Raw genomic sequence first — 144,179 nt, forward strand, 5'->3', positions numbered from 1 at the left:
CTTGCTAGTGTTCACAGACACTTTCTCAGGATGGGTCGAAGCTTTTCCTACAAAGAGGGAGACTGCTCAAGTTGTGGCCAAAATAATATTAGAAGAGATTTTTCCAAGATTTGGGCTACCCAAAGTAATCAGATCTGACAATGGTCCCACTTTTGTTGCCCAGGTTAGTCAGGGTTTGGCCAAAATCCTGGGGCTTGAATGGAAATTACATTGTGCTTATCGGCCCCAAAGCTCAGGGCAGGTAGAGAGGATGAATAGAACCCTTAAAGAGGCCATGACCAAATTATCCTTAGAGACTGGCATTACTGACTAGACAGTCCTCCTTCCCTTTGCCCTGTTCCGTGTGCGCAACACCCCTAGTACTCTCAAGCTGACCCCCTTTGAAATCCTATATGGAGCTCACCCCCCGCTCGTTGCCATGCAGCACCTCCCTTCCCCAGAATCTTACTCCTCTCAATCTCTATACACCAGATTAAAAGCCTTTGAAACTGTGCAAAAGGAAGTGTGGAGCCGGCTGATCGAAGCCTACAAGCCCGGAGATCTGCAAATACCTCACCAGTTCCAGGTTGGAGATTTGGTGTACATTGGCGCCACCGGACAGCCAACCTTGAACCATGGTGGAAAGGACCATACCTAGTACTGCTCACAACCCCGACAGCAGTAAAAGTTGATGGCATCGCAGCTTGGATCCACGCGTCTCATGTCAAACCAGCACCACCGCCAGACTCCGGGTGGAAAGTGGAAAAGACGGACAACCCCCTCAAGCTCCGCATGCGCCGCAGTAGCCCTGCTCCTGCTGATACAACTCCCGGTGATAAGTAGCTCCGGTCCCAATCCCCATGCCCCCCAGAGGTTAACCTGGCAGGTTCTCTCTCAGACTGGTGATGTAGTATGGAGTACTACAAAAGAGGACCCTCCTTGGACCTGGTGGCCTTCCCTCACCCCAGATATTTGCACCTTAATAGCAGGGCTAGATAATTGGGATATCCCCGATGAGATCTTTGAGGAGGTTCCATTGAGCCTTGATCATCATTTGGCAAAGCTCTCGCTTACCCAAGGCTCCACATCCCAAGGCCAGTACATTGCAGATGCCCCTGGCTGTGGCAACTTGCCCGCCCAGCGCCGGATGCGACAAACGGAGTTCTATATCTGTCCCCGGGATGGGAGAATGAGAAGCCAGGCCAACAGATGCGGGGGGATAGAAAATTTCTATTGTAAGCAATGGGGATGTGAAAGGACTGGGCAGGCCTCCTGGCACCCCATCTCCTCTTGGGACTTAATAACCGTAAAGAGAAGCAGTACCCGGGCAGGGTCAAACCCCCTAAATATTTCCTTCACGGAGAGAGGGAAACAAGCCCGAGATTGGATAACAGGAAGAACATGGGGATTCCGTTTCTATATGTCAGGGTGGGATAAAGGATTTACCTTCTTTATCAAATTAAAAATAGAGACTCCTGTCGCTGTCCAGATAGGACCCAACATCATACTCTCAGGACAGCAGCCGCCAGCCAGGCTGCCTATTTCCCCTCGTATGCCCCAGACCCCAGGGAGCACCCAATTAACTGAGGCCAGCACAGCCCCATCGCCTGTGGAACTATCTCCCCAGGTAACATCCCCGGAGACTCCAAGCACCAGGCAGAGACTCCTTAACTTAATACAGGGGGCTTTAATGTCCTCAATACTTCCAACCCTAATCTTACTGAATCTTGCTGGTTGTGCCTAGCCTCAGGCCCGCCCTATTATGAAGGGATCGCCTTCTCAGGTATCTTCCAAAATACCACCTCCCATAATTCCTGTGACTGGGGGTCCAAGATCACCCTTACAGCAGTCTCTGGACGAGGCACTTGCCTAGGCACGATCCCCGAAAATCGCCAGCATCTGTGTAATCAGACCATAAAAATCCCATCAACCACTACCAATTATTATCTAGTGCCCCCTAAAGGAGGATGGTGGGCTTGCAGCACCGGGCTAACCCCGTGCATTTCCTCATCAGTGTTTAACTCCACTGCAGACTACTGTATCCTCGTACAGTTAATACCTAGAGTTATCTACCATGAGGCGAGTTCCTTCGAGGCAGAATTCGATCTCAGACCCTGTAGACAGAAGAGGGAACCAGTCTCTATTACCCTAGCTATCCTGATGGGTATAGGGGTGGCGGCCGGAGTAGGAACAGGAACGGCTGCGCTTGTCCAGACCCCACAGTATCTCGAAGAACTGTGAGCAGCCGTAGATGAGGACCTAAAAGCCATAGAACAATCAATCACAAAACTAGAGGAGTCACTGTCCTCCTTATCTGAAGTAGTATTGCAGAATAGACGGGGACTCGATCTCCTGTTCCTAAAAGATGGAGGGTTATGCGCTGCACTGAGAGAAGAATGCTGTTTCTTTCTTTTTTTTTTTTTTTTTGTAGAGACAGAGTCTCACTGTACCGCCCTCGGGTAGAGTGCTGTGGCATCACACGGCTCACAGCAACCTCTAACTCTCCGGCTTGCGCGATTCTCTTGCCTCAGCCTCCCAAGCAGCTGGGACTACAAGTGCCCGCCACAACGCCCAGCTATTTTTTGTTGCAGTTTGGCCGGGGCTGGGTTTGAACCCGCCACCCTCGGCATATGGGGCCGGCGCCCTACTCACTGAGCCACAGGCGCCGCCCAGGAATGCTGTTTCTATATAGATCATTCTGGCATGGTAAAAGACTCCATGTCTAAACTCAGGGAGAGGCTGGAAAAAAGGCAACGAGACCGGGAGGCCCACCAAGGGTTGTTTGAAAGTTGGTACAACCAGTCCCCTTGGTTCACCACTCTCGTTTCCAGTTTAATAGGTCCCCTTATTATACTGCTTCTAATTCTTACCTTTGGGCCCTGCATTTTCAACCGTATAGTCACCTTCGTCTGGGATAGAGTGAGTGCTGTACAAGTGTTAATGCTCAGACAGCATTACCAGTCTCTCCGCTGGGACGATAGCCATGAGAATGAATACATAGAGCCAGAAGTTCCATGATTAGAACTTCCCAAAAAACAAATGGGGGAATGAAGGAAAGTACTACCAAATCCAAAAAGGTCAGGGGGGGCCAGCCATGTAGCAGCACCTCTCACCCCCTACCATAAGAATGTGACCTTTTGCAACTGTTCTAGGAAATAGCCCCGAGCTGAAGCAGATAACCAGTAACCGGTTCTGAGAAAAGAGCTAAGCAAATGTTTAACTGCTGATCTTGTCTTAAGACAGATGAGTAATGAGTTCTTCTTATCTGGAAGAAGAACCAGAGTTCTTCTTATCTGGAAAAGCCCCTGCTATGTCTGCTACCCCTCCCTACTTTGTGGTTTTTACCTTTATAAGCTTGTAAAACCTGCTGTTCAGGGCTAGACTCCTCTGCTCCTAAAAGAGTTGCGAGTTAAGCCCCAGCATGCTGGAATAAAATCCTCTTGCTGATTGCATCAAGTGCCGTCTCTTGCGGTTGATTGGGGTCATCGTCGTTCAGGACAGAGTGGGGGGTCCTGCCCCAAGTCTTTCACTGTCAAGGCTCTCTACTTAACTATCCAGGGCAAACTTTTTATTGAATTTGGTTTATAAGACTTCATTTTATCTAGTGCTTTTGACTAGTCCTATTAAAAAAAAAAAAAAAAAAAAAAGCCTGAATTTTGTTTGTCTTAGTCTGAGTCAGTGAAAACTCAAACCAATGAGAAGGGAAAAAAAATCAAAATATCTTTTTAAATTTTCTTAGTTAACAGCAGTGACATAGAAGACTTCTGCAACTCCAAAATATGTGAGAATTTCTTCCTACCAACAAGCAAGAAATCATTTCAGCAGTAGACACTGCTTGGGTATCCTCCTAATTTAATTCTGACACTGGAGATAACATCGGATCGCACAGAGTGAGGGCTCAGTCTTACAAGACTGCTCCCCACTTATGACCAGCACAGCTCCCATTATTTCACCTGTGCTCCCTACCAACAAGCTATAAGGTTTGATTACTTTGCTAGAATGGCTCCCAGAACTGAAGACAATACATACATTTATTGTTTTATTACAAAGGATATCAAAAAGAATACAGGTGAGGAAATGCATAGGGTGAGGTATTTGAAGGGGCACTGAGTTTCCCATGCCCTCCCTGGGTGCAACTCACCCTTCAAAAACACACACGCATTCATCTATCCAAACCCAGTTCTTCTGGGTTTTTATGAAGGCTTCATTACATGGGCATTATTGTTTTTTGTCTTACTTCCTTTTTGTAACCCTGTAGTAAGCTGAGGAGTATCTGTATTCATGAATGGTTTCTAGTATTAACACTTGATGGTTAGAGATAAGGTAAGATCTAAATTCCATTTGTTCTTCTGCCTAATACATAACAATTATTTTTTAACAATTTGATAGACTAAATATACAAACAGACATGGTCATATCATATGTAAAAACAGAACCCTGACGCACAATGTTTGTGGTAACCAGAACAGAAAGTCAAATCATATCCTCAGTAGCAATCGCCTAGATAGGCAGGATTTCATCAATATCTGACATCTTCTATAATTTTTACACCTTGTTTTTACTCCTAATGAGGAAGTTGTATACAAAGCCAAAAAGGCTCCAATACCCAGTGACAAATACTGTTCCACTTCTAGTTATACCGACTCTCTTGCTTCCCCAAGACAATCACCTCCAATCAAGGCACATCTACTTGAGTGATGTAGTCTCCTTTTACACCATAAGGTTTTCCAACCCTTTTTCCTGCCTTTGAGTCTCTACCTTATTTATGAGATGGTATTTGACTCTCTTACTGTAACAAGTTCTAAATAAATAGATTTTCCTTATTTTCATTTGAGTGGTCTTCATTTATTTCCAGAAATTCCATAGATATTTGACAAAGGCGAGGATTCCATGTAAACACATGTAAACAAGCACACACACACCAGTGAAATACACACATAGTATTAATGTATATGTAATATATGTGGGTAGAAATATAATGCAAGCAGGCATTCTAGAGGACAGGCTCAGGAAGGGCCCAGAGCCTCAGGCAAGGATTCCATGTAAACAAGCACACACACACCCCAGTGATATACACACATAGTGTTAATGTATACATATATGTGTGGATAGAAATATAATGCAAGCAGACCTTCAAGAGGATGGGCTCAGGAAGGGCCTGGAGCCTCAGGTCCTGCTGTGTAGCACACCTTCAGTGGAAAAGGGGGATCCAAACGTTCACTTGCATCAACAGAAAACTAGTTTGGGGACATCTGAGTGCAATTCAGCAGCTTAACAGAGTCAGGATATCATCAGAGTTAGAAAGGAATTAAAAATTACCCTTGAGCTGAGAAAATCTAGCCTGAAGGCTGTAACCATAACCTCTCCTACCCCTTAAGGCAACTTTGCTTGTTACCTACATAGTTTTTCCCTTGCAAATTGTTCTATGATTTAGCCTCCACCCTGATGACATTTTTCCATAATGAAAAGACTACAGGAATGATTGAGTCAGGAGACTATTAACTCTTCTTCATTCTGTAAACATACACCCTAAAGTCTTTCATAAAATCCTTCTGAGATTTTGAATCTGGGTAGCACCTATCTGCCTAGCTACAGGTTGAGGTGGTGTCTGTATCTCTGGTCTCAGCAGATTTTTTCCACAAAAACTCTACATGTTGATTTCTTGGAATGGTTTCCCATCAGGAAAATACTCCCTTGGGGAATTCTCAGTCCGTGGTGTCGAGGATCCTTCCTGTACCACAACATATACTTGCAAAGATTTGAATATGTGTGAAAAGGAGAGGCCAATGTATTATCTGTCTGTTCCATAGAATACAGGTAAGATTGCTCCACATCTTAACGTGGGAGCATTAGGCCTAAGGAAGCATTGTTCACTACACTTCTGGAATTTCAGGAGATTGATTCTCCTAGGGGATACTTAGTCTAAGTCTAATGTACATTATTTGAAAGTACTCACATAAAAGCATTAGTGATACACAGAGGTTTTACTAAAGTTTATAGAGTTTGTAGGGAAAAGCAAGGAGGGATGGGTACCAGATACTGTGGAGTAAAACAATGTAAATCTTCATTATCGAGGTTTTCCAGTTTAAATTCCCTTTTCAGATACTCTACCACTTAGCATTTCTTCTTCCTTTTTTCCTCTGCACTTCCACTCCTTCCTGGCTCTGTGTCTGACTCCTCTTAAATCTGAATGCAGGCAAAACCCCTAACAAAATACTTTTCAGGATAAAGATCACTGAGTTAATGTCATCCCCCCCTAAGGATCTGGTTTTGAGAGAGGGAGAGAGCACAAATTAAAATGTGCTACAAAAAGTGAAATATTGTGTAACTCATATTTCCTATTTCATCTCTCAAATTTTAAGAGCCAGGCTTAGATTTACCCCTGGAATGAAATTCCATTGAATTTTTTGTATAGTTTTTTGTTATGTTTTGTTTTCCCTGTTTACTGTGTCATTCCATATGCAAAGGCTCAGGACTGCTTTATCTTCATTAATTGCAACTTTCTTGTAAGAATAAAAGCTATACTTATGTTATACTTAAAATTTGGTTTTGATTCAACTTCGTGTTGCTACTTTTGCATTGTTCTTATTTGCTTTATAAAGTGTGCTTGGGGAGCCACCGTATACACCAACATTATAAAGTGTATTACGTTTTTTACGAATATGCTCCCTTTGGATTTTTTCTTAACTTTTGATGTTCTAATATAAACTATAGTAGTTAAGAATTTTTATATCCTGGGCGGCGCCTGTGGCTCAGTGAGTAGGGCGCTGGCCCCATATGCCGAGGGTGGCGGGTTCAAATCCAGCCCCAGCCAAACTGCAACAACAACAAAAAAATAGCCGGATGTTGTGGCGGGCGCCTGTAGTCCCAGCTGCTCGGGAGGCTGAGGCAGGAGAATCGCCTAAGCCCAGGAGTTGGAGGTTGCTGTGAGCCGTGTGATGCCACGGCACTCTACCGAGGGCAATAAAGTGAAACTCTGTCTCTACAAAAAAAAAAAAAAAAAAAAAAGAATTTTTATATCCTATTTGAGAACCAACACACAGTAGTATCTAAGGGCAGCAACCCTAGAGACAGTCTGAGATTATATCTCAGTTGTGCCATTTAGTGAACCTATGCCTACGTGACTTAAATTCTCATTCTTTCTACATGAGCTAAATGAATCACCTCCATTTATTCTCCATTAATTTTTTTTATTCAATCATTTATATTAGTATTCATTTATGGATATTTATCTCACTTTAGTAGTTATAGCCCCATTTTTTGTTAATTATTTAATTCCCAAATTGTACCAGCTTTGGCCTTTGGAACACCTGCAGGTCTTCTTCTGTGTTTTTTGACTTACTGCTTTCCATTTTCCAGTATTTTTAAAATTTCTGACCCAGGATGTACTTTTTGATTCATCTTGTGTTTTTTCTTCCTCAATTCTCCAAGGAACGCTGTTCTCTATTATTGAAGGAATAGTATTGAGAAACCAAAACCTGGATGAGAGGTACGCTGATTGTGTTTAGTGTGATTAGGTTTTTTTACACCTTCTTGTGTACAAAGGTAAAATATGAAAAGTGTACATATAATGTGCGTATACTATATATACACACTCATACATGGACACATAAATGCATAGTTCCATGAACAGAGATAGAAAAAATATATACACATATATGTATTGCATATGTGCATGTATACATTAAATCACACATGAACACATTTATATGTATGTATGTATTAAAAATCACAAGTTCAAATCCGTATCTCTGATTTCAATATGGAACCACAGGACTTGATTTGCTAAACATAAATTAGTTTCAGAATTGTTGAATTATACTTCCTGGAGAAACATAATTACTACCTACTATACAGAATTTGTTGCAACTTACTTTGTGTTTAGCCTTATACCACTGAGTCAAATCATATCTTCCTGGGGTCAATTTTTATAGCCTATATTTCCCTGATCAATTATTCTTTATTAACATTTCTAGTTTTGTTGCATTTTGATCAGACATTTCTTTGTAATACTTCTACATTATTGAAATTTGTGATGTTTTGTTTTGTTATGTAAAATATGATCAATATTTGTGGTTGTGCCATAGGCACTTGAGAAGAACAAACAATAATTTTCAGCAGGTAGTGTTAGCTGTATATCCATAAAATCAATCTTATTGATTTTTTTTAGCTCTTCTGTTGCTTTTTTGTTGTTGTTGTTGTTTACCTGATCTCTACTTATGGAGTACAACATGATTTTATGATTCATATATATTTTTCAGGATGACTAAATCATGAATCATCCCACATACTTATTTCTTTGTAGTGAGAACATTTAAAATCTACAGATTCTTTTAGCAATTTTGAAATGTTCAATATATTGTTGTCAGCTATAGTCACTGTACAGACATATTCTGACATATGTACAGCTGCACCATGTACAGTCCCGCTGACCACTGGAATGCATTCTTCCTGTCTAACTGAACTTGGTATCCTTTGACTAACTGAACTTTGTACCTTTTGCCTCCAGCTTTGTTCTTTTTGCTTAAGATTTTAGCAGGTCTTTTGTGTTTCCCTGTGAATGTTAGAATTGTTCTTTTCTATTAGGTTGTTAAGTATGAAATGTCTGATTTCCTTAAGTATTAAGTTTGACAGCTGATATCTTTGACATTTCACTGTGACACTTGCTTTTAATTGTAAAGGTACATCCTTATTCTTTAAAATACATATTTTGGCTTGTAGTTAATGTAATTTTTGTGTAACCATGAATAAGTCAAAAATTTGTGTTATTTTTGAATATGAATTCCATTGTGGAACCAATGCAGAGCAGAAAGCCCAAAATGTCAACAAAGTTTTTGGAAAGGATGTGGCTAACGGATGCACAGTATTTCCATGGTTTGAGAAGTTCCATTGTGGTGATTTATAATCTTGAAAATGAGCCCTGAGCAACTTGAGATCACGGGGGATAATGATGAGCTGAAATCTACAGTGGAAGTAAATCCATTTCAACCTAAGCATAAATTAGCAGCAACTTTTGATATTACTATTCCAACAATATTGGATGATTTGAAACAAATCTGCAAGGGAAAGAGACTGGATCAATTTGTTTTATATTAAATAAATGAGCGTCAGAAGAGAAATCATCTTTGAAGCTTGCCTTTCTTTGCTGTCACATGAAGGTGAAACATTTCTACATCATATTGTTATGTGTTACTGGATCTGATATTTTTGACAATCACAAGTGGATGCCACAATGGTTGGATAAAGATAAAGTGCTGAAATATAGTCCAAAACCAAATAGTCATCCAAAAAAGCTAATGATATCTGTTTAGTGGTCCGGCAGTGGTATTATCCACTACAGCTTCATAAAACCTACTACAGCAAAATGGATGACCTGGTGTGGATGCTCATGATCGAGCAGGCCAAGCCTTTTGTAAGACAACCCAGTCATGTAAACACGCTGCTTATATTCTTCTTAGCAAAGTATCTCAAGAATGGAAGAAAAAGTACCCAGTATACTCAGTACTATTATGAAACCAATTTCTAATCACTCACACTTTCATATGAAAGATAAAACATGACTATAGTCCAGGATAAAGGAGAGAAGAGGGGCGTGGGAGGAGAGGGGGGATGTTGGATGGAGGGAGGGTAAATGGTGGGACCACACCTGTGGTGCTTATTGAAAGGGTACATGTCAAATCTAATAAGTGTAGAGTATAAATGTCTTAACACAATAGTTAAGTAAATGAGGTGAAGGCTATCTTAACCAGGTTGATGTAAGCATTCTAGGTTGTATATAAAACTGTCACATTGTACCCCATAAATGCATTAATGTATAAGAAAAAGATGTAAACAAGTACCATATGTTACATTGGTTGAAATAACCTCCTAAAAACAAACAAATGCTGCTCAAACTACCGCAAGCTGGACTTGAAAACTGCCATTCGCTGTGTTCACCAGAAATTTCACCAACTGACTACCATTTTTTCCAGGCTTTGGACCACTTGTTGCAAGAAAAATACTTAGTTCTCAACAAGCTGTGGAAAATGCCTATAGCAATTTTATCACCACTCACTCTCCAGGCTACTTTGCTGCTGGCATAAAGAACCCACCATTACAGTGGCAAAACTGTATTAGTAGTTTAGGCACATACTTGATTAATGTACTGCTTTTTATTTGAGATGAAACAAACTAACCTTTTGATTCAAAATCAGACATCTCAGATTTAATGATCTAATATTTCTGTGAAGTATAACATTGGAAGTTTGATAAGAATTGCATTGAATCCATAGATTGTTTTGTTATCCATAAAAGTTTACATTTTTGTTTCTTTGAGTTATAATTTTAAATAAACTCTGATCCATGCTTTCTTACTAACCTTTTATTATCTGGTTTATCAGTTTTTGTCACTCTTTTAACTCTTCCTATTTCTAATACAATGAACTTACTCTATTTTCCTCTTATCACTCCCTTATCATTCCATTTTTTGTTATATCCTTCCTACTTTGTTACAACATGTAACATTTCTACATTAGTCTTCCCTTGGTGAATTAGAATTCTTCGCTTTCCCACCTTTGTTTAGTCTTAGATATATATTTTGTATTTTAAAAATCTTACCCTCTGTGCACTTGATGAAAATGTTCAAATTGTTTTCTAGTTGTTTGGTAGATTAAGCTCATCCTCTAGTAGTAATGGGTTCCTCAAAAAAGCCTCATGCATGTGAAATCTCTTTCTGTCTCTCCCCCTACATCTTCTCTTTCTCTTTTTACTTATAATTTGGTTTAAGAGGAAACAGGATTCTTTGTCTTAAAAACACGCTCACAGTTGGGTTTCAATGATTTCACATCCATGGTGCTGGATTTTAACATGTCCTCTTTCCTTTGTTTCTTGTAAATTGGGAGTTAAATTGACCAAAATTCTTGATTAGATTCAGGTCCATTTTTAAAAATTAATCCCTCTTTGGTCAGGCGGTGGCTCTTATCTGTAATCCTGCACCCGGAGGCCAAGGAGGGTGGATTGCTTGAGCTCAGGAGTTTGAGACCACCCTGAGCAAGAGTGAGATCCCATCTCTACTAAAAATAGAAAAAAAAAAAAAAAAAAGCTGGGCATCATGGTGGGCACCTATAGTCCCAGCTCCTCAGGAGGCTGAGACAAAAGGATTGCTCAAGCCCAAGGTTGCTGTGATTTACGATGATGCCATGGCACTCTTCCTAGAACAACAGAGTAACATTCTGTCTCAAAAAAAAAAAAACAACTGCCAATCACAGATGCAGCTATGCTTGAATATGAACCTTCCAAAGCAGTTTTATGCTAATTTTTTGAGAATACCTAACTCTTAATTGAGTAATGGATGAATCAATATTATATTTCTGATAATATGACTATTTATTGAATATCTGTTATACTCTCGGTCCTATTCTTTTGTCTCAATTTAGAATGAGCTCAAGGACAGAGAGGTTAAGTAACTGGCCCTATGTAATGATATCAAGTGGAAAGAATCCAGAATTTAAACCCTGTCAGCTTTATACTAAAGTTCACACACTTAATCACCACACATTAATAGTCAGGTCACAGTTAGGTTTCTTTTTTCTATCTACTCACTACTCAATTTTCAGGACAGAAAATGTAGAAGTAAAAAACATTTGCATCAAATGAGAAATAAAAAAGCAAAATCTCAAGCCATCTACTTGTTGTCTGCAGGAAACACCTCACATCAAAAGACAAATTAAAACTCAGAGTTAAAGGTTGGAAGTCAATTTTTCAGGCAAACGGAATTCAGAAGAAAAGAGGGGTTACGATCTTATTTTCAGATACATGTGGATTTAAAGCAACTAAAGTCAAAAAAGACAATGATGGTCACTTCATATTGGTCAAGGGAAAAATACAACAAGAAGACATTTCAATTCTAAATATTTATGCACCCAATTTAAACGCTTCCAGATCCTTGAAACAGACCTTGCTTAGTTTGAGCAATATGATATCCTATAACACCATACTAACAGGGGACTTCAACACACCTGTCTCAGAGCTGGACAGATCCTCTAAACAGAAATTAAACAAAGATGTTAGAGATTTAAATGAGACCCAAGAATAACTGTGCTTGATAGATGCATATAGAATACTCCATTCCAAAGATAAAGAATATACATTCTTCTCATCGCCCCATGGAACATTCTCCAAAATTGACCACAAAACAAACCTCAACAGAATCAAAAGAATTGAAATTCTATCTTGCATCTTCTCAAACCACAAGGCACTAAAAGTGGAACTCAACTTCAACAAAAATGCTCAACCTCACTCAAAGGCATGGAAGTTAAATTGCATATGATTCTCATGAAATAAAACTATGAGAATTTATTATATACATTTTTATATCACAACCACAGAAATGAAAACAATGATTCTTCCTGAATTCAACCAATTTCAGAAAACTGATCTGGGTTCTACTTCAGAGAAGTCATTAAGAAAAGTGGGGGAAACAGATCAGGGGCATCTTTGAGTTCTAGAGAAACTGAGCTATCATCATGGAAAAGGTGAAAGGAGGCTATTTTTTTTTTTTTTTAATACTTTTAGGTATTTTCCTTTTGCAACTTTAATGTGTGTTTACAGTGTTAATATAAAAGAAAACTGTTCCATTGCTTCTGATAATAGTTGATGCAAATTGGTGGGCCTTCTGAAATTTATTGCACTGAAAGTTTACCAAGTTATGCTAGAAAATATAGATAATAAAAATAAAATATTTTCTGAGACCTTATTTGCTTATTAATTTTTCCACTTTTATTGAAGACGCCAATATATTATTTCTAGTTTTGACTTTTTGGAACAAATTATTATACCTCCATTGCACATAATTGTAATTTAAATGGGGATTCTCAAGAGATTTCATAAAATTCTTGTTTATGTGGTTTAGGAGATTGGTTTCAAGCTCAAGGTACAGAGCTCTAAAAAATTATAATCTTGACATTTGATGACATTATGTATTCCTTTTAGAGCACATGATAAAAGAATAATAGCGTACTTAAATAATGGTGTACTTAAAACAGGGTTAAAGAACTGATGTAAAAAAGAATCATAGTATCTAAACATATAGTTTATTAAAATTATTTTGCTGCTATGACTGACCATTACTTGATATAGCCAAAACAATAAAAAAATTTAAAGCAATAAAACTGGAAATAAACATCAAAATATCATATTAGAAGAAAACAGAGTTTTCTTCACAAAATAAAGCAGGCTGTAGTTTTTTGATATTAAACATATTCCCCTTCTTTTACTTTGTTCTAATTTTTTTCTCCTATTATTATTCAATCATTCAACTTTGTGAAATGGATCTTATATATTACTTACCCAAGCATGGTTCTGAAGGTCCTCAACTCCAAATGTCAGTTAAATTACACTTAATCATGATCACATATTGGCTGCTCAGAAAGTGTAGATACACATGTGACACCCAAATTAATTCCAACTACATATATTTCTTGCCTGTTGACAGTCTGTACCTATCTCTAATGGAGTTCATAAAATTAAATCCATCCTTAAACCTTCTTAATTGCTTCTGTGTGTTCACACTAGTTCTCTTTTAAGGCTGCAATAATCCTATTGCTCATATAAAAATTCTTCAACCATGGGTATTGATCAGTCTTTCTGGGATGCTTTTAGGTTTCACTCATGCTTTTTTGGTTAGATGTTCTTGAGGTTTCAGTAGATTTTTCTTAGTCCCAGTTGTGTATGTATGAATCACGATAGGCCTCAGGCCTAAGAACAAAGTGGGCTATCACATTAGCTAATATTTATTTTCCTTTCTTCCTTTTTTTTTTTTTTTTTTTAATAAGTTAAAGTCTACAATGGATAAGAAGCCTTGCAACCAATTTTGTGTGCTGTGGCGGAGTTTTATCTTTGTTTGTGTCGTATTAGGTCATCTGGCTCTCAAATGTCTAATTTTGTATCATTGTTATACCGTAATGTGAACCCACCATAGGATGGTAAATATAATGTAATCTACTCTTTTTCTTTCATTTTTTAAAAATAATAGTGAAACTACCTCTTAACATTCATATCACATATTCCAAATTATCATATCTCCTATGTACCGTATTATTTTATTTCAGCGTCAAAGAATACTGTGAAGCAAGAAGGGTGTTATTGTCAGCCATTATCTCTCTCATTTTATTGGTAAGAATACTGAAACTCAGAGATGTGAATTGATAAAGTCAGCCAACCAAGAAGCAGCAGAGATAGGACTTCATTCAGCTTGAGAGTTTTTGCCTCTGGCCTGGTGCTCTTTTTACTATATCTGTCCTCCTGGATTAGCAGCCCTATAATCCTTCGAGAAACACTACAGTCGCCTTTTATCCTTATTGCTCTGGCTTAGACATTTTCAATTGAGAAATAGAAAGAATTGAAAAATATGATGATTGATCCAGCCTCGGTTCATGGGCTAGGATTTTGGCATTTGAATAAATCAAAGCTCTTTGCAAGAGATTAGGGAAACTTGAAGCAAACCCCCGAGGGAAAAAGAACAAATAGATTAAACAAACACTCACGTAATGCAAAATCTCTTTTGATAACAGTCCACATGTTATTTATGAACATTTATTCAAATACTACATTCTCTGTCAAGTCAATTGAGAGAGGCATGACTCAAAGAAACATTTGAGGTCAAATAAATGAATTAAAACTATACATTGTGAGGCAATTTCTAAATGCTATTTGATGGTAACCATGTGTTTGAAAATTAACTAGTTAATTAATTTATAGCCATAATACAAATTATCACAGATAAACTAGAAAATGTGTGTGTGTGTGTGTGTGTGTGTGTGTAGAGAGAGAGAGAAAGAGGAAGATGGGGGTGGAGAGAAAGAGGTGTCTTAAGAAATCAAGGGAGTTACACTTGCAGCTGGCATCACTTCAGAGGTGAAATCGTCTTTTAAGATTGCCCATTCTCACTTTCTTGTTATGCTTATAATGCACACAAGGACCACAGAGATAAAGGTCCACAGAGAACTGAAGACGTGTCACTGGCAGAGACTGAACTAGAATTCCCGTGCTTTGAATTACATTCCTTGCTTTTTCTGTATCATCATGTTCCCCGTATACAAATACGACACCTTTAGAGAACCCTTCAAAGACAACAGAAGAAACATTACTACCAACCTATATGACCCAATAGATACATTGAGTTAATTAGTTAAAATTCAAATAATTGCTCATTGAAGTGCTGTTGAATTAGATAGAAAAACCACTGAAATGAGAAGGAAAAGCTGTTTGTTCAGAGTTTGCGATTCCAAGGGAGTCAACCACCATCATGTGGGTTTTGCCAAAAGACTCAAAGACAGGCAAAGTCATGAGAAAGTTTTACAGTAACAAAGCAAAAAGGCTCCTAGTGTGACTGGTGGCTTCTGACCTGGAGACGCTGCAGACAAGCAAACTAGAAGTAGGACATCTGTGTGACTGGTGAGGGCACATGTGTCCCTGTCTCCAGTTGGTCCTAAATTTGAAGTGAGGTAAATATTAGAAACACTCTCAGTTATTAGTCAAATTTTAGCCATTTGGAGATGTTTGAGATAAGACTTATTGCTCTGCTTCACAGACTGGTTGTGATAGACAGGGGTCTAACTTTCCTGATATGGTTACTGTAAATAGTAGTTTGCTTCTCATGGTGATTGCTGCAGATGTAGGTCAGATTTTTATTTTTTTATCTATTCGGAGCATTGGCCATTTGTATATTCAGTCTCTTTGTCCACCTTTTTAATCAGTCTCTCACTTGTTTGTAGTTGACCAATTCTGAGAAGGCTTCAGTGAATCTCTGAGGCATGACTGTTCAGGTATATTGTCTTCCCCAAGTAAAAGCAGCGTGGGAGTGCCATGAATAGTGTGGGTTATGAGACACTTACATAGATGTTCTTCAACTGTAGGTTTGATTCCCTCTTTTTCTTCCAGCTTCAAGGAACATTAAAAATGTTTGGGTTATAGTTAGTAAGGAGATATTTAAACTTAGATAGATTTTGATTCAAATATCTTGCCTATGTTAGTGTCATTTTTAGCCCATAAAGTATCATATACAGTGTTAAGACCCTTATCTGGGGTTTGCATCAAATATAATGGAGAGGCCAAAGGTATATCCCAAGCAGACACAACTTGTTTAGAAATAGAGGAGTCCCCCGGGACCTCAAAGTATAATAGTCCTTAAAGTGTGCATTTAATATTATAATTCTGGTTTCAAAGGAAGTCTCTTCCTATTAAATTTGATGAAATGGTATTGCAGAGTAGGAAAGAATGTGTTTCAGTGAAGGGCCTAATGGTTTGTTCAAGGGTAGGAAGTAAGAAAAATCTTTGGGTTATTTTAAATACCAGTAACTTGTGTGATAGGTTTACTGTAAGCAGTGTTGTCTCTGATGCTACCAGCTTTGTTTTGAATTAATAAGTTGTTCCATGACTCACTTTACTCATTGTCAATAGCAGTTTCATAGGATACTTGAAGTAGGAAAATTCTATTAGTACATTGTGAAAAATTAAACAAATGTTTGGTTGTAATTATAGTTATCAATTTTTGTTAAATAAATGAATAGACAATCCAAATGAAAGAATGTTAAACTCTTTTCCTGGATTGCACCTTACTCTTGCCAAATTATTATCTGCCTAGAAAAACCCCTCACAAAATTAATTAAGTCTCAAATCAATTATGTTGTGCTACTCCAAGGCACTGTTTTATTCCTATGCTGTACAATACAGTAGCCACTGAACACGTGGCCATTTAAATTTACAGTAATTAAAACATAATTCAATTAAAAATTCAGTTCCTTAGTTAGCCATGGTATTTCATGGTTCCATGTGACCAGTGCATCATATATTGATACTACCAATTAGAGAACATTCAATCCTTACAAAAGTTCTATTAGATAGCACTGTACCTAGATTGGAAAATCATTTCAGTGATTTCTCATAGACCTTAATGATATTTGTAATTTTGTGTTGCATTTACATATCTACACATGTGCACATATGTTTATATGTATACATAACTGTGGGTTTAAAGGATATATAAATACACATATACCTAACCTTAACACAACCCGGAGTGTAGATAAAAAGCTTTAAACTTTGTCAGTACCGCGGGCGGCGCCTGTGGCTCAGTGTGTAGGGCGCCGACCCCATATGCTGAGGGTGGCGGGTTCAAACCCAGCGCCGGCCAAACTGCAACAAAAAAATAGCCGGGCGTTGTGGCGCGCGCCTGTAGTCCCAGCTGCTCGGGAGGCTGAGGCAAGAGAATCGCGTAAGCCCTAGAGTTAGAGGTTGCTGTGAGCCGTGTGACGCCACAGCACTCTACCCGAGGGCCGTACAGTGAGACTCTGTCTCTACAAAAAAAAAAAAAAAAAAACTTACAAAGAAAAGCTTTAAACTAATGACTTATCTCAAGGCTATAAAAGGCACTATATTGTAACTTTCTGCTTTACACACGTCCAAGTGAAACTCATCTCACAGACCATTCCCTTTCTGTGTGGTTCATTCCTCCCCACTATTATTTCCTTTAAAGCCCTCAACTACATATTTCAGGTTCTTATAGAGTCTAAGTAGCCTTAATGCTTGGATAGTGGCATCTTGATGCTTGACCCACGCTGACAATATCTAATCAGCCACTGAAATGCTGGCTCACAAAGTGAGCCACAAAAGGTTACTTTATGCATCTAGACTTAGTATGGCAGATTACAATCACGGGGGAAGTGTTAATGAACAGTTGGGTTCTGCATTAACACGTCTAACATAGCTCCCTGCACAGAAGCAAAAGTGCTCTGCTTAAGCCAGTCATTTGATCACCTCTCGCAGCCTAACTCCCCAAAGGCCCAATCTATTTCCAGGACAATATTTTCTTCCCCATTTAAAAATGTCTTGACTTCAAAGAAACAAAAGCAGAAATCCATTCAGCCATTTATAAGCATATATCTAACTTGCGACCATTATTTAAGGAATGTTCTTGGAAAAAATAAAGAAGGCTGGAAAATATATCTTTGAACCTCTCCTAGAATAGAAACAGATGGAAAGGAATGCTTCTGCTAAGCACATCTCCTCAATATACTGCCACATATGTTCAGATGGCATGTTATACTCTAGTTTCCAAATTCTAAATTTCTAAAACAGAATATATTTTTATGCTTTACATTATATTTAGGTTTTTTAAAAAAAGACAAACTATAATTTGGAATTATGAGTATATAGCACAATATCCTAATTAATACCTCCCAAAATATTTGTATGTTATGCATTGAGGTTTATATAACCTGTACTCTGCTTTAAACAAAGTAATACTAATATTAATTAATCATTTCCAAACTTTCTTTAATCTTTACCTCTTCTATATTGAAAATTTAACTAACCATCCAAGTGCTCCACCATGATGATGTTGTGCTAGGACATTCAAGATCACACCTTCCAATTGCTATCCTTTCAAAGAAAATTGAAGCTATGTAATTCTTTGGAATAATCTAGATATTATATAATTAATTTTATTTTGGAGAGTAAAGGAATTAGTGCATCATTTATCCGACTCAGTGGGCAGAATAAAATGAATATTTTGTGTTTACAAAAGAAATAGGTACATTTGCTTTAGGCTTTTTTTTTCCTTTGTGGAATAAATTATAAATTTAATATAAATATAAATAATAATATATATTTATAATAATATAAATTTAAATTTACATCAATTAGTAAATCCATATGGCAGATGATTTATATTTAACTCTCTCCTTTAACCACACACTAAACTTATGTGAAATTTGCCTACAAATACCTCCTTCTCCATAGACCAACAATATGTAGGCAACTCAATCCTCAGGTGCCAAGTGGACTGTCCTTGGCTTCTCCCAGGCAGTCCTTTTTCTGGTAGGGCCCCATTCCCTCACCCATTTCTTTTGTGAAGTAAGTGTCAATTCAGTAAACTATTATGTTGAGGCCTGCTCTTTGATTTCGATTTGTATTGATTTGATCTGATTCATTTGAATGCATTCATTTGACATGGTTGATTTGTATGACAGTATAATTAATGAATTAATGCTATAAAGTAAAAAGAAGGCAATGATCTATATGAATTTTTAGAGATTCCAAATGTTAAGAATAAACAAATCTTTGATGACGAGAATTAGAGGTTCTTTCAGGTTAGGGTAGTAAGAAAAGCAGAAATACTTTAAGACTGCAAAGAAAAATAAAAGCTTGTGAAAGAGTGTAGTATTTGAATGTTATAAATGTTGATTATCATACTCCACCTACAATCTGTAGAAGTTATGTTTCACCTGAAGTCACTTCTAATTAATGGAATGTTAACCTAGAAATCTTATTTCTGTTTACTTTCTGGTTACCTTAGTGATGCCTTTTCTCTCTTGCCATTGCCATGGAGATGAGGCAGGCAGCCACGGTTCCCACAACGCTCCACATGCAGTTCATACATTTGTATTCCGGGGCACAGAAAGCTAGGTGAAGCTCTTCTCCTTCATTTCTTATCCCAGTTTCAAACTTGGCAAAACCCACACCTGATTCTCTAAAGACATGGGGAGACAAATAGATCTGTGTTGATCCCTTTCCAAACCATTTGGGAAGGTCTACTGAGACAGAAGCTAAACGTCTGACGTCCGGATCTGTCAGCTCCCATTCTTTAGCACCACAGGCATTACTAATTGTGAAGAGCAAAAACATCCTGCACCAAATGTATAATCAGGGAAAAAAGAAAAATCAATAAATAAAACTTCTTTCCTCCCTATTCCTCCACTCTCACATTTACAAAGAATCTATTACTATTTTCAAACCTCTAATTGGTATATTTGCATATTGACAGAGTTTAATTCAGTGTTACAGTCTCCTTGTAACAGAAGGCACTAGTCTTATTTTCATTGATCTAATTACCAAATTTACATATTGGCAGACCTAAGAAGACTCTACCTGGACCATTTCCTTTGCATTTATTCAAATATTATTCGAAGCCTTCAGGCTCTGCCGTTTTGGGTGTGAGCTAGTTTCCCAATACAGTTATGCACCACTTAATATCGATTTTACAGTTAAAAATGGACCACCTATACCAGAGTGGTCCACAATAATACCTTATTTTATCATGCCTTTTCTATGTTTAGATACACTAATCCTTAGCACTGAGTTACAGTTGCCTATAATATTCAGTACAGTAACATGCTATACAGGTTTGCAGCTTAGGAGCAGGAGGCTGCAGCCTAGATGTGTGGTGGGTTGTGTCTCTAGGTTGGGGTAAGTACCCTCTATGACATTTGCATAAGGACAAAATCCCCTAAGGGATTTTTCAGAATGTATCTCTGTAGTTAAGCAATGCGCAACTGCATTTAGCAGGCCCTGACACCCTCTAAAGGGATCCCAAGCCCTGCTTTCAGGAATTAGGCATTTGATTTTTCTCCCTTTATGCATCATATATCTCATAACAGGGATATGTGCTTTGTCTCGTAAGCTGGTGCACAATTGATGCTTCCTTCATGAGCCACTTAAAGAAAATCATACTCTCTGTGAAAAACACCCATATAAAACAATATGTCTTTAGTTTACATTTTATTCATAATTGCAGGAAGCATAAAAGAATGCTAAGCAGAAGTGATTAAGATTCTGTCCTTGAAAGTTTCACCTAAGTTCTATTCTATGAATGCCAGCTAAATAAAATGTTCAAAGCAACTCACATTTATATTAACACTTTTTTGCACAAGCCTAAGTGCATTCAGGAGAGAAGTTCACAAGATATTTCCTTTCAAATAAAAGAACAGATAAGATATACTGGTGCTAGAGCTCCTAAACTAACAAAGTTTGATAATCTTGAAAACTCAGAATCTTCCTTGTCTATGAACTGTTATATAAAAAAGAATACATTTCCAAATCCATAAATAAGAGTTCAAATAGAGCTAGATAAATAGCCAACAGAAAGGAAAAACATTAAACAAAAATTCAATCACAAGAAATTCTCACTTAGATCATGACCATGATTCTATGAACTCAGAAACCCTTCTCTGAAATGGGATGAAGTTAGGAGAGAGCTCATTGTTTTTTCCTTCTATCAAATTGTTTGGTCAAGTTTAATAGACCTCCATAACAGAGGATGAACCTTTTTTTCCTATAAAGCAAAGGGATTAAATTTTGGAGCCCACTAAGAAGACGGTATGTTTAGATTTTCTTTCCTTCATATGGTCTGTCCAAATGGTGAGCACTGGCTTCACCTTGGAGAAAGGGCTACTTTATCATGGTCTCATGATCTCTCCTCTCTCTCTTTCTCCTTTCGGTTATTTTCTTTGTTTGCTTATTCGTTTTTTGCCATTTCTTTCTTACCTTAACTAAAGACACCTGGGAGGAGCCGCTAATTATTAGTTGTTTTTTTCTCCCTCTTTAACCTGTTGATGTATTTGAAAATCTAATGGTACGAGAATGAGGCATAGAAAAAGGACAGGCGTAAGATCCTATCTACTGCTTACCCTAATACATTTTTTACACAGGTTATTTAATCTAGCGTTCAAAGCCTTAACTAGTTTAGAATTTCAGTTAAAGCTTGGCTAGTGATTGAACTTTTATTGATGGAATATACATATAACTTTGTTAAGGATCTCACAGAGGTACTAGTGGAAACCAGAAAGTGGACTGAATTGTTATTAGATCCTGCTGACCCAAATCCCTTCTTTTGATACCTTTGCAAGTCCACAAATCAGAATGTTCCACTGAGCTTTCAGTCCCTCTTATTAAATTTAGAGACAGAATTTACATTTACATAAAAGTTAATAATTTCAACTTAATCCTTAACTCTTCCATAATGGAAAAGTTTACAAAATCATTTTCATAAAGCGTAACTCAATTCCTTGACAGTTTCATTTGCCCTTCCCTTTCTGTCTTTGGTTCTAATATATGGTTCTGATGGTTCAGAGATTAGACATACAAAAAGTATTCCATGTTTGAAAACATTATAATTTTTTCAAAAGAAACAATACTTCAGCATGTAATTGGTGATATCAGCCCAACTGCAATATGATGTAATATTTATTTAAAGAGACATAACTTAGATGACAAAAATTATAAAATTATACAATTTTGACTACTTCATTTCTTTTTACATGAAGCTTTTTCAAAGATATTTTGAAACTATTTTTTAAACCATGCTGTGATTGATGCATTTCTTATTGAATACATCTCATTTTGGAAGTGTTATTTTTTCTCATCTTAAGCATTCTGCTATCATTTAGGTGTAGCCACTCATGAAGTTTTATTTATAAACGAACCATCAAGAGAAAAAGCAAATTCCCTACTTGATACTCAGAGGTTTAAATATTCAAAGGAATAAAATATTTAACAAAAATAATATTTTTGTTGTGGACTTGCAATCAATTCTAAGAAACAGTGTTCTTTGCATTAACCTACCATGCTTCTGATTTTTAAAACTGATAAATAAATATTAGGATATTTATGCCTTTAAATGTATATACAAATATATAGGTGTGCTTGTAACATGATGCTATTTTAATACTTTTACATATAACAAAGGTTAAACTCTCTAGGTAATTTAATTTACACAAAATAAGATATTTGAAAAATAATGGTGCAACCCAGGCAGATCTGTAGGCTTATTTCCCTAATGAATTTCAGGGAAAAAAAATTTACCAGTACTCGAATTCTCCCTTATAAATCATTGAGCACGTATGCAAAGCAGTTAAACTAGTCAGGTTGCTGAGAAAATAAAGACTAATTCTAGCTCAATTCTGGAAATTCCTCCTCTTATCTTCACCATATTTGATAAAGATATTAAGAAGAATTTATTGACCCATAATATATGCAAACTTATTCTCACTCATAAGCAACATGTAATGTCATCAAAGTATGGACCAAAAAGATATTTTTCTGAATGAATATGTGAGTTGAAAACATAAAGAAAAAGAAATTGATTTCTAAAACATAAATTCAACTTTGTATGAAGTAAATAATATGGTAGACAAAAGCTGATAAAGATACAAAAGTATACTCCATTGGTATTGAAGAAAACCAAAATGTTTCTCCCCCAATTATTGAGGTTTGTTAAGTTAAAAACAACAAAAATGTAGAGGAACACTCAGATTCTATAATATCTGCGTGATGGCAGGACACATATCCTTCACTTGCTTATCAGCCCAGAGAAAGGACCAGCAGGCACCCAGAGGGATCTGGAAAAAGATTCCCCTACCTGCCCACCTTTTCCAAGATGTGAACTGCTCTTTCTTCTGTCTTTTCACTATATCATGATTCATTGTTCTTCATTAAAATACTATTTGGACAAGGCTCTACACCACTGCCCTGAAAGAAAGATACCTTTGAACTGAGGCCTCTCCCATGTGATGGGTACGGCATCTGCCAATAAATATCTACTGTTTTTGCTTTTGTTAATCTGACTTTGTTCTAATATGCCTCAATGCAGAACTTATGAGCATGAAAAAAGAACACTTTTTTTTCCCTCACCAGTATTTAATTAGTTTAGTTTGTGAGTATAGATAACAGGTCCTCTTTTCTCCAAGCAAAAGTCCTCTGCCATGTACAAACACAAAGCTTACTGTCTACTTTCTGGCAACTTAGTTGCCACCTATTAAAAGCTAGAGAAGTATATCACATTGAATATGTGACTACCCTCTGCCCACTCTAGCCACAAGACAAAACGAAACAAACACTCTTAACATACCACCAATGACAAAAAGCAAAACAAAACAAACAAAAAAACCTGCAAATATGCCAGAAGGCCCTTTGACTATACGCTCATATGATGACTTAGAATATAACAGTGACTAATGTACATCACACAGTATGAACTCAATCAGGTGAGGATACATAAAACATAGGACATTTCTCTTCATGACAAATACCTTTCTAGGACTTTTCTACACATGGGGAACTAGGAAACTAGGTAGAGAAAAATTTAAAATAATTTAATTTTAATAGACAAGATTATGATTATTTCACTTTAGAGAAAATAAATGTTACTCAGTAGAGCATTTAAAATGTTAGGGTTTACAACACATGCGGTTGAGTAAAGAAAGACAAGATCCATGTGCCTTAGAATTGAAGGCAACATATCTTCCTATCTTCATCACCAATGTTTTTCAGCTGGGGTGCTGGGGTGCTGTGAGAGGGTCTTAGGTGTGTCACAACAATTTGTAAAGATCATTAATTAAATTATTTTTGAAGAAAGTTCAAAGCACAGTAATTATATTTTTTCTTTTTTTTTTTTTTTTTTTTACTCATTTTTTGATCAACATAATTGAAGTGTGCCATGGAATTTTAACTATAGGCTCAAGAGTGCCATGAGATATAAAATGTTGAAAAACACTCTTGGAAGATGAACAATTCTAGAACCAAGCATATTTTCCCGTGCTTGTGTTAAATAACATGGGGAAAAAGCAAAATAACTTAGCTACTTGCTCCAGGGAGTGCATTCTAATTAAAAATAAGAATAGGAATCAAACAAATAGGCTAATTATTAATATAAAAATAATAGTTTTCTTATCAAAACTCTGTCAAGACCCTCACCCTTTATGCCCACAAAGTTATTATTCTCAAAGTTGTTATGTCATTAGATTTGCCTAGTCCCAATCAGTTCCCCAGCATGTAAGACCTGTCTAGACTCAGCCAGTACTGGAGCTAAAAATATTGTAAGTAGCTTTCTTTTCTTTCCACTTCTGAGTTCTACTTAGATTCTCTAAAAGTCTAGTAAACTTAGACTTCCTTGATAAAAGGCTTTTCTAGTGATACTTTGGTAAGTTGAGGCTTGACAGTCCAGATCCTCAAGTTTGTACTGGTACCCTACTAAGACAGTCTTGCTGCTGCAGCTCGATACTCTTAACTCAGAAGAGCTCATGCCTCTGCTCAGGGAGAATCTGTCCACCCGTAAGAGTGAGGTAGTCTCTGCACCGGGTCCAATTTCACTCTGAGCTCCCAAATGACAGGAATTGTTTATTTGGCTTAGATAAGGACTCTCCAAAAAAAAAAAAAAAAAAAAAAAAAATGAGATCTGAATTTATTTTAGAAGTTTGCTTCTTATTCCAATAAAAATGTGGATTATTGGAAATTTTGAAACTGTACCGCCTTTCATTCTAATGAGGTCCTTAAATGAACAATTCTGTGAATATCAAATTTTCCCTGGTAGCTAGCATAATTCTAAATTATCCTTTCTGTAATTATGGCTATAAAGAAAGATAAGCACATTCATTGCAATTTTAGTACAAAAGCATTTAAGTCACAGGGGCTTTGGCCCAATTTGAGCCCACAGCTAGCTCCATATGAAATGAAGAGAGTACGGGCAAGGGCCTCTTGAATGAGCTGTTTATTGCATGGACCTCTAAGTTAATGGTTAGCCATCTCTAATTGAAGTCTCAGAAACCTACAGTTCATGTGAGAGGGAAAGTTTGGAGAGATCTGTCTGAAGAAATCTCCTATGGAAAAAATGAGACAAGACGGAGGAAAGTTCTTGAGTTTTTGACAGATGACTCAGGACAAAATTGTCAAATAAGGATTCCAGTCTGACAAGAACTTCTGACCTTGCCAGCAGTCGGGACCAGCTCTCTCACAGACTCATCAGACCTATGTCCATTCTCTTTGTTATGAAATTTATCTTACGTATTTCACTTACAACAAAAATATTCATAAAAAAAAAACAGAAACAGCAGTCCTGTTGATAGTAATAGAAAACAAAATGCACTCTCTTAGTTCTTAATGCTTTCTGGTAATCCTGGTATTTCCTTAGCTTGGGGGAGCACTGCATCCAAATTCTGCTTCGTCTTTATGCAGCCTTTTCTCTATGTTTCTGTGTCCAAATCTCCTTTAATTTCTCTAATAAAGACACCAGGCCCACACTAATTCTTGGATTAATCCATCTTGAAACTTATATTTGTAAGATACTATTTCTGAAAGGTCACATTCTAAGTTTCAGGTAAACATGGACTCTTGGTGGATATTATTTAGTTTGCTATAAGCTGAAAGGGTAGTTATAAACATACTCAGTCACTACAGAACTGAAGGGAAGAAAAAAATGTGATGTTCAATAGAAGTGTTTTCAGATATAACATGGCATTCTATTTTTATTGTTCCCTGAAACTTACAAGAAGAAAATGTCTCTAAATATTATAATATATCTTGCAATTCTTTGTTACATGCTTAATTAAATAAACCTACAAACTCCTTCATTGTTGCATAACCTCTGCCACAGAATCAAAAGACAACTTGGTGATGGTCATTTCTAACACTATTTATATCTCCAGGCTTCAGTACACACTTGTCACCCTCAAACCTCTAACTAAGAAGCATTCTTTCTTGACTTATGACACTTGTTAGATGTCCTTTTCCTGAAAATTTCCTAAAATCTCTATTATTCCTAACAGGTAATAATTACCGTGAAGAGTGATTTAACCACATTCTTTCTTTTTAAATCAAACTCATATATGAAGTTCAACAAGACAGACTCATGTCTGATCACATCAGACTCATGTCAGATCAAAAATTTTATTGACATGTGCAAAGTTATTGAGCCTGAAACTCTCAAGTATCAGACTGACCAGATAAAAAAACTTACCCAGCCTTGAACAATGCCATCTAAAACTGGAAGCTGAGGGCGGTGCCTGTGGCTCAAGGAGTAGGACAGGGGCCTCATATACCAGGGGGTGGTGGGTTCAAGCCTGGCTCCGGCCAAGACTGCAAAAATAATATTTATATAATATTTATATAAATAAATAAAAATAAAAACTGGAAGCTGAAACCAAATAGAGACAGGATTCATCTGGTCACGTGGTACTAGTCCTTGTAATGGTCATGGTTTCACTCAAGAAATCTAGTGGGAGAGAATATAGATGATTTATGACTTTAGGGTCATAATATAAAATAGCCCTGTTTCTTCCTAAAGAAATCAACCCTGCATAGTACTTCAGTAAAACATGGGACTACACGGTATATAGTTTGTGTTTTGCCTTATTTGCATTCTTTTAGATAAAGATAGCTACTACCGTTTTATATTCCCATTCAAATAACAACTATATATCTGGATAATTATTCCCCTGGGGCATACTAAGCACCCATCTATTTTTTATAAGTACTTAGCTATTACTGTAGTAACTTAAATTTTCCTGTGATTTTATTCTTGCTTGATATGTGGATTAATATTTCTCTGTTCTAAAAATGAGTTCTAATACTTTCAATTAAATTTAACTATTTTCTAATTCAGAAAAGGTATAAAGTTTCTAAAGAAATATTATAATTTTATTAAGAGAAGTTTTATAAGTTAGGACCTGATTTATGTTAAGACTATAAATCCCTCAGTTTTTAAAATTATAGATTATTCCAAACCTGTCTTTTTTTTTTATACTATCTATTTAATTATTTCACATTTCTTTTCAGCTGCATAAAAACTATAGAGATCAGGAGTTTATCACAACTTTTTCTCTTGATCTGATTTCAAAACCCACATTTTCTTATGTCACTTACTGCCAGAACTAAACCTTTGGAGACCTTAGCCACTTGATTTTAAGGTATCTTTTAAATTTAATGGTTCTCATACTGTATTAACCTATTAATTACTGAAAATACACATTTCTCAGTAAGCAAGCACTTGTTCTATAAATTCTGCTACGTATATATTTAGATTGGTTGGTATATTATTTTAAATCCTGCTACTCTCTTTCTGTTAACAGAGATAAAGCCTCTAAGATACGAGTCACATGGTAAATGTACAAATGTACAAATCTTTGGTGAGGTCAAAAGAAATTACTGTAGAATGCCAGCCTATGGCTTCATAGTCAGAAGCAGATGAAGCAGGGCTAAAAATTTCATGAGAATAATCTTTGGTGTGTTCATAATAGCTGCATTTTAGTACCCAAGGACTTCATGTGGGACCTGGCAAGGGCTTTACATGAAATCATCCCCAATTTGACTGTACCAAATCAAGAATGATTTGGTGTGTAAAACAGCACACTAAAATTCCTTAGAGTTGCCTGATGTTTGTCACACCATTACCAGTTTTATCCCATCAGCCCCATAAGTGACATGGACTAAAAGGCACACCTCGGAGTTCATTTTAAATATATTTATATATATTTCAAATAATTACTTCCTGCAAAGGAAACTGAACACACTCTATTTGTTGTTTGCTTGTTCTCAGGATGACAGAAAGCATTTCCTTTCCAGAAACCTATGGCTCTGAAACTAGCAAAGTTAAGTTTAATTCTTTATTCACAAAAAGATCCTTACCAACCTATCTGTTCGATGACAGGGCAGACTTTGTAAAGTCCTACCACTAACTCAGTAACTTCATTTCTCATATATGAATGAATATCTAGAAAAGAGAAAAAGAGAAAAAATAATTCTGAAACTAAATTTAGCAAAGCTCTCGGGACACTCAAACTTTTAGAGTAGAAGTTTTACTATAAGTTTTATTGACAAAAGAATCAATTTTTCCTGGGATTCACAAACTCTGTCTTCTTATGATTTAGTAACTGCCTGGCCAATACTTCTGGAATTTCACCGCTGATGTTAGTCTTTGCTTTATTGCAAGTATACACATCCCAATAATTCTAAGGATATATGTGATATATGTAGTCTTAATATTAACATCAACTTTGACTCAATAGCCTCTTAAACAACTTTTACTTGCTAGCATAATCTAAAATCCAGAGTTTTCTAAAAGGCATCAGGTTTTGTTGTGGCTATGAACTTCATAGAAAAAGCATAATAAGACCTTATTAAAAACTATTACAGACACTTGGTGCAGTGGCTCACACCTGTAATCCTAGCATTCTGGTCAGCTGAGGCAGATGGATCGCCTGAGCATAGGAGTTTGAGACCCCTTCCATACTAAAGGAAGAGTGAGACCCCTTCCATACTAAAAATATGAAGAAAAAAAAATAATCTTGACATTACGGTTGGCACTGGTCATCCTAGTTACTCAGGAGGTTGAGGCAAGAAGATCACTTGGGCCCAAGAGTTCGAGGTTGCTGTGTGAGCTATGATGCCATGGCACTTTACCCAGTTACCCAAGGTGACAAAGTGAGAGATTGTTTCAAAAAAAGAAAGAAAGAAAGAAAGGAAAAAGAGAGAGAGAAAAGAAAAAGAAGGAGGGGAGGCGGAGCAAGATGGCAGCCGAGTAACAGCTTCCTTGCATCTGGGCACCGTGAGTCTGGGGAGATAGGACTCCAGGCATCTCTGGCTGCTGGGAACTGCCTATCATCACTCCTATGAAGATACAGGGAGTGAGCGAGAGACTTCTGGACCCCAAGAGGAGGACTAAAACAGTGGAAAACCGGCAAGTGGTCGCGTGTGTTCAATCCGTCTAAACCCGCCCACAACTTCCACAGGCACAAGAACTTAAAGAGCAAGAGGAAGTGAAAGGAAAATTAGGTCAAGGAAACAGATAAAAGAAATCACTCATGAGGAAGAATCAGCAGAAAACTCCAGGCAACATGAAGATCCAGTCCAGAACAACCCCGCCAAGGCACCATGAGGTAGCTACTGCAGAGGATTCCACCTATACAGAAATGTTAGGAATGACAGAAAGGGAATTTAGAATACACATGATGAAAACAATGAAAGAAATGATGGAAACAATGAAGGAAACTGCTAATAAAGTGGAAAATAACCAAAAGGAAATCCAAAAACAGAATCAAATCAGAGATGAACGATATGAAGAATATAAAAAGGATATAGCAGAGCTGAAGGAAATGAAACAGTCAATTAGGGAACTTAAAGATGCAATGGAAAGTATCAGCAACAGGTTAGACCATGCAGAAGAAAGAATTTCAGAGGTAGAAGACAAAGTTCTTGAGATAACTCAGACAGTAAAAGAGGCAGAAAAGAAGAGAGAGAAAGCAGAACGTTCACTGTCAGAATTATGGGACTTTATGAAGCGTTCCAACATACGAGTTATAGGAATTCCAAAAGGGGAAGAAGAATGCCCCAGAGGAATGGAAGCCATACTAGAGAATATTATAAAAGAAAATTTCCCAAACATCACCAAAGATTCTGACACACTGCTTTCAGAGGGCTATTGGACCCCAGGTCGCCTCAACTCTAACCGAGCTTCTCCAAGACACATTGTGATGAAACTGTCCAAAGTCAAGACAAAAGAAAAGATTCTGCAAGCTGCTAGGAGTAAGCGCCAGTTGACCTACAGGGGCAAATCCATCAGAGTGACCACAGACTTCTCTAATGAAACTTTCCAAGCAAGAAGACAATGGTTATCTACCTTTAATCTACTTAAACAGAACAATTTTCAGCCCAGAATTCTGTACCCTGCTAAGCTAAGCTTCAAAATTGACAGAGAAATCAAATCATTTACAGATATATAAACATTGAGGAAATTCGCCACAACAAGACCAGCTCGACAGGAAATACTTCAACCTGTTCTGCACACTGATCACCACAATGGATCAGCAGCAAAGTAAGAACTCAGAAATCAAAGGACAGAACCTAACCTCCACACTGATGCAAAAGATAAAACTAAGCAATGGACTCTCACAAAATAAGACGAATAGAATACTACCACACTTATCAATTATCTCCATAAATGTTAATGGCTTGAATTCCCCACTGAAGAGACATAGATTGGCTGACTGGATTAAAAAACACAAGCCATCCATTTGCTGTCTGCAAGAAACACACTTGGCTTCAAAAGACAAATTAAAGCTCCGAATCAAGGGTTGGAAGACAATTTTTCAGGCAAATGGAATTCACAAGAAAAGAGGAGTTGCAATCTTATTTTCAGATACATGTGGATTTAAAGCAACTAAAGTCAAAAAAGACAAAGATGGTCACTTTATATTGGTCAAGGGAAAACTACAACAAGAAGACATTTCAATTCTAAATATTTATGCACCCAATTTAAATGCTACCAGATTCTTGAAGCAGACCTTACTCAGTCTGAGCAATATGATATCTGATAATACCATCATAACAGGGTACTTTAACACACCTCTTACAGAGCTGGACAGATCCTCTAAACAGAAATTAAACAAAGATATAAGAGATTTAAATGAGACCCTAGAACAACTATGCTTGATAGACGCATATAGAACACTCCACCCCAAAGATAAAGAATATACATTCTTCTCATCACCCCATGGAACATTCTCCAAAATTGATCATATCCTGGGACACAAAACAAATATCAACAGAATCAAAAGAATTGAAATTTTACCTTGTATCTTCTCAGACCATAAGGCACTGAAGGTGGAACTCAACTCTAACAAAAATGCTCTACTCCACCCAAAGGCATGGAAATTAAACAATCTTCTGTAGAATAACAGATGGGTGCAGGAAGAAATAAAACAGGAAATCATTAACTTCCTTGAGCATAACAACAATGAAGACACAAGCTACCAAAACCTGTGGGATACTGCAAAAGCAGTTTTGAGAGGAAAATTCATCGCTTTAGATGCCTACATTCGAAAAACAGAAAGAGAGCACATCAACAATCTCACAAGAGATCTTATGGAATTGGAAAAAGAACAATCTAAGCCTAAATTCAGTAGAAGAAAAGAAATATCCAAAATCAAATCAGAGATCAATGAAATTGAAAACAAAAGAATCATTCAGAAAATTAATGAAACAAGGAATTGGTTTTTTGAAAAAATAAATAAAATAGATAAACCATTGGCCAGACTAACGAGGAATAGAAAAGTAAAATCTCTAGTAACCTCAATCAGAAATGATAAAGGGGAAATAACAACTGATCCCACAGAGATACAAGAGATCATCTCTGAATACTACCAGAAACTCTATGCCCAGAAATTTGACAATGTGAAGGAAATGGATCAATATTTGGAATCACACCCTCTCCCTAGACTCAGCCAGGAAGAAATAGAGCTCCTGAACAGACAAATTTCAAGCACTGAGATCAAAGAAACAATAAAAAATCTTCCAACCAAAAAATGCCCTGGTCCAGATGGCTTCACTCCAGAATTCTATCAAACCTTCAAGGAAGAGCTTATTCCTGTACTGCAGAAATTATTCCAAAAAATTGAGGAAGAAGACATCTTCCCGAACACATTCTATGAAGCAAACATCACCCTGATTCCAAAACCAGGAAAAGACCCAAACAAAAAGGAGAATTTCAGACCAATCTCACTCATGAATATAGATGCAAAAATTCTCAACAAAATCCTAGCCAATAGATTACAGCTTATCATCAAAAAAGTCATTCATCATGATCAAGTAGGCTTCATCCCAGGGATGCAAGGCTGGTTTAACATACGCAAGTCCATAAACGTTATCCACCATATTAACAGAGGCAAAAATAAAGATCACATGATCCTCTCAATAGATGCAGAAAAAGCATTTGATAAAATACAGCATCCTTTTCTAATTAGAACACTGAAGAGTATAGGCATAGGTGGCACATTTCTAAAACTGATTGAAGCTATCTAGGACAAACCCACAGCCAATATTTTACTGAATGGAATAAAACTGAAAGCTTTTCCTCTTAGAACTGGAACCAGACGAGGTTGTCCTCTGTCACCTTTACTATTCAACATAGTGCTGGAAGTTCTAGCCAATACAATTAGGCAAGACAAGGAAATAAAGGGAATCCAAATGGGAGCAGAGGAGGTCAAACTCTCCCTCTTTGCTGACGACATGATCTTATACTTACAGAACCCCAAAGACTCAACCACAAGACTCCTAGAAGTCATCAAAAAATACAGTAATGTCTCAGGATATAAAATCAATGTCCACAAGTCAGTAGCCTTTGTATACACCAATAACAGTCAAGATGAGAAGCTAATTAAGGACCCAACTCCCTTCACCATAGTCTCAAAGAAAATGAAATACCTAGGAATATACCTAACGAAGGAGGTGAAGGACCTCTATAAAGAAAACTATGAAATCCTCAGAAAGGAAATAGCAGAGGATATTAACAAATGGAAGAACATACCATGCTCATGGATGGGAAGAATCAACATTGTTAAAATGTCTATACTTCCCAAAGCAATCTACCTATTCAATGCCATTCCTATCAAAGTACCTACATCGTACTTTCAAGATTTGGAAAAAATGATTCTGCGTTTTGTATGGAACCGGAAAAAACCCCGTATAGCTAAGGCAGTTCTTAGTAACAAAAATAAAGCTGGGGGCATCAGCATACCAGATTTTAGTCTGCACTACAAAGCCATAGTGGTCAAGACAGCATGGTACTGGCACAAAAACAGAGACATAGACACTTGGAATCGAATTGAACACCAAGAAATGAAACTAACATCTTACAACCACCTAAACTTCGATAAACCAAACAAGAACTTACCTTGGGGGAAAGACTCCCTATTCAATAAATGGTGTTGGGAGAATTGGATGTCTACATGTAAAAGACTGAAACTGGACCCACACCTTTCCCCACTCACAAAAATTGATTCAAGATGGATAAAGGACTTAAATTTAAGGCATGAAACAATAAAAATCCTCAAAGAAAGCATAGGAAAAACACTGGAAGATATTGGCCTGGGGGAAGACTTCATGAAGGAGACTGCCATGGCAATTGCAACAACAACAAAAATAAACAAATGGGACTTCATTAAACTGAAAAGCTTCTGTACAGCTAAGGAGACAATAACCAAAGCAAAGAGACAACCTACACAATGGGAAAGGATATTTGCATATTTTCAATCAGACAAAAGCTTGATAACCAGGATCTATAGAGAACTCAAATTAATCCACATGAAAAAAGCCAACAATCCCTTATATCAATGGGCAAGAGACATGAATAGAACTTTCTCTAAAGACGACAGACGAATGGCTAACAAACGCATGAAAAAATGTTCATCATCTCTATAAATTAGAGAAATGCAAATCAAAACATCCCTGAGATATCATCTAACCCCAGTGAGAATGGCCCACATCACAAAATCTCAAAACTGCAGATGCTGGCGTGGATGTGGAGAGAAGGGAACACTTTTACACTGCTGGTGGGACTGCAAACTAGTACAACCTTTCTGGAAGGAAGTATGGAGAAACCTCAAAGCACTCAACCTAGACCTCCCATTCGATCCTGAAATCCCATTACTGGTCATCTACCCAGAAGGAAAAAAATCCTTTTATCATAAGGACACTTGTACTAGACTGTTTATTGCAGCTCAATTTACAATCGCCAAAATGTGGAAACAGCCTAAATGCCCACCAACCCAGGAATGGATTAACAAGCTGTGGTATATGTATACCATGGAATACTATTCAGCTATTAAAAAAAATGGAGACTTTACATCCTTCGTATTAACCTGGATGGACGTGGAAGACATTATTCTTAGTAAAGCATCACAAGAATGGAGAAGCATGAATCCTATGTACTCAATCTTGATATGAGGACAATTAATGACAATTAAGCTTATGGGGGGGGAAGCAGAAAGAGGGATGGAGGGAGGGGGGTGGGGCCTTAGTGTGTGTCACGCTTTATGGGGCAAGACATGATTTCAAGAGGGACTTTACCTAACAATTGCAATCAGTATAACTGGCTTATTGTACCCTCAATGAATCCCCAACAATAAAAAAAGTAAATAAAATAAAATAAAAAAGAATAAAAAAAATCACATTTATCCTTTAAATATATGTAACCACTATGTATTCACAATAATTAAATAAAATTAAAATTCTCAATGTACAAAAAAAGAAAAAGGAGGAGGAAGAAGAGGAGGAGGAGGGGGAGAAAGGAAGGGAAGGGAGAAAATGGAAAGGGAAAGAAAAAAAAGAAGAAAAGGCAAGGCAAGGCAAGGAAAAGAACATATAATGAAAACAGGAAGTTTAGAGCTGAGAATTCTGAGCACAACTCCAGAATAACAAGATAGCTTTTACCAAAGACCTCCAGATTAAGGAAATGACAGCATGAAGTAAACAAATTTCTTCCAATACGCTTGGAACAAGATCCAGCTTCCAGCTCACACATTATCATGGTTTAACTCTGCATGCTTTTGTTCTATATCTTGCTAGAATGCTTTAGGTTCCAAATTATTACTGGATACTTTATTAACAATACAGTCAGTACTGTCCCTATCCTAATATTGCTCTTTCTGTTTTTCTGATTTATTATCAATCCAATATTTAGCTGCAACTTGATTGTTACTTGGCTAAAACTTCAAGTGTTCCAGTTTGTATTCACTTTCTGTCATGTTCCATTCATCCAGGCTGTTTTGATAGTAATTTCCATATTGATTAAGTTGATTTGAGGAAATAATTCATTTACCAAGTGATGTTTTAGATAGCAACCCAGGCAGCTAGAAGACTACCACATCTTCTATCAAAACTTACCTAAAAAGAGTGCTTTCTTCTCACCGAAGGAATAGCATTTGCAAATCTGTCATGGAAGTCATCTATTGTACTTAAACATTCACAAAAATAAACTTGGGAAAGTGCCAGACTAGATGGTGGCATTAAGAGACCATCACATTTTTTAGACCTTACAAGAAAGATACATGGTTCAGGCACCAAGAAGCTCTTTGGCTTAACCCTCCCTAATGACATCTATAGTATGTGTTTTATTTCCTGGTGCCAGACCAGTCTTGGAAGGAGTGCCAAAATATCCCCATACTATTCAGCAAATCAGTATGGATACTTTGGTCAAAAACACAGGTTTGTGGTCCGCAAGCATATCGGCTACTTCACATAAATTGGATAAGAACTTGTTAACTTGATAAACTGATGGATGCATTCAGCAGAAATTTTGATATTGTCAGGGGCAGGGGCTAATATTAGGCTCATTAGTTTCTCTTCTCAGAAAAAAAGAAATTAAAAAGTTTAATTTTTAAGTATCATTCTTATAAGATCTCAAAAATTTGATGGCCTCTTAATACACACCATCTGGTTTGGCTCTTTTCCAAGTTTATCTTTGTGAATGTTTAAATACAATAGATAACTTTCATGACAGATTTCTAAATGCTATTCTTTTGGTAACCAAAAAAAGCATGCTTTTTAGGTAGGTTTTGGTGGTAGCTGAAGGGGAGATTGTAATGCTTTTTTCTGTTCCTATGCATTTTTATTGACTTAGAAATTAATGTGAAAAGAGAATATCATGAAACTGGATAGTTTAATTAAAGCCATAACACTCCTTGCATGAAGCTTTAGGAAATTGTGCTAATGATGATTTCAAATATACCCAATTTAGATATAATAGGATCTTGTTGAAGTAGAATATGGTAGATTTCTATAGATCTCTCTTGGATCTTTCCCATTATTAAAATATTTTTTAAAGATTCAATAATTAGTCTAACACCACTGTATCCTAATTCTGGGAGTTCTTTGGATTAAAGACAGGCTATTGCATTAGTTATTATTGTCTTTTTTTTTTTTTAACCAACTATCATATTCTTAGTGACATAAAACAGTATATCTTTATTAGCTTCTAACATGGGAAATTGCTTCATCAAAGCCAGCAAGGAAGTAGGAATATACAATCTTTTGTAATCTAATTACAGAGTGACATCCCTTCAGGGTTAATAACTAGAAGCAAATTTCTCAAGGGAAGGTTACTCCAAGCTGTGAATAGCAGAGGCAGGTTTGGGGGAAGTCATTTTCAGAGCTAGTGACTTAGGCCTTTCTCTTTCTTGTTTTAAATGTGGACAGTCACTCTTAGCTTGTGGCTTAGAAGACATCTATAAATTCTTTTTTGTTGTTGTTGTTGTTGTTGGGGATTCATTAAGGGTACAAGATGTGTCACACACTGAGACCCCACCTCCCTCCCTCCTTCCCTCTCTCTGCTCTTCCTTTCCCCCACCCTCCTTCTTCGTTTTCTGTCTCTCTGCTCTCCCCTTTCCCCATCCCCACTGTATCATTAGTTGTCATTAATTGTCCTCATATCAAAATTAAACACATAGGACTCATGCTCTCCATTCTTGTGATGCTTTATAAGAATAATGTGTTCCACTTCTATCCAGGTTAATACAAATGCTATAAAGTCTCCATTTTATTTAATGGCTGAATAATATTCTATGGTATACATGTCCCATATCTATAAACTCTGATCATTATTTTATTCACAGTATTTGACTATACTGCTCAAATGTGTCATTTCCAGTCCTTAGTCTATATAGCACAGCTAATTTCCCCCCAAATGCTCAACTGACCAATCAAATAAGAAAATATGATACTTTCAGATAGTGGAAGATCAATCTTTAGAAACTCTACTTACAACCATGAGAAATAAAATAATGGTAAAATCTGTATTGATTATAACCACAGACGATAGTGACCTATCAGTTTAGGGTAGACCAAAAATGGGAGAGATGGCTGAAGAACTAAAACTAACACGATTTCCTCCTCTTGAGATAAACAAGTTTCGGGAGAGGACTGGACGGCAGTGCGTAATTTTGGATGAAGAAAGAAGAGACTGACACACCTCATACTTAAAACCAATAAGATGCTGGTCCCTGTGTTAACAATTCTGTGACCAGGCACATTTTCCTGTTTCTATGTTAAACAATACTGAGAACAAGCAAAAATAATGCAGCTATTTTATATAGAGAATTTTTATGTAAAACATTAAAGCTGTAAATCAACTATTTAATATAACACCTTACTTTTCCACATTAACAGAGTGTTCATCAAATCTGACTTCAATATCCTCGCTTTACTGTGTTCACTAATCCAGACATATCATAGTATAAATTGTGTCTGCTCCTTATTAGATCTCTATTCTCACAAGCTAACTTAACATCTGTAAGCTCAGGTCCTAAAACCCTATTACTAGGCTGGCTACATACTGCATGTGACCTCTATAGCCCCATGCCTAGTTTAATGGTCTGCTGTCAACATTTAAAATTATCAATGATTTTTAAAAAGACTTTTTTAAAAAATGTGCCCTGGGCTCTGTAAACTATGGTCAGTTCTGCCGATAAATATCATTCTCTTCTTTTTTCCATTTTTTGAAACACTACTAGGACTCCGACGAGTTGGTATTCTCTCTTCCTGCACAAAGTCTAATACACTCAACTTGTCTTGGTTAATAGGCTTTTTTTAATGGTGCATTTTTGAGAAATTTTGGTTGATATATCTGTTAGCATATGCTGCCTTATTTAAAAAAAATTATTTTACTAAACTTCGTTTCACCTAACAAGATAAAAAGAGTTAAATTCTTTCAGTAAGGAAGAATTCATGTTAACTGTAATTACATGACTTTTTGGAGTTGAAAAGCCAATAAGGGAATTTTACCAGACGAAAAATAGAATCCTACTTATGCATAAAGACCTGGTTCAAATGTTATTTAAAGGAATTTAGTCTTGTTCTATTATTTTATGACATCAGTGCAGATTCTAGGATGGCACTGGGACATTCGCCTTACCTTCTAAATTTCTACCTTTGAGAAATTATTGAAATTATCCTGCTTTCCCAGTTGGTCTTCCATATAGCTGTGTAACTGGAGTTCTGAAGCCAGTGTTCTGGATGAAGGGTTAAATGGAGGCTGACATCAACTTCATACTCTAATGATCAATCCTGTCCTCGAGTAGAGCTCCCTTCCAGAGGGAGGGCTGCATTTTTCTTAATTACATAAAGACATTGTCTAGTTTACAAGGGCATTCTCACCAGGGCAGATGTTCAAATGGCAAAAGTTTTTTTTTTTTTTTTTTGAAGTTTTTGGCCGGGGCTGGGTTTGAACCCACCACCTCAGGCAAAAGTTTTTCTTTGCGGGATAAGTATACGACCTGAAGAACAATAGAAACTAGGGACTCGTACCTTCCTCTTTTCTTTTATGTTTAAGAATAAAAAGGCTCTGGATATAAGTGTTTAAATGGGTATCCAGTTGGTATGGATGAGGAAAAAAATTAGAAATTATGCTTTCCCTTACCTTTATGCTGCTAGCCTACTCAGGTGTCAGGCAGAATAGAACTAATGGTTGCTTCACCCTATACCAGTGGTTTTCAACCTTTTTTTTTTTTTTTTAATCTCATGTACACTTGAATCTATAGTAAACTTCCATGGCACACTTAAATTATGTTAATCTAAAAGATAAAAAGAGTAAAAAAACACTGTGCTTCAAACTTATTTAGAAACTAATATAATGAATGATTTTTTAATTTTTGCAGGTTACCCAAGATCCTCTCACAGCACCCTGGTTTAAAATCACTGCCCTAGACAGTGGTTTGCTACTGCCATCCCTTCCTGGAAATAATTAAATTTGCTCAAATTTTCCTTAGCTTGCAAGACAAACAAAATAATTAAAGCTCTCAGTTATAAATTCCAAATTTGTTATTATTCTATCTCATTTTTCCTTTCTCATGATCAGAGTGATGGAAAGGCCATTCTCTCCTCCTCCTTAGCTGTGACTGTATTCTGGGTCCAGTGCAGTGAAGCCTCTATTTGTACTTATTCCATCATCTAGCAGGCAGGTCGGTAACACATGCCTTTTTTCTGTATGGTGATGTCATGGAGGGATTAGAAGGCGTGAGAGGCTCAGGATTACGTTTAGTCAGTGGGGACTGGACAGGGAAGATTGTGCTGGGAACAAACAGCAATTGAACTGTAGCACATTTAAGTTATACTTGAATTATGTGGACATCTAAGAGAAAATAAAGATATTTACAGTAAGCAGAAGAATATCCCTCCCATTCATCACAAATGAATATAGACAGGAATTTTTCCAAAAGTGTCTATATGACTATTTTACTTTACCCACATAATCCACAGACAAGGTTTACTCCATTTTTGCCTCAGGCAAATATTTTAGAAATATCTGGAGCTTTAGGTCAAAACCTGGCATGGTATCATTGCTCCCATTGCTTGGAAAGTCACTACTGATAAAAGTTGAATCTGATATTTATTTGAAGAAATTGGCAGTCATTTTTACCCACATTTTGCTTATCATTTCAAGGTTTACAATTAATGAATCTGTTACCGTGTTAAATGAGAACCAAGCACAGATGGATGACAGGGGAGGCACCTTCATGAATACACAGAACGGAGATAAGATTCCGAGGGAGGTGCTTACAATGTGACACAAACTTTACAGAATCTGGGGAGGTTGGGGGGGTGGTGGTGAACAGTACTGTCCATGCCAGGGAAGGTTAACAATGAGTGTGTATTTTTCACTGTCTCCAGGGAAAAAGAAATGGTGCTCCATCAATGCCTGGGAGAAGAAAAAATACTCTTCTAACCCGAGTTCCTTCCCTTGCTGCCCTCCTCTCATGGCTACATTCCCCATCTGCAAAGGTCTGCACGCGGGACCTCTCGCCAGGTTTTCAGGTGTGTGTGGAAAACAGCCTCAGTACAGCATCTCCCATGATGGTGATAAACGCCGACCACAAGGGAGAGTAAAAGGCAAGGTGGCCCGAGTACATAAACAAGGACAGGGAGCAGATACCACTGACTAGAGGCCATGGATGGCTCAGCTCACACCTGACCTGACACAGCTTCAGAAGAGACTGAGACTGAATTGGTAACAATTCAGCTGTAACAAACCTGGTCGTGACTAGTCCTGAGACTATTACTGTCTCTCGCATGCACATGTTTCCTTTGCAGTTTGTTGTTCTCAGAAGCAGGTTTGCATGGGTAAGAAATTCCCTAAAGAAACTGAGAATCTAATTGAGAAAACAAAGAATTCAAATTTGGTGACTAAGTATTTGACAAATTGCTAATTGTTTAATTAAAAGATAAATTCCACGTTAATAACGAGCCATCAAACTTTACCTCAACTCTTAGTAAAAGATAAATACTTCAGTAAAGAAATGTTACAGGTTTACCCAGAAATGTGTCTAAAGTTAGCCGTCATCTTGAAAGGCTTCATGAAAGATTGAGGAGCTCTGATAGGATGAGTAGGATTTAGGAACATTGAGGATAGAAACAGGACATTCTGGACACTTCAGGCAGCAAAATCTTCAAAATAGTATTTGCCACGAAAATGTCACCATGTAAATTGATGGGGCAATTAGTTTCTCTTTCTTTGCAAGGAAGCATTTGCAGCACTCATTTCTTCAATATCTGTCAGGTGGAATAGGAAAAGTTAAGATTACAGGCAAGATATGTTCTTGGCAGGGTCAATTATGTCCCTTTAGACAGAGAGAGAAAAAACAAAACATAAAACTAAATTGATTTTTCTACGTTTGGATCTCTGACGCCTTTAGTTAATCAGTAGATTGACTGATTAATTATGATCTTTTTTATTTTCTCTTTAAAAGTTTTAGAACGATCTTCATTTGACGGAAGCAAAAAATCTTCTAAAAAGCTACACCTTGGACAGCAGAAAGATAATCTATTTAACATGTTGGAAATTTTAAAATATTAAACAATATGTACTTGTGTATATGTATTAACTGTACAGTTTAATATAACAGTCATCCATACCAATAGAATGTGGGAGCATTTCTCAATATTTCTTAAGTATCTACTACCAAGAGACAGTATCACCATGGCTTAGACTCTACAGCCATGCTACTTATAGTTATTACATTTAGGTCCCATTACTTAAAGATTTTGTGCCTTAATTTATTAATTGTTAAAACTGCAAAATGATTGTATTTATTTCCTTGGAATGTTTTGATGACTAAATAGGCTAATAGGTTAAAAACATTAAGAGTAATGTTTTTTTGTTTTGTTTTGTTTTTGTGGGAAACCAACTCACGTTTAATTGTGAAATTTTAAAATTGTACAAGTATTTTGACATTTCCCCCATATTTAGTCTCTCGTGACAGGAACATACCAACCAATCACAGGATTTCATGTGTTTAATAAGTTTAACCCTTCAGTTCCTACTTGCAGCACCCAATATTCCTCTGCAATACCAGACAGACCCGGCAGTGGCCAACAATAAATTTCTGTTCCCCCAGAGTTTAAGTCTCTGAGTACTGTGTTACAGTGGCACTTGCCAAAATTGGTACCTCCCCAAATTGACAGGCTGTAATGTAGCAGTGAAATAAGCTTTTTCCCCTTCCAGGGGGGAAAAAAAAATCACTCTAAAACCTAGAGGATATGGCTGTGAGGTCTTTCCTCTTGTCCCATCTCTTCAGGCTTTTTTTTTTCTTTTTTTTCTTTTTTTTTTTTTTTTTTGCAGTAGAGCAAGAGGGACCAAATCCTAACCTGAGTTACAAGAAACAAGACAGTGATGGCTATAAAAGGAGTGACCAGGAACAACTGAGATTCTCCTTTACCTCCCACATCCAAGACTTTAATAAACATTTTCTCTTAATTACTATTGTCAGTTATCTACTCTGTGGAAGATATCATCTTAGGCATTTTCAGTGACATAAGAATGATAGCCCCTGACCTCAAAGAGTTGAAACCTCATGTTGAAGAAAAAAATCTATTGTCTTTAGACATTTTTTAAGAAGTTAAATTATAGTTAAAAAAGGAAGGTACTGAAACTTAAAGTATCATCACCATCAATGTCACACACCATCATCCTCACCCACACCATTATCATCATCATCATTAATTGTCATCACTGTAATTATTATCATGGTAAATTATTTTATGGTAACAAAGACATCAACTAAATCTTTACAGTATAGCAGGTGTTCTAATGATTTAACATATATTAACTCATTTAATTTTTCCACAAGTCAATATTAATATTCCTATTTTGTAAACTGAGAACACTGGAGTATAATAATTAAGGACATTCAATTAGTAAATGAAGATGCCATGTATAGAACTTGGGAATTTTGCCTCTAGATCCCATGCCCTTAAATTAAATTGTATATGCCTTTATTGCAACAAAATGAAGGCATTCACTTGTAATCAATTGATCATTGACAAAGTAGACAATAAGATACTTGGAAAAGGAAACCATATTCAGTAAATGGTGCTGGGAAAACTGGAGAGTCACACGTAGAAAAATGAACCAATATCCTTATCTCTTGCGATATACAAAATTAATTCAAGAGAAATAAAAGACTGAAATATAAGCCATAAAACCATATAAATTCTAGAAGAAAACATAGGAAAAGCTCTCCTAGACATTTGCCTAGGCAATGAATTTATGATTAAGGCCCCAATGTCAATTAAAGCACAACAAAAATAAACAAATCTTGATTAAATTAAAAAAGCTTTTCCACAGCAAAGGAAATAATCAACAGAGCAAATTAGACAACCTACAGAATGGCAGAAAATATTTACATGCTATACTTTGATAAAAAAGTGAACAAAAAACAGAAGTCTTTCAAAGAAGATAGATATATGGCCAACAAAAATATGAAAAAATGCTCACCCAGTAATTCTCAAAGAAATGCAAGTCAAAATCACAATGAGGTTTTACATGACTCCAGTGAGAATAGCTTTTATCAAAAATCCCAAAACAACAGCTGCTGGGATGGGTGTAGAAGGAAGGACGGACTTAGACACTGTTGGAAGGATTGCAAACTAGTACAACCTTTACAGAAGCAGGGGTCCTCAAACTGCGGCCCGTGGGCCACATGAGATGGTGTGATTGTATTTGTTCCTGTTTTGTTTTTTTACTTCAAAATAAGATATGTGCAGTGTGCATAGGAATTTGTCCATAGTTTGTTTTTTTTTTAAACTATATAGTCCAGCCCTCCAACAGTCTGAGAGACAGTGAACTGGCCCCCTGTTTAAAAAGTTTGAGGATGCCTGCAATACCTCAAAAAACTAAGAGTAGACTTACCATTCAACAATGCATTCAAGTGGGCAAAATAGGAATATTAATATTGACTTGTGGAAAAATTAAATGCATTTATTTTCCTTTCCCAAAGGAAAAGAGGCACTTTCACTAGAAATGTTTATTGTAGCACAAATCCCAATTACAATGATATGGAGTAAACCCAAATTCCCATCAACTCATGAGTGGATTAACAAAATATGGTATATGTATACCATGGAATACTACTTAGTCATGAAAGAGGATGACCTAATGCCTTTTGCAACAATTCTAATGGAATTGGAGGCCACTATCCTATGTGAAGTAACTAAAGAATGGGAAAAAGTACCAGATGGACTCACTATTAAATTAATGAGCACACACATGCATAGAAGGAAGTACAACTCAACTGAAATCAAGTGAGGGAGAGAAAGGAGGGAAAGGGCAAAAACCTACTTAATGGGTACAATAAACACTATTTGCATGATGGGTGTACTTGTAACCATGACTCAAACATTAATAAACTGATCTGTGTAACTGAAAATATGTTTACCCCCATAATAAAGAAAAAAGATACCTGCACTTGATACCTGCAACACAATTCACAATTGCAAAGATATAGAATGAACTTAAGTACATCAATTTATAAGTGGATGAAGATAATGTAGAATATGTATACACCTTGGAGTACTACTCAGCCATAAAAAGAAATGCAATAATGTCTTTTGTAGCAACTAGGATGGAATTGGAGACCATTATACTAGTGAAGTAGCACAAGAATGGAAAAACAAATCTTACATGTATTCTCCAGTACTTGGAAGCAAAGCAATAGGCACAAACAGTCACAAAGAGATATAAAAGACATGGAAAACCAAGAAGCAGAGAGGGTAAAAGTGAGGTGAGGGTTAACATTTACCTATTAGGTACAATGAACACTATTTTGTTAATGGGCACACTTAAAGCCTTGACTTAAACATTATACAAAATATCTATGTAATAAAAACATTTTTACTCCTTTACTATTTTGAAATTAAAAAATAAATAAATAAAAAACAGGGTGGTGCATATGGCTCAAAGGATTAGGGCACCGGCCCCATATACTGGAGGTGGCGGGTTCAAACCCAGCTCTGGCCAAAAACTGCAAAAAAAAAATAAATAAATAAACCAGAATGTCACATTGGTAAAATAATGCCTAATATATGGGAAAATTATAACACATGAATATAATATATAAGGTGATTTTAGAAATTGATAACACTTATAGCTCAAAATATAATGGGTAAAAGACCTAAAGATACAGTTACCAGAGAAGAAATACAAGTCATTAATATTAAAGTTGAATATCACTCAAAAGATAGAAGTCTTTGCCTGAGTGATAGGACCACATAAAACATTTAATTTTTTTTTCTCATTTTCTTAGTTTGCGTAACTAAGAAAAATCAAGACATTCTATTTTTAGTGAAGTATATGCATATTCTCAGATGTAAGCTGTGAGCTGGGAACTATGAGTTTTGTTAAGAGTAGTGATTAGATACTGATTGTATAAGATTTGCATTGCATCATACTGAATATGGAGTTTTGTTAAAACATAAAGGTTGATCAATATTTTAAGGATTTTAATTTCCAAGTCATATGCTAGAGCAAGGTGGTCTGACTTCAGGACAGTAGAGACTTTACTGCAATGTTCATGGTACCATGGATGCAGGGCAGGTTTCTAAGAAAGGATGGATGAAACTCAGTGATGGGCTGTAGTGTCAGGAAAATAACTCAAATATCATTTTGGCATCCAGTGAAATTCTCAAAAGAGTTAAACAGGGTTCTTTGTGAAGTACCTCTCATAGATCACCATGGTCAGCCTCTGTCATTGGAACATTAAGTCCAATTTGACAGTATACATGGAAAGAGAAGCACATTAGCCAACCGACATTACTATTGTATAACAATAGTGCGAATTAGTTAATTCAAAATTATAAATAGAATTTGAGAGAGGATGCACTTAATCTCTCTTGATACCACAGTGTCATCGCTAGGAAATCAATGTAGGAGAATAATAGTGTAATTAACACTTGCTATATGAACATGGATTCTGAGGGAGCAGGGAGTTAATTATATGATCTGAGTGTTTAATGCACGAGGCAAGATCCAATGACAAATCTACCTTTTAAGTTATGCTTGCACTTATACCAGTGGATTTTTGTGCCAGGAAAACCCTTTTATGGGAAAAATACTTTTAAAAGAGGCAATTCTACAGAGTGTTCCAAAGGTCACCCAGAAAGTTGGCATACATAGGTTAAAAAGGGAAATTGTAGCTAAATGTACCTTTATTTGCAAAATATTCATTACAAAATTTTACAAAGAGGTGTCAACAAGTACAGAATATTTTTCAAATATTTTGTAAAATTCCTTAATGAACATTTTGTAAATAAAGACACATTGAGCTATAATTTCCCATTTCCCCTATGTAGAGTGACTTAATGAGTGACCTTTGAGACACCCTGTAATTAGTCTCTGATAATTATTTTGATTCTCTGCCTCCGTGGCTGGGTTGCTGATTGATAAAACTTTGTATTTCCTAAGATACTAAAAAGTGTTACAGTCAAGACAATTTGGCCTATGAGTTCATTGGATATTTAATATAATGTTCTATTTCTTAGCTGTGATCCACTTTGAGTAGATTTAGTTTCCTTTTGGGGGACAGCAATATAGGCTGCCCTATTGACTTACTGTGAGGATCAAAGGAGAGGATATATGTAAAATGCTTAAAAGATTGCCTGGTGAGTGGTAAACACAGTATATGAAGTTGCTCTTTTGATATTATTATTTTATCCTATTTGTCCCAAATCTTCAGGGATGTTTCACTACAGAACATTACTACCGACATTGAACCTAAACAAAGTATCTTAATCTTTCTTAACTGAATTTCATATGCCTAAAAATGTGCTCTGACCGCCTCTGTATATTGTTTTGTGGATTGGACACATATTTAATAGTTATTTTCAATTTCTGGACATATAATGCTATTTAATGCAATGCTTTCAAAATAATTAACAGTGCTTACACGTATGAACCACCTATTATCAACTGTGCATATTTACCAAGGTCCTAGTGAAGTATTCAAGATAAGTAGAGAATGATACTCATAATAAGTATTTTAAATCTTTATTTTTCAAAGATGACTCAATATACTATTCACATTACTAATTTCCCCTTATCCAAAATCCCATATATAGATGATTTTCCTACCTTCTCACCAAAAACAAGGTACAGATGACATAACTCAGCCAGCCCCAACAGATTATCTCTTTTGGATCCTTGGAACTGGAATCTAGAGAGACATAAAAATTAATCGGTTCTGGGCCTTAAGTTTTATCCTTGATTTAGAAGTTATTGATGCCATTGAAGTTGATGCCACTGATGCCATTGATACCCAGAAGTAATTGGGCCTTTTGAAATCAAAAGAATGAAAGGCATGGGGTGGGGGGAAGGAAGGATGTGGGCAGAGAGAAAAAAAAGAGTGAGAAATAAGCTCTGATGAAATTGAGTTATGCTTTTTCCTCTTAGGTTGTGAGATACTGTAACATCCTAGAAATAAATCATCCTTATCTGATAGCACCTTGACTGACCTTTTGATTTGTTTGCTTTGTTTATTTGGAAATTATTTCTGACTACTGACTATGATAGAGTTTATTCCACATCATGTTACAGCAGTTGCACATATTTGAAAAGTCAAAGGGTATTATAGACAAAGGAAAAGGCTTGAGATAAAGCACTGAGGCATGAAACATTTGTTCTGCTCAGTGTTAGTAGGGCATAAAGTGCAAAGCAAGAAGCCCAGGAGCTAAAGGGAGGAAGGGCCCAGCTCGCGGATTGTGTTATTGCTGTGCTTTGAGTTCTTTTCCTCTATATCTGACGGGTAGTAAGAGTGATATGGCTAAATGTGCATTTTCAATAGATTAGTCTGGTAGCACAATGGAGAACAGTCTATAAGATTTAAATATAAATAAGGAGCGGGACAGGTTAGGTCAAAGCATATAAACCAAAGTAAAAAAAATTATCTATGTCAGTAAATAAGAATTATATCTTAATTACTAGTTGTTGACCTCTGTGAGATCATTACAATCAATTTTTTCTTTATAACAGACAATAAAAACCTCTGACAAAGTGACAGTGAAAATTTGAAATCTGTGACCAATACTGATTTTTAATCCAGAAATCTCCGATTTCAAGATTTGCATTCTAGAGCTATAGTAATTTTTAATGTGAATAACGTGTGTTCTTCATTTCCAAAGAGGTGAACAGGGGCCCATTCAGCTGATGGGAAGGACACTGCCTGAGTAGAGACTGTACTGAGGCAGTGTGGAGGCTCTGTGAAGCCTCTTCTTTTTATCTGTTTTTTTCTCCTTTTTTTTAATACTGGATTTTTACTTAAAGGTTCTCTTGGGAAGAAATCAATCAAGGTTAGGATGGATTTTGCTGCTATTAAAGGAACAAATATGTAAATATACCAAAAATTAACAGGAGTTTTACACACACACACACATATCTTTGAAATCTATTCACTAAACTTCGTGATTTTCAAGTCACTATTTAAACGCAATGCTTTAAGACAGTCCTTGTCAAGAAGTGATCCTTAGTACAGCAGGTAGCATGGAAGGGTAATATAAGAAGTGCATTTCCATGGGGGTGGGGGGAACATACAAAGAAGTCACCAGGGCCCAATTATTAATATTACCACTTTTCTTCATTTGAATTTGGACAGTAATTAATGTCCATCCTTAAAACACACAGATTCTTGACTAACGGTAAGACTATGTAATAACGATGTGTCTATTTTTGATTGGTTTACATAAATTATGTGGCTATTTTAGTCAGCCACTGGGTATGATGACATGGTTTTTATTGAAAAAAATGATTTGCTCTGGAAAGCCAAGGATTATTTCAGTTCGAAAAGAAAAAATAAAAAAAAAAAAAAACAGCAAAAAGGAGGGAAGGAAGAAATAGGCAGACCCCATTTGCAATTAAATTGCATCCTTTCCAAGGAAGCACTATCGAGTAGAAATATTATGTGAGTCACATAACTAATTTTAAATTTTATAGTGCCACATTAAAAAAGGCAAAAAGGAACAGATGAAATTATTACAAATAATATTTAATTTGATATGCCAAATCCCAAATACTATCATTGTAGCACACAATGCCACAATTTTAATGAGATAATTCACTCAGGACACATCTTAATCCAGATACTAATTTTCATTGAAAATCCTTAATTGAGGGGAGGCGGAGCATGATGGCAGCTGAGTAACAGCTTCCTTGCATCTGGGCACCGTGAGTCTGGGGATATAGGACTCCAGGCATCTCTGGCTGGTGGGATCTGCCTATCATCACTCCTATGAGGATACAGGGAGTCAGCGAGAGACTTCTGGACCCCAAGAGGAGGACTAAAACAGTGGAAAACCGGCAAGTGGTCGCGTGTGTTCAATCCGTCTAAACCCGCCCACAACTGTAAGTTCAGTAGCAGCGAGACTGCAAACTAGAAAGGCCTTACCTGTGAACTGTTTTGATGTCCTTGGACTTGGCACTGAGTTGAACTGCCTTGGGGAAGGCCTGAGTGGGAGTGCGGAGAACTTTGGCCGTTGTCTAGGGCCCCAGTCTGAGCCGCTGAGCCAGACGGAGCTAATAGTGTTTGGCGGTGGGTCACACGGATCCATTGTCAGTGATCTGCCCTGGCAAGCTCCGCCCTCAGGGTCCCAGAGCTAGAAACGGGTGGGAGCTGGTAACCCAGCAACCAAGTAGCCTAAGGGTGGGGTCTGAGCCGCCTTGCAGCCCTAACCCTCAGGGGCAGAGTGAGACGGGTTTTGGCACACTGGGTAAGTGGATAGCCACTTCAACAGCGATTCCAGCGAGAAAGCTGGGAAAGCTTCTGCTCAGCAAGTTTACAAGTTCAAAGTGCCTTTTAAGTAGGCTGAAGAAAGATTTAGGGTGTCTACCTGCTGGTGTTTGAGAAATCAGCAGCCTCCAGTCGTATCAGAACTGTGACTAACATCTCATACCCCAGAAGACCACGTGTTGCCCAGACAATATTCAATAACATATACAAACTGCTTTATTTTTGGTTGTGTATTTTTTTCTTTTTTTTTTTTTGTTTGGTTGTTTTTTTTGTTTGTTTATTTTGATGTTGCTGATGTTCTTTTGTTTCTTTAATTTCAATCTTTTCCACACAGATCCCTTTTTCTTTCTCAATTTTCCTAGTTTAATTATAATTTCCCATTGCTGCCTTTTTTAATAACTTCAACTTCATTTTTGCTAGTGTTTCTACCGATATCATTTGGTTTTTCACCCAATTTTATCCCCGTAAAGTTTACTGTTTGCTTGTTTTGGTTTGATATATAGCATTTTTGTCTTTCCTCTCTACTTGGTGGAGGTGGGGTACTGTGTCTGATCGGGTTAGCAAAGAGCTGCTGACCTCAAGGGAACCACGCAACTGAGCACCCCCAGAAGGTGGGGTTTTTTAAGGTTGTGTCAAAGTACCCTACTGTACAACTATATTGCCCTGTCTCCCTCTTCCTGTGCCTCTCTTCTTTTTGTCAATATTCCTTATACCCACACCCCCTCTCCTTTCTCTATCTTTCTTTTTTTCTTATCACTCGGTCCTCCTTACTTTCATCCCCTTTTTTTGCTCTTCAACCTTCTCACCCTTCTGGTCCTGTAACCCTTAGTCCACAGGCACAAGAACTTAAAGAGCAAGAGGAAGTGAAAGGAAAATTAGGGCAAGGAAACAGATAAAAGAAATCACTCATGAGGAAGAATCAGCAGAAAACTCCAGGCAACATGAAGAACCAGTCTAGAACAACCCCACCAAGGGACCATGAGGTAGCTACTGCAGATGATTCCACCAGTATAGAAATGTTAGGAATGACAGAAAGGGAATTTAGAATACACATGTTGAAAACAATGAAAGAAATGATGGAAACAATGAAGGAAATTGCTAATAAAGTGGAAAATAACCAAAAGGAAATCCAAAAACAGAATCAAATAAGAGATGAACGATATGAAGAATATAAAAAGGATATAGCACACCTGAAGGAACTGAAACAGTCAATTAGGGAACTTAAAGATGCAATGGAAAGTATCAGCAACAGGTTAGACCATGCAGAAGAAAGAATTTCAGAGGTAGAAGACAAAGTTCTTGAGATAACTCAGACAGTAAAAGAGGCAGAAAAGAAGAGAGAGAAAGCAGAACGTTCACTGTCAGAATTATGGGACTTTATGAAGCGTTCCAACATATGAGTTATAGGAATTCCAGAAGGGGAAGAAGAATGCCCCAGAGGAATGGAAGCCATACTAGAGAATATTATAAAAGAAAATTTCCCAAACATCACCAAAGATTCTGACACACTGCTTTCAGAGGGATATCGGACCCCGGATCGCCTCAACTCTAACCGAGCTTCTCCAAGACACATTGTGATGAACCTGTCCAAAGTCAAGACAAAAGAAAAGATTCTGCAAGCTGCCAGGAGTAAGTGCCAGTTGACCTACAGGGGCAAATCCATCAGAGTGACCGCAGACTTCTCTAATGAAACTTTCCAAGCAAGAAGACAATGGTCATCTACCTTTAATCTACTTAAACAGAACAATTTCCAGCCCAGAATTCTGTACCCTGCTAAGCTAAGCTTCAAAATTGACGGAGAAATCAAATCATTTATGGATATACAAACATTGAGGAAATTCGCCACAACAAGACCAGCTCTACAGGAAATACTTCAACCTGTTCTGCACACTGACCACCACAATGGATCAGCAGCAAAGTAAGAACTCAGAAATCAAAGGACAGAACCTAACCTCCACACTGATGCAAAAGATAAAACTAAGCAATGGACTCTCACCAAATAAGACGAATAGAATACTACCACACTTATCAATTATCTCAATAAATGTTAATGGCTTGAATTCCCCACTGAAGAGACATAGATTGGCTGACTGGATTAAAAAACACAAGCCATCCATTTGCTGTCTGCAAGAAACACACCTGGCCTCAAAAGACAAATTAAAGCTCCGAGTCAAGGGATGGAAGACAATTTTTCAGGCAAATGGAATTCAGAAGAAAAGAGGAGTTGCAATCTTATTTTCAGATACATGTGGATTTAAAGCAACTAAAGTCAAAAAAGACAAAGATGGTCACTTTATATTGGTCAAGGGAAAACTACAACAAGAAGACATTTCAATTCTAAATATTTATGCACCCAATTTAAATGCTACCAGATTCTTGAAGCAGACCTTACTCAGTCTGAGCAATATGATATCTGATAATACCATCATAACAGGGGACTTTAACACACCTCTTACAGAGCTGGACAGATTCTCTAAACAGAAATTAAACAAAGATATAAGAGATATAAATGAGACCCTAGAACAACTATGCTTGATAGACGCATATAGAACACTCCACCCCAAAGATAAAGAATATACATTCTTCTCATCACCCCATGGAACATTCTCCAAAATTGATCATATCCTGGGACACAAAACAAATATCAACAGAATCAAAAGAATTGAAATTTTACCTTGTATCTTCTCAGACCATAAGGCACTGAAGGTGGAACTCAACTCTAACAAAAATGCTCTACTCCACCCAAAGGCATGGAAATTAAACAATCTTCTGTTGAATAACAGATGGGTGCAGGAAGAAATAAAACAGGAAATCATTAACTTCCTTGAGCATAACAACAATGAAGACACAAGCTACCAAAACCTGTGGGATACTGCAAAAGCAGTTTTGAGAGGAAAATTCATCGCTTTAGATGCCTACATTCGAAAAACAGAAAGAGAGCACATCAACAATCTCACAAGAGATCTTATGGAATTGGAAAAAGAAGAACAATCTAAGCCTAAATTCAGTAGAAGAAAAGAAATATTCAAAATCAAATCAGAGATCAATGAAATTGAAAACAAAAGAATCATTCAGAAAATTAATGAAACAAGGAGTTGGTTTTTTGAAAAAATAAATAAAATAGATAAACCATTGGCCAGACTAACTAGAAATAGAAAAGTAAAATCTCTAATAACCTCAATCAGAAATGATAAAGGGGAAATAACAACTGATCCCACAGAGATACAAGAGATCATCTCTGAATACTACCAGAAACTCTATGCCCAGAAATTTGACAATGTGAAGGAAATGGATCAATATTTGGAATCACACCCTCTCCCTAGACTTAGCCGGGAAGAAATAGACGTCCTGAACAGACCAATTTCAAGCACTGAGATCAAAGAAACAATAAAAAAGCTTCCAACTGAAAAATGCCCTGGTCCAGATGGCTTCACTCCAGAATTCTATCAAACCTTCAAGGAAGAGCTTATTCCTGTACTGCAGAAATTATTCCAAAAAACTGAGGAAGAAGGAATCTTCCCCAACACATTCTATGAAGCAAACATCACCCTGATACCAAAACCAGGAAAAGACCCAAACAAAAAGGAGAATTTCAGACCAATCTCACTCATGAATATAGATGCAAAAATTCTCACCAAAATCCTAGCCAATAGATTACAGCTTATCATCAAAAAAGTCATTCATCATGATCAAGTAGGCTTCATCCCAGGGATGCAAGGCTGGTTTAACATACGCAAGTCCATAAACGTTATCCACCATATTAACAGAGGCAAAAATAAAGATCACATGATCCTCTCAATAGATGCAGAAAAAGCATTTGATAAAATCCAGCATCCTTTTCTAATTAGAACACTGAAGAGTATAGGCATAGGTGGCACATTTCTAAAACTGATTGAAGCTATCTAGGACAAACCCACAGCCAATATTTTACTGAATGGAGTAAAACTGAAAGCTTTTCCTCTTAGAACTGGAACCAGACAAGGTTGTCCTCTGTCACCTTTACTATTCAACATAGTACTGGAAGTTCTAGCCAATACAATTAGGCAAGACAAGGAAATAAAGGGAATCCAAATTGGAGCAGAGGAGGTCAATCTCTCCCTCTTTGCTGACGACATGATCTTATGCTTAGAGAACCCCAAAGACTCAACCACAAGACTCCTAGAAGTCATCAAAAAATACAGTAATGTTTCAGGATATAAAATCAATGTCCACAAGTCAGTAGCCTTTGTGTACACCAATAACAGTCAAGATGAGAAGCTAATTAAGGACACAACTCCCTTTACCATAGTTTCAAAGAAAATGAAATACCTAGGAATATACCTAACGAAGGAGGTGAAGGACCTCTATAAAGAAAACTATGAACTCCTCAGAAAGGAAATAGCAGAGGATATTAACAAATGGAAGAACATACCATGCTCATGGATGGGAAGAATCAACATTGTTAAAATGTCTATACTTCCCAAAGCAATCTACCTATTCAATGCCATTCCTATCAAAGTACCTACATCGTACTTTCAAGATTTGGAAAAAATGATTCTGCGTTTTGTATGGAACCGGAAAAAACCCCGTATAGCTAAGGCAGTTCTTTGTAACAAAAATAAAGCTGGGGGCATCAGCATACCAGATTTTAGTCTGTACTACAAAGCCATAGTGCTCAAGACAGCATGGTACTGGCACAAAAACAGAGACATAGACACTTGGAATCGAATTGAACACCAAGAAATGAAACTAACATCTTACAACCACCTAATCTTTGATAAACCAAACAAGAACTTACCTTGGGGGAAAGACTCCCTATTCAATAAATGGTGTTGGGAGAACTGGATGTCTACATGTAAAAGACTGAAACTGGACCCACACCTTTCCCCACTCACAAAAATTGATTCAAGATGGATAAAGGACTTAAATTTAAGGCATGAAACAATAAAAATCCTCCAAGAAAGCATAGGAAAAACACTGGAAGATATTGGCCTGGGGGAAGACTTCATGAAGGAGACTGCCATGGCAATTGCAACAACAACAAAAATAAACAAATGGGACTTCATTAAACTGAAAAGCTTCTGTACAGCTAAGGACACAATAACCAAAGCAAAGAGACAACCTACACAATGGGAAAGGATATTTGCATATTTTCAATCAGACAAAAGCTTGATAACCAGGATGTATACAGAACTCAAATTAATCCACATGAAAAAAGCCAACAATCCCTTATATCAATGGGCAAGAGACATGAATAGAACTTTCTCTAAAGACGACAGATGAATGGCTAACAAACACATGAAAAAATGTTCATCATCTCTATATATTAGAGAAATGCAAATCAAAACAACACTGAGATATCATCTAACCCCAGTGAGAATGGCCCACATCACAAAATCTCAAAACTGCAGATGCTGGCGTGGATGTGGAGAGAAGGGAACACTTTTACACTGCTGGTGGGACTGCAAACTAGTACAACCTTTCTGGAAGGAAGTATGGAGAAACCTCAAAGCACTCAACCTAGATCTCCCATTCGATCCTGCAATCCCATTACTGGGCATCTACCCAGAAGGAAAGAAATCCTTTTATCATAAGGACACTTGTACTAGACTGTTTATTGCAGCTCAATTTACCATTGCCAAAATGTGGAAACAGCCTAAGTGCCCACCAACCCAGGAATGGATTAACAAGCTGTGGTATATGTATACCATGGAATACTATTCAGCCATTAAAAAAAATGGAGACTTTACATCCTTCGTATTAACCTGGATGGAAGTGGAAGACATTATTCTTAGTAAAGCATCACAAGAATGGAGAAGCATGAATCCTATGTACTCAATCTTGATATGAGGACAATTAATGACAATTAAGGTTATGGGTGGGGAAGCAGAAAGAGGGATGGAGGGAGGAGGGTGGGGCCTTAGTGTGTGTCACACTTCATGGGAGCAAGACATGATTGCAAGAGGGACTTTACCTAACAATTGCAATCAGTGTAACTGGCATATTGTACCCTCAATGAATCCCCAACAATAAAAAAAAAAAAAAAAAAAGAAAAGAAAATCCTTAATTGAATATCTGGACTTAGCAGTTTATAACAGAAAGGGTACATTTATATACCCAAGTCATTCCAAAGATGTTTGAAACTTTTCCAATAATTAAAATCTAGTATATTTTATTAATAAATATTAATAATAAAAATTTAGTTCTTCAGTCACACTAGCCACATTTCAACTTACTATTTCTTGGTGGCCTGTGACTGAACTGGACATAACAGATTTCTAGGCTAGGATGTCTATATACATTTCTTGAGTGAGAATGATGAAAGAATGAGGGATTCTGGATAATTTGATTATCTTAATAATGAAGGATATGAAGGAAGATGTATAGTTTCTTCGTTAATACCAGAATGTTTTCCATTTTCTGAGTGCATTTTTGTCTTGATTTATCTGGAGTTTCAACGTCATAATTTTTTTTCCTTTTTTTCTTTTTTCTTTTTTTTTTTTTAGAGACAGAGTCTCACTTTATCACCCTTAGTAGAGTGCTATGGCATCACAGCTCACAGCAACCTTCAGCTCCTGGGCTTAGGCAATTCTCTTGCCTCAGCTTCCCAAGTATCTGGGACTACAGGCGCCTGCCACAACATCAGCTATATTTTGTTGCAGTTTGCTGGGGCCAGGTTCAAACCTGCCACCCTTGGTATATGGGGCCGGTGCCCTACTCACTGAGCCACTCCAATACCATAATTTTAATCACATTTTATTGGTTAAGATAGTAGCCGGAGATATAAGATATGTGAAAGATTGGAAAGAATGAAACTTGAAATCACAAAATTTTACATATATTTTTATGCATTTATTTACTCTTGTTTGGAACTTAACTAGTGTGTTTATCTTTTGCTTGTTTCTCCAAGACACAAATAAGGCTCAGTCTTTCTGTCAAATGAAGTTATGTGATATTTGGGGGGTTCTATGTTAAGAAATTTTCTCCATAACAAAATAATACTTTACTCTGACTCTATACAGCTTTCCAAATTTTAATGCATTGCTAGTTAACACATTTCTTCATTTTTCCATATGGGTGTTATTTGATGGGATATCATTGCAAAAGTTAAACATGGCTCTTAAATTGGTAGATGGGAGTTACACCATTCTATTTATTTCTGTATATATTTGAAATTCTCTAGAGGTTACTTCTCTGGGTAATGGTCACTAAGAGAGCTAATATAAGAATCCATTCTGTCTGATTTCTGCTTCTGTACTAACTTCTTCTTACTGTTTATTGCTACAAAAATTAAGGCACAAATGCATAGGTTATAAACTCTTTCCCTGAATTCTTGATTTTCAGGGTTGCTTACACAGGTACTTAAAGAGCATTTTTGTGTGTGTGTGTGCAATGGCAGTGAAAACCTTATTTAAAGGAAAATAATATAGACAAAATCAATATTCAATAAGAATAAGTAACATTTTGACTTCCCATATCATATGCCAAGCACTGTTTAAATGTTTATCTGGAATAACTTATATAATCTTTACAAACACTTATTGCATCATTACATTCAGGAGAAGGAATAGAAGAATTAGTACCTTGTTCAGCTTCACATAGCCAGCTAACAATTTATGGTTCCAGGATGAACTGGGAGAATCTCATGGCAGGGCTTACACTCATCTAAAGCATTGTGGAGCCCTGACTTGATTCATGAGTTGTGTAAAAGATAAAGTCGCTCTCTAAATGAGCTGAAAATCTAACTCAGGAGAAACCTCCAACCTATTTGAAATGAACATTTCAAAGACAAACACAATTAAATTGGATTGTGTGGAAACAATAACAAATAAAGGTTGATGATGGTAAGAAGAAAATGATTATAAGGGAAAGCTTTGTGTAAAGTTCAGACTGCAGCCGAGACTTGAAGAAGGAATGAGATTTGACTGTAGGAGGGGGCAGAGATGAGATTTCAAGAAAAGGTAGAAGATTAATAAAAGCATAAAAATATATGCCTTTTGTGGGGTAGAGTGGGAGAACAGCTGATTATAGCAGAGGTATCATTTGAGAAAATAGTTATTTTAGAACAATAATTATAGTCTAGGTTCCCACAGAACATTTTTGCCTGTGGGTATAGAAGCAGCATTCATCATGGTTTCACTAGATTTTATTTCTACCTAAGAAACTAGAGCTCAGCTCCTAGCAAACAGTTATCACTTGCTTCTGGGGATTAATAAAGTTCTTATGCTTCCTCTGTCACATCTCACAAGGTGTTTGCCATCTTCTTTCTTCCTCTTTCTTAAATTTTCTCTGTTGAATGCAAGAATACTTTACTGTGGTCATTCCACTTTCAAGTAATAGACACAAAACGGCAATAAAATCCAGTGTAGACCAAAAGAAACTAATGGCTCCTGGTGAGCATAAGCAAACTTGAAATCTGCTAATAACAAACGCAGTTAAGATAAAGCCTGAACCACATCTTGATTTTGTTTGTATAAAGATTTCTCTTAGCCAATGCCTCTCTGACAGGCCTGCTTGTATAGGGCAGATCACATATTCAGTTGTAACTAATGGAACTCTGTCATTAAAAAAAAGGTAGAAAAACAAGGATCACAGAATGCCCTGAGTATTCAGAGCAGGATGATTTGACATGAATGATGACAAAGAGTTAAGTTTATAAATCAAAGTTGCAAACAAATTTGGAGATAATTGACTGTGTGGTTAGTTGGTGGTTGGTTATTTAGGTATTCCCAGAAATTTTAAACATAATCGATGCTGTGTTTTGGCAATTTTCAGTTGATGTCAGTGTAAATATTAATATAACACTAATAATAATAAAATAGAGTGAGTCAAAGACACATTAGATAATCAGGATAAGTTAACCTGATAATAGTAAGGATATACCACACCCTGGTTTGAACAGAGTTGCCCATAATGCAATGCAGGTCTGATGGTTGAGCACAGTGAGAACATTCCATGCAAGTGCCCAACGTCCACTGTTCAGAATTGATGCCTATCCTATTTTCTGGGATACTTGTTCTTCCACTCTGGATTATCTCATCTTTTACTTTTTGTTTATGGAGACATAGCCCAAGAATGGTTACTTAAACATCATGAAACAGGTATTTGGCACTAAGTTTGTGAAACAAACACTGATGATTTCAAGTGATTGTATAATGTTCCAAAATACAATAAAACCAGAAACTATTATTTATTCAGGACATTGAACTGATGTCTCTTAAATTTGGAGAGGACATATTTCCTATAGCATAATTTAATTTTCTCATATAAATCTGATAAACAAAATGGTATGTGTTTTCTAAGCTGTCTCACATACACAAAATGATCTAAAGACTTGGGGTCAATAATTCTGATACAATTTTTCTTTTTCTTTTTTTTTTTTTTTTGAGACAGTCTCACTTTGTCACCTTTGGTAAGGGCCTAGAATGCTGTGGCATCATAGCTCACAGCAACCTCAAACTCTTGGGTTCAAGAAAACAATAATTACAGCCTAGGTTCCCACAGAACATTTTTTCCTATGGGTATAGAATCAGCATTCATCACGATATCACTAGATTTTATTTCTACCTAGGAAACTAGATCCTCTTGCCTTAGCATCTCAAGTAGTTGGGACTACAAGTGCCCACCACAACACCCAGCTATTTTTAGAGTCTCACTCTTGCTCAGGCTGGTCTCCAATTCCGAGCTCAAGCAATCCCCCTGCCTGTACCTCCCAAAGTGCTAGAATTATAGGCGTGAGCCATCACGCCCACCCTGATACAATTTTTCTTGATGAGTACTATTAATATGATTCATTGTGTGGCATTGGCTGATGCATTGAAAGCATATCTTTAAAGTAAATACAAATAATAAAATTTACTGAATGCTTTTAATATACAACAAAATAAATTTACTGAATGCTTTTAATATACAACAAAATAAATTTACTGAATGCTTTTAATATACAACATACCGCCCTTGGAATAGGGAGAGTTATATAAATGCACCTATTATGAACCCATATTATGAGATTTTCTTATTTTAGGGAGTATATAATCTGACTGTAGTACTGAGTCAAGCCAATGACAGAGTGACTACAGATACAGAGCAATCCACACAGTTCATTACAGGACAAAAAAAGATGCTGTACAAATGAAAAGTGAAGAAGGAAACTACGTGGGGTGACACAAAGAGAAAATACATTCCAGAACGAGAGAGGAATCGATTTTTCTCCATGAGTGGAGGAAGACCCCACAGTCTGAACACACATTGCCTTTTCTACGCTCACTACTTTGCCCCACCTTTCTCCAGTTGGTTGATCAAGAGGTAGGGGCTATATAACAGTTTACATAATGGGTTGCACACTAGGTTTGTTATATAACATTTTCTCTTTCTTTACATGTCTTTCCCAGAATTCTTCATGAAATCTCCAAACATGTTATGCTAATTAGATGGTAATTAGCTCAAGGTCATTAATGTTCCCTAGGAACTCCTCATTGTTTATGTACGTTCCCACCAAGGAATAGTCCTAGGCACAATTTGGTTTCTAGCTACAATTCAGTTCTTACTCTCTGTCCCTAGCCATTCCTTGCCACCTGTTTACTCTTCTTCAGACCTAACAATCAACTGATTCCAATGATAATTTGTTCTGGAAAGACCATCATAGAAATACCTAGAAATAATTATTTACTAGCTATCTAGGTATCCCCTAATATAGCCACATTGACATGTACAATTAATCATCTGTTTTGGGAACTGAGCACCAAAATCACAGGAAGCCCAAAAGACCAAAGAATTATTCAGACAAGTCCAGCTTGATGAGTTAAATAAGTCTATTAGAGCTTCCTATATGGGAACTTTCTCCTATGTGGCACAGGAATTTCTTCACAGGAGCTTTCTTGCCTGCAAAATCTGCATCTGCCCACCTGTGATACTACTTTAAATCTCTTCCTAGTAAGTAATGCAAAGTCTTTACATTGTATCTTTGTGTGATCATAATGAAGCAAATCAGGTGCTTACAGTACCATCTTCACACACTGTCATACAATCCATGTTATGTCAATGATATTATAGTTTTCCAGTAGGCAGAGAATTATGATTAGCTAAAGGACACCACAGGACAAACAAAGAAGTTGTAAGGCAGTCAGGGCTGTTTTGAATCAACTATTTCAAGGCAAGAAAGGGTTGAGGCACCTAAAAAAGTGCCTAGTAGATACCTTAGTATCTGCCTAGACTACTTTATAACTATATGCTGACCAATCCAGCCTAGCACAGTTGTTACTGTAATGTGGTAGAGAACCTGAGTTTTTTCCTTACCATCATACTAGTTACTTTCATGGCCTTTCAAGGCTTGGTGGCTCACACCTGTAGGCGCAGCTACATGGGTGTCTGTGGCAGGGGGAATCACATGAGCCCAGGTGTGCAACGCTACAGTGAGCAGTGAGCTATGATCATGCCACTGTGTTCCAGTCCAGCCTGGATGATAGAGCAGAAAGTCTCTCTCTAAAAAAAAAAAAAAAAAAAAAAATTCAAGAAGAAGGAAAGAGAATAGATGATTGGACATTACAATTATAAAATTTGAATTCACCTTTACATTTTAGAAGAAACTTTTTAGGGATTTTAAGCATTGAGTTAAGTCGATTCTTTTGAATAAGTCTATTAAGGACAGAAATCATGAACTTTGAAGGTGACTGAATATTGAGAAAACTCAGAACAAGAAAACAGGATATATAATTTTTTTTTTTAAAAAAAGATATTTTACTTCACAAATAGATAACAAATTTTGATAACAAGCCATGTCTGTTTGACACAGAAATAATCCTAACTCAGAGTTTTCTCAATAGAAACACAAGATCACATGAGTAATAAATATTTGGGTAACAAAGTTAGATAGTGCTTATTTATATGTAAAACTGACTGAAGTACCATCAGATTACGGGTCTCAGCCAAGTGTACTACATACATTCATACCTTATTTTTACTGTGTTTTCGAGGGACTATGTATTAAAACTTGACTTAGACACCAGAGGTAAAAATCAGTGAAAATGAATCATGAGCAAGAATTGCTAAATAAAAACCAGCCTCAGGAAAAGTGCAGATAGCTAGGGAAAGGCTTTGGGTTTCCCACTAGATATGGAAAGGAGATTAAAGTTTCATGTAAATCTTAAAAGTGGTCTTGAACTGTCACAGACTCTGTGAGTCTATACCAATATTTGAATAGAGGAAAAAATTGGATGCACATACTTATATCTATTTATCTCATATATATATTGAGTTAAGCAAGAGGAAGCTAGTTCCAAATACTGTATAAAAGAACGATGACTTCTTTTTTTTGTAGAATATTCAGGAATATACAATTAATATTTGTATTTGTTATTAGAATTAGCTTTTGTTACATGAACCTTCCACAATACAGTCCAATTTAATGTTCATTCTTACTCTGTGAGTGAAATTTTATCATCTCCACTTTTCTGAACTTTATTTCATGAGTAATAAAAATGGCAAATTTGGAAGTCAGACCACACTCCTCTAATAGTAAATTGTGTTTTCCGCCCATATCACTGGCTTCATTTTGCTTCATTCCATATAGAAAAAGATCTGATCAATCCTAGAGAAAAAAACACAGCAATCACCCTTCCTTCCACAATGAAGGAAGCCTGTGTTATATCTTGGCTGCAGTCCAACTGTCATCTGACCATCTAGGTCTTCCAGAATGATTTTTTAACCCAAGTCTAGCTTTCTCTAAAATTTCCAGTGTCCTTGATCTTCTCAAGGGGAACCGGACTCTCAAAGCAAAACCTTCTTTCTCACTAACAGGTCACTTTTTCAATTAAGTATTGGCCCCCAATAAATCACTTTAAGCATTAACAACAGGGATTAGAATTTAATCAAAGGGTTCTGAAATCTCTCCATGACTGTTCTTTCCCAGATAATTCTATGTATTTAACATTGGTCTTCAGATACCTCTCAGTGAGTAGGGCGCCGGCCCCATATGCCGAGGGTGGCGGGTTCAAACCCAGCCCCGGCCAAACTGCAACAAAAAAATAGCCGGGCGTTGTGGCAGGCGCCTGTAGTCCCAGCTGCTTGGGAGGCTGAGGCAAGAGAAGTAAGCCCAAGAGTTAGAGGTTGCTGTGAGCCATGTACGCCACGGCACTCTACCCGAGGGCAGTATAGTGAGACTCTGTCTCTACAAAAAAAAAAAAAAAAAAAGAAATGAACTATGGGTTAAAAACACATACAAGGTAGGTTTCAGTCTTCAAGTCTTAGAAACTACACAGATAAAGCATCTAGCAAATGACAATCTCCCTTCACTGCGAGAACCTGTGGACGGCTTAGAGGTACATCATTTTGGGGGGCTTAGAACAAGTGAATCCAAAATAATCAAACAAACAATGCACTCAAACTGCACTGACAAGTTCATTAACTATGACACAATTTGGGATGATTTTTTTCCCGTTAAAATAAAAATTAAGTAAATTTTTTAAACTATTTGTGAAAATTTACAGATATTATGGACATCACAGGGAATGAAGTAAATATGAGGCAGATTTTCATGAAACTCTGATAATACAACATTCTTGGAAATTAGCATTTTATATATCTGACATTCTAATTTTTGAAATATAGTAAAATATAACCTAATTAGAAAAATAATTGTGTGCAACAAGCCATGTCTGTTTGATACAGAAATAATCCTAACTCAGAGTTTTCTCAATAGAAATCCAAATTAGTAGAAGAAATTCCAGAACATTTTATATATGTGACCTTTAGTAAACACGTTCCGTAAAATGTGATTTCCACAAGTTAATTTGAAAGGGCTTAGTTTGGAACATGTTGTTGAAGAGAGGAAAAGGGCTCTCCAGGCTACAGAAAAAGACTAGAGGGCAATGAATAAATCAATCATCATGATAAAATGTCAAAGGCAGAACCAGTGCTGCCACGGTTTCTATGAATTTGAGTGTTATTTAACATCTTCATAAAAGCCTTGGAAAAGAAAATTGATATTGGAAATTGTATCCAGTCATTCTGCACAAAATTACGTAGAAAACACAAAGTTTGTGCTGAATTATAACGTACCTTTTTGTTTCCAAAGTCATATTGGCTCAGCTATTTCGTAAGACATAATTAGGGGCTAAGGAACTGTATTTAAAAGCAAGTTATCAAAATTTTCATTTAATAGCAACATTTCTGTTTGTTCGAATTTCCCAAAGATGGTAACAGTGACTCTATGTGAGAAGTTTCTATATTTCAAAACAAACATATCTCATCTGATGATGAAAGAGGGGATGGCGGCATGCCCGTTGGTTTCATTTACATTTCAACATGCGTTCCCCTTCTCTCACTTTTGCTGGATGTATACCTGTCCTGATTCAAATTCCAGAATAGCAAAATGCTGAATGTGTACAAAATAATTGAAAGAACACACACATTTATTCAAAAACAACAGAACCCACAGAAACAAAAGATGAATTCAGACACACAATTTCATTTGCTATATGTGGGGTTAATGTCTCCTAAATCCTTGGCTCCATATCAGGCATTGAGAATACAAAGAAATAAGGCAATTTTTGACTTAGATGAAAATGACTTCAGACCATTAGAAAAAGAAAAATGCCAAAAGACCTAATTAGAGGGACCACAATTGTTCCCTGCATATTTTTATTCACTAGTTCTTTCTCCAGTTAATCACTTCTTTGGTCTCATAGGATCATTCTGGAACAATGGACTGTCTCCCTGGACACAGCCTTGCCTTGGTTGAATAGGCATTCTCCTGAGGTGCAGCTTAAAAATCTATTTCCTATTCTTAGGAATTTATACTACAGCTGGGGAGAGAGTTACCTTTCAAATGTGAATGAACCAAATCATCTATCTGGGATATGAACAAATTCTTCAATTTTAATTAATGTATAAAGAAAAATGTATATAGACTTTAATCAATTCAAAAAGCAGCCTAGGCAAATATGTCACTAGGGCCATATGAAAAGTATATCAATTACAGTAGTTCTTTAAGGGAAGATAGGTGGATGAAAGTGACTTGTTCTTTATTTTGAGGACATTCTTCCCCTCCTCCCCTGGCCCCCTGCCCCCTGCCAACACACACAAATACACACAAAGAGAAACATAAATCTGGCCATCAGATTTTTGAGAGATGGTTTCCACACCTGCATAATTGTTTGTACATCTGATTGATGAACACTTTAGGCATAAGCAAGTTACACACAGAGTTATTAGAAAATAAGTATTGTCCTTGAAATATTACTTATGCTGATTATATAAGCAATATGAAACTTAATCATTATAGAAGTTCAAGACAATGCTAATTAAGGGAGAAAATAAATAGTTCACTGGGAATTGTACCATTCTTGAGTGAGTATGGATATTATTTTTTTTGATAACTTGTCTTTAATGCCTGAGTGTAGAACAGATACATAGTTAAATATATAACTTTACAACAATGGGATTATATTATACATGATGTTTCTATTACAAGGACCATTCTGTAAATTAATTTGTTAGTGCCCGCATTCCTCCTCTCCCCTCTGGTCTTGTGACCTCCCTCATCCCCTACATTCCACATATCCACAGTTAAAGCATCATTCTCCATGGTAGTCTTACTATAAATTATTTTAGTGCTATCTGATAATATAATGCACACTTCTTTATAGCTTAAGTCTGATTCTAGAAATCCATTTGGTTTAACTAAAAAGGCTCTGACTCATTATTTTTAAAAATTATATAACAAACTATGGTTGGCTTTAAAACAGTTTGTTAATTGATTCCCCTGTTAATAATTGACATTGAGGTTTGGTACTATTCCTCTCCTTTAAAACAATGTTACAATCTACACTCTTACATTCTTGTTATATTTCTATGCAATAAATTCCCAAAAGAGTAAACTATTCTGTGGTAGTCCAAAGAACGAGTAGAATGTGTATAACATTACACACTTTTCTTGCAGTAAGTAAAAATGCCATGTTTAGTCCTCTTAATCCCTAGAAATAATGGATTTATTACTCCTTGTATTTGTTAATTTATTTTCTGCACAGTCAGACGATGGGAATTGGTAACTTTTTTAAAATTCATATTAATTTTTTTGACTTCTAGAAGAAGTTGCAGACCTTTCACTGGATATTTTTTTTCTTTTCTTTAATTGACTATTCATATGTTTATCCCCAGTTTTCTAGTGTGAACATTTTTGTCCTTTTTTCTAATTTGAGTTGTTGAGTTGTTAAAGTTATAGTCATTCACTCATTATTTGCCACATCTAATGAAAATATTTTTACCATCTATTATCTGCATTTTTATTTTCAGCATGGGTAGGTTTTGTTACATCAAAAGATTACATGTTAGTAATCACATATGATTATCTCTTTGAAGCAATATTGTTCTTTTAGAGAAGTACCACCTGTAATTGACCCCTCTCTACCAATAATGAAATAAGGGAGCATGATTCTGATACTGAGAAAGCATTATCAGAGTGGCATGTATATAAGGTAGAACAAAAGCAATTGCCAATTTTAAATAGAACTACAAAAAAATTCATACAGAAAAGTAGAAGAGGGATAAACAAAAGTTTCTCAGTGTACCTTGTAATTGTCTTATGAACAGTGGGTAAGATAATACTGAGCTAATTCTGGAGGGTTCCAAGGGTCAGAAGATCCATGAATTTGGATCGTAAAATTTCAAACTTTGTTTTCTAATCAGACCTATTCTATTCCTAAGGTTACACCCTAAACAGGAGAAGGTGAGTCTAGCAGCTTCACTTGTCATTATACCCTAAAAGTTTCAAAAATATTTTTTAAATTACTGACTTTTTGATGTAATAAATTAGTAATCCTTTTATATCATTCATTCCTAAACATGACTCCTTTTAAGTAAAGGTAATTGTTAAAAATTGATTTCATTTCTTTTTATTTAAAACAGTAAGAAAAGAATGCACTTTAGAAATATAGCAATAATTTGAAATGTTGTTTGTGAAACGATTATTCCAAATTAAATATATATATATTATTCAATAGAATAATAATGAGTGGTGATTTAAAAGTTGTTATTCTGCGATAAGCAAAGTGAGATTTTAATGTAGTTAAAGTTACAAATTACCCTTCTAAATGTAGGCAAGGGATTTGTGCATTTAAGGAATTATGAATTATTGAAAAGTGCTCAGGGATAAATTGGCTAAGAGTGCATGCTAAGTGAGCAATCAGGGGCTCTGTGACACAGAATAGCTCACAGCCAAAAGTGAATTATTTTCAAAAGTGATATTGAAGAGTTAGTTAACTGAGAACCATTGCACATCATCTGTCTGCCGGGATAATCTTTTCATGCCTAAGAAGCTCAAGTTGGAAATGAATGGGTTGCTTTAAGACAATCTTTGAAATGGTGTTGACATTGGGATTGTCCCAGGGAGATGACATGCTATTTCCAATAATAGTTTTTGGAAAATGGTGAGTTTGGTGATTTTGCTAAACTTGGCTGCAAACATGTATCTCTGAACCTGAATCTCCATTATTAAATTCTTAAATAAAAACATGAACTCTGATATTGCCAATAATAGTTTTTTCCTTCTGAAACTAAAAATGTATAATAAAATAATCTATCTTCTAATTTTAAACATAATTACAGAAAGTTTTAGTATTTTAGGACGTGAAAGACCATGACAATGAACCATATTTCAAATTCACTGTAGTCCCTGCAATTTGGAATCTTCAGCCTATGAATAGTTAGTGGGGAGAAAAGAAAGGACCAACCAGAATAGCAATGCAGTGATTTAATTTTTCAAATACTTTATTTAATGTGTTTAAATGTGATACACATGTTTGTTGGACTACGTTGTCAGAAAATACCAAGCAGGGATTATAACAAGAAGACATACTTAGAAATACGTAGCAAAAGTTGAAATGAAGCATTCATCAGAGTAATTTTGCTCCCAAACAGCTTGAGGACCAGCCCAAGCCTTTTCAGTATTATCTGTAAAATCACTAAAAGGAATGTTGTATATGTATATATGTGCATGCACACGTACATGTAAAATATAATACAAAAATGGGGTCATTTAGCTAATACCAGTCCAATTTATTATCATATCACCAAAGTAATATTGGAGAAAATGCATTATTTCCAATAAAAAGGTTGGAAGCCAAGAAAGCTGAATAGTCAGTGGTTCAAATCAGAGGAACCAGAGAAAAAGATTTATAAAACAAGCGAAAGATGGTAAGAATGATAGTATTGAAAGCTGGAAACATATAGCAGTTCTTCCAATAACATCCTTCATTTGGATCACTTCTGTCTAAGAGAGTCACAGTTTCTTAAAGCGACTTCATGACCCTGGGGAAGTTTGCCCTGTGCAATTACACAAGGTTAGGTATGTCGTAGGTGTACACAGGGTGACTTTGCTAAACTTGGCTGCAAACGTGTATCTCTGAACCTGAATCTCCATTATTAAATGTTTAAATAAAAACATGAACTCTGATATTGCCGTTAAATTTGATATGAATTATAATTTTACCCCCTGAACCTATAAATACATAATTTTGTGCCATTACAATTTTTTAATTTATAATTGATAAAACTCAACCCAATCTTGAAATAAAGGTTGCCATTTACTATGACTCATTTATGTTTTAGAAATTTTATGTGGCTTTGTTCTTTCTCATAGAAAAACACATTAAAATGTGAGATAAGTAAAGTTCAGGTAGATGGAATCTCTTGTCTAAAGTCACACAACTCAAAAAGTGCTGTTGCAGGATTTGTTCTTAAAATCTGCCTGGAAGCCTAGGCTCTTGACTTTGTTGATTTACTTTGTCCCGTTACATACCATGTTTAGCAGAGGTCCAGATTAAAAACACAAGCAGATTTAGAAAGTTTGCTATAAATTCTCAGAGAAAAATTTAAAGCAAGCTAGTAGGGCTACAAGAAACCATTACCAAACTTTTGAAATTGATTGTTTTGCTATTGAGTCATTTTTGCACCCCACAAAATCAATTTCTAGCCCAGCATGTAAATGCTTGCATTATTGTTTTCTTTTTTCTTTTAATTCTCCTTCTTGAGTGGCCTTCAAAACTAATAGGTTAACCTTATGTTCAGATAAATAATTCTAAGCATAAAATTCATGATGCAAATGCACTCTGTAATGTAAATCAAGGTGACCAAATTTTTCTAGTTTGCTAGGTCATTGTTGGGTTGCCTACATTTTTTTAAAAATCTGTTTTAATGTTTAGAGTCCTATGTTTCCAGAACATCCTAAGAAGACACAATGATTGCTCACTCTATCTAAGCTCCAATGTTAGGTGGGAGAATGGGGATATGTGAGCTTCTAAATGGAAGACACCTCAAAAAAAAAAAAAAAAAAGGCTTATTGGTGCCTTGAAGTTCACATTGTTCCAACTACTAGCAGTTTATGATAAAAGATGTAATAACCACATCTCAGTTTATTTTACAATGAAGGAAATGAATATCTGGATTAGTAGACAACTACACTTCTTGTCTATATTAGGAAGCAAATTACTTTGGACCTAAAATTACATTTGGAAGATAAGAGTTTTATCTCCTAAGAAATTTCAAGACTTTTGCCCCTACTCCACCCCATAGAATTCTCTATTGTAAATTCTTTGAATATAAATATTTCTAAAACATCTAATATTTTGTGAAGGTATTGGGTTGCTTTGTCCATGGCAGGAAACAAACCAAAACTATAAGAATAGTTTTAGAATGCTAGCAGTCTATACAGGAGAGAGGAAACAAAAAGGAAACATGATAAAGACACCTAGAGCAAATCTATGATAAAATTTGAAGGAATGTTCCAGAAGAAAATTATTCCTTTTTATTAGACAAGAACATACTCCTAAAACTTGATGCTTATCCGGTATTTGAATATCTAAAGACAAAAGAATAACTCTTTGGGGTGAATTTAAAATCATGGGTAAAGTGTTAAGAGCCAATTGTCTGAGGCATTTCTGTTTTTACATATTCTCTGCTGCATTTTGAAGACCAGAAAAATGTTAAATAGTTTACGTGAAATAGTCTCTAAAAATCCTAATCATATAAGCAAGGAACAGTTTCATTGTAGCGGGTAAAGTTCTGTGTGATAACTAAAGACAATGTTTTCATAGAATATGATACTTTGTAAATAACCCATGTAGAGTTTGTATATACTTTTACTAGGTCAAAGACTTGTAATATTTTGTGCATTTTTAAAATTTCTCTCCAACTATTCACCCTCTGAAAGCAATAATCCTTGTGTGACTTTCTTTAACTCTGTATATTCCATTGTCATTGTTTAAGATGTTTGAGTACTCCACCCCCCTTTTTTTTGCACTTCCTTTTCAGTAGACACAATTGTATGTAAATATTGGTAACCACTGGTGCTTATACATGCTTATACATATTTGAAAGAACATGAAACTCAGAAAAGCAAAAAGTAAAATGAGTTTACTCTTTATTTCAAGAATATGCATCTTAAAAAATATGATTGCCTATTTGGTTTTGTGGCCTGCTTTCTGCACTAAGAGTATGCTATAAATTTTTGTCAAGTATATATATATTATTTTTCTCAAGTATTTATATATATACTTTTCCTCAAGTGTATATATTTACATATACACATATATGTATAATATATATAATTATACAATTTATTCATATATATGAATAAATTAAGTATATGTAGTATACTTAATGCCTGGTTGCTCTAAAGCACCACCTACACCCTGTTGTCTTGAATTTAAAGTGAGGTCAATCAATGTAGTTGTGTTTTTCTTCCCATGTACATGAACATCCTTGGGTACAAAAGCAGAATATAAAACTTCCTGGATTTATTCAGGATTGTTGTTTTGGAAAAAAGTCTGATAAACTGAAAAGGAACAAAAATGTTCAAAATACAGGTAATGAAGTAACTCGTATGATTTAGCTAGGATTTTGAGCATAATAAAGATGAGATTAGGACCAAAAAATAATAATCAAAAAACTGAGGGACTATGAATATTGTTTAATTAGAATCACAGATTATTGGCATCAGGCTCTTGGAGTGGTAAGGTTCAAAAGGATGATAGTCACAGAATAGGATGTATAAAATGAAGATACTGAATGGATTGGTAATAATGATATAAAAAGAACATGCTGTGTCTTAGGCAGGATTAAAGATACAGTCATTGAAAAGAGATGAGTTCAAGGATCTGAGAAACAAACATTTACAGTATTATCAATGTGTAAATTAAAAATTGCCAAGAATTCAGAGAATTATGCACCTTTGGACATGGGCTTAAATAAAGAAGAATGATCTGGTTACTATTATTTGATAGCAATATTGAGGTGGGTGTGGTGTCCCAGAACCAAATTAAACATGTCTCTGTGAAGAAGAAAGTAAAAAAAAAAAAAAAAAAAAAATTGTGCCAAATGATTTTTAATATGATGAAGATCAGGCTGTGCACTATGGCTCTCACCTGTAATCCTAGTACTCTGGGAGGCCAAGGTAGGAGGATTGCTTGAGGTTAGGAGTTCAAGACCAGCCTGAGCAAGTGCGAAACATCATCATTACAAAAAAAGAAATCTTAGCCAGGCTGTGGCTTGCACCTGTAGTCTCAGCTACCCAGCAGACAGAGGCTGGATGATTGCTTGAACCTAGGAGTCTGAAGTTACAGTGAACTATAATGATACCACTGCACTCTAGCCTGGTGACAGCAAGACTCTGTCCTCCCCCCACCGAAAAAAAAAAAAAAGATCAAGACCAAACGTTTTCTTCTTTCCAACCGTTTGAATGGCTTGATCTTTTAAACCCTGTCTAAGATGAGGGTTTAACTATGAAAGCCTTAGATTTTTTGCCTGATCATCCTTTCTAAAGTTGGATGACTCTTAATTATCTTGCTTTTGTCCATCATAGTAATTATAAATGTTTGTCACTTTTTCACTGATTCATTTTAAGTATCTTCTGAATCATTAGATTATAAATTGCAAGAAGGAAGGAAATATCCTGATTTTCACTTTCAAAACAGTATTTTTCATAGAGCTTATGTGGTATATATAAAACTAACCAAATATTTGTTGAAGAAGTGATTGATTATTGTTTTTTCAGATTCTTCCAAATGTACTTAGTTTTGAAGCAGGTTAACTGTTTCTGCTTTCAGATATGGAAGTTATTAAATTCCTCAATTAAAATAGTATAAAATGACATTTTAGTTATTTCAAGTTCACATGGTTGTTTTGTTTTACCCTAATCCTAATCTCTTAAATGCTTACTCTGAAGAGAAGACAGCCATACAAATAAACAATTCGTGCCTAAACAAATGCACTTCTAATTCAACAATATGACTATAAATTGTGAGGTTGTCAACATTACAAATAGGATTGCCATGGAAGATTTTATTTCATATGCAAGGAGAAAAAATGGAGTTTCTAAATCCAGAATTGATAAAATCACATGCCCAATATTATAGGAGAATTTCAATGAATGCACATAGCCTTTTATCTGGATTTTATAAATGGAAAAGCCAAGATTCTGAGAACTAGAGTAGGAGATTAGCCAAGGGAACTCACTAACTATTCAAATATTTAAACTAGGTTAAGTATTTGAATAAAATGTGTCTTTTTTTCTCTCTCCTTCCTTTTCCCCATTCTCAAGCAATATAAATGGTGGATCTATATGCAGAAAATGAAGCTTGCTAGGTAGATGGAAGGCATTATTTGAGGAATGTGGTAGATGGTTGGTAACATCCATCCCAGGTGAGCAGTTAGAGTGAATATAGCAAAGAAGGTTGCAAAGTTGAGCATTCTGAAAACCCACCTGAACAAAATTAGGCCACCTATAAATGCAAAGTTTTCATCATACCTGATACCAGCCTGAGTTATGAACAGGACTTTATTCTTCTGGGATAGAGTAGAAAGGAGAAATAAAAATAACACAAGCCTCCGCTTCTAAAACTTTGCAACTTCTAGTTGTATAAGAAGTTAGGAGATGGGCAGCGCCTGTGGCTCAGTGGGTAGGGCACTGGCCCCATATACCGAGGATGGTTTGTTTAAACCCGGCCCCGCCAAACTGCATCAAAAATAGAGCCAGACATTGTGGTGGGTGCCTGTAGTCCCAGCTACTCAGGAGGCTGAAGCAAGACAATTGCTTAAGCCCAGGAGTTGGAGGTTGCTGTGAGCTGTGTGATGCCACGGCACTCTACTTTTGTAGAGACTCTGTCTCTACAAAAAAAAAAAAAAAAGGAAGAAGTCAGGAGAATCAGATAAGGAACAAGGCAGAATGAAGGGAATGAAGCTTTTTAAACACAAACAGATCCTCAACTATTAACTAGGACCAGAGGGCATAGTAAGGAGAGAAGGCTGCATCTGGAGGCTGAGGTCCTTCTCCTATAACATAGTCGCTTTACATCAGAATAGCAATTCAAGAACATGAGCTGCAGAGGCAGAGTTCCTGGGTTTGAATCCTGGCTTCATCATTTACCAGGCAGGCAGCCTTAGACAAGTTATTGCATTATCTAATTTAATATTCTTACATTTCCTTGTTTATAAAATGTGAATCATAAGAGCACCTACCTCACAGGTTTGTTAGGTGCATTTAATTAGTTAATTTACAAACTCCATAGTTGAGAATCTGCCATTAGGTGCTTTATAAATATTGACAAATTAAATTAATAAGCCAATCCTGCTGACCAAAGGCAAAAGTGGCTTCACAGTGTAGGCCTGGTTGAAATTCAAAGCACTCTATGTCTGAGTTTTCACGTGGCTTTTAATCTCTGCATTGTGGCTTGGTGTTTAAGTACCTCCAGAGCAAGTATCTTGGCTTAAACAGTTTGGAGTAAAAAACATTAAAAAGAATGAAGGAAGGGAGGAAGGAAGGGAGAGAGGGAAAGAGAAAGGGAAGGAGGGAGGGAATAAAAGAGAGAATGTGTTTTGTAGATATTTAGTGTTAGCCCCAAAAGAATTTCATTATTGGGAGCTCCACTTGGTTGTCTGGGAGCTGTGAAATAGTCTCTAAAGATGGAAAATGTGTACTGAAAAGACAACCTAGAAGAAGAAGTCAAATGGCTAAAAAAAATCATGAAAAATAATCTTGGTCTAAGCTTCAGGAAGTGCAGGAGGCAAAGGCAGATCAATCTCTACATGCCAGTGCTGATACCGTCATTTAAAGTTCTGGACAGGTTATGAATATGAAACCTACGGGGACCATGCTTTAAACAAAAAGATAAATAGGTGCTGTGGCCATGCAAAAAGAGCTCAAGATTATTTGAATTAGAAGGGAGTAATGTAACATTAATTCTATTAACAGAGGCAAAATTTTAAACCCAAACTATTAAGAATTAGATGAATGCATGCTGTGTAAGTAGGAAGTAAATGAACAGCTGCAAATTTTTCAATAAATAGGGGAAGAATGAATGTCCATTTTAGCACGGGAATTTGATTACAAACCTAACCAACCATATCAAAGTAACACCTACACTTGGATGAAAGATAACTTTGTCAAATTAAACTCTACACACAAGTCACAGATAGGGCTGGAAGTGCTCCCTTCAAACAAACATTGTGCATTTCTTGAATTTATATTCTCATAATTGTTGCAAACCTCCTTCTGACCTCATTATTTAGCTCCCAGGCTTGCTATCTGATTCAGTGCATATTTATATTGCTTGGTGCAAACCAACTTTAAGCCCAGAGTTTAAATTTCTGCTGGAGAAAATGTCATCCCAGCTCAGAGGCAGTAGCATTTTCCATTCAGATTTTAGCAGGAAGCAATATTCAGTCACAGTTAGTCAGATGTGTTTTTCTTAAGATTCCCATTTTCTATCCCCTTGATAAATTGGAGGGTTTTGATAAGCCTGAGTAGAGTTGCTCTCTCATCCACACTGGGTAAGAAACTTAGTACAGATCAAATCTAAGGAAACATCTGATGGTGTCCTACTTGTAAGCCCAGTAGAAAAGGAGTCAGTTCTGAGAAATCATTCCCTGACTTCACTCCACTTCCCAAAACAATTTACACTATTTGCATAAAAATAACAATAAAACGCTAAAAGAAAAAAATGGGAGAATTTTCAATGAACTCAGATTTAGGCACAGGTTTCTTAAATAGGCCAAAATAATCACTAACCAGAAAGGAAAAGATGATTGAATTGGATGATGAACTTGTGTTCATCAAAACACATCACTAAGGAAATCATAGAAGATGTTTATAAAACATACATCTAGGAAAGACTCATGTGCTGAATGAATCCTACTGTAATTACTCAATAAGAAAAAGATTAAATAAAATACGGGCAAAAACATGAACAGCCAGTTCATTAAAAGATCCAAATGGCCGAATAGTGTATGTGAAAGCATTTTCACCTCATTTCTCATCAGAGAACTATAGGTAGAATCCTAATGTAAACTCATGGAAATAACTAAAATTACCAAAAACAACAACACACAATTCTAAGCGTCTGTGAGGACGTGGGGCAACTCGAACTCTCTTATGTCTGATGGAATATTTGATGCACAGATTTTGAAAAACTGCTGAGTAGTATCTTCTATTCTATTCCTAGGTACCATCTTTTCAGAAATGCATACATATATTTACCAAAAGACATACGAGAATGGGCATCATAATATTACTCAAAACTGCCCAAATACCCACCAACAGCAAAATGCACAAATACATGCTATAGTCACTAAAGAATACTTTACAATAATGAAAGTGAATAAATTACTTCAATAGACAACATGATTAAATCTTATAAATATTAAACAAAAAAGACGGATGCAAAAGAGTCTGTTTCTTAATGTCAGTTATGGCAGGTATAAAGCAAAAAATAACAATCTCTGATGACACAGATAAGGGTGATACTTTTCTTTGGCCAGAGAGAGGGACTGGGAGCTTCTTGGCTCTTGCTGTGTTCTATTTTTGATTTATTATTTAATCTAGGAAGTGGTAATGAAGGTTATTCACTTTATAGGAACTAACCTAACTTTCCACTTATGATTTGCACACTTTTCTGTGTGTGTATTTTAATAAAGAACATTTTAAAAGTATAAATCATGAATTCCTAATTGTTCAAAAGAGTGAAAGGTGTTTAATAATAATGTGGTATTGTGTAATTAAACCAATTTCCCGTTATATCAGTTTTCCTGGGCCATTCAGATAGGATTGAATACTTTAGGTCAATTTCATTTACATTCTTACACTGTTTTCCATCCATGGCCAGTTAACCAGTCAGTCACAGAGTAACCTAACCCCCCTGTGAACCATATGATGTGAGATCCAACTATTTTACATTTTCAGGCCCGTTTTGTTTATAAAATGAGAGTATAGACTAGATGAATAACGTTTTGATAAAAACAGAAATGAAATGAATACAATCAATATTCCTGCATTGATTTTTTGATTTGCATCTCTGTATAGTTGTTTGGGTAAATTGTGTAAACCCCCCATGTCTCACCTTCTTCATCTGTAATAGGAGGCTAATTGCTAATTTAACAGGTTTTTTTTTAATTGTGAAAAAAGTACAATCACTAGCATTGACATATGTGAGACATCCACTCAATGGTAATTTTGAACATATATAACATCTTGCTCTATCGCTGAGTTCTGTTCATACACTCAGTGGCTTTTTCTTTTAAATATTTTTTCCTTAAAATTTCAGCAAAGTAGTCCATGTTAACTTCCTTAAATTCAAAGAGCAATTTAAAGTTTTTTTATTTTTAAAGCTTTTCATTGAAAATCATTTTAAACTTACAGAAAATATGAAAGCATAATACTAGTATAAGAAAAATTGTCTGGAGTAGGACTCAGTTATAAAAAGGAACGAAATAAGGTCTTTTGCACCACTTCTATAGAGCCAGAGACCCTATACAACTCCTAAGTGAAGTATCTGTCTCAGGAGTGGAAAAACAAATACCACATGCACTCATTAATAAATGAGAGCTAAATGATGGGGCCCACATGGGCATAAACAGACATAATGAACACTGGAAACCACTCCAACTTTAGAATGATATGTGGTCTGGCAATGAAGTTCATGAACTCATCCTAGAAGAAGTTCTATTCACCTCACTGTTGAATATCTCTGTGGTAACCTTCAAAGCACTGCCCTTGGGAAGCTATGCTCCGATACTAGTGCCTAGTCCACGCTTCAAAGCGACTTTAGAACCCTTTTTCTGGAATGCCCATCAAAGCTGCTGTCATATTACACTTGATGTCCTGGATGTCATCAAAATGTTTTCCTTTCAGTATTTCCTTTATCTCTTGGAAAAGAAAAAAGTCACTGGGGGCCAGATCAGATGAATATGGAAGATAGATAGTTATTTGTTTACTGGCCAAAAAAATCCCTCACAGACAGGGCAGTGTGAGCTGGTGCATCTTCACGAGGAAAGAGCCTATTTTTGCACACACCTTTTTCGTGCCAGGAATTTCAGTTAGATTTTCCTGTTTGTTAGTGTTTACTTTGTCTTCTATGCTTCTCACAGTCAGTTAATGATTCTGATGCACAATTAGACAAATTTTTGCAATGTTTTTGTCCGTTCTGCTTGTACCAGCCACCCTGACCTTTGTTCATCAGTGACGCTTTCTCTCCCCACATAAATACATTTAATCCATTTGTACATTGCTATTTTATTCATAGTATTGTCTCCATACACTTGGATTGACATGCCCCTGATTTCACTTTCACTCTTGCCAAACTGTGACACTCTTGTGATGGCACATGCAAACACACAGCAATAATGAACACTACTCAGCAAGACACTGCCACACACATTAACACAAAAACGGCTATGAGTCACTGATATACCAAGGTTAGAAAATCTTACCAAGTTGTTTGTGCAGTTCTGCCAACATTAGTGCATGGTGGCATGATTGTGAACTTAATTCTCAGAACTTTGCACAAGATCATCATGTAACAGTAGTATTTGTACCCCTTAGTATTTTTAAATAAAAAACGCAATGTATCCTTTATTCCATTTTAGCTATTGTTAACATTTTGGCTTATTTGATTTGTCATCTTTTTTCTTTCTTTGTTTTATACTCTGCATGGTGTGTATGGGTGTGTGTGTTTTCTTAACTATTTGAAAGTTGAATTAATTATGTTGAAGGATATACTTATTATTGTTGTTCTCATGTTAGTCGTATCTACTTTCATCTAATAATTCCTTATTATTAGATTCAGGTTGTGAATTTCCAGACAGAAGAGTACATTGGTGTTTTGAATCTTTTTCAGGGCACTGTAATAGCACACATGAATATCCCTTCCTTGTGGATGATGTTAACTTTGATCATACTTGGACAGGACAATGTATTCTGTTCCACTCTGTAGTTATGTTTTCCCTTATAACAAAAAAATTGTGGGGACCTATAATGGCTATCTTTTGATTTCACACAAAAAAGTAGCTAACAGGGTTGGGCACAGTGGTTCATGCCTATAACCTAGCACTCTGGAAGGTTGAGGCAGTTAGATTGTCTGAGCTCAGTTCAAAATCAGCCTGAGCCAAGAGACCCCAATCTCTACTAAAAATAGAAAAACACTGTGATATGTTTACCTCCCCTCAAATTCATGTGTTAAATTTCCCCATTTCCCAAAGTAGTAGGAGGTGGGATCTTTATGAGGCTTTTAAGTATGAGGACAGAGCTCTCTTAAAAAGGATTGGTACTTTTTAAATGAAGCGGAAGAGAGACCCCTTTCTTCCTCCTTTTTGTGAGATTTAAGTGAGAAAAGGACTGTCTATATGAAGGCAAGTACTTACTGAATACTAGACCTGCTGATGGCTGGAAAACTTGACTCCAGCCTCCAGAAATGTGAGAAGTAAAATTATAATTTATAATTTCTTAATTAGAAAATTTCTAAATTATTGATGGTCCATTCAGTCTATGGTGTGCTGTTATAAAAGTTCAAACTCACTCGGACAACGAATCTGTATGATTAGAGCTTGAGCAATGCTTGAGTGAGCAGAATCAAGACTATGTGATTTTTGCTCATAAATCACAAATGTAGTTCATGTGAACATGTATACAGTGTTTGCACTATACTGAGCATCAATTTGGATCTGACCCAGAATTAATATCTACTTACATGTGCCCAAAAGGAAAAAATTTATCTAAATATGAATCTCCACCTCTCTATTATCATTCCGATTCAACCTAAATCTTTATCTCTGTTCTTTCAATTATCTCACAGATGTTTAACGATGAGTCACAAGATTAATTGCACCAGTTAAAGATGATGATGGAAATTATCCTCTCATCTAATTTAATATATCTCAGCTATTACAGATAAAAGTGATATATATATTAGGCCTCTGAATTATGGAGATTATAGCTTGATATTAAAAATAGATCAAAATATACAAGAGTCTTATCAAGTGTCCTAAAATATGTGAGGTTAGAGATTTATTTCCCCATCTAAACATTCCTAGCTGCACTCAGCCTAAATGTAAAGGCCTGTTTAATTTATTAATTTTTACTTTAGGAATGTATATTGAAAAAAAGTCCACCCACATTTGGCTTTCAAAAATATCAACTAATGACAAAAACTAACAAAATTGAGATGTATTAAGGGCACATATTGAAGAAGTTATTCTAACAAACCACATTTAAATGTTTTATTTATTTGTTTGTTTATTTATTTTTGAGACAGGGTCTCACTCTGTTGCCCCAGGCTAGAGTGCTATGGCATCACAGCTCACAGCAACCTCAAACTCTTGGGCTTAAGTGATTCTCTTGCCTCAGCCTCCCAGAGTAGCTGGGACTATAGGTGTGCACCACAACACTGGGCTACTTTTTTTTTATTTTTAGTAGAGATGAAGTTTCACTCTTGCTCAGGCTAGTCTCAAACTCCTGAGCCTCAGCTCAGGCTATCCACCTGCCTCAACCTCCCAGAGTGCTAGGATCATAGGCGTGAGCCACCATACCTAACCCATGTTTAAGTATTTTAAATTTGACATTACTGATGGCTACTTCTATAGCATGTGAAAGTGAGCTTATCTAAAAGTCCATAAATGATTCTTTCAACTTCTGCTTACCTCATATACCTATTTGCTCTTTAAGTTTTCCTTTTTCTTGTTCCTTTCTTTCCTTCTTTTCTTTTTTTAATCACTCCCACCCCTCTTCTTCCCCCCTTTCCCTCCTTCTCTTTTTCTCTTATGCTCTTTTCTTTTTTATTTACTTCTTTCATTCCCTTTTTTCTTTCTTTCTTCCATTTTTCCCTAATATAAGTCATTAAGTGTATTATGTACTGAGTTGATACATAAAGTTTACTCTGCTAATCACTTTCATAAATTTTAAGGAAACCTTTATATTTTTAACCATAATTGCGATAGAATTTAATGAATATGAGTGTCATTACAGCTACTAGAAAGAAGTTAAAACTAGAGGATGAAGCCATTAAATAGAAAACTAGACTGATTCTGTTGTTTAGCTCTAAATAACTTCTAATAGTTTTAAAATAATCATGAGGTTGACTTTTGTGGAATAAAATGATACATGCTTAAATACTTACCACAGAGTTATTCAATCCATGATTTTACCTTTTTTCCAGCTATATCAGTTAGAGTGAGTCAGAAGGAGCCAAAGATGTAGGCTTCCTCATGAAATGAGAAAGGTAAAACCTGTTTTGTGTGGATCTAAAGCAGACAGGACCCTGAATCTCGGAGAAACCAATGTTGCCATTCAAACAAAACTCTTCATTTTTCAAACAATATAAACAAGACATAGTGAGTGATGTTAAAGAAACATTTCTCAACTTCACAGCTGAGAAGGATTCTGTATGACATCTGTCAACAAAACTAAAGTGAAAACCATTTTGTAGGGATTATTCCAACTATTCTACATAGACGTTACCATTAGAATGCACTTGTAGGGTTTATTTTGTCCCAGTGCAGAATGCATGGAGAGACAGATTACATGAATATGCTTAATATGGAAAGAAATTTTTAAATAACCATAACTGGCAGGGAACAGAGAGAGCTATTTTTACACACTCTATTTATTTTACTTCAAATGTTCCCTATTCTCTGCATGATAACGATTGCATATTATTTAATATTCAGTTCTAGTGCCAATCTTTCTTTACCACATGATTTTCTTATAATTATCAGTAAAACATGTACATACTTCTACCATAATTCCTCCCACTTTTAGTTATTCTTTTGTTTGCTTTTTGTTTCTCAGCCGTTAGACTGTAAGCTCCTTGTGCTAGTGACTAACAAGTTAGTACCCTCAAACTCTTAGCACAAGTGTGGCCATATAATAGGCACTGAAAAAATATTTGTTAATTAGATGGATGAAAAGTTTGATGATTTAGTCCTCTAAATATGGACTATGTTTCCTTCTTATTGATATTTTAAAGCATAGGCAAGATGAAAATGCAAATTTCATTTAGACAAGCATTAAACAGGAATACGTTTAGAAAGTGTCTTTTAGAGTCTCTTATAATACATATATCCTGTGATCAATACTGAGTGATTTATCCAAAACTTATTTATTGACTTAGTCACAGATAATTATGCAAAGCACTATTTTAATGGACCCCCCTTCACTTCCCAACTTGCAGATCCCTACTCCCTTACCCCACAGTAATATGTTCATTCAAAAATATACCTATTAAGGGCATCATTCAAAGATCTGCCATTAAGGGCATCGTCATTCTCTTTAAAGAGGGACAAAACAGATATATTTAGCTCATACATATATATGACTTAATGTGATGCTTTTTCGGCACATTTCAAAGGAGAAACAAAATAAAAGGAAATATTTATTAAAGATACTTTAAGCTTCAGCTACAAAGTAAAATGGTGACATTGATATTATTTTGCAGTAAATGCTGTGATGTGCTTCCCAGATTGTCCTTTGGAATAAAAGGACATAATCCTCCTGCTGCTGAATTTGCTGCTGGCCATCAGGTCTTAGCAATCAAAGCTCTTCTGGATTGTCTCAGCTTATGTGTGGTGCCCCTTCCAAGGTCATACCACCTTCCTAGGCAGTCCATATTCAATATCTGGTCTATATCTCTTACAAAAACTAAGAAAAACTGTACAGGGTCATCCCAAATTCAGTGGCCTTCATAGACCCTTCATAGAAATTCTATCAGAAATCAACTTTTCTGTAAAATTCTGCTTTGTTCTTTCTCCTCACCAATATTGACTCCCCAAATGTAACCCCAAGTGTATTCCCTAACATCTCGGATATGCTAATCTCATTTCAGATCCAGCTTCCTGTAGAACTCAAACTGTACATACGTCCATTCAATATTGACCTGGTAGAGAGCTTCTGGGCCCTAAGAATAAGAATTTAGATCCCCAAGTGATAAGAAAAATATATCAAATTTTCTGTCAACAGAATTAAATTATGTTTTTCTTTTAAAAATAACCATCAGCCCATGAGATATAACACACTAAAAATGTTAATGCTTAACTGAGCAAAAATATAAACTCTGTCACTTTTGTGTCCGAATGATAACTTAAGGTCCACTGGGAAATTTTCTAGTGTATTTTGAAACTTTATAACTGATTTTCCTACACTAAGTCAGGTCTCCTGAATAATCCTGCCTTCTGTGCTTAACTTATTTCCCACTTTATTTATTTTATTATTTAAAAATACCTGATCATTTCATGGGCATAGTTTAGAAATAAAGATCAACAAGGGGGTTTAGATTTAACTATAAAGGGAAATTTGACTGAGGATAGAGCATGTGTGTTGTTTAAATAAACACTGGTGTGCAGACTGCATTATTCAGCCAAGGATTCTGGTGGAGTTGGGGGTGAAGCAAGGAAATCTTATTGATACAAGCCAGGTGACACAAGGAACATGGCACACGTTAAAGTGGACTCACTTAAACATTAGAACATTTAACTGAGTGAAAGAATAAAACAGAAATCCTTTCTCATCTATTTCTAATGTTGTTAGAATAGTCTGTATTTCTGAAAATAAGGGAATACATTAACACATCAATGGATACTTTTTTTTTTCTTTTTCAGTCTTTGATTGAAACCAGCTTGATTGTGACTCTTGCTCCATCTGCTAATAATGTATAGCAGGAAATCACATTGGTCAATCGTTATGACTTTGAGAATGAATGCTAGGTGGCCAAGTCTGTTGGTGAAGCCAGTTGTGGGTAAGACGTCATACACCCTGGGAAAGGAGGTTTATTGCTGTAGATTTCAGTTCCAATGGCAGAGCACTCACATCAAAGCTTCTAATAGCTATTAAAGATGATTTAGATTTATCCTGCAACAATAATGTACATAAGCCAGTGGTAACCAGTCAACTGAACAAAGACATAGACTGACCTATGCACAAAGAAATGTGATGTAAATGCCTGGTTTACAGGAAGACCTGCTTCTAAAGATAATCACCTTCTAGGGAGACCAACCACAAACCTGGGCTAAAAATGTGGGCTGAAGCATTTAAAATTACATCACGATGTAAAGCTTTAGGCAATAAAGGGAGGGGTAGATGATTGAGGTTGATAGCAAAGGGCACAGAATCAGTAGATACAGTAGTGAGGAAATTATAGGGTGAGAAAAAAATACAAGCTGCGGTCCTACCTGAACAGAACCTAGACTCTAATGAAATCACAGGTTATTTACTTCAATCGATACCTTTTTTTTCTTGGCATTCTAATTAAAATGCCAATAAGAAGCTTTAAAACTACCCGAAATTCAGTTGCACACATGCGGTCTTTGTCAAAATCTCAGTTCAAAACTGTTCTTCATTTGAAGTCTTAGACAATTGTTCCATGTCATCATCAGTATATATTTTGAGCCCCCAAAGGTAGGAATTTGTCATACTTGACAAAGAAGTGACAATAATTAAAAGATATGAAAAAGGCCATAGATGTGATCTAATACAAGGTTTTTTTTTTTTTTTTTTTTTTTGATTTATATAAAGGACTCTCAGGTCAAAAATATTTGAAGTCCTTGATGGAGTCACATAATGAGAGGCAGTACTTAAGACTCAATCAATCATATATAGTGCAAACCCAGACTTTTTCCCCCAAATGAACTTTCTATGTCTAACTTATCAGAAAAATAATTACTAAAGGCTTTGGAAAATTCATATTATGATTAAATGTGGTATTTTCTCTTTCTTCTTTACATTATACTTTTTATGTTTGAGAGGATGGGCATATCCAAATGGAATTAGCACTAAAATGAGTTGACTATGGATCAAAGAAATATGTTCTCCATTAATACTTTTTCTTTTCTTTGTTGAATTTCGATGTATATAAAAGGGCTGTCCTGAAAGTATTCACCCATACACCATGAAAAATAATATTAATTATGGCTGAAAACTTTCTGGACAGCTCTCATACGTGCGCAGTTTATAATAAAACCTTAACACCAGGTAGCTCTTCTGACACAAATCAAAAGATTGTTGAAAAGATTGAAGTGCTACTGATTTTAGTAGTTTAATATAATGGTGTGCAGCATGTTATACCATGTAATTAGCCTGAGTTGATGATAGAAATATGAAATAAAAAAGACTTCTTCTAATGATAGTCGAATGTTTTAAATAAAAAAATTAATTTCAAAACTTCATCTTAGACTATCTCTGATTTAATAATAAACACACAACTATAATTCAATAAGTACCCTCAATAAATTGTTTCTTTTGTCTTAAAATATGCCTTTTGATAACGTAATTTTTAATGATTTAAATATGAAAGTAAATGCAGTATTAGTCTCTTATAAAGGATAGAACATTTATAAATTTTCTAAATATTCAAATTTTAGTTTAGGGAATTTTACTTTTGATGCAGATATTTACATTTTATTGACTTACATTTTACTGATGACTTGAAATCTTTAATTTTAATGACACAAAGAGAATTACATAGAGGATACAATCCAAATATTCTGGAAGATTTCTCTAGAACCTAAGTCCTATGAGAATTATGATTTTAATAATTGATTACACACACTTTTGATTAATATGAGTCTAAATTAAAAAGTAAATGTTGACAAAATATTATAAACATCCAGTTTTAGAAAAGTAACTCTCTGGCCAACTTAGATGTTAAAACCAGAAGTATACATGAAGAGGCAAAGTTCCATAACTACTAGAAACAAATGAGCAAGGCTCATAATTTCTTTCATGACTATCTTATAGCACTCAGTTCAGGTGATTAATCTCCTCTCCTTCCTAAAGGAGTTTTTCTTCCTAAAGTTAGTTTTTGCTCACTACTTCACTCCACTCCATTCCTGCTCATGAGAAGGGTGTCAGATGCCAGTTATAATTTACTTGTATTTGTCTGTGGTTTCCAGTAAGACCTCATATAACATTTGGGAGCAGAGTGATATAAGACAGCTGGGATTGGTTGCTGGATGAGTAATATCAACAACAACAACAAAAAAATGTTATTCCACTATGATCCAAAATGATATGTGATATATATTTTTTCCACAATCCGCTATTACAATAATTTCCACTACATGTTTCAGATTTAGTTTGAATTAAATGTAGACTGTAAGGATCATGAAAAGAGAAGCTTGCCTTGCAAGCAGAAAGAGAGTCAATTTGCAAAAATATGATGACTAAGTTTAATCATTGGATGGGTTGGTTTTATTCACTGTAGGATAATAATACTGAGTTCTCAAATATGCCAATGTCCTAATCCCCAGAATCTATGAATGTCACCTTAGAGGAGGAATGTAAAGACATAAGCTAAAGATCTTGGGATAGGGAAAGCATCGTGCAGTATAATGGGGTCCATATAAAAGGGATGCGGGAGAAGGGAGAGTCTGAGAAGAAGGCATGTGATGAGAGAGCAGAGTTTGGAGTGGCGATTCAGTCACAAAGCCAGGAGTTTTCACATCTGACTTTAGAAACACAAGAGAATAAATTGATGTCGTTTTATGCCACCAAATTTGTGTTCATTTATTTCAGTGGCAAACGAAGCCTAATACATTCAGCAATAAAACTCTTAATTCCACTGAGTTTGAATCTAAATTGTGAGCCTTTTGGTATGAGGTTTTAACACCTTTCTGGGCTTTCATTGGACCATCAGCCCTTCCCACAGACATCCTAAAATTAACCTATCTAGCTCCTAGGTCTGGCCTAAATAGGTTGGAGCTCCACAACCTGGAAGGCATGACAAACTCCAAAGTAAGGACCATGTTTAGGCTTTTCTCACCCTGTTGTATTGGCAGATGATTAACTGCATCAAAATTTTTCTCTCTGTCTCTTACACACACACATGCACACACAAACATTTTAGAGGACCTTACAATCAAAGCATTTTTTATTATTTTGTATTTTACTAATGACTTGGTTTCAGAGATATAAACTAGTGAGGAGTACGAAACATGATGCCCAATAGCTTCATCTCCCAAAGTCAACCAAACATTGATCGTCCGTTTCCCTCCATCCCACACATACCGTGGATTGAGGACTCATAGATCCAAACGCAAGGCATAAATCCTGAAGACTCCTTGCTCCTTAGACTAGTGTGTGGAAAATGTCTTGAGGCATCATATAATCTTTTCCTTAAAGCAAATTGAACAATCTAAAGAATATTGGAATGTGGAGAAATTTGGAAAGAAACATTGGAAATAATATAAATGGTATCTGGACAAATATTCCAGCCCAAGGTTTTCTAAAAACACATCTCTATAGCAACTGTATTAGCATAACATTGAGATATGTTTAGACATTTAAATTTCCATAGAATAGAATTGTATACACTATTATTATGTAAGCCATTAGTATATATCTGTACTAAATCGTACTTGGCAACTTTGAAGCTCAGCAAAGTTTGAAAAAAGAATCCTCTGGATCATAACATACACTATGGGACACTGTCCATGAAAATTTTGTATAAATACCCTTTATTTCAGTTTGTTGTAACCAAAGATAGGTTAAAATAGGCACACATTTTTAAATCTGAACTTGAAAACTAATTATTCACTTCAATTTATGGATCCATATTTTCATCGGCCCATTTTAAATAAATTTCTCTATGGAATTAATCATATAAAATATTTTCTGCCAGAACGTCTAGCAGTTTCTGATAGTCCGAAACAATTATACCTAAAAAGGACAGATCTTAAAGGCATGAAGATTGATGAATATAAAATAGACATGAATTTTGGGCGGCTCGCTGTGGCTCAGTGAGTAGGGTGCCGGCCCGATATACCAAGAGTGGTGGGTTCGAACACGGCCCCGGCCAAACTACAACAATAACAACAACAACAACAACAACAAAATAGCTGGGCATTGTGGTGGGCTCCTATAGTCCCAGCTACTCGGGAGGCTAAGGCAAGAGAATCGCCTAAGCCCAGGAGCTGGAGATTGCTGTGAGCTGTGATGCCACAGCACTCTACTCAGGGTGACATTATGAGACTCTGTCCCCCCAAAATTAAAAAATAAAAAAAAATGACATTGATTTTGAAGGTCAGCAAATGCTGTCAATATCTTGATCTGTGCACTTTCTCTAACTGCATTGATACTACCTCCTGTCCTTGGATCAGCGTGTGAATATTCAGGTACACCTGTTTTCTTTTGAAGTCACACAAATTCTTAGCTTTCTTGCAATTCCCCCGCTTGCATTGGCTTCCACTCTATCCCAGAAGACTTTGCACACATTTCTCCCAAAACTATCCTTTAGTCATAGAACGTGTAGAGTCTTAGAAGAAAAGAAGGGAATTATTAGGCAGAACTTCTATCTTCCCTATCTTGTATTTTCTTTTCTCCCAATCACTTCCTTAGCTCCAGGATGTAAATCATTACAGTCAAAGACATTATTAACATGTATCTCTAATATTTCTTCCTATAGCAATCAACTGCTTTTAAAGTTACTTAATAGGTGTGTGAAGATTTGATACCTGTGCATGCCATATTTTTTCCTACAAAATATTCATTTAGCCAAAGGGTCTCTTCTCATTAGTTCTACTTGGAGATAATTTAGTGCATCTTCCTCAGGTTATAAATGAGAAAAGAGAAATGAAGAACTGAAATGTTGTTTTTCAGTTTTATCTCCCTCTTAATTTTTTCATCAAAAATTTATAATCCATGAACACAGAACCAAGAGATAAAGCTCTAATTTCTCACTGACAAGCTACAAATCCCTCTGTCTTCTATTTGTCTATCATGGAACCCCAAACTTCTGCACTTCATTTTCTTGAATACAGAGGAGAGATGTGAAGGCATGATGTGGGGAAACATCATGAAATGATTCAGAGGCATGAAATGGGATCTGGACAAATATTCCAGCCCAAGATTTTCTAAGAACACAAGCAAGCAGGCTTGCTGAAAGTCATGTACATTTTTATAATTAGAGCCATAATTAAACAGCATGCCTTACCACTGCAATCAACGCTGTTTTCCTTCCTTTGTTCTCAAAGGGCTAATGTCACTGTTTCCTCACATCTCTCCTCTGCATTCAAGAAAATGAAGTGCAAAAGTTTGGGGTTCCGTGATAGACCAATGGAAGAAACAGGGGTCTGCAGCTTGTCAATGAGAAATCAGAGCTTTACCTTTTGGCTTTGTGTTCATGGATTATGAATTTTTGAAGAAGAAATTAAGAGGGAGATAAAGAAAACTGAAAACAACATTTCAGGTCTACAGCTGGTGCAATCCTGCTACCCTTTCCTGGATTTCTCTTTCCCATTCGTATCTATTGCTCAACTATAAAACTGGCCTGATTTCACTTCGGGATGTTTTAATATAATAAAATACATGTTATAGTATAGTTTTAATTGTGTAGAGGAAATAAGACTTTCCAAACATAGTGGTTTTTCATGTGAAGCTGAATATTTGTTTCTGGTAAATATGTTCTATGATATTAAGACAGCTCTGGCCTGGCTTGCTGCATATCAGAGTACCAGGCAATCCTTTACTGGCCCTTAGTCAAAACTCCACTTAACGAATCGGGTACACCTGTTTTCTTACCTAGGCAACTTTTGAGACAGATTATTTAAAAATAAATGTCTCAAGAAATTTTAAAGTCTTGCATTTTAAAAACTGCCTTCTATCAAGTAGAAAAAAGTAGTAAACTATTTCTTTTCCAGGTTGATAAATTTTCTCCTTATCTTTTTCAAGTATTGAGAAAATGTTTCAATAAATATTTTTATGTATATTTCTTTAGTCTCCTGCTTTATCATTAAAAGGTTGATGATAGAGATTTTGCAGAGATTTGAAGTGTGGCTTTCAAATGTGGCTGACCTTAGGCTCCTGACCTAAGAAACAGAATCATCTCACAAGCTAAATCCTTTCCACCCAAATTTGTGAGCAGCTTACATTCTGCCAGTGTTTTTTGTGATTTTATTGCTATTGTTGTTGCTGTTGAAGCAGAAGACTCTCCTGACCAGAACATAAGAAATAAGAAGGACAGAGCAAATGTTCTTTTCCTCCATGCTTGCATCTGTGTGAACTACATACCATTAGAAACCTCAGTATTAGGGAAAAGAACCCTGCACAAAATAACTGCAGATGAACCCTGACCATGTACTATTGACCATAATTAGATTTAACTGATAGTTGATTCATATAAATGCCACAAGAATTATACAACATATTCCTGCCAGAGACCACTTTCACCCTGAGTTTTAGCTGTGATTTCAAACTCCAGTGTGAGTCAGAATAGACATCGATTGGGTACAGAGATCTGGATTTTTAAACTTTGCCCACAGAGGTTCTGTTACAAGTAGCATGCCTTGAAAATAATGTTCTAAGAAGTAAATATCCCAAGGCCAGCAAGGTGCTACGTAGATTTATATTTATGAAGTGGCTCATATGAATTTGGACGATAATATCTAATATGATATAGCACTCATTATGTATTAGATATTCTAATTGCATGGGATATTAAATCATTTAGTCCTCAAAAAAAGTCATAGATTTCTACTACAGAAGGTACTATTATTACTATTCCTATTATAGAGAAAATGTTACCAACATATTACAAATTAAAGTGATTTATTTGAAGTCATGTGGTTTGTCCAGGCTGTAATTTGATCCTAAACAATATGGCTCTAGCGATGACCCCCTGTTGATTACATGACACTATGACTTACCTGTTGGTCACTGAATTTGGCTATGAACATGGACTATTCTAAACCCAGTTTCCTTTTCCCAGAGAAAGGATCTTTTCGGCATCTTTTCAGAAATATCCTCCAAATCTTACTCAAACTTTGTTGTCTTTAACTCTGTTTTTTTTTTTTTTTTTTTTTGGTGCCTTGCAGTATTAATACTTTCACACAGACAGGAAGGACCCTCAGAATCCCAGCTGAGCTGGGATGTGACTCACACAGTGACATCTGCCTGTGAAGGTGGGTCAGGCATTTTCTGAAACTACAAAGGATGATACTGCAGTGGGAGGTTTATCAAAGATATGTCATCTGTGAGTAAACCTGAAACTAAAAGTTGGTCACCTTTTCTGGACTGTCAGTTGGATGGGATAGATAGAAAGAATTCGTCATAGGATAAAAATGATAAAGTCCAGGTAAGAGTGAGCTGATTCCAGACAGAAAGAGGAAGGCAAATTTAGAATCATTAAAAATGATCAAGCCATCCACCAAGGAGCTCAGAATATCTACAATGCAGTTCCTAGAGAAGAAAATAAAAACGTGAGATTAAAATACAAACAAAATGCTAAACAAAGGATAGTGGTTGAAAGAAACCAAGTGAATTTTTTCATGTCCTAAAAAAGCAAAGTTAGAAAGGAAAAGGTCTAATTTTGCCAACATCACTCAAATGGTATGACAGAAAACCAAAGTAGTCACTTTCCCAGTATCACTGCCTTTATATTTAGGACAGCATAAGTCATTTATCACCAATTTCGTACTGTTCAAGACACTAGATCACGTTTATTAAAAATTTACTATCATATTGCTCACAGTGAATCTATGGTTTTTAAATAGAGACTATTTCCAAAGAACGGATAGAAGTAAGCTAATGGTGAATTACTTAATATAAAAATTGTTTATCAAATTTTAGTAAAATTAAAAGAAAAGCGCATTACAAAGGGCATATGGTCTCATTATTTGAGGAATTGTGTTAGCAAATAATGCTATTTATATGATCATCAGTAAATCAATTCAATCAGATAGACTTTTTTAAATTCTACTTTTTTGATAATATACATGTGTATATATTTTGGGCTACATGTGACAATTTAATTCATACAATTTATAAATATCAAACCAGTATAATTTAATCTTGACTTTAAATATTTTTCCTAATGCTAGAAGCATTTGGATTATTCTCTTCTAACTATTTTCTGGTGTACAATAGATTATCATAAACTATAGTCATCTTACTGATATATCAATCTCTGGGTCCTATTTCTTCTATCAAACTTGTATATTTGTACCTATTAATCACCTTCTTTTATACAAATCTTTAAACTTTTTTTCTCAAACTAGAAAACTGTGGATGCTTTGATTGGATCATCATTTTAACAGGCAGAATTGGCAACTAATGTAGAAGTTTGAGGTTTGGTAAGCCTGTGATTAGACCACAGTGACACATAAACAGCTTTGCCACTGCAAAGAGGTTGGAAAGGACCCAACTGAAGATAACGAAGAACATTTCAGCCTGATACCTGGATATTATGGAAACAGTTAATAGCTGGCATTGAGTTAAACAGTTGACATAAGGAAGGATCACAAGTTGGAACACACATTTTGGGAGTCTAACAGAAGATTTAGAATGAGTCAGACAGAATGAAAATAAAAATAAGGCAATCAACATCAGGGATATTTTCTGTTTTTCAAGAAAATGTAGAGACAGGTTACATATGACAAACCTCTGTTGTCTTTATAGCACACCTCACCTGTCCTTAGGCCCTTCATAAAGTGAAATGTAGACACAAAATCAGGTTTATCCTGCAAGCTGCTTTGTTTTTCCTCACAAACGGATGAGTCTGGATAGTCATAATGACTAATTTATTTAGCTCTCCAAGAAAAAAATGTTAGCACACACAGTATTTATGTGGAAGAATATTTTTTACTTTTTAGGTGACTTTTTCTGTGCCTCATGTTAATAGCTGTTATCTCATTCTCAGTCAAAAAATTAGAAAAACAAAAGGTGGATAAGAAGGCTTTCTCCTAGGGTTTGCTGTCTTCCTGCCATTTTTGCTTATTTTGTCAGTGTTTTCAGGATGCCATCTCTTGGATATCACACTAGCATACATAGTACAAGTTTTCTAAAGGAATAAACAACAGAACCAAAGCGAAAAAGAATGAATGGCAATCTATAGATGGACAGTTCATTCGGCAGGTGACCATTTAACTCAATTACGTTGACTGACTTAATCATTTAACTCACCTAGTAGCTTATTTTTTCTTTTAATTTTATTAAATAGAAGTAAGTGTTTACACTTACCCAATTTTATGAGCATGAGGGAAAATGTAAGTTAGTCTGCAGGTCACCTGTGTGTATGTTCCTGCAAATCCGGTGTCACATGAGAAGTCTACAATATCTATGAACATGAATATATAATCCTCAGTGGAAGAAAAATTGGAAGTGTTTATATTAATCCTTTATGATCAGAGTTTACGAATAATGACATTTTTTTCTTTAGTCAAATTGGCGATATTTACCTTTTAATTTTTACTTAACCTCTAGTAGCAAATACACTGGAGAAAATATAAATGTTTGAAAATGCTTAAATAATTTATAGCATCGCCATACTATAGAGCCAGGCAGGCTTGAAAAAGAATGATTTTGTGTGATATGGTCCTAAAAAGATGTACAAGGTGTAATAACTTTGAAAAGCAATCTGTGGAACATTGTGTATTGTATTTAATGTTAGCATTAGAAAAATATTAACCAAATGAAGACATAATTTTTAATGGCATGATAATAGCCCAAAGCATTCATACCACTGGAATGGGAGTGACTATCTGAGAGTCCTAATAAATGAGAGCTTTAGGGTAGGACTCTAGTGTGCAGGTTTGTAGGTGTTCGTGTGTATAAGGAGAGAGAGAGATGATTTTCAATATTACAAAGCTTTTACATAATAAAACTACTTACATACAGACAAACACAGCTAGATATACATATGTATGTACAGTAATCTCCTTGTTATCCAACATGCATGGGGATGGGAGATTGCAGATAAATGTATTTTCTGATTGCTTCAGTTACTATTAAAAATAAGCCTAAGAAATTCTATATCCTGTACTACACCATACCATAGCATTTGTATTGACTTGATATTAATATTGAAATACATTAATTAAAAGCAAATTAAGACAAAGATACATTTTACTTATTGCAACAGAGTTTTACTGTATTATAAAACAGCTTTGTAAATGCTGCGTATAATTTTAGTTAAATGGCAGTCAATGCACTTTTCAACCTTACTGCTACATTTTTGTTTTTAACTTCAAGTAACACATTGACACTTAAAACCGTTAGAGCAGGATAGAGTTTACTGGGTAGACATCACACCAGGATCATCAGGGTCTGAAGATGATACAGCAAGGACAACATTAAGAGAAGTGGACAGCTCTGGATCTGCATCAGTAGACGATGCTGTACTGGCAACATTGTGTGCATCTTTCTTGATATAAACAAATACCAGCATGCTTTGAGGCCCGCATCTTTCATGCAAAGTCAAGTTTTGCACGAGACGAAGCCACACAACATTGCTGAAGAATGAAGGGCTGCTGTTCTGCAAGAGCTGTGACCATTTCACATGCTGCAGTAGCCACCTGCTAGGGTACCTCACAACCATCCTCATTACTATCTTCTTCCTCTGCAATGTTTTTTTTCCAGATTCAGAACAGCTTCCCTGAGGTCATCTGTATATAGTGTATGACTGACTGCAATAGTTTCATCCACAGCAAGCCAGTTGTTGAGTTCATCTCTCGAACAAAGTCATTTTGTCATTAGCACAGGGTAGTGTGATGACAGCAATAGAAAGTCTTTCATACACAACTGGGTATGGACCTAATTGTGACTAGCCAGGAAAATAGCAGAGATGCTACATGGATGTTTCAGGGCACTGAAAACACAGGGGAGCCGTGTGAGCAATGACCACATTTAAACTCTGACTTTTTTTTCTTTTTGTTGTTGTTGTTTTGTTTTTTTGCCAAGTTGTGTGCAGGTTGCTTGAGAGTGCTGGTTATTTCAGTCCCAGATAATGGAGAGTTTACTGCATATGCACAGAGACAATCCTCCAGTTTGGGGTAGGTATTTTATGTGACATATATGATTTATACTGAACCCTTGACTAAATTTAGGGGAAAAACAATAGTCATTTTGTTTCTGAATGTAGGAACAGTCTCATAAGGGATAAAAGTAGTATTCCCACTGAATGCCAGTTAGCATGCTTCACAATAAAGGTTTGATATATTCATATATATCGGTCTCTGCTGTTGGTCTCTAATTTTTGCTGAATGCAATGTGAATGGTTGACATCATGGAGCCTCAGATCCTGGTGGTTTTGAGAATGTTTCTATAGTCTTTTGTGGGATATTGAGTTCTGTCAGCCACCCTTAATTCCTTAAATACGTTCCCTTTTGTGGCTTTAACTAATCGGAACAGGTCTCAAACGGTTGTTTCCAAATAATTACTAATTAAGATTTATATTCTTTGGTCTTTCAATTGATACAAACTAGACCTTTGTATGTTTTAATGGTATGTGTTGCAAACTAAAGGTGTTCTCTTACAAAGCTTGCCAATGGCAAAATTATACTAATGGCTATTATTTATTAAATGTCGAGTATATTTCAAGCTTTTTGTGGTTGTTACCAATAATTTTCTTAATAATCCTGAGACTAAGGTATTAAATAAAAGCTCTTCCTTATTTCTCTCCCTCCCTCTTTACCTCCACCCCTTGCTTACTCATTTCCTTCCACCCAAATATCCCCCATTCAGTTAACCTTACCTTACCATCTCAAACCATATTTATTTCTTAGACTACAGTGTCCAATGACTCTAGTTGTTGATACCGCATACATGACAAAGATGCACTGCCTGTTTTATGACATTTCAACATTTTACATCTCCCTCTATACTTCATATCTGTTACATAACTCCATTGTTGTAGTCTTATTTTTAAAATTTCATAATTTAATTCATTCCATAAAATTTTACCTTTCATTTTGAGTGTTATATACATTTCAAAATTCCTTATAATATATTAGTAAGTTTTACCATTATAACAAATCCATGATATAGTGTTGGATACATACATATACGTTATCCTTCCATTTTAAGAAGTATGGAAAATATATGATTGACTAAGGCTCACCTAGAAGAATTTGGAATGAGATTCATAATTCTTGCCTTATCAAAATCTTTAACACTATAAATATTAAATTTTAACTGCATATAATTTTTGATATTTTATGGAGTGAAATTTACATGTACACTTTTGTTTTCTCTTTGAACAAATACATGTGTGTTGTGCAAGGATTACTAGCTCCCTTTCCTTCTAACAGTGCATATATCTTTAAGATATCATGAGTAATGATCTACAATTATACTAATCACCACTATCATTTAACTATCCATGCATTGGTACTCAACATGGATAGAACTATTGTTACTATTGTTAAACATAATTATTTTATGAATTTAAGAATCTTATTCTGAGATAAGGTCTCTAGACTTCACTAATGCCAAGCCAGAGGCTATGTATCCCACAATTTTGCAACATTTGTAGCACTGAAAACAGAGTTCTACTATTTTTAAATAAATGTATTTTAAACATATACACACATATTGGCAATTGTAAATTGAACCGCCATAAACAGTCTAGTGCAAATATCCGTATGATAAAATGATTGTTTTTTTCTTCTGGGTCGATGCCTAGGAATAGGGTAGTAGGATCAAATGGGAGTTTAAGTTCTTTGAGGATTCTCCATACTTACTTCCAAAAAGATTGTATTAGTTTGTAGTCCCACTGCAACAGTATAAAAATGTCTCTTCTCTCCACATCCACAATGCCCACCAACACAGGAATAGATTAACAAGCTGTAGGGCAGCGCCTGTGGCTCATTGAGTAGGTGGCGGGTTCAAACCCAGCCCCAGCCAAACTGTAACAAAAAAACAGCCGGGCGTTGTGGTGGGTGCCTGTAGTCCCAGCTATTTTGGAGGCTGAGACAAAATAATCGCCTAAGCCCAAGAGCTGGAGGTTGCTGTGAGTTGTGTGACGCCACGGCACTCTACCCAGGGTGGCGAAGTGAAACTCTGTCTCTTAAAAAAAAAAAAAAAAAAAAAAAAGCTGTGGTGTATGTATACCATGGAATACTATTCAGCCACTAAAAATGATGGAGACTTTACATCTTTTGTATTAATCTGGGTGGAACACATTATTCTTAGTAAAGCATCATAAGAATGGAGAAGCAAGAATACAATGTACTTAATTCTAATATTAAGACAATAGATGATCTAATGTAAGTTGGGGGTAGAGGAATGAGGGATCAGGGAGAGGGAAGGAAGGAGGGGGATGGGGTGTCATGGTGTATGGAAAAAATAAAAAAAATGTATGCACAAATTAAGTTTTCTATATTAGATATTAAGACAAATGATCTATTTTGCTAAAATTTGCCTTTATTTTAAAATAGCCCTTGCCTATTTGACTAGGGACAAATTATATTTTAATATGTTATTTACACTTTTCTATTTCCATGCACCATTTGAGAAAAGTGAACTCATATTGAAAGGGAGGTCATATTCATAATGAAAAGAAAGTAAGCTTGTTCAGAAAGCTAAAATACTGGCTTCAGGGTTTTTCTCCTTGAGTAAAACACTTAATTCTTTTAAGTTCACCTTCCTCATAACTAACACAGGAATCCATTCATTCATTCCAATAACAAATATTTATTAATAATTGCCTATTATATGTCATGAGCTGTGCTAATGGGATATAATAGTGCTTTGTCTTTCATGAGGTTGTCATGAGAATCAAATGACAATGTATATGAAAGTACCTTATAAAATTTAATAGGCTACAAATATAAGAAACAGTTCTAATGCCCTGTATGGTTTTAAATTGCTTTCTGAAATAGAGATGGCAAAATTACATTCAGCAGAGCTTTAATATTCAGGAAATTTTATTGAATTATAATTCTTGGAAATTGCTTTACATTGTAACTTTCTTTAAAATGTAATATCCATTTTATCAGAATGTCAGATTCCCTACCATACCATATAATCAAAATTCTTTATTAAAAGTTTTTCATATAGTGTGTGTATGTGTGTGTGTGTGTGTGGATGGGGGAGTTCTAGTTATCTCACTAGCATTTTAAGTTGAGAGAACATTTATTTTGAAGCTTATTATTGCTGTTTCCAAATATATACATGTTTTTATGATGCTATTATTATTCAAATGTCCTCTTTTATCCTTCAATTGAAAATTACTGCCTTTCACATAGTTGCTTTGTGGTTGATAGTCATAATTAACCTCTCTCTGGCCTTGCAGCTATTTCTTTAGAAGACATCTATGAAACAGACATCTTCTTTATGTTATCTATATTTTGTTATACTATCTAATGTGAAGACACAATGAACTTAATTCCAGATTAAGTTCTACAGGAGCATAAATGGTTTGTTTCATAGCATTTAACCTTTTCAGGAAAAATAAAAACAAATATTTAATTAAATACTAAATTAATGCTTATTTTTTATGCCTAGAACTATTTTAATTATTATTGGATCAAAAAATACGAAGAACTCATGGCCTCATAATTAAAAAATGGAAAAATAGAAAAGCACATTGAGGTTAGACTATCAAGTGTTGATGAGGTGCTAAGTATGAATCATTTATGTTGTTTAAGGAAAAAAACTAGAACTGAATTTTTTTTTTTTTTTTTAAGATAGAGTCTTACTTCATCACTCTGGTAGACTGTTGTGGCACCATAGATCACACCAACCTCAAACTCTTGAGCTTAGCTATCCTCTTGCCTCAGCCTCCCAAGTACATGGGACTATAGGTGACTGACACAATGCCTGGCTAGTTTTTTGTTTGTTTGTTTTTTGAGATAGAGCCTTAACTCTTGCTCAGGCTGGTGTTGAACTCCTGAACTCAAGCGATCTACCCACTTTGGCCTCCCAAAGTATAAATTGATCTTTAAAGATGTTAGGGTTGGGATAAGTAGTGAGATACGATTACATGTGTAGGGGTTATTTTTTTTCTTTTTCAAATATTAACCGTACCTTCTTGGGAGGAAATGATAATTCCTTGCTTCAAGGCTCTATGTATGGCCATTAAAAATTATCTGAATAATGAAATGTGAGCAAAAGTAAAGTGTGTTCCTGTAGAGAAAAGATTTTAGAGGTAGTGTATAGATACTCATGGTTCTTTTCCTTTGTTTATGAGAAGGGCAAGACTGTAGAAAGAAAGCTGACCCATGTTGCTTATACATTATTGTCAAAAAACAAGTATTTCCTATTGTTAGCCACTAAAGTGTGAGGTCATATGACTGTAGCATGACCTAGTTTCTTTTGAACTCATTTTTCTTTGTCACGTAAGATGCCATATTCAAAAATTCTAAGAATTAGGACCTGCCGGGACATTTTTGCCAGGGGGAGGGTATTATTCTACCCAATCACAATTACCCACCACCTTATGAGATTCTTAGGCCAAATATGATTTATAAGTTTTTATGTCTTTAAATATAAATATACCTTGAGTCCTTATTCAGACTTGAGTCAGACCTGTCCCTCGGGGAGCCCAGTTATTCCCTAGACTTTGTTTCATTGCAAATGTCCAAGAAAATGGAATCATGGCTACATTTGAAGCTATTTCTTCTTTTACTCTGTAGCTGTACATGCTCAAGAAGTGTTCATGATTGAGACCTTGGGAGAGAAATCAGAATCACAACTCAGGACTAAAATCTAAGTTCTATTATTCGAGTATATATTTATTGCTATGTCTGGATTCAGATATAAGATTCAAGCTCAGTTATTTATACCATGGTAATTTGTGTTCCATTCTTCTATTTTTCCTCAAAAGTCCACTGTTTATATGATGGCTTTCCCAAACATGATGAAAAATTACCTGTTGATCAGACAAATTTGAGTTTGAGAACATGATACTTTTCTAGGGGCCTTAGTAATGTCCCAGAATGGGACAGTGAAGTCAGTAAATTTTAAGTCAGTGTAAAAAAGTTCTTTTAGTGCAGGGGCTTAGTTGGAAGAAAATCATGATGTGATGGTTTAGTATTTGTAAAAAGAGTCAGGTAAAGATTCTGAAAGATGGAGTTCAAATAGTCTTTGGTTAAGTCATAGTTTGAGGGTTTCTGTTAAAGTTTTAGAATGTAAAATAAAAACATTTGTAGCTCTAACTCCTTGGGAAAGAGCCTGTTGGCGTTACCAATAAATTAAAATAAAGTAATACTGAATAATAAGTATTGAATTTAATAAAACTATTAAATAATAAATAGACTCATATTGATAGATATAGTAAAAGAGCAATGTCATGTTAAAAAAAATAGTAAACTGTCTGGAGGCCTCAGTCCTCATGACAAAGAAATGCTGCAGAAACAGCAACTTTTAGCACACATGAAGTCACTCAAAAAGCATTGAATCAGGATGACAGTTCAATATTACTGAAGATACAAGATGATTTCCAAGGATCCACAATATTGTTGGTATTTCATTTAGCACCTAATTGCTTGACATGCATCCTATGCATATGGACAGTTACGAAAAATTTCTAGGGTATTAAATGGAATGAATATATTGGAGTGAAATGAATCTGTGTGATGCCCCATTTAAATATTTCCCAACTTTGTTAAAGGGAAATTTGTCTCAAGATTCTGGAAAGAGGCAGCTACAAGAAGTAGAGTGATGTTATCCATTGGGGATCTTACTAATGAAGTATTAACTCTAGTGGAGAGAGAATTTCCCATCTCACCTGGAGTAGTTTTGATCTAATGATTATGAGAAAGTCAATTCTCCACAATAAAATTAAGATCAGTAATACTGTAAAAACCTCAAGCATCACTGCAGATTGAGCCCTTCAGGTACCAAAATTAGGAACTGCACCAAAGTATATGTCCAGGAAATATCAATGTGCTATGAAAATATGTTCATAAGGTTGTTCCAGGTGAAGATGAAATTATTAAAAAGGTAAAGATTCCAGATTTTAGTGAATGTTGAATTGGACAGTCTGAGATTGTGTGCCTAATTACCTTTTCCTTCTAAAAATTTATATTTTTCCCTATTCCTCGCATCCCTCATGATTATAGTAAGAAAAGGTAAAACATAATACAAAGAACTATCTTTTGGCTAGAGTTGAATAATTTAGAAATAAGAAAGTAGCACAATTTTGGCCTTTTATGGCTTGTCTCTGAGAATGTTGGACTTGGAGTCAAGAAAAATCAGTATAAAGGTTATCCATTTACTAAAGTTTAAAGAGTAAATGATATACCTTTTAAAACCCAAGGAAGCAAAAAGATATATCTTGAAGTTAAAGGAGGGAAGTTGAAGAAAGAGGTATTACTAAAAAGATACAGCATATTGTGTATCTAGACTAGTAGTTCTCAGACTTGTTAAAGCACAGATTCCTGGGTCCCATCTCCAATTATTATTTAGTAGATCTTGGGGTAGGCTGAAAATTTAAATAACCAGTTCTCAGGTGATATTAATACAGCTGGTCTAAAACTACAATGCTCTAGAAACACTGGTATGGAGTAATGAAGACAACTTCATTACTGACCCTGGTGTCGCTTTCTTCCTAGATTCAGGTATTTAAAAAGGTTGTGTGACTGCAAAGTCAGTAAGAGTGATTTGGAGATTAAAAGATCTCAAGGTGGAAGGTTAGTGTGATTCTTGAGGGTAGAGTTTTAAATGAGATAGAAATACAATATTTTTTGCAACCTGATGGACTGGAAATTCAGTATATTAAGCTGCCACTAATTAAACCCCTAAGATAAGTGTGAAATATATACTTGGCTTGTCATCCCTGATTTACATGAAATGTCAGTATGCTGAATATGGCAATAGGGACATCATTGCTAGAGTCCTTAATAACAGTGTATTTGACAGTTACGGAGTAGCTCAAATGACAGTTTCCAGTAATAAATCTCTTATGCTTAGAATAATTTGAGGCCAGAGCTAAATATAATATACGTGTAACATGTTATATGCTTTTTAAAAAATGTTGTAATTTAGTATATTCTTAAAATATCTTACAATCTCCATGCCCTTCCTTACCAAAGCAGAAATAAAAAACATCAGCATCAAGGATATTGAAGAGATATCAACAATTTTCACAAATATAATTGACCCTTATAGTTAGGATATATAGAAGCCAATCCCAGCAATGTCTTCTTTCATTACGTAAAATTCATTTGAATAATGGTATTTGAGTAATTCCATTTGGATTGTTTGGAGTAATTACATAATACTGAATCAAGTTTTCATGCTCACACAAAGTAGAGAATAAGTTCTGGGGTTCTACAGTTTTCAGATATATATATATATCTCCAAGTATGTGAACATTGTCTGTTCCAACTACCTTTTAAGTTTAGAAGGCAGAATTTTTACTTTAGAAACCTTTTTACTAGATATAAAAATATAAGTTGGCAGTTTTAACCTTCTGGTACTTAAAGCTGTTGCTTCACTGTTTTGTGAGCTGGATTTTTTATGACCAGAAGTTTTCTGTCATTAATAGCTTTTGCCCCTCAATGTAATGTGTACTTACTGGCTTCTTCTAAAACTGTATCCTTATCATTGGTTTGGAGCAATTTGATGTGTCTTTTTAAAATTCTTAAAATAATTTTTTTTTCTTGAATGTTTTCTGTACAACTAAGGACACAGCAATCAAAGCTATTTGCTTTGAAAACCTTCAGGATAGGTACAGATATAGAAAGAGGGGAACACTTTAACACTGTTGGTGGAACTGTAAATTAATACAGCCTCTTTGGAAAGAAGTATGGAGAATCCTCAAAGAACTCAAATCAGACCTCCCATTTGATCCTGCAATCCCATTAGCAAGCATCTACCCAGAAGAAAAAAAGATCATTTTATCATAAAGATATAAGCACTAGATTTACAATTGCCAAGATGTAGAAATAACCTAAATGCTTACCAATTCAGGAAAGTATTAACAAGCTGTGGTATATGCATACCATGGAATGCTATTCAGCTATAAAGAAGGTGGTGACTTTACATCATTTGTATTAATTTGGACAGAGTTAAAACACATTCTTATCAGTAAACTATCAGAAGAATGGAAAAGCAAATATCCAATATACTCAATACAAATAGGAAGCTAGTAGACGATCTAATTCCAGCTTACATAGGACAAAAATTCAAGTTGGGGGGAGAAGAAACAAGGGAGATGTCGGGGGGGGAGTTTGGGGTACTCCCACGAATGGGCTCAATGTAGGGGTGTATGGCACTCCTTTTGGGTGTGGAACATAACCACAAGAAGGACTCTACCTAACAAATTTAAATATTGTGATTTGGTTGTGTGTACCCTCATATTAACCAGAAATTTAAAAAAAAAATTAAAAACAAACAATTTTTAACATTTAGTTTCAAAATATTAAAGGGGCACAGATATGTTTGTTATATGGCTTAAGTCATGGCTGTAAATGTGGCCATCACCCAAATAGTGTTCACTGTACCCCATTAGATGGGCTTTCCCATTCCCCTCCCTTTGCTTGATTTACAATGACTTTTACCTTCCTCTATGTGCCTATGTGCCCATCAGATATTTCCAATTTAATAGAGAATACATGTGGTGTTTGCTTTCTCATTCTTGAGATACTTTACTTGAGATAATTGTCTTTAGTTCCCTCCAAATTGGTGAAAAAGGCATAAATTAATCCTTTCATATGGCTGAGTACACAGAGTATACAAGTACTCTGTTAATATTGTTAATCCACTCAGGAACCAGTGGGTTCTTGGGTTGAGTCCACATCTATGTAATTGTAAATTGTGTTGGAATAAACATTCGAGTGCAGGTCTATTTTTGATAAAACGGTTTCTTTTACTTTGGATAAATACCCACTAGTGGGATCGCTGGCTTTAAATGTAGTTTTCTTAAGTGTGTGTGTGTGTGTGTGTGTGTGTGTACACGTGCTTAACTTTTGGTTTATTGAGTTTCTTGAGCCTTTAAGTTTATAGTTTCAGCAAATTGAAAAAGAATCTCATTATTTCTCTTAGACTTTCCTACCCCCACCATTCCTCTCCTTTGGAGTCTCCTATTATTGTACATTGGATTTGTCTGATAGTTCACGGATACACTAATACACTGTTAATTTATTGCAATTTTTTTAAAAATAATTTTTTAACCTCTATGTGTTTTATTTTGGTTACTTTCTATTGCTATCATTTCAAGCTTCTGTGGTACATATTCTGCAGCAAATTACATGCAGGGTATTTTTCATCTCAGACTTTTTTTTTTTCATGGGTAGAATTTCAAATTGGGTCTTCTAATTTTTTCATTACTTATTTTTTTATTTCAAGATTTTCTAGATGTTCAATTTGGGTGTTCTTTTCCTTTTTCCTTTAAGATATACATATTTTCATCTACCTGATGGAGCATATTGAGTATTGTTACAATAAAATTTTCATGTTCTTGCTTACTAATTGTTAACATCCACAAGGTCTAGCAATTAAGTTCACAAACTCATCCTACAAAAGGTGCTGTGTACCGCATGGATGAATATCACCACAGTCACTTTAAAAGTACACCTCTTGGAAGCCATAGACTGATGCCAGTGCCTAGTTCACTCTTCAAAGCAATTTTGGAACTCTTTCTCTGGATTGAAAATCAGAGTGGTCTTCATACAAGGTCTGACAATTAAGTTCATGAACTTGCCTCTGTGCACTTACGTTGGCAGCACTGTAAAAACAACTTGGTGAGGTTGTCCCTCGGTGTTTCACAGCAGTGTTCATGTTGACATGTGGTTGTGTCTTGCTGAGTGGCATTCATTATTGTTGCATGTTTTGGGGGCTGAATGACAACAACTCTGGGTTTGGCTTCCCTCTCCATGCACAGTGGCTCAGGAACTCTAGTCAGGTATGAAATTTGGGCAATTACTGGGCTATTTTGTTTGCTTCCTATCTGGGTTAACTTATTCCTGTCGTGCTTTTTGCCCAAAGTCTGAAAAAATGTTTTTCATATATTTTGTCTGGGTCATTAGGGATTTGAGGCAGGAGTATAAATTCAGTCAACTTTACGCCATCTTTGTCAGTTATTGAGAGTTCCATAAACCAATCTACAAAGTGAAAATATTTAACTTAGAAGTATGTAAAATATTCCATATCATCAATTGAACATTTAAATAGAAACTACATTATTAACTCCAGTGCATGAGTGCAATTTTTGCAATTTTATAAAATTGTGCAATTTTATCTGTGTTTCTGCCCCAGTTATACAGTAACTGCCCATAAAGAAACCTAATTGTCAATAATATCTGGATGATCAATTTTTATATAAAGTAGATTGATGCTGTAATAATAATTATAAGATTTTTAAAATATGCAACATACATCCATTTTCATCTTGCTGTATCAATTTTCCCTTTGAAATATCATGAAAGAAATGTAGAACACAGTGCAGTGAGTACAGTAAGAGCTCAGTGAGGAAACACACTCAGCGTGAAATGAAAGGTTATAGTTCCACTGGACAAAATGCACTGATATTGTTTAGGAATACATTTCACAAAAAGTCATAAATACAAAGATCTATTTAAGGAGAATAATCTTTGAAAATTCAGTGTGTTTACAAGTATTTTTATTTCATAAAAAGGCAACTTCCTTCAGTCCATATGAGAAAAATAATTTGTTCTAAAACTTCAACAAAACTAGATCAAGAAAGCTCTGACCTTGTGATTTATAGAAGAATAATATCCATTAAATAGACATTAATTTGAACTGGGGTCATATACAGATTTCTAAGTTTTAAACAATGCATGAATGAATCCTTTCTAAGCAATTAAGACAGATTTATTTAAATTAAAACATGCAGTAAAATATATTTTACTATGGGTATTTTTGGCATAATAAAATTTATTTTACAAAATTAATTACTTAGAGAATATTGAAACCCAAACTTAAAAAATAGATACATATTTTAAATTCTGAAAATGTAAAAATAACTATCCTAGAATAGCTTTGTTTCAGTAGTAAGCTTATTTCCCAGGTCATACTAACCGAGAATTAAATACGGAATAATATTTCCACATTGATTTTCCATGTATTTTTAGATTAGTTACATTTTCTTAGTTCATCTTAAAGTTGTGGTATTTGACTGATTTAGTACATTATGATTCCTAATACGTTACATTTGATATGTGCAGATATTGGGTTGGGCAAAGAAAATATATTACTACTAAAATTAAATATATTACATTATTGATCTCACCCATGATTTACTTCTCAATACATGTTTTAGAAGCTATCTAAATCAGCTGCTGAAGTATGAGGAAGGAGGATTGGAAAGAGGGAATAAAAGGAAAAGAGAAAAATATGAAATGGAAAGCATTCAAGAGCTAGCGATTCTTTTGACTTTTTCTTGTGTCTCTTTTTACATCTTATTTCAACCTTCTCCTTTACCAAAATAGTTTGCTAGAGTTCTCTGTTCATATAGGATAACTACCCTAAACTTGCATATTTCAAATGTCTTTTAGTTTTGCCAGTAGAGAAAAGCTAATTAGTTATCTCTGAACCCTAATTTATAATGCTCATAGCAAATATGAATTTTTTTTTTCCAATCTTGGTTCAAGCATCTGGACAGAGTTGAAGAAATAGTAGTAACTTAGTTTGTGAATTGAGAGAGCTGGCAACCCTAAGGAAGGAGAAAGAAATTTTCAGAGAAAAGTTTTGTGATAAACTGAACAGAACTGCCAAATGTGTCTATGATATAGGGATTTCAATAAAGATCAACCTATCTGACCTGGAAAAGTTTTATATAATAGCTAGGCAGAATCCTTATTAAGAGGGAAAAACATAACAAAACTTTTTACAAAGGATCCTATTTATTTTATCTATTCTCACTGTATCCCAATGTGAACCCTCTGCTCAACCCCTTCTATTATCTGTTTGATCTTGCTTGTGTTAAAATTTCTATTTCTCCTACATCCCCTTTCACCCTTCTGTAGAATTTTCCTTGTATTTTAATACTAATATAAAGCTACTATTCTTTTATGAAGCCTGTTCCAAATTACAATCCATGTCACACTTGGTTGATTACGTATTGTTATCATTCTTTCATGTAACAGTATTGTTTCTCTAGTTCTTTGGAGAGTGTACTGTGTACATTATATTTATTCCCTTTAATTGCTCAAATATAGTAAGTAATCCTTATAAAATTGTTTTATAACTAATTCAGGTGAATTTGCTTTAAGGAATTTTTATTCAACCATATATGTAAGAATACATGATAAACCTCTTGAAAAACAAGTCCCAGAAAGTATCAGAAGTGGCCAGTATTAATATTTCCATTTAATATTAATATTAACATTTTAGTTATCTAAGTGCATAAGGGAATGAAAAATGTAACATAAAGCAAAACTCACTTTTATAAAGCCAATTTGATTAACAATTATACTTAACTCAATTGAAGTCACAATTTGCAAAGAGGAAAATGTGAATTTAAATTTCTACCTTAAAATTATTCCCTCCATCCACAAACTCAGGTATCATATTTTTTATTAGGCATGATTATTTTTTTCTTTTTTCACCAAGTTCAAATATAAAGTCATTTCTAATTTTAGTTAATAATTTATTCATACACATATTTCAAGAATTTTGAAAGATTAATTCAAGGCCACTATATGAAATTGGAGATTTAATATTAAGCCTTACAAGCTCAAACTTTTAAATAAGGGGAGGCAATATATGACAACATTTACCGAGGCTTGGTCTATGTTAAGAAATGGAGTGAACCTCTTTGTTTCTTATTGCAGGACTGAAGTTTGGTTGGTTTTCTCAGGATTCTGACCTTACTCCTGACAACTGCAACTGTCAAAGCCTGAGCACAGCTGTTGTGTGCTTCAATTACAGAGCTAGTTATGATAATTTAGAGGTAACTGAGACTGCTATAACTCTATAGGGTTAACACATAGATAAAAGTTCATCCCTGGTGATCTATTTAAAAATGGATGTGGACTGAATTGTGTCTCCCAAATTAATATGTTCAGACCCTAACCCCAAACATGACTGTATTTGGAGATAGAAGATTTCAGGAGGTAATTCAGGTTAAATGAGGTCAGAAAGTTTTAGTCTTCATCCTATGGAATGGTTGGCTTTATAAGAAAAAGAGAGAGAAGGAGATGTCTCCCACCTCTATGTGAGAACACCCTTTGCAAGTCAGAAAGTGAACCGTCACCAGAACTGCACCATATTAGCAACCCAGTTTGTGACTTTCAGTCTCTAGAATTGTGAGAAATAAATTTCTGTTGTTTAAATCTCACAGTCTTCAATATTTTTCAAGCCAGACTGAGATGAATAATACAATATCTGATTGAGTGCACAGTGCACTATAATATAATCATAGCAATTATAATGCGGTGTGTGTGCATGTACATGAGAGAGGGCAGGGAGGGAGGGAGAGAGAGAGAGAGAAATGTGAAGTGGCACAAACACAAAGGAAAGGGTTTGTGGGAAAGAATTAAGGTGTGGAAAAATAAATTAAGAACATAGTAGGGGCGGCACCTGTGGCTCAAAAGAGTAGGGTGCCAGCCCCATATGCCAGAGGTGGCAGGTTCAAACCCAGTCCCAGCCAAAAAAAAAAAAAAAAAAAAAAAGAACATAGCAAAAGTACTAATTTTTTATATTTCATGAAAGTGAGATTGTAACAAACTTTCAATGACATTACTGCAAATATGGATGAGTTAAATATGCCTGTGGGCTATTTTTACAAAAATTGTAACAGAAAAATAAGACAACTAAAATAAAGTAAAGTTAAATACTGAATTGTTAGTCTTTTATATTGGCAAAGGACTATAAAGCTTTCCTCAAGGTAACTCCAATGATCAAATTTAGAAACCCCAAGTCTAGTCCTGAAGTACTTCAATTCTAAGCCCACAAATAGCATTATCTTCTTTAGACCATATGTTCCATCCAACATAATTTTTTAAAAGAGCATATACTATACAATGTGAGTTTAAAAAGTGTTGAGTTGAAATAATTTTGTTGTTACCTTTTTATAAAGGAATTTAATGAAGAGAATTGTCTTTTAGATATTAAGATATATCTGTTAATATTTTTGATTATTAGAAGGTCAAGGTCCAGAGATCAGTTCACAGAAGATGGCATATGATGCAAAGGCCAGGGAAGTTTAAAAAGTAGTCCCAAGAGCCTTCTATTTCTTTTGTTTAATTTTATTTTAGTGTGGTAGGAACACTTAATATGAGATCTACCTTCTTAACAAATATTTAACTTTACAATGCATTCTTTTTGACTCTAGGGAGAAAGTCATACAGCAGATCTCAAGAGCTTATTCATATTGCAGGATGTAAACTTTATGCTCATTAATTACTCCTCAATTCCCTCTCCCCTCAGCTCCTAATACCTCCAGTTCTGCTCTTTGATTCTATGAATTTAACTATTTTGAATAATTTACATAAATGAAATCATACAGTATTTGTCTTTCTGTGACTAGCTTATTTCACTAGCATGGCACACTCAAGTTTCAACCATGTCCCAAACTGTGAAATGACCTTCTTCTTTACAAAGGCTGAATAGTATTTTAACTTTAAACTTTTAGGAAAATAGTATTTTAGTGTAGGTATATACATTTTCTTCTCCATTCATCCACAGGTAGACAGATATGCAAACATTTGCTTTCTATCTTGTCTATTGTGAATAGTGCTGCACTGAACACAGGTATGCTAATATCTCTTCAAGACTCTGATTTCAGTTCTTTTCAATACATATCCAGAAATTGGATAAACAATTCTATCTCTTTAATTTGTTGAGGAACCTCCATATTGTTTCCATAGCAGCTGTGCTTTTTTGCATCCCCCTCAGAAGTGTGCAAAGGTGCAAATCTCTACTCCTCATCAAGAATTGTTTCTTGCTTTTGTTTTCTAACAGTCATCCTGACAATGGAGGTATATCTCATTGAGGTTTTCATTTGAATTTTCCTGATGATTGTGATGTTGAACATAAGTCTAGGAATAAATCCATGCACATATGGCCAACTTATCTTTGACAAGGAAGCCAAGAAGATGCAATGGGGGAAAAAGTAGTCTCTTAAACAAAGGGTGGTGGGAAAATTGGATATCTATACATAAAAGAATAAATTTGTACCCTTATCTTGTATAATACACAAAAATCAACTGAAAGTATATTAAAAACTTCAATGTAATTCCTGAGACTCTAAAATTTTTAGAAGATAATATTGAGCAAAAAAAAAATGACACTTTGATAATTGTATACATTATAGAATGGCTTAATCAAGCTAATTAAAAAACACATTTTCGTCTAATTTTTGTGCTGAGGATACTTAAATTCTACTCTCTTAGCATTTTTCAAGTATATAATACATTATTGTTAACTGGAAACACCCCGTCGAAAAATAGATCTCTTAAATTTAATCCTCTTGTCAAACTGAAATTTGGTATCCTTTGACTCACACTTTCCTAATTCTCCCCCTGCCATAAATATATATAACTTTTGTCAATTAAAAAAAAAAAGAGAGAAACACAGTTTCCCTAGTTGAGAGTAAATGTCCAAAATTTTATTAAAAAGGAAAAAAGAAAGTAAATATGGGGGGAACCTTCATGACACTCGATTTGACACAGGCAACAATAACAAAAATACACAAATTAGACTATGTCAAACTAAAAACTTCTGCACAGCAAAGGAAACAATAAACCTGTGGAATGAAAAAGACAATCTATAGAATGGGAGAAAATATTCACAAACCATAGAAGGAAGGTCCCCAATTTACAATGTTTTGAATTACAATGTTTTTACTTTAATGGTACTAAAGCTATACCTGTTCAGTAGAAATTGACTTCAAGTACTATTTCTCAAGGTACCACTCCATTTTTCTAGTATAGTATTTAACAAATTGCATGAGATATTCAAAACTTTAATCTATTCTTTGCGCTAGATATTTTTGCCCAACTGTTGGCAAATGTTAGGGTTCTGAGTATATTTAGGTTAGGTTGTACTAAGCCATGATGTTTTGTAGATTAGGTAGTTATCTGCATTTTTAACTTACAATATTTTAAACTTATGATGGCTTTATCAGGATGTAAGCTCACATAAACTGAGGAGCATCTGTATCTAATAAGGAGGTCATCTCCCAGATCTATAAGGAACTCCTACAACTGAATAGTAAAAAACAACAACAAAACATCCTAATAACCTGATGGAAAAATGGACTAAGTACTTGAAAAGATATTTCACCAAATGTGGCATGGTCAAACAGGTGTAAGAAGCTTCTATTCTGAAGAAACAAAATATTATGACTTAACAATGGTGTTTTCCTGAAGAGGAATGGTCTTGAATAAGTTTTACAACAATGAGTACTTCAAGTACTTAACAGTGACTATACTCTTTAGACAGAGTCCATCTGATCAAACAATTTTGTTCTAGCCACAATTTTGAGAGTTATAGAAAAAGCCTGGAAATCCTGGGTTTAGAAGTAATAAGATCAAATATCTATCTTCGCTACCAATTATTAACTAGGATGTAGTTAAAATTGCATAGAATATTTGATACTGAAAGAAACATCTAAGATTTATAATCTTAGAACCATGGAGGAGAAAAATTAGTTGTGGGCACCAATGAGAGGATGAGGGCAGAGGAGAGAGAACATCAAAGGAAAGTTAATTGTGGGTTATGTTCAAAAGGTTTTTCTTAAAATCACATCTGTTCAAATATGGACTGAACTACACAGACTGGTAGGCAGCTGTAATTCCTACAGCTCAGACTGTGGCTGGAACTTAAAAGGCCATGAATATTTATGAAGGAAAATATGGTTAAATGGATTAGTGGCTGAGTAATAAGAATTCTTCATAGGAAGGCAGTTTACCATATTTTGCCATGTAAAATGTGCTCCTGTGTACAACGAGCACCCACATTTCTGGCCCAAACTTTCAGGAAAATGCCCCTCTAGAAAGTGGCCGATTATTGGCCAGGAGAAACACATCTGGGGAGGGCTAACTCTCCCCTGGAAAATGTGCAGATCACATGGCCGTCCCGCAGCCACCTGCTCTGTGAAGGCTGCCCTTTCCCTCTCCTCCCTACCACATTGGGAACAGTTGACTGAGATGACCGCATGCATGGCTGGTGGGGTAGGAGTTTTTGAGGCCGCTAGGCCCATGGGCAGCTAGGCGGCACCTTGGGGCCTGCATAAGGCTTCTGGTCCCCTATGTGTACCTGGTCCTTGTGCCTCAAGCCTTGGCCCTCACCCCACAGAAATACAGCCTGCCTGGCTAGCCTTGCCACCACCTCATCCCTAGACTGAGGCACATGGCAGAGCCCTCCACCCCTGCCCAGCCTACTCCTACCAGATCCCAAATCCTCTGGGACTAGCATTCCACGCAGGCAGCACTAGGAGGCCCACTGGGCTCCCCAGCTCCTGAGCTATTTATTACTCATGCACTAATGTCCATCTTTATTTTTCCCTTAAAAATTTGGGCTAAAATCAATATATGATACATGGAAAAATATGGTAGGAGGGTAGGTTAAGATAATACTTTAAATTTCAATTCTAGCATATTCTAAAATTCAACCATATTTAAAACCCCTTGTTAGACTTTGCCTCCTGCTCGTGCTGTTACACAGCCCTATAACCGGGACAAAGACTTTAGCAGTGCAGAGGATGGTCTCATATTTCTAAAAGTGAATGGAATACCTATATTCAGTAGTTCCTGGAAGAGTAAATGATGTATGTGCCAAGAGACTGAATACAGAAGATTTGCCAGAAGGATTCACAGGACTCAGCATATAATTTTACTCATAGAAAGATTCATTATAGTAATTTTGTAAGGATACGTGGCCAGATCATATGGGAAAAGACACAGGTAGAGTCTGGGAGAAGCTACGTACAATTTTCCTTATGTTCTCTCTTTCTCCTACGAGAGATTACACAGAGTACATATTTCCCGAGCAACAAAAACACAGCAACGTGTGTATGTTTCTGCACAGGTAAGGTTATTAGAGATTCAATGCTTGGGGTTTTATTGGGAGTGCAGTAGGTATCCTCTACCCAATGCATACAAAATTCCAGACTCCCAAATAAAAAGCAGATATTCAGCACAAACCACATTGTATGCATGAACAGTCTGGCTTCAGAGAGCACTTTTATCAGATAGAAAACAGTGATAATACTCCTAAAATCCAAGTTTCCACATGCCAGTCAATGGCTAGCTTTGCTAGCACAGATAAGGGTAACAGTTTTAGGCCTGTGTTACATTTTTCTGCACAATGTACAAGGCACATTTTAGGATTTGAGATAGAGTAAATATGTACTAAGTTTCTCTACCTTCCCAACTCCCCAATCATTCATGCTCAGCTCCAGCAGAACCACAAGTCAGCCAGTTCCTACTGTAACTTCCACCTTCCTGAAAGTGTTTCTGTGTGTTCTTTACTTGATAACCTAGAATAATGCTGCTGCTTCAATTACCATCAAAATGGTTTGTGAAACTTCAGGTCTTCCTTGTATCATTGGCCTCAAATCAAATTCCAGCTTTTGTTTCTGTCCCCTAATTTCAAGGAAGGCAGAGGTATCTTCCATTTTCTGATTTTTGTATAGAGATGTGGTTCAATTTTATTGACAAAACTAGTAAAGCATACAATTCTTATTCAAATATACAGGCAAAGATCTCTGAAGCAGAGTCCTACACAAAGATGTATTCATTGAGATGACTGGCCAATCCTAGACTATTTGATTTTTTAAATTCAGGAGCCTCAGCATTACTTGAGTTTCTAAGGTAGAAATCCAAAGTTGGGTGTGTTCTCATGAGGAATTTTGAGTGAGCTGGTCTTACAATCTATGTGCTTGAAGGACCTATATGATTCTGAAGGAATTCCAGAGTCCTATAAAAGTTTTCAAATATCATGCTTCAAGTTTGGAAAAACCACCTGAATTACACTAGACTCCCCAATCCATAGATGGTATACAGACAGCAAATTTCAGCATTTGGATTCTCTGTGTGGGACCTCACAAAGTGCTTGTTACCTGCATGCCTACCTGACAGTATGAGAAAGACCCTGCTTTTAACCTCATTCATGTTATTGACAGAAATCATTTCTTTCAGTCATAGGAATAAAGTTATTGCTTTCTTTTGAGCTATCAGCCAAAAGTCATTGTCATTTCCTAAAAGCTGCTCAAATGTTCATGCCTTGGTACTCATAGGTCTTCATACAGTATCAGAGCTTACTCCTTCAGGGTCAGTAACAGGATCCCTCAGGTTGTATCTCCTCATACTTACATAACTAACAGAGAGAAGTTCTTGCTTTAAGCGACTCAAGTAGTTGGTTAAGTTTACCCTGACAAGTTACCTATCTCAAGGTCAATGGAGTACTAATTTTAGCTTCAACTGCAATATACCTTTTGCCACATAACTTACGATCATGGGAGTAACACCAGATGGAAAGGTGTCATGTGGTCATCTAAGAATTCTGCCTAGTGTAGCTACTAATCAATGATTTAGTGTACCTGACCTCTAAATAACCATAGCATAATAACTAATCAGTGATTTAGCACACCTATGCCTGTAAATAATCATACCCATATTAAAGACCCATAGGGTTATATCTTCAGATGGTTAAATATAGGCTGACTATAAATCTGTACTTTTCATTAACTATTTCTTCTTAAAGGAGGGTTAATATTTATCTCTACTCCATGTCTTTGCATTATAATTCTGCAAAAAAATAGACTCATAAGGAGTTATTTACTAAAAATAAGTCAAAAAGTGCTTAAGTACACTTTTAAACTTAAGTTGAAATAATGACATTCAACTTCAGTCTCAGCCTGGGAAACATGACAAATAAGGTTGGTGACAACCAGCCTACACAGCAGGTGAATCCATATTAAATGAGATAAATGTGTCCTGTTGCATATACTAAATTATCATTTAATCACTACTTCTATAGGGGGATATTTATGCATATACTCACATACACACTCTTAACATTTTTTAAAGTCAAAATGCATTAATGTTTCGTGCATTACAACATCTAATAGCATTTTTTAGCACAATGACTTCAGAAAATAACTTAGTGGGAGAAAACAATACCAAGTCCTTGGGTGAAAATTGACATAGAGCGCTTGAACAATGTGAATATTCAAGATAGCTTTACATTTTCAGAATAAAAAGTGAATGATGAAAGCAATTAGAGAAAGGTATATTTATCCTGCTATCAGGAAATAGTTTTAGATGTTTGATATACTAAGATGTTGTGCTACTTATCAAAAGAAATAAAGCAATTTTCTTGATTCACTTAAAATAAAGATATAAAAATGTACATTACAGAATATCCCTTTAATGTACTGGTAATTCTCACATGGATATGTGAGAAATAATTATAGTGAAACCTATGAAAGACAAATAATTTTTTGAATTTGCTGTTTATCTTGCTCAGCCCCTTGTAAAGCATCATTGTAGTTTATCTTCATTTGTCCTAGAGAAAAGATGAAATATAATTCTATCACAGTGACATCTTGGTATACTTTCTCTTTACTTTGTTGATAAGAATTTGAATAAGAAAGTAAAAGTAATTTTGCTTTGCATTTAGTTAAAAATTGATGCTGCCCACGAGCAATAAGCCCTTCTTGCTCTCCAAGTTTGGTTTCTAAATACCTTCTCCACTAAAAAGAATCAGAGCAACTTGGTGAAATGACTGATTCCAGATCTATGTGAGGACTGATAAAGTAATGGAGTAAACTGGAACAGAATTTTATGTCAGAAAGCAAGAAATATGTATATATATATATATATATACACATATCTATCTACCTACCTACCTACCAACCATTAAAGGTAGGAAAGAAAGAAAATAAAGAAAAATAAAACATTCTTAGAATAGAAGAAATAATGGAGATTGAAAAAACCATTACCATTTTGTAGCTATCATACTAATAATGAATTTAGGCAAGAATCTGATAAATATCCACATTTGTTGTTTGGAAGTTTGATGAGAAGTGGATTTATTACATAGTTCCAAAGCATCACTTTGTAAATTACATATTAATTACAAAAGATGAAGTAATACTTTTGTAGTCAGGAAATATGGAGAGTATTACTTTATCTTATGATTTTAGTTAACATCTCTATAATAATAGCATAAAATTTATATCATGTAACTCTACGTATGGCACCCAGCAGAAACGGGGAACCATGTTTTTGGCATTCCTGCCAAAAAATGCATACCTTAAATCTAATCCAGGGAAGCATCAGACAGATCAAAGTAAGGGAAATTCTACAAAATGCACCTTTCAAAAAATACTGTCAAAGATAAGCAAAAGCCGAGTAACTATTCCAGGTGCAAACATTAAAGTGATATGAAAACTAAATGTAATGCATGATTCTGGGTTAGACTCTGGACCAGGAAGAAAGAAAAAGGTAAAACAAAAAAATCTGAAAAAAACTCTGATAGAATTTAATTAAGCACTATAGGTAGTACATAAATATTAAATATACTAATTTTGATGATAATATGATGATTATATAAGAGAATATAATTATTTCTATGTAATAAACAAAGGAGAATTCATTGAAATGCCACAATGTCTGTAACCTAGTCTCATATGACTCAGAAGAAATTATATAACACACACACACAGATTTCTTGAATGTTTTTTGTAAGTTTAAGATTATTTCAAAATTAAAAGAAATTAAGTTTACTCAAACATTACAACAGTGAGAATCAGTAATAAAATATTGCAAATTTTTGTAGACAAAGTATTAAAGATTTAGCTCCCATTCTAATTACATATTCACTGTGGATGAACTATACACTCTACTCCGTATAATTACCCTACGTCAAATTAGAAATGGTATTTTTAAGCAGAAGTACCCAATTCACGGGCCAAAGTTGGCAAGAAAGTGTTATTCTACCATTTGTACGTTTGTTTGTTTGTTTGTTTGTTTTTGCAGTTTTTTGGCCAGGGCTGGGTTTGAACCCGCCACCTCCAGCATATGGGGCCGGCACCCTACTCCTTTGAGCCACAGGAGTCACTAACATTTCTGCCTTTTAAAAATGGATTTAAATTTTTCCATTTAACTTTTTAGTACGGTTAATGTTATGTAATTAAAGAGTAAAATAACCAGGCAGAATTAGCACATGTATTAGGTTTAAGTTTATTTGTAAAATATTAGATAAACAACTGCTAAATGTCTAAACAAAAAAATATCAAGTAAAATCAAATTTATACCAGTACATTTCTTTTAGCCAACTTAATATTTACACTGAAGGAAACTTCTCTAAAGAAGACAGACACACAATCTACAAACACATGAAAAAAAGCTCATCATCCTTTATCATCAGAGAAATGCAAATTAAAACTACTTTGAGATATCACCTAACCCCAGTAAGAGTAGCTCACATAACAAAATCCCCAAACCAGAGATGTTGGCATGGATGTGGAGAAAAGGGCACACTTCTACACTGCTGGTGGGAATGCACATTAATACATTCCTTCAGGAAGGATGTCTGGAGAATACTTAGAGACCTAAAAATAGAACTGCCATTCGATCCTATAATTCCTTTACTAGGTATATACCCAGAAGACCAAAAATCACAATATAACAAAGACATCTGTACCAGAATGTTTATTGCAGCCCAATTCATAATTGCTAAGTCATGGAAGAAGCCCAAGTGCCCATCGACCCACGAATGGACTAGCAAATTGTGGTACATGTATACCATGGAATATTATGCAGCCTTAAAGAAAGAGACTTTACCTCTTTCATGTTTACATGGATTGAGTTGGAATATATTCTTCTTAGCAAAGTATCTCAGGAATGGAAGAAAAAGTATCCAAAGTACTCAGCCTTTCACATGAAGGCTATAACCCACAAGAATATGGGGAAAGAGCCAAGGAAGGGAAAGGGAGGGGGGAGGTTAGGGGGGAGGGAGGGTAATGGGTGGGGCCACACCTATGGTGCATCTTAGAATGGGTACAGGTGAAACTTACTAAAGGCAGAATACAAATGTCTACATACAATAACTAAGAAAATGCCATGAAGGCTACGTTGAACAGTTTGATGAGAATATTTCAGATTGTATATGAAACCCGCACATTGTACCCTTGATTGCACTAATGTACACAGCTATGATTTAACAATAAAAAAAAAATTCTTATTCTTTTCTTTTTTGTTTATTTGTGAGTCATCAGAATGAGAATAATTAACATGCTTTCTGAAAGCTTTTGTGAAAAGTTTTCAAATTTCCACTGGCCCTACCTTTTATATCACAGTGACCAATACTCAATATCCACACAAGTCAAGGTAGTGAAGTCCTTCAAACAAGAACTTTTAAGAGTCCTTAGTTTAAATCTGAGCTCCATTACTCAGTAGCTGAATGACCTTGGATTATTAATTCCTTATACTATCTGCGACCATTTTATGGTTTATCTTATTATCCATGCTAAATGGCATTAATTACTGTAAAATTAAGATATTTCTTATATTGATAATATGAATTAACATTTATAGAAGGCCTAGCAGAGGATCAGGCACACGGCAAACTCTAAACATTTATTAAATAAAATTGTTCTCTAAAACCGTTTTGAAGTTAAATAATAAACTGAAATAGCATTAGTATTATCCTCTCCTGTTGGCTTAGACCCAAAATTTGGAAGTCTGTATGATTAAAATTTCTTTGTCTTGACTTTTCTTATCTGTGTAAGGGGGAGAATAATCATTGACCTTCCTATTCTAGACCAGCAGTTCGCAACCCGCCCGTGGCTCGTAACCAATGAAAATACATCCTGCATATCAGATATTTATATTACGATTCATAACAGTAGCAAAATTACAGTTATGAAGTAGCAACGAAAATAATTTTACGGTTGGGGGGTCATCACAACATAAGGAACTATATTAAAGGGTCGTGGCATTAGGAAGGTTGAGAACCACTGCTGTAGACAGTGATTGTGGAAATTAAATGAGGTAAAGGCTGTGAATATTAATGAAAAAGTAAAAGCATTGTACAAATGTATGCCTTTTGATATAATATTTGGAAAAATTAGGTATGTAACCTAATAGGTTGACAAATAAACACATGCTTTAGAGATTTTGCTTCACTAATTGTACAGAAATTAGGTCACATTAATTTAAAACAGCCATCAGTAAACATTTTCTGTAAAGGGCCAGATAGTAAATATTTTAGACTTTGCCCAATATAATGGGCTTACCTCAATCATTGCAGTGAGGAAAGGAATTGGAGACAATATTTAATCATATAGGTATAGATGTGTTCTAATAAAACTTTGCAAAATTATAGGTTTAGAGGCTAAACTCTGGAGACTGGCTGGGTTTTCATCCTAGATTTTTCATTTAAGGAGCAAATGATCTGGGAAAAGTTACTTACCAAGTCTGTGCTGGTACTTCCTCCTCTGAAAAAAAATTGAAGAAATAAGAATGAGGGTTTTTGTGAGCATAAAAATGATATAAACAAGCAAAACACTAATTTGAATTCTGGTACATATTAATTCCTACAGGAATGTACGTTATTGCTATTGAATGAGTTAAAACATTGGAAGACTCTGTATTTTATCTGAAATCCATGTTGATGCTTTAGGAATCATGTTGTCTCCCAACCTAGTCTTTGGAGTTCTGGCATGATTATTTATATGAGACAATGTTCAGATTGATTAATTCAAATTATTTGGCCAAAGTTGATTATCAAGTTAATTACAGGTTGTTGCCAATTTTATGAGTCAATGTGTGTGAAACTTACCAGGTCACTGAGAAAACAAAGTGTACCTAGTTATTGTTGTCTTATACAATGTAAAGAGAATGTACATATTGGGACACACACAGTGTTTTAACCAAACAACCATTTGATCTTGGCTCTGCACTTAACTACTCTTGTTAAACTTAAAAATTACTTCTTTTTCTCTTTACCGATTAGATGATGAAAGCATGTAATGTACACGTTTACTAGCAAATGAAAATGAGAAGGTGTGAAAACACTCCTTGAACTGGTCCTCAGATACTATTTACTGCTAGCTGATTGAGAAGTTCATTTCTTAGAAACTGGAACTCAATCTGTGTGTTTAAAGACTATTTTTACAGCAAAAATAATCAAGTCCTTGAATTCACAGAGTGCTTTACTAGGGACAAAAGGCTAAAGCATTGAAATAGGTAGTGAGTTTATATAGTAAAATCATGTCTTATTGAGTTCTGAGTTTGATGCAAAGGTGTTGTAGAGTCTCATGAAAATGAGAGAAAAGTGAAGTGTAAAACTGATAGGAAAGTTTATCAAGGAGAGGCTGATAGAAAAAAACCTGACCTGGGTTTTGAGGCATGATTGAAAATTGAAGGCCAGTGATTTCCAATCCTGAGAGTCATTAGCATCTTCTTGGGAGCTTTAAAAAATACCAAAGTTTGGAACCCATTTCAGATTCCAATTGTGTTTTTCTAAAATTCTCCAGTTTGCAAGCATTTAACTAAGTTGAGAACTGCTGGATAAGAAAAGTTCCAAGTTGCTGCTGATGCATTACCTGAGAACTTGTTAAAAATGCAGAATCTCAGACTCAATTCAAGACTCACGGAATGGAAATATGCCCTTTAAAGTTTTAGAACCTGAACAAAATCACAGCTGAGAATAAAAAGCCAAACCACCATCAAGCAGAAACCTGCAGATTTACTATACAAATCCCCAACTCAACACTGGACATTCCAAAAGGATTTTTAGCATTTGCCTGTTCCTAAATTCTAATACCTGAAGTAGTCTCCTGATTAAAATTACATAGGTTCAATAACCCTTTAACACTAAATTAATGAATTATCTATTTTATGTAGTTTCACAACAGCTTTTACATCATTTATAAAAATTAAAAGATAAAATTCTATGTAGCATGAAGATAGGATATGGGTACATTTTTTGGTATTGCTCCTTTCCCCCCAAATAAGTGTGTAATGCTGTTTTGATCCTTTCCAACCTTTTACAAAAATTTGATTGCGTTCATCCATGGACAAAAATTTCAGTATTGTAGGTCACAATCTCTGAACATACCAGGCAATGTTCAAATCAATTACAAAATTGCACGTAACAGTTAAGACCATTTAGATATGTTAATTAAAAAAGCTCTTCATTCACAGGACAGAGAATTAAAAACTTATTTAAAATTACTTAGAAATATTAAGAAAAGATTATTAATTAAAAATATGAAATCTTACTGAAGACATATTTAGAGGCAAACATGTAACAGTATGTACCCTTATTAAAATATCAAATTAATTATAGTTTCAACACAATTTTTTAAAGACTTCATTTTGGGGGAGTGGTTTTAGGTTCACAGCAAAATTGAAAAGATGATGCAAAGATTCTAATATCCCTTTGCTCCTACACGTACATATTCTGTTCCTTTGTAAATGTCTCTCACCACCCTGAAAGATGAAGCAACATGTACACATCTTTATCACTCAAAGTCCATGGCTTACATTAGGGTTCACTAGTGACATTGTACATCCTATGGGCTTGGAAAATGTCTAATGGCCTATATCCACCATCACCATTTCATATAGAGTAGTTTCACTGTCCCCAAAATCCTTTGTGGTTTACCCTCATTCCTGCCAACCACTAATATTTTTACTCTCTCCACAGTTTTGCTTTTTCTAGAATGCCATATAGTTGGAGTCATATAGCATGTAGCATACTGGCTTCAACATAATGTTTTCAGAAAGGAGGAACAATGTATAGGTAATATACATTAAATAGGAAATTGGAGAAAAAATGTAAGTTATAGTGACTAAGTTCAAAAATTTGCTGTGAAAATACATTCTAAAAAATACATAAAAGGTTTTTAAAATTAGAAAAGTTCATATACTGTTCTATGCTGTTTGAAATGTCAATGAATAGACACTTTAGGAAATTATAAATAATCAAAATTAACTTTAAAATTATTCAATAGAATATAATAAATATGTCAAGGTTTAAACTGAAGTCACAGAAAAAGCTGTAAAAACATTTCCTTATAAAACTATTATAAAGCAACTCTATTGTATAGTAGCATTGGGTAGAACAAGTTCAATGAGAAAATCTGAACTACCTTCAGTTTTTTTTCTTTTTTGATATATAATAGTTTTACAGCACAAGAAATCTATAGAATTTAATGTATATATTTTTTCTTGCACATACTATAAGGGAAGAGAGGTTCTGCTTTAAAAAAATGCAACCAATAGATGCAGAATTGTATATACATATACATTATGTATATTTCTATCACTGTACCTCTCAATCTCTAAAATAACTTACTAAAACTATTTAAAAATGTGAACACTAAAATTTTCCTACTTTTTTACCTGTTGTCATATGATCTATAAACTGGAAATCTGCATTGGCTGAGATTTCACCCCATTCCTTCTGTCTTACTGTCTCAGAAGTCTAATTTTGAGGTATTCAGATATCACACCACTCATTCAGACTCATGAAGTAATAAATGTACCGTAAATACATGTATTATATTGTCCAAACAGCTATCTTGCATTTAAAGTGTTTCATCTTGTCTTTGATTTATTCTGACATAAATACACATTGCCTTGAAAGGAAAAATGTTTAAAAATGTGATGATCTGGGAGAAATCTCTCTGTAACTTCTGGAACAAGCTTTAATCCTTATGATACCAGAATATTCAGAATTCATTGACACAGTTAAAATTTATGTTCACCTTTTCCCTCAATGTTCTATTTACCCTATAACAGGATACCATGTACCCTCCATATATCTCCCATTTATCTGGTTCACTTTCAAACCTACCACTCAGAACAGAAAACCATTTGATATGAATTCAATGGAGTCAGTCTAGGAGAGGCAGGGGTCCAGTCAAACATAACTTATTCTGATTTCTTAATACAGACAATCCATGAATTACAAACATCAGACTAACATACAACTCACACTTACAAACAGAGGCTATTACAGGCAATAGATGAATGTACCTGTTCTAAGTTCAACTTAAGAGAAAACCTACAGAACCTATCAAGTTCATAACTCAAGGACTACCTGCAAGTAAGCATATGATGGAATCTCTTCAAAATCTACCTGGTGAGACAAAACAAAGAATATTTTAAACTTTGGCCTATTATGCTGATTATTCTTCCAAGTATAAAATCTCTCACTAAATCTCCTTATTTGTGTATGTCCCACTATATTAAGTTTCTGTAAATTGCAAAGAACCTAGGATCTTCTTGAATGACCTGACATGAAGGGCCATATTTATGAGGGGAGTTGAGCACATAAGCAATGGGTTAAACATGTGTATAACACACAGGACTTGTTACTTTAGGGAAAGGTTTTCACTCTAAAATGAGGCAGAACTTGGCTCTTTACATCAAAAGGTGAATGGATGGTAGGGTATGTTTGCACAGTCTCTATAAGTTCACTAATATTGAGGTCAATGGTTGTTTATAAGGAAAGAATGCTTGGAGGGCTGGTGGTCTCTCCAGTCAGAATTGTGGTGGTCTGGATTATAAGTCTGACCTAGGAAGGGTCTGATGATTTGTCTGATAGCTCCTACAGTTAGGGAGTTCAGCAATGGTGTGATTTTTCTCGCAGCCATAGGATTTCGGGAAGTTGTCATGCCAGTCTAGCCCTGAGCACTCGACCACTAGAAAATCTTGTTTCCTTCACCCTAGAGTCCATTGTAGGTGATAAATCATCATCTGAGTTGGTTTCTCAGATCATAGGGTGTGAGAATAGCTGGGCAACTCAGCTGGAACACTAATGGGCTGCTCTTCTAATGTGGTGAACTTCCTCACTTGGCACCCTTTTCTGCTTTTGTTATTTTGTTATTGACAATGTGCAGTGAGTTACTCTGTCTGATATCAAATCTAAATTTTCCGTGTGCCTTTGCATAGGTAATATTTCTATATAGTGAGGTCAGACAATTAAGTTCATGAACTTATCTTAGAAAAAGTGCTACAAACCTTGTTGCTTAATATCAGTACGACCATCTTCAAAGTACTCCCCTTGGCCATCTGATGACAATATTTCCTTCTGTCTAAACTGTGATTAACAAATAACTGTACCTGTCTCATATTAGAATGGTGAAGATTAAATGGAAAATAAACCAAACAAAGGATATAGCAAATAATCTCCCACACTCTAACTACTTAAAAATGACTATTATAACCACTTTGCATACTATCCTACTTTTATCTTTTATAAAGATAAAAAATTGAATACTTCATTTAAATGAAGCAGTTTATTAAAACTCATGATGATTAAACTATGTATTTCATAACCTAGATCAGATATTTTACAGAATGAGAACAATGTGAGAAAATATGTACTGTCATTTAATCAATGAATAGTAATTATGTGGAATATTTGAAATTATCAGTTTTATTATTTATTGTATCTTTCATCTTATGTTTACAAGATTATCCAGGTTGGTCATGCTGGAACTAACCTGGAAAGGTATGTAGTATTATCCCTAAAATTTAAATGTAAAAATTTATGAAAGATAGAAAGTGTTGAGCATCATAAGCTTAGTTAGAGCTATTGCAATGAGCTTTCTGCTTAAATAATGCTATGGTGAAAGTGCATTAATAAACATGTAAGCTCTAAAAGATCTACTAGAAAAATATATTAAATTCTCTATAAATTTTGACATAGAGTATAAGAATTAGAGACTCACACAAAGACCGAAAAACAACACATGAGGGACAGATCTCTGATGGGCTGTCCTCCTAAGGTTGAGGATGACTGCAGGAGATACATGAAGGTTCCATCTCCTACAGCAGTGGTCCCCAATGCTTTTGGCAGCAGGGATTGGTTTCATGGAGGCAATTTTTCCACAGACTTGACTTGGGGCAAGGGGGTCATTAGATTGTCTTAAAGAGCATGCAACCTAGTTCCCTCGTATGCAGTTTACAGTAGGAGATTACACTTTCATGAAAATCTAATGCTGCTGCACATGTGACAGGAGGCAGAGCTCAGGTGGTGTGAGCATGGGAAGCAGCTGTAAATACAGAATAGGCTTCATTCACTCACGGGCCAGCTGTTCACTTCCTGCTATGTGGCCCAGCTCCTAACAGGCCTCAGTACTGGTCTGCAGTTCTATAGACAGTGCTTATTTAGGGGGCCTGCAGGAAACAGAACCCTCCAGATTATCTCTTCACCCTTATGTTCTATGATCATCTATACTAACAGTTGAATGAAAAGAATCCATTCCACAAACCGCAACTGTTCTTTTGCCTGTGAACTCCAAATACCAAATCTCTCTTTTTCAGTTATAGTTCTTTCTTCTGGAGAAACTGGCACTATATTGTTTCCTTTATCATTAGAGCAACATTGTCTTATGAAAAGCTATTAAAAACTCAGCAGATGAAAGGAATATGGAAGTAATTATTAGCTCATGTAATCATGAAATTGTATCATTTTTGAGCTGGAGAAGACTGTTAACATCATCTAATTCAGTAATCCCCAAACCTAGTTACCCACAGAAGGACAAGGGGAGATGTTCAAAATAAGTTCTGGCTTGGCCCCAAGATAGAGAATCAGGGTGTTCAGTGGCCTTGCCTTGGAATATGTGTTTTCTAAAGCTCACCAAGTGACTTGATACAGCAGATCCACAAAACAGAAAATGTACATGTTACCTATCTATGCTTTTTAAACGAGTAAATTGGAAGCAAAGTGGTAGTCGATTGCTTCTCAAGTTTTAATATGCTTCTGTATCCCATAGAATATTTCTAAACTTTAGAACTGATTAAGTGAGTGGGTCTGAGGTAGGGCCCAAGGATTTGCATTTCTAACAAGCGCCTAAATTATATTCATGTCCACAACACACACTTAGGGGCAAGACAGAAATGATTATGAAATAAGATGTGCCTGAACCCAGGACTCTTAAATTCAAGGTCTGAGAACTCATAGAGGAGTTATCAAATGTGACAGTTTATTCAGATCCCAGGATTATTATACTTCAACACTATCCTTAAATACAGCCTTAGGTATGAATCCCCTAATTTGTAAATACTATTTGATTCTTAAATTTCAAAACTTTTTTATCATATGAAATATGGGTTTAATTTCACTTCATTTCCAAGGTTAATAGCCCCCAGAGTAGTACAGAATTATGAGGGTATAGATGTAGTCAGAGAGACCTGAATTTTTTAAAAATTACTTAATTTAATATTGATACTAAGAATGATTAAAATCCATTCAAAATGCTAAATCTCTGAGTTTTAATTAGAATTTTATCTACTGAAAATCCTCATTTCAAATTAACCAACCAAAACGTCAGGACTTCACAAAAGGTAAAAATTTCTAAAAGAAAGAATACCATCCACCAGATAACTGCCTCAGAATTAGCTTAAACTCTGCTCATATCAATCTTTATTGGGTAAAAATTAAAAGTGAGGTTCAAACAAAATCAGAGAATGAGAACATTGAAATTTATTTTAGATTCTAAGCTCCTCAGGGATTTTAATTTTTAAATTAGGTATCAATGTAAACAAGACTGGAGACTTATATATTTATATAATACAAAGGAATCAGCCCATCTCAAAAGTATTTTCTGAGTCAGGCAAACATATGTATGTTTGGTATAAATAGGGGCAAGAGACTGCCTACAAATCAGGAGACATGGACAGTCTGCAAAGCTTGGCAACATGTTGCCCATGGGCTTAGAGGTAGGCACAATTCCCATCATTTGGTGTACATGTCCCATATAATTTCCTCTCCTTAATTGTGGACAAGATGTGTAAATATGATGGAATTATCACTCATGTTATTAGGTTACACTATATAAATAAGATAAAGAGGATTGTGATTATATAATTAAAGCCCTGGATTAGTCGACTTTGAGCTAATTATAATGTAGATAACCTGGAAGGTTAGACCTTGTCAGGTGAGTCTATTAAAAGAGGACATGGAAGTAAGAGACAAGAATCAGCAGGACGTACTCTTTTGGTATCATATACCATATTTTGCCATGTATAATGCAAACTTCTTTGTATATATTTTGAAGGAAAAATAGGATGCACATTATACACGGGTAGTATGGCTTGGGAGCAGGAGAGCCCAGCGGGCCTCCCATGGCCGAAACACTCTCCCATCCCGGGCCCACTACGTACGTGGGGTTCTAGTCCAGGAGGATACGGGGTCTGGTGGGAATAGGTGGAGCGGCCTCTGCTGAGTAGTGTGATCAGGGTAGGATGTGGTAGCAGGGCTGGCAAGGCAGTCTGACACCATGTGGGGCAAGGGACACGGCCTGAGGCCTGGCCATGTAGAGGGGACTAGGAGCCCCACACAGGCCCCATAGACATGCCTGACCACCTGCTGGCCAAGTGGCCTCAGAAGCTCCCCTCCTCCACCCTGCCACACAAATGCTCATCTCTGCCCTGGCTTCCAGTGTAGAGGGAAGGCCTACTGAGAGAGGGATAGTGACAATCTGCACAGAGGCAGTACAGTCTGCACTTTAGCAGAGCATGAGCCCTCCCAAAATGTGTCTGCCTCATCTGGCCACTTTTTCAATGGACATTTTCATGAAAGTTTGGGCCCAAAAATATCAGTGTGCATTATACATGAGAGTATATTATTCATGGAAAAATACGGTAAGTCATGTGCAACCATGTGGAGAGGGCCTCATAGCAGGGAATGTTACACAGCCTCTCAGACACAAGGGCCTCTATCCTGTGACATTAAGGTCTTGAAATCTATCACAATCAAATGGGCCTGGAAGAATATCAGATAAAATAGTAGCACAACATGGTGGCTCAGACCTGTAATCCTTGCACTCTGAGGGGCCAAGACAGGAGGATTACTTGAGCTCAGGAGTTCAAAGACCAGCCTGAGGAAGAGCAAGACCCTGCCTCCACTAAAAATAGGAAAATTAGCCAGGTGTTGTAGCACAGGCCTGTAGTCAAGCTACTTGGGAGGCTGAGGCAGGAGAGTCACTTGACCAAAGAATATGATGCCATGGCACTCTACCCAGGGTGACTGAGTGAGACTCTCTCAAAAAAACAAAAAAAATAGTAGAACAGCAACACATTTATTTTAGCATAGTAAGACTATAATAAGCACAGGACCCAGGTAAACTCTGCCTTGAATTCTAACCTAGAGAGAGTCTATGAAGCAACATAGGTGTGACATCTTAAGCCACAAGTTTGTGGCATTTTCTTTTTTTACACAGAAGACTAACAACAGCTCTCAGCACTGGGCCAAAGGAGAGGTATGGCTGAGGTCCTTCCCATCTCTGACGAGCCCTGATTCTGTCCATCTTTGGTTCCATAAGCAAGTTAAATTCTGTTACAGCACCACCAAGAACAACAACAAAAAGACCAAAGAATATTGGCAAAAGGCCTGATTAGACAATTTTCCAAAGAAGATAAACAGATAGCCAACAAGCATATATTAAGATGCTAAACTTTACTAATCATAAGACAAAAGTGAATGAAAACCACAATGATATTACCTTACACTCATTCGGATAGCCACTATCAAAATAACAGAAATAGATGTAGGTAAGGATGCAGAGAAACTGGAACCCTTATGCATTACTGGTGGGAATAGAAAATGGTATAGGTGTTATGCAAAACAGTAAGGAGCAATTTATTTATTGCTAAATAAATTATAAATTGAATTACCATATGAACTAAAATTCTCACTTCTGGGTATGTATCCAAAAGAATTCAAAACAGGAAGAGATAGTTGCATACCCATATTCATTACAGGATTATTTACAATAAACAAGACATAGAAAGAACCTCAATGTCTATCAAAAGATGAATGAATAAAAATAAATGTGATGTGTATCGATATACAATGAAATATTATATTGCCTGAAAAAGATAGACTGCTTGATACTTGCTATCACATGGATGAATTGAATCATAAAGACATTATGCTAATTGAAGTTAGCCAGTCACAAAACGACAGATGCCCTAATCATATAAAATACCTGAAATAGTCAAAATCGTAGGCAGGAAGTAGAAAAATGTAGCTACCAGGATATGGGAGAGAGGAAAGAGAAAGTATTGCTTAATGGGTATAAAGTTTCAGTTTTGTAAGATAAAAAAGACCTAGACATCTATTGTACAACAATGTAAATATACATAAAACTTCTGAACTATGTTTAAAAATGATGAAGATGGTCAATTTAGTACTATGTATTCTTTTTACCACAATAAAAAGGTAAAGCAACCAAATGGAAACATTATGGAAATATTGATAAGCATACAAATACCTAGCCCAGCTTAAAAGAAAAAATACATGTGGCAAATCAGCTTTGTGAATGTTTTCCTTAGCTGAGCTTAAGATACTGCTGACTGAAGACATCAATGTTTCAAAGACGTAAAAGGATCATAAGAAAAATGACAGTATACATTTCAGATAATTGACACAGTGGAATCATGCCGAAACAAAGTTTTTAGATGTTTTTTAAATGAATGCCTTCTGTATTTCTTTTGAACATGTTTCTTAACATTAAGGAAAATTAGCTTAATTCTGCCACTATAGTTTCAGAATAAAATTGGAGAACTGTCTGCTGTTCTTTCTATGATAAACAATCAGGTCAAATAGCAAATTGTGAAGTTGCTTAAGTTGCTCTCTTGTCACCAATCTTGTTTACATACCTAAGATGCAAGCATTTGCTGACACTACAAATCTATAATTCCCTGTATACGATAATGTGGAGGACTAATTTCATTGCATTTCCTTTAGAGCATCATTTGTTAACCATATGTAAATAATATTAAGGTACATAAAAAGCCCAGCAAAATCAGTAATATTCAAAGCTGGTGGAAGTGACCCATTAGTTGCAGGGAAATCCTTGCCTTGGGCAGGTTTTCTATCTTCTTCAGAGCACAATATGAAGGTTTTAATCTATTTAGCCTACGCTGAGGATAATTTTTTTCATGGTCAGGCAACTAATCATAAAATTGCCACCTTTAATTCTTACCTGTAAATAAGTCATTGTGACAATTAAACAAGATAATGTAGTAAATAACACTTATCAAACTATAAAAGCACAAAAAAACTAAAGTATAAGTATAATTTGGAATTAACCATACTCTTATTTAGCATAAGCATTTGGTTATGCTTGAAACCTGTTTAATTCTTTCAAAATTTTTAGATTAGATAATAATTATCTAATTAGACTATATTCTGATTTGCTTCTTTGACTTAAACACTGTAGATACTTTGGGGACAATTCAAAAAATATATATTTCAATGACCCAAGCTGAGAAATTCCTATACATTTTGGAAGAGTATATATTTTATTTTATATTGTCCTAAGGCTTAATTAAGGTTGCTTCATTGAAATGGAAAATGTATTTCTTCTTGCTTCCCTGACTGACACATCTTAGTCAGGTAGTACGCTCATGACAAAACTATTTTGGCACCAATGTCCTATAAAATTTTTCATTTTACATTTTTTAAATGTTAATTTTAATTTGTTTTCCCAGGGACATGAAAAGACTTTAATGCAGGGGGAAAGGAAAATGGAGATTGGCCAGGTGTCAGCTCACTTAAATTAACTTTTATACTGAAAAATAAAAATTCTAAGTATTTGACATGTAAAATATGATGCTTTGAAAGATGTTAACATTGTAGAATGGCTCAATAGAGGTAATTAACATGTGCACTTGTTATGAAGACACTTAAAATCTATTAGTGATTTTCAGAAATACAGAATCATCATTTTGTACAATAAAGATCTTAAATATGTTCTTCCTATTTAACTGACATTTTGTACCCTTTGGCCAATAACTTTTACCACCATCTCCCTATACCCTCACCCAGACTCTAGAAACCACTTCTCAACTTATTTCCATGACACCAACTTTTTAATTTACTTTTTAAATTTGAGAATATTGGGGGCATACAAGTTTTATTTACATACTTTGTTTTTGTGCAGTTATAAGTGTTGCCTTCAACCAGATAATGTGCAGTGTACCCAATAGCTGTGAATTTACCCATCTTCTCTTCCCTCCCACCAGCTTGATTTTCATTGAGATTTACTTCTGGACGTGCACTTAGTTCCAGTGATTGATTAGTTCCAATTTGGTATTGAGTACATGTGTTTGCTTCTCCATTCTTCTGGTTTCACTTAGAAAAATGGCTTCCAGTTCCATCCAAGTTGTCACAGAAGATATTAGATCATCATTCTTTTATGGCCGAGCAGTACTCCATGGACACCAACTTTTACAGATTTCACAGATAGACGTGATTATGTGGTATTTGTCTTTCTGCATGTGGTTTTTAGTGAGAAAAGGTCTTCTTCAAAAATGTTATGTTAAATGCAGCACGCCTCTTCGAAGTGTTGATTGCATACTTTTAAGGGTGGCTTTGCTACACATGACATAGCCATATCCTTTTATATCTTCTTAGTGGTAATAACAGGAAAACATGCTCATAACATTTTTGAAGAAGACCTTTCTCACTAAAAACCACATGCAGAAAGACAAATACCACATAATCACGCCTATCTGTGAAATCTGTAAAAGTTGGTGTCCATGGAGTACTGCTCAGCCCTAAAAGAATGATGATCTAATATCTTCTGACAACTTTGATGGAACTGGAAGCCATTTATTCTAAGTGAAACATCACAAGAATGGAGAAGCAAACACATGTACTCAATACCAAAAGAAGGCCCCATGATCGCATTAATGTACACAGCTATGATTTAATAATAATAAAAAAATGTTATGAGCAAGTTTTCCTGCTATTACCACTAAGAAGATATAAGAGGATATGGCTATGTCATGTGTAGCAAAGCCATCCTTAGAAGTATGCAATCAACACTTCAAAGGGGCGTGCTGCATTTAATCTTTCCCTTCCACCACCACTTGTATTTAGGTTGTGAGCTCCTTGGAGGCAGGAGTTATGTCTTATTTATCATTACATTCTGAGCTTCTGGTATTGTTAATGATACAGATGGCTACTTGGCTCAAACCTGTTGAACCCAAAACCACCAAGAAAAGAAAACCAGAAGGAAAAAAAAAGGAAAATAACCAGAAAGAAGATAATTTTTTCCCCTTTTCTGAAAATGTATGTCAAAGTAGGCCCATTATTTGTGAAATGGACTTACTGAACTTAACAAAGATTTTTGAGCCACCTTCTGGTTTTTAATCAAGCTGTCTGTATTATTATTATTACCTAGTTTCACCTTTTCACATAATCATGCATCTTAGTTGCATGCTAAATAGTTCTTCTAATTACTAATTTCTTTCTGTTTATATTCATTCATTTGAAAAATATTTATTGAATGGCTAACATGTGTCTATGAGTTAAACAAACACATCAAAGTCTCTCTTCTCAGAATTTCCTAATGGAGGGAGAGAGACAGTGAAAAATTAACACATGAAATATCAGGTTGTGAACGTTTGGCAGAGTGACAAGGATGGAAGAGCTAACTTATGTGGAATAGTAAGGAAAACCCTCTCTCATTAGATGAGTAGTTCTCAACCCGTGGGTCACGACCCCTTTGTAATAATGAAAATACATTATGCATATCAGATATTTACATTACAATTCATAAAAGTGGCAAAATTACAGTTATGAGTAACAATGAAAATAATTTTATGGTTGGTGGTCACAACATGAGGTACTGTATTAAAGGGTCTCAGCATTAGGAGGTATTAGGAAGGTTGAGAACCACTGCATTAGATGATGTTAGAGAAGATAGCTGAAGTGAAAGAAAGGCAATGATATTTATTTGGGAAGACTGTTCTAGGTAGTGGAAAAGACTCTGAGCTAGCAAGAACTAATCTGTTGTGATGAAGACCATCAAGAAGACCCACAAAGCAGGAGCTGAATAAGAAAGAGGAGAAAGAGACAAAAGAGAAGATGAGGTCACAGAGTACCTGGATAGCCAATGTAGATCATATTTTATAGACAGAGGACATGCACATTTTATTCATAGTATAATAGAAGACCATGATGGAATCATCCCTCAATTACTCTCTTGTTAACAAAACCTGTGCTACAAGATGAGACATTATTTGGAGTGGATGCAACAGTGGAGAACACATCTGAAAGGGAGTTAAGCAAACATGTTTTTTAATATGCCCATTGTGGGGAAAAGAGATATCCTTTAGAAAGAATTCGGAAGGGATGCCAGTGCCAATTCACCAGGTATCCTATTACCCTTGATTTTGGGTTACAGCAGGCATACTAACCTACACATATTTAAACTTCCAAACAGTGTGATTTCAGGTAACATAATACTGTCACGCAATTGAAACATGTTTACCTTTTCCTTCAAAAAGACTCCTTCATTGGAAATGACATATATCTCTGGATGATGCCTTTCATTGCAAATTTATTTCTAATTCCACATTAACACAATGAAAAAATATATGATTAACTATGACAAACATACCTTTTATGAAACAGTAAGGAAAAGAATAGGTGAATGTTAATGAAACATAAAAATTGATTTATACATATCCAAGAAAGAAATCAGAGGTAGCTACTTAAGTAGTCGTGTCTACAGAGATATAATAGATACATACTTGTCATTTTTAACCACTTCCCCTTATTCAGTGCTCTCTTGTCTCAATTAGCAGCTAAGCATATTGAGGCTCTTTATCTAGTTGAAAAGCCCAAATTTTCACTTCTGAGGCCTCTAGTTCTTTGGGAGTTATGTTAATATTTGGCTGCTATGGTTTTCCTTAAACGTTTGCTATTGGGCATAGAATTATTGGAAGGAAGCCAAGAAAAGAGGATCTTTTAGTTTTCATGAATTCTCTATCTCCATCCCCATTTTGGAGAGTGACCTATTTTCCATTGATAATCAAAATCAAGTACAATAGATAAAGCAGTAATATCAACTTTTTAAAAAAATTGTTTGGGATTCATTGAGGATACAAGAATTAGATTACACTGACTGCAGTTGTTAGGTAAAGTCCCTGTTGTAATTGTGTCCTGCCCCCAAGAGGTGTGTCATACACCATGATCCCACATCTCCCTACCTCTTCCCCTCTCCCCATCCCCCCACTCCTCTTCCCCTCCCATTGTAGTAAATCATCTTCTGCCTTCGTATTAGAATTGAGTACATTGGATTCTTGCCCATAGATAGATGGGATTGTTTACTCTTTTTCTGTTGATTAATTTGAGTTCTTTGCAAATTCTAGTTAGCAATCCTTTGTCACATTGATACCCTGCAAATATCTTTGCCCATTCTGAAGGTTGTCTTTTTGCTTTACTTTGTGTGTCCTTAGCTGTGCAGAAGTTTTTCAACTTAATTAAGTCCCATTTGTTAATTTTTGTTGTTGTGATGGCTGCTGAAGTCTTTGTCATAAAATCTTTCCCCAGTCTAACATCATCAGGAGTTTTCTCCATACTTTTCTTCTAAGATTTTTATTGTTTCATGTCTTAGATTTAACTCACTTATCCATTTTGAGTCAATTTTTGTAAGGGGTCAAAGGTGTGGGTCAAGTTTCAGTCTTTTGCATGTGGTTATCCAGTTCTCTCAGCACCATTTGTTGAATAGGGATTCTTTCCCCACTGTAAGCTTTTGTTTGGTTTATCAAAGATCAGATGGCAACCAGAACCCCATATAGCTAAGACTATTCTCAGTAGTAAAAACAAAGTCTGAGGCAATATCAACTTTTCTTTCTCATTTAGTAACAGGTAAACATCAACATATTAAGCTAATACTGGATATTCCTGTTCAATGGGAGCATTATTGTGCATCCTGGTGAATACATACCTCCTTTGAGGGAAAATGTCACTAAACAATACCTTTTATAGAGATAATATATATAATAAAATAGTTAAAAATAAAGCAAAAATCTTATGTTATCTATTTACCACAAGTTTAATGAGGAATATAGGGCAATTGGTGATGAAAAAACACCCAGGTACAAGCAACACTGTCAGGTATTATTCAATTATGTTCATGGAAAGTCTATTTATTTTATTTATTTTTTTTTGTAGAGACAGAGTCTCACTTTATGGCCCTCGGTAGAGTGCCATGGCCTCACACAGCTCACAGCAAACTCCAACTCCTGGGCTTAAGGCGATTCTCTTGCCTCAGCCTCCCGAGTAGCTGGGACTACAGGCACCCGCCACAATGCCTGGCTATTTTTTGGTTGCAGTTTGGCTGGGGCCGGGTTTGAACCCGCCACCCTCAGTATATGGGGCCGGCGTCTTACCAACTGAGCCATAGGCGCCGCCCGGAAAGTCTATTTATGATTTATACCATGGATACAACTTATATACCTTCTTTGGTATGTACTAAATATTATATAACAAAACTTTTAAATTGATATATAACTTAATATGGACTTCATATTAATAGCATTTACACTTGATGGAATAGGGTTTTTCCCCTTTTCCAGCAACTGAGCATATTAGCATTTATTATCTATACTGCAATACACATAATAAAATATTTAACATACCTAAGGTTTCATATTTCTTGTTCTCAAAGGCTAGACTGAAATTTTGTTTTAAGAAGCTTTGCAAAACTTAGAATCTACACTTATGCCAAAGGATCAGATACCTTAAAAAAATTAACTATCAAATATTTGTAAAACATTACAGAGGTGAAAAAACATAATTCAATTTCAAAGAAGTATTGAATTTTCTCACTGCTTGGCAAGTAGTACACAGTGTGATACATCAATCTTTCACCATTTTTTACTTCCATTAACTATTCAGTGCTATTGAATAGCACTCATAAACAGTTTAAAGTTTTCAAATATTATCCATTTATGAATTTAGATTTATTCCAACACAATAATGTCTACTCACTTTTCAGTTTCTGTAACTTGACCTTTTATGAGCACATTTATAGAATAATATCATTAACTTTTAACAGATGCCACATGCATCTATAAGGCAATTTCATTTTCAGTAAATGTAATCTTAAGAAATTTAACGCTACACTTTTATTAAAAAAAAAAAGTGTATATACATTCTTGATGTGAAATGCTTTTGTATTCCAGAAAGGAAAATATTTTTCTTTCTTAAAAGTATTAAGAAGGTATGTGAAATCTGCAAATGCTATCTCTACTGTCAAAGTGTCAAGGGACTGTGAGTGGCAGCCATCTCTCCTGACTCTGTTATCACAAGTTATGGTTGCTTCATCAGGTTTAATTCTGAAAAGAAAGGGACAGAGGCCAATTTCCATATCTTAATCCCTTAGGGTTAGGGTTAGGGTTAACTCTCACTTAACTCTGAGAGTTCATTGGGCCAGCCACTGTGATAGGTTGGGAAATGAAAAGATGAATAAGTCACAGACTTTCTTCTACAAGATTCCATACACACACTAGCATTTGTGAAGGGCTTAAAATGTAAGTAACTTTTAAACTTTTTTTTTTTCACATTAACTTATTTAATCCTCAAAGCAACTGTATGAATCTGATCTTTTTTAACTAAATAGGAAACAAGATCGGAAATTAATTTCCTTTCCAAGATGAAGGAGTTTTGAGGCTTGGGAATCTAGACAGTATGGCCTGAAAATATAATGTCAACTGCCTTGGAGATAAGCGAATGTACATTAAATAGTAGCAATAATATTAATAGTAGTAGTAATAGTTGACATGTTAAACAGAGGGAAAACCAATATTGATCAAAGGAGAAAGACACACTTATTAAAATTGATAAGAAAATGTTATTGGTAATTGTGGGAATATGCATTGATCCATCAGTCATCAGATATTTAGGAGAGGCAAATTTGATAATCTGAATGAAATAAATCAATTCCTTCAAAGACATAATCTGATAAAACAAACAAAAAATAGTCAATCTAAATAAATACGTATTAAAGAAACTGAATCAATAATTAACAACATTCCATAACAGAAAGCACCAAGTTCAGATGGGTTCAATGTTAAATTGTACTAAACATTTAAAGAAGAAATACCAGTTGCCTACAGTCTCTTTCATAAGATAGAAGCAATCTATTTAGCTAGCATTATCCTAACACCAAAACCAATCAAGGACATAAGGAAGGAAAAACATAAACCAATATCTCTTATAAACATATGTTGGGGACCAGCCTCAACATGTGGTAGGTTGACTCTCTTGTGGCCTGGTGGTGCAAAGAGACTGGAAAATTATTAGTAGGAGTTATAGAATACTAATATAGAGAAATAATAGACACAGATAGTTTAAAGAGCAGCAGGGCTTGGGAGGTGGCACACCCTTCTTTGTGTGGCTTCCAGTATGCTGCCCCAAGTATCAGACTAGCTCTGTATTTTAAATGTAACAGTGCTATAGTCATAAATCTCATGAAAGCAAGGTAAACAATCCTATCAAGGTTCTTGCTGTGCTTGCATTCCTAGCTGGTTATGTTAACTGCATAGATTTACCCACTAGTTTTTACTATTTCAAAGTATTACGATTTTAACGTAAACAAAGTCTTGATAAGGAAGCAAATCAGAGGCCAATTCAAGGACCAAATCCTATATGACCCATGGTCACACACCACAGATGGGATGTTTTAATACTCTGACAGCCTTGTGTCCAAACAGATAGACTCCTTTTGCCCAATCAAGGTGACAGAAGAAGAAATCTTTCTTCGCCTTATTTGGTCTGGAACACATCTTCCTGAATTGGACAAAATTTAAAAAATTCATACTCTTTTTTTTTTTTTTTTTTTTTTTAAAAATTCATACTCTTAACTCCCCAAAACCCGTCCCTAAGAGCACACAGCCTTGCCCTGGCAGAAAGCAGCTTCAAGGCTGTGAGCAGTAGGGGATATTCAACACACCAAGCTGCAGAAATATTAAAGTGACAGGATAACACACTTTGTGCTCAAAGCCAGGAAGATGGGTCTGAAACAAATCCCCATTACTGTCTCCCTTTGTCTAGACTTTTTTCCCTATTCCTAATAATATTTCTAATCCACTAACAATTAATAATTGATTATTGGTTTCAAACGTAGTATCATTACTACTAGCAATGCAAGCACATCAAGATATGACTCCTCCCTTAAGTCTTCCCACTTGTACCCTTCAAACATAAATGCAAAAATCCTCAACGAAATAGTAAATCAAAGCCAACAATATATGAAATACATCATAACCAATGGAATTTGTCCCAGATATGCAAGGTTGGATAAACATTTATAAATCAATTAATGTAATCTATTATTAATACATAAACAGACTGAAGAAAAATCACATGATCATATCAATAGATACAGTAGAAATGATTAACAAACCCAGCACCCATTCATGCTACAAACTTTCAACAAACTAGGAATAGAGGCAAACTTTCTTAACCGGGTTAAGAACATCTACAAAAAGCCTACAGCTGGCATCATCTTCATTTTGAGAAACTAGAATGTTTCCATTAAAATCAGGAGCAGGCAAGGAGGTCCTGTCTCAAAGATGACATGATAGTGCATGTAGAAAATTTAAAGTAATCGATAAAAAAAAAAACAAACCTGGAGCTTACAAACCATTCAGGATATTGTGCCATATATAAATGTCAATTATTTTACTATACACCAGAAATGCACAAATGGAATTTGAAATTAAAAATACAATACTATTTACATTAGCACCATCCAAAAATGAAATATATAAGTATAAATCTTACAAAATATATGCAACATTTTAATAAGTAAAACTTGAAAACTGATGAAAGTAAAAGCTAAATAGATATTCCATGTTCATATATAAGAAGATCCAATATTTTTCTTTCTGTTCCTATTTTGACAGTTTTTATTGCTACGTTTCCTAGTTCACAAATCTTTCCTTTGGCAATATCTAATCTGTTAATTATCCCTTAGATATTTTAATTTAGTGATTGGAGTTGTCATCTATACAAGTTTGATTCAGTCAATTCTGTATATTCCTCAGACTATGATTTGAAGATATGGTTTACAGTTACAATAATCGTTTTAAAACTTTGAATTTTAAATTTAATGGTCATATTAATTTTGTGTCATTTTTGACTGTTTTTTCTTCTAATTATAGCTGCATTTTCTTATTTGCATACATAATAATTGATTAAAAGGTAGACATTGTTAATTAAAAGGTAGACAGATTATGAATATCTTTGAATTTGTAAAACTATTACTGGGTTGGGTCCTTGACCAATTAAATTATGTTTAAACAGTTTGATTCCTTCAGGAGCACCTTTTACAAAATGACAAATATATTTTACACACCTTTACATGTACCACATGTGAATAGATGCACACTTTTAAAGTATAAAAGTCAGTAGGTTTTACCATGTTCAAAAAGTAGTATAACATTTCTATTGCACTACAAAAACCTCCCAGATGTTCATTAAGAGTAATTCCCTATTCCTAAAGTCACCATAGTATCTGAAACCATCTGTCTACTTCCTGTTTCTATGCATTTACCTATTGCTGTTTCATATAAACAGAATCATATTATATGTGGTCTTCTATATTTATTTTTTTCACTTTAGTATAATGTTTTCAAGGTTCACCAATGTTGAATAAATAATTCATGTTTTATTGTGAATGAATAATATTTAGCGACATACTTTTTTTATTACTTCATCATTTGGGTTGTTTCCAAATTTTGGTCATTATAACATTACCATGAACACAGTGGGAAGGTTTTTGTATGAAAGTATACTTTTAGTTCTTTTTGGAATTCCAGGGGTGTCCAATCTTTCTTCTTTTCTGCCGCACATTAGAATAAGAGTTGTCTTGGGCCTCCCATTAAATACACAGATACTAAGGAAAGCTGGTGGGCAAAAGAAAAGTTCTCTGATTACTTTTTGTGATATCTGACAGCACAGAGAAGCAAATCAGTCCTCACACAATCTGCATGTATCCTGCCGGCCACAGTTTTGATACCCCTGGATGGGTGGAATTGCCGGGTCATATGGTAAGTGACAAAGTGTGGAGGAACATTTTTATCAGCAAAATGTTTGTGCCCCATTTCATCATGTCATTACCAATACTTGCCATTTTTTCATTTCTGGTATAGCCATAATAGGAGATGTGAAGTGTTATTTCACTGTGTTCTTGGTTGCATGTAATTAATGATAGCTTTAACTAACAATGTTTTCATGTAGTAATTAGCCATTTGTATGTCTTCTTGGGAGGAATGCCCAATCAAATCCTTAGCCTGTTTGAGGAGATTAGGTTATTTTGTTTTATATTGTGCATTTAAAGTAGTTCTTTATATATTATTCATACTGAAAGCTTATCATATATATAGATTGCAGATAGTTTCTCCCATTCTGTGTATTTTTTACATTCTTGGTATTATACTTTGATGAACTAAAGTATTTATTTATTTAAGGTTAAGGTGAGGGAACAACTAGATTACAATATTTGCATTTGTTAGGTAGAGTCCACAATGTAAGGGTATATAGTATACCATTTGGGTGTGGGACACAAAAGTTTTTAATTTTAATAAGTCAAATTTATTTGACTAATTAAATGATCTAAGATGCATTTAAAATTAATTTTTATACATGGTAGAAAGTAAGAGTCCAAATTATTATTATTTACATGAGGATATCAATTGTCTCACTGACATTGTAGAAAATGTTTGTTCTAAAATGAATGGTCTTGGAACTCTTGTCAAAAATATCAACTAATCTTAAACATAGATATTTCAGGACTTTTGATTCTAATTCACAGATACATCTGTTATGCAAATACTGTGTATCTTTCATTATGGTAGCTATGTTCTAAGTTTTAAATCAGATAATGTGAGTTGGCCAATATTTTTCTTAACTAAAAAAAGTTGGTTTTGCTAATATGGATTAGTTGTTCTTACATATATGTTTTGATATATATATGTAAGATATATATGTAATTGATAATATAATTTCTTCTAAAACAAAAACAAAGACAGAATTTACATAGGGATTTCATTAAATGTTTAAACAAATTTTGAATGTATTGCTATCTTAATATTAAATCACATATATGAATACCTGATGAATTTCCAATTTATTTCACTCTTAGTTTCTTTTATATTTTATACTTTTAATATAGATGTATTTTACATCTTTTTAAAAATATTTTACCTGAGTATTTTGTTATTTTGATGCTATAATCAATGTTTTTTTAATTTTATTTTTTGATTATTCATTGATAGTGTGTACAATACAAATTGATTTTTCTTTTTTATTAAATCATAGCTGTGTACATTAATGTGATCATGGGGCACCATACACTAGTTTCATAGACCGTTTGACAGATTTTCATCACACTGGTTAACACAGCCTTCCTGGCATTTTCTTAGTTATTGTGCTAAGACATTTACATTCCACATTTACTAAGTTTCACATATACCCTTGTCAGATGCACCGCAGGTGTAATCCCACCAATCCCCCTCCCTCTGCCCATGTTCCCCCTCCCTCCCCTCCCTTTCCCCCTTCCCCCTATTCTTAGGTTGTAACTGGGTTATACCTTTCATGTGAAAACCCTAAATTAGTTTCATAGTAGGGCTGAGTACATTGAATACTTTTTCTTCCATTCTTGGGATACTTTACTAAGAAGAATATGTTCCAGCTCCATCCATGTAAACATGAAAAGAGGTAAAGTCTCCATCTTTCTTTAAGGCTGCATAATATTCCATGATGTACATATACCAGTTTATTAATCCATTCATGGATCAATGGGCACTTGGGCTTTTTCCATAACTTAGCAATTATGAATAGGGCAGCAATAAACAGTCTACTACAAATATCTTTGTTGTGACGTGATTTTTGGTCTTCTGGGTATATGCCTAGTAGAGGAATTATAGGAATGGCAGATCTATTTTTAGATCTCTAAGTGTTCTCCATACATCTTTCCAAAAGGAATGTATTAATTTGCATTCCCACCAGCAGTGTAGAAGTGTTCCTTTTTCTCCCCATCCACACCATCATCTCTGGTCTTGGGATTTTGTGATATAGGCTAGTCTCACTGGAGTTAGATGATATCTCAAAGTAGTTTTGATTTGCATTTCTCTGATGATTAAAGATGATGAGCATTTTTTCATATATCTGTAGGCCGCGCGCCAGTTTCTTCAGAGAAGTTTCTCTTCAAATCATTTGCCCAGCCTGCGATGGAATCACTTGTTCTTTTCTTGCTTATACGTTTGAGTTCTCTGTGGATTCTGGTGATTAAACCTTTGTCGGAGACATAACCTGCAAATACCTTCTCCCATTCTGAGGGCTGTTTGCTTGCTTTACTTACTGTGTTCTTGGCTGTGCAGAAGCTTTTTAGTTTGATCAGGTCCCAGTAGTGTATTTTTGAAGCTGCTTCAATTGCCTGGGGGGATCCTCCTCATAAAATACTCACCTAGGCCGATTTCTTCAAGGGTTTTCCCTACACTCTCTTCTAGTATTTTCATAGTTTCATGTCTTAAGTTTAAATATTTAATCCAGTGAGAGTCTATCTTAGTTAATGGTGAAAGGTGTGGGTCCAGTTTCAGTCTTCTGCAGGTTGCCAGCCAGTTCACCCACCACCATTTATTAAATAGGGAATCTTTTCCCCACTGAACGTTTTTAATTGCCATGTCAAAGATAAAATAATGGTAAGTAGCTGGATTCATCTCTTGGCTCTCTATTCTGTTCCAGACATCTACTTCTCTGTTTCTGTGCCAGTACCATGCTGTTTTGATCACTACCAATTTGTAGTATAGTCTGAGGTCTGGTAGTGTGATTCCTCTTGCTTTGTTTTTATTTCTGAGTAATGTCTTGGCTATTCAAGTTTTTTTCTGATTCCATATAAAACGAAGTATTATTTTTTTCAAGATCTTTAAAGTATGACAGTGGAGCTTTAATAGGGATTGCATTAAAATTATATATTGCTTTGGGTAGTATGGACATTTTACAATGTTGATTCTTCCCAGCCATGAGCTTGGTAAGTTTTTCCATTTGTTAACATTTTCAGCTATTTCTTTTCTTAGAGTTTCATAGTACTCTTTATAGAGATCATTCACGTCCTTTGTTATATAAACTCCCAAATATTTCATCTTCTTTGGCACTACTGTGAATGGGATAGAGTCCTTAACTGTTTTTCAACTTGACGATTGTTGGTATATATAAAGGCTACCAATTTATGAATGTTGATTTTCTAACCTGAGACGCTGCTGTATTCCTTGATCACTTCTAAGAGTTTTTGAGTAGAATCCCTAGTGTTTTCCAGATATACAATCATATCATCTGCGAAGAGCAAAAGTTTGATCTCTTCTGAACCTATATGGATACACTTGATTGCCTTTCTTCCCTAATTGCGGTGGCTAAAACTTCCATTACAATGTTAAAGAGCAATGGAGACAATGGGCAGCCTTGTCTGGTTCCTAATCTGAGTGGAAAGGATTTCAATTTAACTCCATTCAATACAATATTGCCTGTGGGTTTGTTGTAGATGGCCTCTATCAGTTTAAGAAATGTCCCTTCTATAACAATTTTCTTAAGTGTTCTGATCATGAAGGGATGCTGGATATTATCAAAAGCTTTTTCTGCATCAATTGAGAGAATCATATGGTCCTTGTTTTTTAATTTGTTTATATGCCGAATTATACTTACAGATTTACATATATTGAACCAGCCTTGAGACCCTGGGATAAAACAGAGTTGGTCATGATGTATAATTGATGTGTTGCTGGATTCTGTTTGTTAGGATCTTGTTGAATATTTTTGCGTCTGTATTCATTAGTGATATTGGTCTATAATTTTCTTTTCTTGTTGGGTCTTTTCCTGGTTTGGGGATCAGAGTGATGTTTGCTTTGTAGAACATGTTGGGTAGTCTTCCTTGTTTTTCTGCCTTTCGGAACAGGTTGAGTAATATAGGTACTAATTCCTCTTTAAAGGTTTGCTAGAATTCTGATATGAAACCATCTGGTCACAGGCTTTTCTTTTTAGGGAGGTTTTGTATGGTTGATGCTATTTTATATAGGCCTGTTCAACATTTCCACTTGATTCTGGCAAAGTCTTGGAAGGTGACGTGCTTCCAAGTGTTGGTCAATTTCTTTCAGATTTTCATATTTCTGACAATAAAGTTTCTTGTAATATTCATTAAGGATTTTTTGTTGTTGTTGGGGATTCATTGAGGGTTCAATAAGCCAGGTTACACTGATTGCAATTGTTAGGTAAAGTCCCTCTTGCAATCATGTCTTGCCCCCATAAAGTGTGATTTCTGAGGAGTCTGTTATTTCATCTTTTTCATTTCTGATTGATGAGATTAGAGATTATAATCTTTTTTCCTGATTGGGTTGGCCAAAAGGTTTATCTATTTGATTTACCTTTTCAAAAAACCAACTTTTTGATTTATTGATCTGTTGTATAATTCTTTTGTTTTCAATTTCATTTAATTCTGCTCTAATTTTGGTTATTTCTTTTCTTCTACTGGGTTTGGGGTTGGAATGTTCTTCCTTTTCCAGTTGCTTGAGATGTCCCATTAAGTTGTTAACTTCCTTCTTTCTGTTCTTTTGAGGAAAGCTTACAGTGCTATAAATTTCCCTCTTAGGACTGCCTTTGCGATATCCCAGAGGTTCTGATAATTCATGTCTTCATTGTCGGTTTGTTCCAAAAATTTGGCAATTACCTTCTTAATCTCATCTCTGACCCAGCCATCATTCAGCATAAGGTTATTTAACTTCCATGTTTTTGTATGAGTATGTAGAGTTCCTGTTGTTACTGAGTTCAACTTTTATTCCATGGTGGTCTGAGAAGATGCAAGGAATAATTTCTATTCCTTTAAATTTACTTAGGATAGACTTGTGACCTAAGATGTGATTGATTTTGGAGTATGTACTGTGGGCTGATGAGAAGTATGTGTATTCAGTTTTGTTGAGATGAAATGTTCTGTCGATGTCTGCTAAATCCAAGTGTTGGATGGTTAGGTTTAAATCTAAAATCTCTTTGCTCAGCTTCTTATTGGAGGATTGATCCAACACTGCCAAAGGAGTGTTGAAATCTCCGACTATTATGGAGCTGAGGAAATCAAGTTGCTCATGTCTGTTAGAGTTTCTCTTATAAATTGAGATGTATTCTGGTTGGGTGCATAGATATTAATAATTGAAATCTCATCATATTGAGTATTACCCTTAACAAATATGAAGTAACCATTCTTATCCTTCCTTACTTTTGTTGGTTTAAAGCCTACTGTATCTGCAAATAAAATTGCAACACCTTTTTTTCTGATTACCATTTGCCTGAAATATGGATGACCATCCTTTCACCCTGAGTCTATATTTGTCTTTTAAGGTAAGATGTGACTCTTGTATGCACAAAATATCTGGCCTGAGTTTTTGTATTCAGTCCACTAACCTATGCCTCTTTAGAGGACAGTTTAAGCCGTTCACATTAATGGAGAATATTGATAAGTCTGGTAAAATTTGGGGTATCGAGTTTTTCAAAAGCCTAGCGGACATTTTTAATCCTTTTGCCACTGTGGAAGTTGGAGTTTGATCAAAAGTTTCTGAGTGAGTTTACTTTTGTAGTAGAGAATTGGGTTGGTCATTATGGAGGATAGGTCTGAGAATATCCTGAAGAGCTGGTTTGGTTACGGCAAATTTCTTCAATATATGTATGTCATTAAAGTATTTAACTTTTTCATCATAAATGAAACTCAGTTTAGCTGGACTCAGAAGCCAGGGTTGAAAGTTATTTTGCTTTAGGAGATTAAAAGTCGATGACCACCCTCTTCTGGGTTGAAAAGTTTCAGCAGAGAGATCTACAGTCATTCTAATATTCTTCCCTTTGTAGGTAATGGATTTCTTCCATCTGACTGCTTTGAGAATTTTCTCCTTCATGTTAACTTTAGTGAAGTTAATTATGATATGCCTGGGGGATGTCTTATTGGGGTTGAGTCGTGCTGGGGTTCTGAAGCTGTCCGCTATCTGAATTTCAGAATCTCTAGGCATGTCTGGAAAATTCTCTTTCATAATTTCATGGAGAAGGGCCTCTGTGCCTAGTGAGGCCACTTCATTGGTTTCAGG

This window comes from Nycticebus coucang, chromosome 4 (assembly GCF_027406575.1).
Source record: "Nycticebus coucang isolate mNycCou1 chromosome 4, mNycCou1.pri, whole genome shotgun sequence".
NCBI classification, from domain to species: Eukaryota; Metazoa; Chordata; class Mammalia; order Primates; family Lorisidae; genus Nycticebus; species Nycticebus coucang.